Source organism: Jatropha curcas, chromosome 2, assembly GCF_041381405.1.
Source record: "Jatropha curcas cultivar XTBG-Jc1 chromosome 2, XTBG_Jcur_1.0, whole genome shotgun sequence".
In the NCBI taxonomy this organism is placed as follows: Eukaryota; Viridiplantae; Streptophyta; class Magnoliopsida; order Malpighiales; family Euphorbiaceae; genus Jatropha; species Jatropha curcas.
In genome coordinates, this window is record NC_143152.1 from 23,096,009 (window position 1) to 23,240,187 (window position 144,179).

At 34.7% G+C, this 144,179-nt stretch overlaps 2 protein-coding genes, 1 long non-coding RNA gene, 3 other non-coding genes and 2 pseudogenes across 9 annotated transcripts; 3 read left to right on the plus strand and 5 right to left on the minus strand.

Moving 5' to 3' along the window:
* The first annotated feature begins 5,624 nt into the window (after positions 1 to 5,624).
* Positions 5,625 to 24,247, plus strand: LOC105636193 (heat shock 70 kDa protein 17). 2 transcript variants are annotated; one of them, XM_089717691.1, is made up of 16 exons: positions 5,625 to 5,827; positions 6,060 to 6,191; positions 8,567 to 9,365; positions 10,054 to 10,286; positions 12,094 to 12,253; positions 13,496 to 13,741; positions 13,911 to 14,047; positions 14,175 to 14,514; positions 14,614 to 14,775; positions 15,092 to 15,166; positions 15,998 to 16,098; positions 16,598 to 16,667; positions 22,275 to 22,331; positions 22,443 to 22,504; positions 23,423 to 23,495; positions 23,721 to 24,247. In XM_089717691.1, exons 3-16 carry the CDS (start codon positions 8,604 to 8,606, stop codon positions 23,919 to 23,921), a joined length of 2,679 nt encoding a protein of 892 aa, XP_089573817.1. In that variant the 5' UTR covers positions 5,625 to 5,827; positions 6,060 to 6,191; positions 8,567 to 8,603; the 3' UTR covers positions 23,922 to 24,247. The 2 variants fall into 2 exon arrangements, with proteins under 2 accessions (XP_089573817.1, XP_089573818.1); XM_089717692.1 differs by having other exon boundaries at positions 6,060 to 6,186.
* A 1,561-nt stretch (positions 24,248 to 25,808) lies between these two features.
* LOC105636347 (phosphatidylinositol N-acetylglucosaminyltransferase subunit A-like) lies at positions 25,809 to 29,700 on the minus strand (annotated as a pseudogene). Its single transcript, XR_016319388.1, has 8 exons — positions 29,623 to 29,700; positions 29,171 to 29,276; positions 28,575 to 29,067; positions 27,971 to 28,080; positions 27,608 to 27,789; positions 26,287 to 26,365; positions 26,011 to 26,127; positions 25,809 to 25,916 (listed from the first exon to the last, which is right to left on the minus strand). The product of XR_016319388.1 is annotated as a phosphatidylinositol N-acetylglucosaminyltransferase subunit A-like (transcript).
* Positions 29,701 to 30,029: 329 nt separating this feature from the next.
* LOC149498423 (uncharacterized) lies at positions 30,030 to 33,693 on the minus strand (annotated as a pseudogene).
* Positions 33,694 to 45,471: 11,778 nt separating this feature from the next.
* On the minus strand, positions 45,472 to 53,411 carry LOC110009729 (hypothetical protein). Its single transcript, XR_016319457.1, has 4 exons — positions 53,172 to 53,411; positions 51,434 to 52,513; positions 49,645 to 49,648; positions 45,472 to 46,324 (listed from the first exon to the last, which is right to left on the minus strand). It is a non-coding gene; the product is annotated as a hypothetical protein (transcript).
* A 36,362-nt stretch (positions 53,412 to 89,773) lies between these two features.
* LOC119371567 (uncharacterized) lies at positions 89,774 to 92,284 on the plus strand. 2 transcript variants are annotated; one of them, XR_005179198.2, is made up of 3 exons: positions 89,792 to 90,114; positions 90,213 to 90,370; positions 91,871 to 92,284. It is a non-coding gene; the product is annotated as an uncharacterized LOC119371567 (long non-coding RNA). The 2 variants fall into 2 exon arrangements; XR_016319481.1 differs by lacking the exon at positions 90,213 to 90,370 and having other exon boundaries at positions 89,774 to 90,114.
* A 4,037-nt stretch (positions 92,285 to 96,321) lies between these two features.
* Positions 96,322 to 96,427, minus strand: LOC149498424 (small nucleolar RNA R71). Its single transcript, XR_016319844.1, has one exon. It is a non-coding gene; the product is annotated as a small nucleolar RNA R71 (small nucleolar RNA).
* An 18,155-nt stretch (positions 96,428 to 114,582) lies between these two features.
* On the plus strand, positions 114,583 to 118,879 carry LOC149498425 (heavy metal-associated isoprenylated plant protein 7-like). The gene is made up of 5 exons (XM_089718499.1): positions 114,583 to 114,725; positions 114,822 to 114,978; positions 115,330 to 115,529; positions 118,165 to 118,255; positions 118,351 to 118,879. The coding sequence occupies exons 1-5, from the start codon at positions 114,717 to 114,719 to the stop codon at positions 118,698 to 118,700; spliced, it is 807 nt and encodes a 268-aa protein (XP_089574625.1). The 5' UTR covers positions 114,583 to 114,716; the 3' UTR covers positions 118,701 to 118,879.
* A 5,510-nt stretch (positions 118,880 to 124,389) lies between these two features.
* Positions 124,390 to 124,496, minus strand: LOC149498426 (small nucleolar RNA R71). The gene has a single exon (XR_016319864.1). It is a non-coding gene; the product is annotated as a small nucleolar RNA R71 (small nucleolar RNA).
* Between the last annotated feature and the right edge of the window lie 19,683 nt (positions 124,497 to 144,179).

The window sequence follows — 144,179 nt, forward strand, 5'->3', positions numbered from 1 at the left end:
CTGTGTCTTGAGAAGCGTTGTTGTGTTATGATGATTATTTGGAGATGTTGGAAGTTTGGAGTTTAATTGGGAGTGTTTTATATTCATATGTTTCGCGAGCTCAGTTTTTAAAGGGAAATTCTTACAGTATTTCTGTAGGATTTTTCCCAATTTATTTTTTCAAAAAAAAAAACATATTACTCGCTAAACTTGTGAATACTCAATTACATTTAATTCATAATCTGATTTTATGATTTGTATGTTAAGTTAAGATGGTGTCTCCGGCACTGAATGTGGCATCCGTCGTCGGGTCTCACGGGACCGGGCGGCGGGTGTTACAATAGGAATGGAAAGAATAGAATAAAAAACACCAAAAATATCAAAATGCCTATAATTTTTATATTGTAATTTATTCAGCGAAAATAAATGAAAAAAAAATTTCTAATGACTTTAACTTTTATTTTGTTATATTATATTTTTTTCGGGTTACCTTCTTTTAATTTTTGGTTCAAATAAATTTATAAATTCAAATGGTCTTTAATAGCTTAATATAATGAATAGCTTTTGGTTCAAATATTTCTTTTATATTAATAATGATGTGGTGGTGATGAAGCCGTGTTTAAGGTGGTGGTGGTAGAGTGGCGGAAGTGGAGTGGCGGCGGCGGTAGTAGTGCTTATTACATTACATATTTTCAAACAAACATAAAAAATAAATGACGATTACATTCTATAAATTTTTTCAATTACATTACCAAACATAGTAATGGAATCTGTATTACATTAAATTCTATTACATTTTTCATTGCATTACATCTTTGATTACATTACATTGTATTGTATCAAACCAAACATAGCATAAAGGTATAAAAATGAATCTTTTGTATAATTTTAGTAATTTTTATAATAATAAATAAGGAAACAAAAAATTTATAAATATATAAAAATTTGAGTAAATAATAAATAGTAATTATATAAATAAAATTAATAATTATATCAATAAAATTAATTTTAATCCGCTTTTTGCAGCGGATAACTTTGCCTGTGTTCTTATAAATTCATTTGCTTAAATTCTCACTTATCATTTATAAATTTTTCTAATTTCCTTCACATATATATATTTTTATGCTTCAACACAAAAGGGATGTCAATTTCTAGTGATTTTTTCTCCTTGCATTTTTTACTGTATACAATGATATACTTGTCTTAATATATAAATTCAATCATATATTTTTCATGAAAAATGTTATGGCACTCTTAACTTTTACTTTGACCTATTGAAAACCTTAATTTGTAAAATTAAATCAATTAAACATTTATTAAATAGTTGAAAAAAACGTAAAAATTATTATTCTAAAGGTTTTATTAACCATGTACCAAATCAATATTTGACGTATAAAAGTCAAAAATTATAAAAATTCATTTTTTTAGTATCAAGAGGCTAAATCATTACAAATATCCTAAATTTTGCAGGTAGTTTTAATTGTACACCAAATCCAACTTTCTTCCCCTAATATCCTAAACTTCAATTTTAGTTACAATAACACCCTAATTTCAAATTGCATCCAATTTAATGATAAAATATTATTTTCGTTGGATCTATACTCTCTGTTATGGTCAGGTTAACTAAAAATTTATTATTTAACAACACCCTAACTAATATTGGTTATGAATTTAAATTCATAAAAAGCCAAGTAAAATAATAAATTTTAGTTAGTTATAAGCACATAAAATATTAGGTTAGGTTTTTATTTTGCCATTTTTTAAGCATGAAATTATTTATGCTTAGGTTAAATCTCTTATAAAAATGGGAATATTATATAAGTAAATAAAAGTATTTTATTTTTAAGATGAATATATTTTTTATTATAATATTATATAAATAAATAAATTATTTATTTATTTATAAGTAGTGGTAGTGGGAATGAGTCTAGTTTAGGAGACAAGGTTAAATTAAGTCCCATAAAGTAATATTTTATTCATTAAATTGGGTATAATATGAAATTAGGGTATTATTATAAGTAAAATTAAAATTTGAGGTACTAGGAGAAGAAAGTTAAATTTATAATACAATTACAATCACCCGCAAAGTTTGGGGTATTTTTAATAATTTAGTCGCATAAGCGTAGAATTATTACAAAAAGTAAAGAATAAGTTGCCGTACAATTTTTTTGTCAAAGTTCAAGGGTGAAATTATCTACTTTGGCTATATACTTTCACTATTTCAATAGCCACACATAAGAACTTGTAGTTTCTATTTGGGCCTAATGCATAAATTTAACCCTATGATTTTGACGATTATTCTTGTGACTCCTTGAATTTTACGGAGAATGTATCATAACATACACTTTCACATTTTAATAATAATTATGCTCTTTGCCAAAATAAAATACTAAAGTGTTGGGTCATAATTCACCCCCAAGAAAGATATTTCACTTTAGCAAGACACATAATTATTATTGAAATTTAAGAATATATGATTATTATTGAATTCTCATAAAGTTAGGAGCCACAAGGATAATTGACAAAGTTTAGGTCAAATTTATGCATTAGTCGTGATTTTTACTTTCAAATTTATTTCATAAATAATTCATTTATAAATAGAACACAAATATTTCAACTCGACATGATATAGCTAAATCATAAAATGCTTTGTATGTGCTTTAATTTTTTAGCAATTTAATTATATATATCTTACACCTTAGATAAAAAAAGTCAAAAACTAAACAATTGCGCAAGCATAAGGGATCACTTAGTTTATATATGTTATAGGTGTACATTATAGATATATATAGATATAAATGGATATATAAAAGTGCATAGAAAAGAATTTTAAGGTCGAGGGACTATAAATTTTTTAAACTAACGTTAGATAACTGGGAATTCAAACATGAATTTTAGCCAAGTTGGATGTGAAAATATTGCTTTAGTGCAGTTTAATTAGCAAAAGGCTTAATTATAAATTTAGTGTCTGAAGTTTCAAAAATTTTCTATTTCAATGTATCAACGGAAAACATTTGCAATCAAATGTCGGAATCGATAATTTTTTTTCAATCAGGTATCTTCGTCCTATGTGGCTTGCCGAAAATATCAATAGGACATGTAGGACCCACTAATTGTTAAAAATAAAGCTGAGTAGGACTCCAAATAGCTTGACACGTTGGATTTGACGTGTTAAGCAGTAAAGTGTAAATATCAAAGGACAAAATTACCCTTAACACTACTCAGAACCCAACTTTCAATTGATCACCTTAAAATCCATCACCACCACTGCCGCTACCACCGTCATTGCCACTTCCACTGCCATTGATGTCTTCATCTGCACATATGCATCAATTACTTATAAGCTGCGCTGAGCTTATTTCTCCGTTCGACTTCTTTGTCACTCACCGCCTTCTCCTAGTCTTATCCTTTGCCCCTTCACCCTATGATGATTCTAGAGAAAGATTGCTTCACCAGTTCGTTAGAGCCCTATCTTTCCGTCTCAGCCACCGCGGTGGAGGTGAAGTCAGAAGAAGTAGCAGTGGCAATACTGCCAGTAGAAAATCTAAAGAAGCTCTTCAATCTTATTATTTATCTTTAAACCAAATCCCTCCATTTATAAGATTTAGCCATAACAAACAAAAAAAATATCATATATGCTTCAACTAGGGGTGGCCACATTACGGTTTTTAGAACCGAAAATGCCGGTTTGGAACCGGTGGAAATTGGAACCGGAATCGTGAGGAACCGAAACTGGAGGTCTATTGTCTGGTTCTGGTTTTAACTTTTGTGGAACCGTGAATCGGCAGTTCTAAGAACCAGCGGTTTTTTCAACCAGTAGAGCCAGTGGTTCTACCGGGTTCCAACAACTTTTTTTTTTATTTTTTCAAATATTTTGTGAAATCTCCAAATTAACTCTCCTAACAACTATATATAAATGACTACTTTTAAGGGTATTTGTGCAAATTTGATTTTTTATATTTACTATAAATACCCCTTTTTCATTTGAAAAAAAAAAAAAATTTAAGTTCAAGCCTTTTTGTAAAAAAAAAAAAAGTTCTAGCCCCTTTTTTTTTTTTAAAAAATAAGTTCAATCCTTTTTAAAAACAAATAAATTAAATTCAAACCTTTTTATTTTTTCTTAAAGTTTTTTCCAAAAATTATTTCATAAATATTTAAATTTTAAGTTTTCAATAAAAAAATTTCCTAATTTTTTATTTTAGAATTATACTATTCTTCGGAAAACCAATCAGAAAATCAGCCGGAACCATCGGTTTTGGAATCATTGAGGAATCGAAATTAGAACCATAACTAGAACCGTCAATTTCGGGTTCGATTTCGATTTTAGATTTTTTGGAATTGGAATCGTCATTTTGGAACCGTGGCCACCCCTAGCTTCAACCCTCCCATTAAAAAGATTTCAAAATACTTTAGATATTTAGTTTTTCAATTTCATTACTCTTAAATAGATAGATTTAATACATTTACTAATTATTTTTCTGATAATATTATATAAATAAAATAATTACTTATCCATCATCACCATTAAAAGCTAATTATTTCAAAACTTAGTTTGAAAATATATTTATTAGAGAAGATACTATATTTATCTTTTCAATTAGAGAAGCGGGCATCAAACAAGATGGATAATATTACCATCTATATTTCAACTCTTCAAAATTCAAATTCACTGCTTCAAGTAAATTATTGATAGAAATGAAAAATCATTCGCCATTACTGTCCTGCTAAACGAAGCTCTAGTAGTAAATTGCGTCTTTTACCTTCACATGCTTCTAAAATAAGATTCAAGAAATCTTCGAATATTTTTGTACAAAATCAAAGCTTTAAACCCTAAAGCGATCACAGTAGTAGAAAGAGAAGCTAACCATAACTGTCCATTCTTCTTCCAGATATTTATAGAAGCTTTAGATCACTACACAACCATATTCGACTCTTTAGGAGCAATAGTAGCGCCAAATAGCGGAGAAAGATCGGCTGTAGAGCAAATATGATTCGTCCTTCTTCTCTACGAATTGTTTACTATAGTGCTTTGATTCTTTGAAGACAAGGCTTCGATTCGTTTGGTGTTAGAGTGCGACTGCGCTAGGGTTTGTTTCTTTCTATTTTGGGACAATATTGATTTTCCAATTGATTGATTGAAAGTTGGGTTCCGAGTAGGTTAAGGGCAATTTTTTCCTTTGATCTTTACCCTTTACTGCTTAGACATATCAAATTGAAGTGTTAAGCTATTTGATGTCCTATTCAAATTTTATTTTTAACAATTAATGAGTCTCTTGTGTCCTATTTATATTTTCAGTAAGTCACTTAGAATGGAGACACCTGAATGAAAAAAGTTAATCAATTTCGATATTTGCAATCAATTTCAATATTTCATTGTAAATATTTTCGGTTGAGATATTAAAATAAAAAATTTTAAAAAATTCAGACACTAAATTTACGAAATTTATAATTAAGCCTAAGCAAAACAAACTATTTAAACGCATTAAATTGATGATCCATAGAGCCCTGCCACGCGAATGCTACTCATGACAACGTAACCAGACGTCTCAGATCTCACCACGTGTACCTTTATCCATGTGGCATTATTTCATTGGCTATCTCAGGATCCCACGTAGCTTTAATTTTCTACGATATTCAGCAGACTTCTTCTAAACGTTCTCTTTACGTTCTCCGACTTCGCTCTTCACCTCCATCGCCAAAATCTTCTAGTATTTGATCATATGGTGGTTTTTGGCTGCGCATGAGCACAAATCTCGACCTCACTGGAACAGCACAGGCTTCTAATGGTCGCCGCTTAACTTAACATTCGCACGCGTCACTGACCTGCGCTACACCGGCGATTATATATGTATAATTCCAGCACCCTTTCCTCTTATTTATGATTTAAGATCCTGCTTCTCTGCATACATCTTTTTGATGTGGATTAGAGAAGTTAAGAGGTTGATTGATTTTTGTTTTTTTTTAAATCCTACTCCCTTGTCTAAGCTCTCCATTTCCAAATTTTCCATTATCCTCAAATTTTCGTTTTCATGGAAAACGCGGTGGCAAACTTGTATCTAAAATTTACATTTAATTTACAGTAAATTTTCGAAGCTGCTCGTAAGCCAGGCCCCTACCCCGCCTCCCACCATCGACGAAGCTCCACATTTGCCTCTGCTGTTCCTAGTTCCTGCCTGTGTTGCTTTCTTCACAATTGTTCATTGTCGAGTCAGGTTCCATTTTTTTCTTTCCGTTTATTTTTTACTTTATATATATATATATATATATATATATATATATATATATATATATTGCATTAGTTTGTTTAATTTTTTAAGGGTTTGGTTTCCACTGTAAATTAGTCGTTGCAGAATTAGATTTTTTTCTAGCTTATTGAAACGAAAGAAGCTCATACCTGCTAGATCCGTGTTCGTTCTCAATTTGGGTCCTTCTAATCCTCTTTTTGGTGTCTAATAGTAATAATATTAGTAATGGTTCTTTAATGAGTGTTCAATAGTGATGCTCTAATTGCTCATCGATCAAAGTGCTAGATAATTCGAACTGGGTTAAGCATTTTTATTGTAAATTTGTTTCTGCTTATTGTAATTGCTCATATAATTGAGTATTGAGTAAATTAGTCATTGCAGAATTAGATTTTTTCTAGCTTATTGAAACGAAAGAAGCTCATACCAGCTAGATCCGTGTTCGTTCTCAATTTGGGTCCTTTTAATCCTCTTTTTGGTGTCTAATAGTAATAACATTAGTAATGGTTCTTTAATGAGTGTTCAATAGTGATGCTCTAATTGCTCATTGATTAAAGTGGTAGATATTTCGAAAGGGGTTAAGCATTTTTATTGTTAATTTGTTTCTGCTTGTTGTAATTGCTCATATAATTGAGTATTGATTAACGTAATAAATGATGATTAAGGCTTATAACTGCTGTGATAATTGATTAGTTGAGATAAAACAATATTATAATTCAATAGAGCCAAGAAATGATATTCAATTGATGGTTTTTTTTTTTTTTTTTTTTTTTTTTACTTTAGATTTGTTCCCATTTGTAAGAATTAAACTTTTAGAGTATTTGAATACTTTGCTATTATATCCTGGTAAAGGTAACATATAGTATTGGGTTTAGAAATCTGCTTTTGAAGCTGAAGTGGATTCAGATATTTTTATCTGTGTAATTTACTTTTACAAGGTAATTTATCTTGTGGAGGTGCCGTTCATGCTTTTCTGAATAGCCAGCACTCAGGTTGGCTTGATGGAAATAGCTATTAACTTGTTATCAATCTGTTTTTGTTGGAGATTTAATTTTGACATTAATTTTGTAGTTTGATGGCGATTAGCAGTTTTGTAAGTGACAGTCTCGCCATTGGATGAAGTTATGTAGTTGTGTATTGTGTTTTTTATGTAGTTATCTTGCTAATCTTATTTAAGAAGTTATAGTGATAAGGTTGACAAATCTAATTTATTCTCTTTGATCACTTAAAACATGAGTTGAGTAATTTGCTGGCATCTAAACTAATTTGATTATTTTAATTGTAATTTGGGCTTCCCCATGATGATATTTATCATATGTAATAAACTTTTTAATTAGCTCTAATAGATTAGCAAAAGTAAGGTGATTATTTTTAAAATCTTAAGTGATTAACTGATTATATGAGCAAATTCTTGAAATTCTATATCATACTTGCTGGACTTAAATTTGATCATCAGATCAATTTGGAATTTGACTGACTGCTCTAATGATGTTTCACTTCACTAATTGTTATTATTCTCTCCTTCAATAATTGTTATTATTCTCTCCTTCAATAATTGGTTTTTAGCAATAGGATTTTTTCATATGTTTTTGTTGTAATTATTATTTATAGCTTAATAACTAGTTTTTTCTTTTAAGACATCAATTAAAATAAAAAAAATTTAAAAAATATGGGAAAAAATAATTTAAAAAATAAAAATAAAAATTTAAGATAAAAAATGAATAATTTAAAAAATATAAATAATAATTCATATAGGAAAACACAAAATAAAAATGTGGAAAAAAAATTGTAATTTGAAAACATTATCCATCTTCTAGAGATAGAAAATAGTTTTCAAATTATTATTACAAATGAATCTAGTTTCCTTTTTTTTTTTTTTTTTTTTTTTCTAAATCTTCCATCTCCATGGATAATGGAAAATGAAAAACAGAACAGGGTTTTCTACAAATCAACACCATCATAAAAGTTTTCCTTTTCTTCTTCACACGCGATCACCAAAGAAAATTTTAATCCAAATCTCTCTTCTACACCAACATTTTGAATGCTGGACAGGTAAACAAGTGCTTAATTGTTTATTCTTGTTGACTCTCCTGCCTGCTTTTGTATTGATGATGCCATAGCTTGCAGGATGAAAATCATTCTCCCATTTGCCTTTTCTGCATGAACTAAATGAGGCAACTTTAGCTGCTTCTGTATCTAATTTACCGTGCCACCTAGTTAATTTTGGGAACTTCATTGTTCATTTAAAGTTCATTTTAGCTGATTATGCTTGCAGTTTAAATGTATACTAGATGTAATTTCAGGCCTTTTTAACATAGTTTTTCTTTTCTTTGCTTGTCTTGCAGAGAAGGATTGTTTATTTATTAAAATACACTGATCAGGATGATGTCACTCCCATTCAGATTGGTTTTATTGCTGTCCTTGCTTTCTTTAAATTTAATCCCTTCACACTCAGCTGTAGTGAGCATAGATCTAGGCACAGAATGGATGAAAGTAGCTGTTGTGAACCTAAAACCGGGGCAGTCCCCAATTTCCATTGCAATCAATGAGATGTCAAAGAGGAAATCCCCAGGCTTAGTTGCATTCCATTCCGGTACCCGTCTTCTGGGTGAAGAAGCTGCTGGAATCACTGCTCGTTACCCTGGCAAAGTCTATTCCCAACTCCGTGACATGATTGGGAAACCTTACAAGCATGTCAAGGCCTATTTAGAGTCAATGTACTTGCCATTTGATATTGTGGAAGATTCTAGAGGCTCTGTGGGTGTGAAAATTGATGACGATGTCACAGTGTATTCAGTTGAGGAGTTGGTGGCCATGATTTTGAGTTATGCAATGCATCTGGCAGAGTTTCATTCGAAGGTGACAGTGAAGGATGCGGTCATCAGTGTGCCACCATATTTTGGGCAGGCAGAGAGGAGGGGGATGATTCAGGCTGCCCAGTTGGCTGGGATTAATGTGCTTTCCCTGATTAATGAGCATTCAGGTGCAGCTTTACAGTATGGGATTGATAAAGATTTTTCTAATGGGTCTAGGTATGTTGTATTCTATGACATGGGTGCAAGTAGCACTTATGCCGCACTTGTGTATTACTCGGCTTATAGTGGCAAGGAGTTTGGGAAGACTGTTTCCATTAACCAATTTCAGGTGCGCTTCCATTTAGCAATATCTATTGGCATTTGGTGTATTATCACAAGAATATACTTTCTGTAGTCCAGTAGTACACCTTTGTATATGTCATGTATCCTTTTATCTTTGGTTCCTATATAGAAACAGGATTATTGAATTTAGGATATTATAACACAACGGGAAGGGTGAGAAAATGGGAGAGAATGGAAGAAAATCTACTAACATAATATAGGGACAAAGTGGAAATTTAACCCTAGAATGTCTTTGCTTAAAAATTAGAAATATGGTTTATGAATGGCGAAAAAATTAAATTTTTTTTGCTGGTTGCAAATCTATGACATTAATCTTAATATTGAAAAAGCACCAGCGATCTTATTAGATTAAAATTATTCTTTCACATTCTAATATGATTTGCTCTTGTTAGATTTTGTGGCTACTTTCTTCCAACTTTATTTCAGTGTTATTTTCCCTAATTTTCTTTTAATATAGTTTTGGGGTCTATCCTTCTCTCTCTGTGTGTGTTTGTGTGTGTGTGTGTGTGTGTGTGTGTGTGTGTGTGTGTGTGTGTGTGTGGTAGACCTCTGCTATATCTAATTTAGGTTTTTAATTGAAACCTGAAATATCTTCTACATAGTTTCTTGTTCTCCTTGTTATTGGGTTTTTATTTCAGTCTGATAGGATTCTTGTTTGCTTAATTTATGTCCAGGTTAAGGATGTCAGATGGGACGCACAACTCGGAGGCCAAGATATGGAAGCACGGCTAGTAGAGTTTTTCGCAGATGAGTTTAATAAACAAGTTGGAAATGGGATTGATGTGAGAAACTCTCCTAAGGCAATGGCTAAATTGAAGAAACAGGTTAAACGCACTAAAGAAATCTTGAGTGCAAATACAGTCGCTCCAATATCAGTTGAATCTTTATATGATGATCGAGACTTCAGGTATGTTGAGTCTTAAGGATATGTACTTTACTATGTATGCCAGGCTTATTTATCAAGTTTATGCTTACTAAGTGTTGCGCCTTTATGGCCCTTGAGCCACTGCTGGGGTGCTTATTTGTAAGTTTGTCCCCTTTAGTATTGCTTCTGGCCTATAATTTGAATTTGTTTCTTTAAATTGGGATATAATTGTGCCTTACCACAACTATTTTAGGCATTCTGCATTGTGTTGTATAGTGAGAAGTTAATGGTTTTGGATAGAATTTCAAGTGTGGAAACCATTGCCCACACCAAGTTCATTTTGAAGAATTGGGTGCTTACCTGAAAAAGATAGTATAGTTTCAGTTGTAAGATATGAAATGTGATAAATGTGTGGCACTTCTGTATTTTCAGAACCATTATATTGGCTTTCATGTCCACAGTATAATTAGCATGCTGAGGATTCTCAACATCCATGGTAATGCCTTTTAATTTGCTCTTGGTGAGAAGAATTTCAAGCAGAAAAGAATCTTACTCTTATAACTCCTAAATCTTATATTTGAAACGGCTATTTCTGGTTAAGGAATTTCATGCTTCAGTGATTTCCTTGCTCAATAATTCAGTGTTAATATAAGAAACCTGACTTGTTTAACAAAAAGTTATAGTCATGAAGGAGCATCCTTGAGTCCAAGGGTATTAAGTTAAGCAGAACTAAAACTGCATTTCAATTTAGTAATGGAAGGCTTGATGGTATAGAGGTCCCACAATGCAGATGTTTTAGATACATTGGCTCTATTATATAAAGGGTAAAGGGTAAGAATGGATACTGGAAGTGAGGAGGATTTAACCGTAGGATTAAAGCAGGAGTTCTATAAGATCACAAAAGACCAGCCATTTTGAAGCTGAAGCTTCTATTGGATCATTATTTGGTCAGATAAACTGGTGGAAAAATAATCTGTATATAAGATTAGCATTAGAAAACAAATCGAGGTGCTAAGATGGATATGTGGAAATATGTGGATGGACCAGATAAAGAATGGACACATTTTATAAGCAGGTAGAAGTGGCACCCAATGAGGAAGGGAAATACATTGATATGACTTGGGCATGTGCATGTCAGACTAGCAAAAACACCAGAAGGAAAGCTTGAGGGCATTAAAGTTATTGCAGATAAGAAAAACAAGGGAAAGACTGGAGATGACACAGGGACTAATATGCATCAGATCTTTCTCAATATGTAATTTTGAATTCGATTGAATGGAGGAAAATGGAACTGTATAGCTGACCTCAACTAGCTTGGGTTTGGTTAAGTTGATTTCCCTATGCAAATTCATCTAAAGTTCTAAACCATAAAAATATAGCATTGTTTTTCATGCTGTCAAGAGGGTAGCATTAGGTGCATAACACTTGTGTTTTAGGTTTTCTGAAGTGTAGCCTGCATCCTGCAAGACAAGTAAAGTGTGAAGTGTTTTTTAATTTTGCATGTTTTCTTTTATCATAGATGTGGATAATGATAAGTTTCTTGGTTTTCTCCTATACAAACAAATGGAATTGGGAGTCACTTGCAATTTCCTCCTTGTGATCATTAAAAAGATATGGAATTCAACAAGCAACAAGGTCATTAGGATGCTTGGTACCTATGGTTATCAGTTATGCATTTAATTACTTCATGCTCCATAACTATATATATATATATATATATATATATTGGGTTGGATTGCATAATGAGATTTCAAATATCTGTTGTTGCCCAAGTAGCAGTTGCCCTAAGTAAATAAGTTCATGTGAATATAAATGTTAATCTTGATGTATTTATTTGTTTATTTACCAGGAGTACGATAACACGTGATAAATTTGAAGAGCTGTGTGAAGATTTATGGGATAGATCTCTTACACCTCTCAAAGAAGTGCTCAAACATACGGGGTTGAAGGTGGATGAAATATATGCAGTAGAGCTTATAGGTGGTGCTATCAGAGTGCCAAAGTTGCAGGTTGGTACTACTTTATCAGTTCTGACGTGTGCTAGAAAAAAAACTGATTAAACTTCACATCAACAGTTAGATCAAACTTTTATAATTAGAATTCAAGCAATGTCACAATATTGCACATTCATATTGTGTAGAAAACAGAATAACTGCCATCTATTTTGTCTTTTATGGGTCATATTGGTACATTTTGCTTTATGTAGATGAAATTTCAGCCAGTAACAAATCATATTTCTATCATTTAATCATTCTTGCCTTTGCTCTTGCTCTTTTGAATTTTTTTTGAGGGTCTTGGAGATTCAATTTGTTGAATTCAAAATTAATCTGTTGTTAAGTTTTTGAAAGGATCTCTAAAGGAAGAGACAGGTAAATAAATATAAAGCTTGGATGGCTGTAATCAAAACAATAGGAAGAGAATATATAAGGGTCATTTTTGCTCAAGGACATGATTTCATTGATTTTAAATAGCTTCCTTATTTGTTTCTGTTTTGCAGTTACTACCCATGTACACATTACATAAATTAACCAATAACCTTATGTGTTAGAATGTATTCCAGACATAAAACATATTGTTGTGAGTTATAGAATTGATTTTTCAAGTAACTTGAGATAAATTCTGCGAGTATCATTTATTTAGCATCAATAACATATGGTCTGAATAAATACAATACTACACCCTGGAATCCTCGAAATCAGTTTATATTCTGTTCAACATATCAAGAAAAGAGATTGTTGAAAATATTGTTACCAGCACCAACTTGTCTAATATAATATGGAAGACAATTTTTTCATGGATTTTTCTTGGAGTAATGTAGATAATGATCATGCAGTCGAACCCTGTCATTGTTTCCTAGAATAGGTTTCTAGAGCATGTTCACATTTGCAGTTCTTTTTTTATCTCTTCCCATTCTGCCTTTGTCTGATGAATATTTTGTAAAACTAGATCAAGAAGATTTAATATCATATATAAATTGCAGAAACATGCTCCTTTCAAATCAATATCATCTTAAATAATTGTGGGCATAACATTTATGCTTTGTAATTGTCGATATAAAGATGCATGGTAATATTTCATGCACTATCCATAATTGGAATGAATCCTGTTCAACTGCCTGATTTGGAGATAGCCTGGCATGCATGTTGTTTACCAATTCAAAACATGATCCTGCAAAAATTATATGAACTCTGTTAATGATTTTCATCAGTTCATGGAGGGAGCATATAACTTTCTGATTTTCCTAATGACAGGCTAAGCTCCAGGAATTTCTTGGAAAAAATGAACTGGACAAACATCTGGATGCTGATGAGGCTATAGTTCTAGGCTCTGCACTGCATGCTGCAAATCTAAGTGATGGGATCAAATTGAATCGTAAGCTAGGAATGGTTGATGGTTCTTCTTATGGATTTGTCGTTGAGTTAGATGGACCTAATCTTCTGAAAGACGAGAGCACTAGGCAGTTGCTTGTGCCAAGGATGAAAAAGCTTCCCAGTAAGGTAAATAGGATTGTTATATGTTTATTGTGTTTGAAGGAAATGATGTGAATATAATTCATGTGCTTGAGGTCAACATGTTCGTATGGGGAAAAAGGAAACCATTTAATATTTTCAACATTATCAACTTTGCTTTCTATATTTTCTGATCGCATGATTTTGATAATTGCAGATTTTCAGATCCATTATCCATGACAAAGATTTTGATGTTTTGCTTGCTTACGAGACTGAAGATCTTTTACCTCCTGGTACCGTCTCTGCCATATTTGCAAAGTATGCTGTTTCTGGTCTGACAGATGCAAGTGAGAAGTAAGGATAATGATCCTCTAAATGATGTACATGCTTACCATGCTTTTTTTTTAATCATTCCAAAATTTGTTTTCCATGCAAAAAATTGTGATGTAATTTTCTCATCTTTATTCCTTGTGCTGTCTAGATATTCATCTCGAAATCTGTCCTCTCCCATCAAGGCAAATCTGCACTTCTCTCTCAGTCGAAGTGGAATTCTTTCTCTGGATCGAGCAGATGCTGTTATTGAAATATCAGAATGGGTGGAAGTCCCTAAAAAGAATCTGACTGTAGATAATACAACTGCTACCTCTCCCAACATATCAGTTGAAACTGGGGCCAAAAATGTTTCAGAGGAAAGCGGTGAAAACTTGCAATCTAATGGTGGCATCAACAATGCAAGCAACTCTAATGTTGAAGAGCCAAGTGCCATTGAGCCGGATAGAGAAAAAAAGCTGAAAAAGAAGACATTCAGGGTTGCACTGAAGGTGCAAATATGCTAATGACCTCAAGACTTTATGTTCCGTACCTGGTAGAAACTTTCCTGACTGGTTTATCGCTTTCAATTTTTTTTTCCTATTTTGTAGGTTGTGGAGAAAACGTCGGGACCTGGAATGCCTCTTTCAGGAGAATCTTTTGCTGAGGCCATAACTAAATTAGAAATATTGGACAAAAAGGATGCTGAGCGAAGGAGGACTGCTGAATTGAAAAACAACTTGGAAGGATACATATATTCTACCAAAGAAAAGGTGTGAATACTTGAGTCAATGCCGCATCTCGACTATTAAAAAAATCAAAGTATTTATGCATCTGGTGTTAATATAGTTTTAAGTTTCTTGAATTTACTTGATGTATCTTCCATTGTTTGTCTATGAAGATTTACTCTCTATATTATACACTGCCAATCTTATGTGTGATGTACCTTAAAATAGGCTTTGTGTATTAATCTTGATATACTAAAACAAATTAAGTTTTTGTTTTACTTGATTTTTTTCAATATTGTTAACTAGCTTTATATTTCCTTTAGTTTTGTTTTTTGACTGATTTTTATTTTGGCTATTTCAGCTTGAAACATCTGAGGAGTTTGAGAAAATATGTTCTGATGAAGAACGCAAATCTTTCATTGAAAAGCTTGATGAGGTTAGCCTTTCCTTCCTTCTTCCTTCTCTCCTCTTTTCCTTATTCTAAACTTTTTTCTTACTTGTCATTTTTTCTAGTGGTTTCTGTATGTTATACATGATGGTTGTTAGTATGAAAAATATAATTTTTTAAATGATGTTAGACTCTAGTATCAGTAATCAGTAACAAAAATCAAAATGAGCAAACATGTAGTTACACAACATTGAGGACTAGGAATCCTCTTTTATAACACAGAAGACACTACAAAAATGAATATAAAACAATCTAACTGAGTAATGTACAATTATATTAGGAGTCCTCTTTTATAACTCAGAAGACACTACAAAAAAGAATATAAAACAAGCTAACTCAGTAATGTACGATTATATTATGTAAAATTTCAATCAGTGTACTAAACAAAAGTTCATTGGGTAAGATTCTAATTCTTAATTTTGTTGAATGGCTCTGGCAATTCTAGCTAAACACACTCCAACTTTTATCTTCTCCATATACTCCCATGAACATTAACATTGATGTTTTGTTAGTAATTATTTGTTGATATTTAATTTGGAACACAAAATCTAGTACAACAAGTTTTGGGTAATACTTGCTCTTCAATGCAAAGATTTTTAATCTAAAGATGGTTCTTGTTTGAGAGAGATGGAGAAAGAGAGAGAGAGGCAGATTTTATTTTACTTAAGTATTCCATATTAATTGGGTAAGTTATAGATTTGGTCACTGAAGTTTGACCCAGATTCTAATGAGGTACTGATGTTTAGTTTTTCTCACTTTAATGTCTGTGTTGCAGCCATTTGACTTGCATTTGCAAAATTAACATCTTGGATTTTTCAGGTACAAGAATGGTTATATACTGATGGTGAAGATGCTACTGCCACTGAGTTTCAGGATCGTCTAGATTCATTAAAAACTATTGGTGACCCTATATTTTTCAGGTATGAATTAATTTAAGTAAGGTCTAAACCTCCAGCGGATGAGCACGTCTTCTTTAGTAGGTGTATTATCACATTATTAGCTTGTGTACTTAAATTCAGTGTTCCAGCCATGGTCTTGAATATCGGCTTTTCTTTAGTGTATCCTGTATCATAATGGGATTTTAGCGCAGCATTGCATTATTTCTGTTTCTCTATGGATGATTGATCAATTACTCCAAAGCAGTTGACAAAACATAAAAATTGTCTGTTTATTTTATAAAATTTTAATTTATGTTATTGTTTACTTGATATCTTGTATTGTTTTATTAATTCTCTTTTCAAACTTTGAGTTCATTGTTGATTGGAGTGAATGGTCTTAAAATATTTCACAGCTGCAGTGGCCAATTCATGCTGATTCAGTTTGATTCTGGCCAATTTGATGACTCAATTTTTGTTCCGTTACTGTTTCGAGTTCTGTAATTTAAACCCCTGATCCCAGCTGACAGATATTCTGGTGCAGGTATAAAGAGCTTACTGCGAGGCCAGCAGCAGCTGAACTTGCTTTAAAGTACCTCGGAGAGCTGCAACAGGTGATGAAAGTTCAAATGATTTAATTCAAACAAATTACTAGGTGTTTAGGGGAAAACCACATGCTTACAACAGTTCAAGTAACATATTGATATTATGTTATTGCTGGATTGGTTTGACGAAAAATGTGAAATCAGGAATAAGCTATGACAAAATCAAACTACTGTTTTTGCACTAAATGGAACCAGTATATCATGAGCATTAAGATCAAAATTTAAATGAACAGCATGAAGTATATAACAAAGGTAGCATGTGCTTTTGATATGAAGCTTGAATTGTTTTTCCACTGGACCTTTGCATGTATCATGTGTTTTTGATATGATGCTTGAATTGTTTTTCCACTGGACCCTTGCATGTATCATGTGTTTGTTAAAGAATCTCTGTTTTTGATTGATATCATGTGTTTGCTGCTAGTGGTTCTTCCATTTGGCAACTTGTCTGCAATTTACTGCTGACTATTTGCAAATTGTCTTTGGTTATATACATGAGTTGTGTAATTCACTGTGGAAAAAATATTTTTTCATATATTTTCATCAATAGGGACACATGTTTATACATATACAAGATACTATAAACCAATTAGGAATCTAACTCCTAACAGAACTCTATTTACAACTAGTTCTTAACACTCCCCCTCAAGTTGGAGCATAGATGTTAATCATGTCTAACTTGTTACAAAGATAGTTAACCCGAGGTGCATTTAGAGCTTTTGTAAAGATATCTCTTAACTGTTCACTTGTTTTAATGTACCCTGTAGAGATAATACCCTGTTATATCTTTTCACGAATGAAATGACAATCAATCTCGATATGTTTTGTTCGTTCATGGAATACTGGATTTGATGCAATGTGAAGAGCAGCTTGATTATCACACCATAACTTTGCAGGCAAGGACGACTTGAAGCCAATTTCCTTTAACAACTGACGAATCCAAATTATTTCACAAGCAGATTGTGCCATAGCTCGATATTCTGATTCAGCACTCGATCGTGAGACTACATTTTGTTTCTCTCCTTCACGATATCAAGTTTCCACCCACAAAGACACAATATCCTGAAGTTGATCTTCTATAAACCTTCAAACCTGCCCAATCCGTATCTGAAAAACACTCAATGTCCAAATGCCCATGATTACTGTAGAGAAGGCCACGACCTGGGTTACCTTTCAAGTAGCACAAAATCTGTCCTAAAGCTTCCCAATGGATAACAGCAGGAGAAGATATAAATTGGCTTAAGACGCTCACAGAGTAAGCAATATCTGGACGTGTTACCGTAAGATAACGCAGTTTGCTCACCAATCTTCTATACATCTCAGGATCATCAAATAGCTCACCATCAATTGAAAGTTGCAAGTTAGGAGTCATTGGAGCACTGCATGGTTTGTCACCCAACTTTCCAGTTTCCTTTAGTAAGTCAAGGACATACTTCCTTTGAGATAAGAAGATGCCTCTCTTACACCTAGACACTTCAATACCCAAAAAAAATACTTCAACAATCCTAAGTCTTTTGTCTAGAACTGAGTCTGGAGGAATGACTTGAGTGATGTAATGCCTGCTGAATCACTCCCTATAATAACAATGTCATCAACATAAACCACAAGTAGAATCAAACCAGTCTTAGTACTTCTGAAAAATACAGAATGATCAGAAGTACTCTTCTGCATGCCAAATTGGTGTACCACATTGCAAAATCTAACAAACCAAGCTCGAGGACTCTGTTTTAGGCCATAAAGAGATTTTCGAAATTTACACACTTTACCCAACTCCCCCTGAGCAACAAAGTCTGGTGGTTGCTCTATGTAAACTTCCTCCTGAAGATCCCCATGAAGAAAGGCATTCTTAACATCCAGCTGATGTAAAGGCCAGTCATAAGTAGCTATTAAAGAAATAAACAAACGAACAGAAGACAATTTGGCTACAGGAGAAAAAGTATTAGAGTAATCAAGACCATAAATCTGAGAATAGCCCTTAGCAACTAATCGAGCCTTAAGACGGGCAACAGATCCATCAGGATTCATTTTAACTGTGAAAACCCATTTACAACCAATAGCTTTCTTACCTGCCGGGAGAGACACAAGATCCCAAGTACCATTAGTATCTAAGGCAGCCATCTCCTCTTTCATTGCTGCACACCAACCAGGATGAGACAAAGCTTGGACAATAATTTTAGGGTTGGAGACAGAGTCTAGGTTACTTACAAAATAACGAGATGAAGGAGAAAGATGATCATAACTAATAAAAGAAGAAATAGGATAGGTACACTTGCCTTTACCTTTTCGAAGAGCAATGGGTAGGTCAAGGTCTGACTGAGGAGTAGATGGCATAGGCTTAGGTTGAATGGAGGGAACCGGATCTTCTGTTGAAGGGGTAGGTGGGGGAAGTGAGTCAAGAGTTCCTGGTCTCCTGGAATAAACCTGTTCAAAATGAGGGCAGGCAGATGCTGGTGCAGGAGGGGGAATAGGAGGAGCAGACGCTGTAGCAGGAGTAGTGCAAGTTCAGGAATAGGAGCAGGAGAGCTAGGAAATTGCTGGATAGCGTAGACTAAAAGCTCATCATCCTCCCCCTCACTCTTATATATAGGAGAAGGAAAAAATGGAGTAGCCTCAAAAAATGTGACATCTACAGAAATAAGATAACGGTCAAGCTCAGGAGAGAAACAACGATACCCTTTTTTTGATGCCGAGAATACCTAAGGAAAACAAAACGAAGGGATTTTGGATCTAATTTGGAAACTTATGGACGAACATCACGAACAAAACAAGTACAATAAAAAATATGAGGTTCAATAGAAAATAGAAGTTTAGAAGGAAACAAGACAATATAAGGAATTGCACCATTAAGCACAGAAGAAGACATGCGATTAATCAAAAAACATGCAGTAGAGACAGCATCTGCCTAAAAATGTTTAGGAACCTTCATTTGAAATAGAAGTGCCTTAGCAACCTTAAGAAGATGTTGATTTTTTCTTTTTGTAACCCCATTTTGAGAAGGTGTATCAACACAAGATGTTTGACGAAGAATACCATTCTGTGACATATAAGATTGAAAGGAACTAGATAGATATTCTTTAGCATTATCACTTTGCAATATGCGAACAAAAGTATTAAATTGAGTTTTAATCTCAGCACAAAAGGAATAGAAAATAGAGAATATCTCAGAATGAGTTTTCATTAAAAATAACCAAGTAACACGAGAATAATCGTCCACAAAAGTTACGAAATACCGAAAGATAGTTTTAGAAATAACAAGACATGGACCCCAAACATCAGAATGAACTAATTCAAAAGGGGATGAAACCCGTTTATTGACTCGAGGAACTAAAGGTATTCGGTGATGTTTGGCAAATTGACAAGATTGACATTCTAAAATCGATAAATATTGAAATTGCGGACACAACTTCTTTAAAGTAGTCAACGAAGGATGACCCAAATGACAATGAACCTCAAGAGGAGAGAGAGCACCAACACAAGCCAGAGATGACGAAACTTGTTCATCCAGAAAATAAAGGCCAGCAGACTCACGTCCTCTACCAATAATTCGCTTCGTCAAAAGATCCTAAAACACACAATAGGTAAGATAAAATTTAACACAACAATTCAATAGATTAGTAATTTTACTAACAGATAATAGATTGAACGAAAAACGAGACAAACAAAAAACAGAAGACAACGAAAGAGATGGGATGGGATTGGCGGTGCCAATATACTTGACAGAAGATGTGGACCCATTAGCTAGAGTAACATGGCGATTAAATTGTTCAGGTTCTTTTACTGAGGATAAGAGACTAGGGTTACCTGTCATATGATCTGTGCAACCAGAATCAATGACCCACTCTGATGAGGTAGACATAAGATATGTAGTAGGAGTACCTGAATTGGCGGCAGTAGCAATTGAGGAATCAATATACTTAGAAGAACGGTATCTAGAGAACTCAGCATACTCCGCAGCAAAAATTGTTACAGTGTTCTCAGAAGAAGTAACTGCAGAATCTTGAGTGGCCATATTTGCCTTTGGCGGCTTATTTATCAGTTTCTTACAATACCGTTTAGTGTGATCAAGTTCATGGCAATAATGGCAGATAAGAATGCTCGTCTCCCGATTAATTGCTCCATTACTATGGTTATTTCCTCCTCTTCCTTTGTTTCCTGGCTGCCTAACAATCTGATTACGACTCACAAAGGCACTATTATCACAAGGGGAAGGGGTATGAGAACCTTCAGTACGTAGTAATCTAGTGAAAGTCTCCTGAAGAGAGGTAATGTCACTGCTTGAAAGAACCTGTGATTTGGCAGTTTTAAAAACTGGAGCAAGACCTGCAAGAAAACTCATTACAGCCATCTGTTCTCGTTGAGTCTGTTGAACCTTAACGTCGGGGCTAAAAGGCAATAAAATATTAAGTTCCTCGTAAATCTTCTTAAATTCCACGAAATAAGCTGTAAGGGGCTTATCTTGCTGATCAGCCCGATAAAATCATTTGCAGACCTCATACATACGAGACAGATAACTTTTTCCAAAATATAAAAATTCAAGATATTTCATTAATTTTTTAACAAACTCACAATGATTAATTAACCCAACTACTTCACTGTCAATAGAATTTTGAATAAGTAGAAATAACTTAGCATCTTCTCTTAGCCAACCTTGTCTAGTGTCACCGGTTGGTGGATCATCAATCAGATGATCATCTTTTTCAACACTCATCAAATAAATTCTAATTGTCTTACTCCAATCCAAATAATTAGATCCTTTCAGTTTATGTTTTGTGATTTTATTCATTGCTGGGATCAATTCAGTAATAGTAGCCTTAGAATCTGTAGGTTCAGTACCCATTAATAAAAACTAAACACCCCAACAGCAATCAAATAATAACACGAATCCAACCAAACAGTCGCAACACCAAAAGCAACCGAAAGCTGCAAAAAGCAGTAGCAAAAAAACAAAGATAGTGCCTACCAGATGTTGTCGGAGCCGAAAACTACTCTCTGGAAAAGAATCCTGACGTTGAGTCGATCCTGGAGGACGAAACTCGGTTGCCAGAAACTGTCAGACGTGCCCCCACTCACTGGAGCGTGAGACAACGTCAGATTCTTCTGACGGTGCGTGAGGCTCACTCGTCGGTCTTCAGGCCACCGGATTTGGTGGAGATGCCGATCGGAGGTCACTCTCCCTTCCTAGGGTGGCGGTGAGATAGACGCACAAGCCTAGGTGGGAGACCTAGACTGACAGTCGCAAAACAGTGATGTCTTGCCGGAAGCGTGGACGCAGAAGGGAAAAAAAAAAGCTAACGAGCCAAAGGCTTTGATACCATGTAATTTACTGTGGAAAAAATATTTTTTCATCTATTTTCATCAATAGGGACACACACACACATATAAATATATATATATATATATACTATAAAACTATTAGGAATTTAAACAGAACTCTATTTACAACTAGTCCTTAACAAGTTGCAGTAGCAGTTGCAGATGTCAATCAATTCACCTTTACTACCTATTCAGCCTTTTATAGAATAGAAGTTTGCTTCATTTTATTACGACTGTTGTCTTCTCTACATGGCAGTTGTTAGGTTTTAAAAGCATGATTGACCCTTTTTCTTTACGTCACTGCAGATTGTGCAGGGCTGGGAGAAAAACAAACCTTGGCTTCCAAAGGATAAAATAGATGAGGTGCTTTTCACATATTGACCAAGTCTGCCTCTTTATGATTGTCTTTGAACTGTGAATGATTGAATAATGTCATATGATTTACATTAAAATTTTTAATATTTGCTTTTGTAGGTTCTAAGTGATGCTGAGAAGCTAAAGAGTTGGCTGGATGAGAAGGAGGCTGAACAAAAGAAGTAAGATGTTTCCACTTCCCTTCAATTTTTGTTTTTGTTATTGGCTGTGGTTGCCACTCTGCTGCAAATATGGTTTATATTTTTTAGTATAATTTCCTAAGTTTCTTCAAGTATTTGGCCATTTATATTAACTTATCTATATAATCATAGATTGATATATGTATATACGTATTTACAAGTTATAGTTCAAGTGTTAGGAAGCACATTGTGTATGTGAAGTGTTTATTTGCATATTCAGCAAGTATAACCTAGTGCTTTGCATTGTAGACTACAGAAAGTTCAACATGACTTAATATAAAAGATCAAAGGCTCTTAGGCTGTCTAGATTATTTATTATCTAGCATATTGTAGTGCTTTTCAACTATAATTGTGATACCATAGTGATGTGCTAACAAACCCTAATCTTAATTTAGTTTGTAAGGAGACTACAAGTTATTGAAGGTAAATATGACTAAAGAAGTCCGTTTATTGACAAGAATACCTAGCCAAGTGGTTTGATTGAACGTATGAGGTCTGCTCTTATTCTGCTGTCATAATATCTGAAGATAAACCTAGTAAAATCAGATCCTAGCAGTTGAAATAGAGCATAAACTAATCGAATAACTGAATTTTGAAGCTGCATAGTTGCAGCATGAACAGCAACACGTTAAAAGTAAAAACATATACTGTTATTTTTAATGCTTGCGCCATCATTTTCTCTGGGGTAGAGAAAACTTGACTCTGGCAAGAAGACCTGAATATATTGGTTGTATGGTTGGATCAAAAGGACTTTCAAGGATTAGTTAAAAAGAAGTCTATCCATGATGAATTTTAAGACATGACTATAGAGAGCTTGTGCATATATAAATGGATTAGTTAAATCCAGGTGTTGATTGTTATTTAACGTTTTCTTTCTTCCCTACCTCTTCTTCTTAACAGGATTTCAGCATTCAGCAAACCAGCATTTACATCTGAAGAAGTATACGAAAAGTTATTTAATCTTCAAAATAAGGTATTAAATTACTTCTGCATTTCTTGAAAATAGGATTTTTCTGTTATGCTATGCTTGGAAAGCCGTAATGGAATGTAAAGTTATATTAATCAATTGCATTTTGTTTACACTAGAAACATATTTGATTATATTAATATTTACATTCTATTATGTCTTACCAAATATATCCTCAGTTTTTCATTGACAAGACAGTTTTGAATGTTTTTTGGTGTTTTAATTTTTAAGGTTGCTACTGCTAACAAAATTCCGAAGCCAAAACCTAAAGCTGAGAAGCATAAGAAAAATGAATCTGAGGAAAGCAGTGAGAAATCGAGCAGTTCTAATTCTACTTCTAAGAAGAATGCTGAAACTGAAAAATCAACAGTAGATTCAAGCAGCTCGGGCGAAGAATTCAAGGAAGAAAATGAGGTTCATGATGAGTTGTGATTATAAACGAATGGACATGCCAATAGGACCGGGGAGATGCAGTGCTGCAAAATTTTAACTGCAGAGAATGGCATATAGTGTTTTTTTTTTTTTTTTTTTTTTTTCCCTAAAAACAGCTTAATTTATTATCATTGAGATTGAAGGCTCTAGGGCAATTGTAGATTTTTCCCCCTTGATTAATTCTATTAAATATAGGATTATACCCATGAGACTAAGAGGTAATTAATGGCGTGCATGCCTGTTTCCCTCTTTGGGAGTTTTGATATTCTGTATTCCAAATATTATCCAATAGCTAATTTCATTTCAGTTAATATATCATTTATAAATATGGATTCTATTTATTTATTTTTCCTGGAGAATTGTCTTTGAACAATAGGTGTATATGCATGAAACCTTTAGCTATGTTTTTCCATATCTTTTTAAGCAGTTTTGGGACTTAAAATTCAACGTGCAGCAATGCTTATGAATATGTTTTTTCGTAGATATTCATAATGCTTAGATAAACATATTCATAATGTTTAGATAAACGTATATATTTTTTTCAAATATTGAAATGAGAATAGTTTTGCTTGATTATTTGTAATTTTTCAAATTTTCACTAATAAAAACTTTACCAAAACAAAAATTAAATTCTTCTACAAAAAATCAACCCATGTCAATGAAAACTTACGTATGATGTTCGGACCTATGCCTTGGATTGCTTGTTCGGACCTCTCGCTCTACCCCTCCTCAGATTTCGATTTTTCTAGTCACCTTCTTCTATTCGTTCTTACGCTAACAGCCTAGTCTAGTCTCCCTATTCTCGTTAACCAAGCCGAGCCGACAAGAGGTCCTTTCCTTTACCAGCTTTTGGAGAGTAACCTTCTTTATTCCTTCAATGAAGCTCTCAACTCATATTTACAATAAAGCTGAAGCTTCTGGTTTGTTGCAATTTCGTTGGTCACAGGCTCGACAAATCGCTAAACTAGGAATGGCTCTAGAAAGGGTGTCGTTCTGAATTCTCATAAGCAGACTCTTCTTAACTTCTCTGCTACTCTTGAGGCTGTTTCTAAGTAGATATTTGAAAATCACAAGTGATATTATCTGTCATTGTCATTATACATTATTATCGGAGATTACACTTTCACTTTCCTCAAAACACCACACCCAGAAACTCCCTGTCTTGCCCATGGCAAATGCAATTCTTTTTCATAATTTCTAGATTTGAGTGGAATTTTGAATTTGTTTTATTAATGGATGTGTTTCTGAGTTGAATTTAAAGAAGTTTTACTCTTTGATCTAAAGATTTGAGTTGAATTTGTTAATCCATATGTGTTTCTAGGTTTCAGGTTTAAGTTTATGGGATATGACATGATTTTTTTTTTCATTTTTATTTTATTTTTCAAATTCTTTACGGATAAAATTTGTGTCGTGGACACAGGTAAAAGCCCTAGTCTCCATAAGTGGGCGATTATCATTAAGATGGACCAGTCATTTCAATTGTTTATTTATTGTTCTTCTAAAAAATTATTTATTTATTCAGCTTCCACGTTATTTTGAGCCACATCAGTTATTTTTATCCAAATCAGCATATTTTACAATATGTCATAGACATCAGTCCGTCTATATAGACCAAAGACACTAATTTATATGATTTAGACAGTTAATTGTAAATATTTTTTATTCAGTTATTAAAATAAAAAAAAATTTTAAAAGTTTAGATACTAAATTTATAATTATCTCAAAAAGAAAAGAACTGTCTATTGTACAATAGTCATTTTCTATTAGTAAACGAATCAAAAGGAATGAAATAATCCATTCCATCCACATCCACAATTGCTCCTGAAGGTAATTAATGCGACAATTAGCCCTAAATTGTCTTTATAATCTTCTGTTAAAACATCAGTGTTACCATGAAAATCGTTCCAAAAAATTTTGATTGGGACATTTCAGAGCACGGTCATATACAATCTCTGTCCTTTTGGCAACGTCATGCCAATTGTAGAGTTTCTTCATCTAATGTGAACACTAAACAAATATTCGGCAATTGCACAAGTTGTAAAAAGATCAAAAGAAATAAAAGTAACCACAAATAATTCCATTCACCTACACGATCATGCATAACTTGTGGGTCAATTCTTGGAAGAATACAAATTGCTTTTCTGATTGCTTGTACCACATCACCAGGATCTGGTTCTGCAAGTACAATCATGTCATCTGGTAGAACCTACATGGAGAGAAAAGTTGATTGGCTACATTATTTAGAATTTCTAGAAATTCAATCACACCAGCATGCAACTAGCTAAACCTTTAAAACTATTGACTATCAATATTTATATTAATGAGATTGAAGAAAAAAGCCTCATGATACATGCTTCAGGGACACCTCTACTAGTGTACTGACTGCCAATAATCCACAACTAGTAGCCTCCAATATTGCTATGCAAAATGCTTCTGTTAAAGAACTGTCCATAGTGAAAAACATGAGACAGCAAAAAAGGACAAGACATAATTCAATGGATGACTAAAGGTGAATTCAAGAAATAGACCCTCTGTCCAGAAAATTTCCCATGCATTATACTTTTTTTGAAAAAACTTAAAAAGGCTCAATTGAAACCAAGCATAAAGAAAAGAATCCATATAGATAAACCAAATTAGATTTGGAGTATGGCTTAGTTGAGTAAGTTGATCCTGGTTTTGAAAGGGAGGTCCTTCTCATGATAAAATATAGTCATGCTAAGTCTAATTTGGCGTGTTTGTCCGATGGGTGTCCAGGAACTTAGGTTGTCAGTTAATGCTAAGTCCACCCCAAAGCTTTACTAGAGTTAGTAGATGCTTTATACTTGATCTTAGTCACATCATTCTTTTGTAAGTTCTAGTTGCATTTCTAGCTTGCAACCAAAAAGTATTTAAAATGGGATCCACACAAAAACAAAGAACTGCTTATAGTATAAGTATCAAAGGGCTCAATATACCATATCTGAAAATGACAAACACTTCCAGATGGCAATTGCCAAAATCTCCGTAAAATGTTGAAGTCCAGTTATTGATTATAAACATTTATTTAAAGGACAAAGGTAAATTTCTATCAAAGGAAAGAGATACATAGAAAGAAACAAGAAACAAACTCGATAATCATGCAGTATAGAAGCTGAGGGCCAGAGAATTGAAGTCTTTCACCTTTCTTTAAGAAGAACTACCATATGCCTACTTACTTGACCTGTTTATTTGCGACAATACCCCTACCAGCTATGACCAATTCCAGTTGTTGCTATACCATTTATATTTGCATAAAAGACCTAAATGTCCATGAAAAAGAAAGATTAAGCCTATAACAACCCCAGCAAGTTCTTATGACCATCAGTTAAATCTATCAGCGCATTCTGGAATTTAATTTAATTTTCATGTTGAAGAACTCTGATTTCAATATTATCAAACTACCAAATCAAATATTCCTTCCGTCCCATATATATAGGCTTATTTTCTTTTTTCGTTTTTCTCAAAATATAGTCTTATTTCACTTTTAAAAAGATCATTTATTATTCAATTTCTTAATATACCCTTATATAATATACATCCATAATCCAATTGTATATACATCAATATTTAATATTATAAAGGAATATTTTTGAAAAAAACTAAAAAAAAATATATAATTTAACTATACTAATTAGTTTTTTTTAATCTATGTGAAAGTCAAACTAGACCTATATATACATATATTGTACCGAGAAAGTAGTATAAAATATATTCAAATTTGAGAATCTTTCCGAACACGAGCATGTGGCACAGCACCCAGCATTTCAACTTGATCTTGAAGAGAATGCTTCTCCCTCATCTCTTCGAACCGCACGCGTTTAGGTCCATCTCCACCAACAACAAAATGAACCTTAACACATGTTTCTCAATGAGATGATGAGAGCACAATAAATAGAAAGATAATGAAATTCACTGCTGAAAACTGTATTCCCACATGAAGATAGCTTATAAATATTTTTTAAGTAAGAAGAAAAAGTATCTTTAGACTGAAATCAACAAGCAGGGACTAAGCCTAGTTACAGACCCAAGACCATATCTAGTTCATATAGAGAAAATCCATTCGCATTATCAAGAGGTACTTGGTCACATTCCCTACTTGTTCCACAAGCGGAAATGGGATTCAGATCCATGACAAAGCAACCTTACCATTATACCAAGATTAAAAAATAAGTATTGCACATGGAAAATAAGTTCTCAAATCTCCATGACAAAAGAAAAAGATGTGAAAATTTTAGTTCTCCCAATATAAGACCTTATTTTTTACAAATTGTCCATGAAAGAGTTGTGCATTTTCTTTAGCCGATTCACAAAGCTTAGGGCTGAGCATAAGTCGGAGATGACCGGAAGACCGACCTGACTGACCAGTCCTGTTCGGTTTTGATTTGGTTTTCAACAGAAGTAACTGAATGGTTTTCACTTTCATTCAGTGGCTAACTATTTTGTTTCTAACCAAAATAGTTAAAAAAACTCCCCAAACTAACTGAACCAAACCAGACCAAACCAGTTCGGTTTGGAGTCAGTTTCAGTTATTCTGCTGACAGGTTCGATTTCAGCCGCCAGTTTTCTCCTCATAACAGTTTCTGTTTGATTTGGTTCAGAAACCGAACCAACTGTTGCACGACCCCAATCAAGCTCATGTCCTAAAGCAGTGATGGACAATTTCAATACCACCAAGTCGCTCTAGGGAAGGCTTGAACATTGCAGTGTCAACAGCATCTGGTATCACAAAGACCTTTCCTGGAGGAAGACCTGATCGTAGCACCGCATTTTCCTTCCTTGTGTGAGAAACACACATGGCCTGAGTTACATCCGCTAAAGTAAACTGCAATACCTTGTTCATGTGGATGCTTCCAACATCAGCAAAACCGTAAAGTGAATGGTCAGCGAAAACGACTTGTAACCCATAGTACGTGCATGCATCAAAGCTTGATGACATAGAGTTGAGAACGCTTGATGACCATGCACCATTGATATTTTTTCTCGTCCTTATAATTGGAAGTGTCCAATAAAAAGTTGGTAAAGTGTTCTGCATAAGAAATAGTCTCCATGGTACATAGTAAACTTTCAGCCCACCAGTCATGTATCTGACCACAGCGCGATTACCACAAGCATGCGTCATAACCACCACCTGAAAATTTATGTGTTTAATAGTTTACGCAATCAACAATCTCTAAAATGAAAGAAATCAATTTGATGCTGCTCTCTGGCAGACAGAAGGCTGAACCTCTGACCTTGTGACCAAGCTTTAACAGGAACTGAGAAAGGTAATAAATGCGGTTTTCCACACCACCAAAGTTGGAGTAGAAAAAGTCTGAAACCATCAAGTCAATCACTACCCTGCAGCAAAAATAATCTTCTATTAATGACAAAATCAGCAATTATCCATGAGGCAAGAGTACGAAAGACGTGGATATAATCGAGTATTTTACAAATGAAAGGAAACACTAATAATTAATAAGTCATACACAGATAATAACAATAATAGTACTCTAAAATTGTCACAGTTTTTGTCACACAATACTTGGAACTTTTTACTTGATTATCAGAAAGAGAGTTTCAGAAGCGGTGGAAACCGGCTATCAGCACAAATCTAGAATCTTAACTTGTGCAGAGTTAGCCCAACAGGAGTAAAAATAGCTGCAGAATATATTATTAAAACAGAGAAATTCTTGGATACACTCACTACATGTCCATCCTCTCTGTAGTAAAAGAACTGATATGAAGCTATATGAAAAATGATTGAGAAACTGGAATATATTGGACTTGGAAGCACACAACTTCTTATTTACTGCTGAATATTTATAGAAGAAAAGAAACATCACTACTTAACAACTACCGCAAATAATCTGAAAAAAATTTGAACTATTCTCCTATAATTAAGCAACAAGTAAATCATGCTTAAAGACTTATTCCAAAAAAAAAAAAAAAAAACTGTAAAGACTTAGTCAAATACTCAAGGCAAATTACTAACAATCTCCTCCTTGCCTTAGTATTTGCATACACCTAACTTGTTCCTTAACTCTTCGAATCTTGCTTTAGGAAGACCTTTGGTTAAAATATCTGCAGACTGTTCCTCTGTTCTGCAAAACACTAGCTTGATTTCTTCTGCTTTTCCCTCAAGTGATAGAGCCTGATGTCAAAGTGCTTAGTTTTTCCATGAAAAACAGGGTTTTTTGAGATTGCAATAGCAGCTTGGTTGTCAACAAAAATCTCTGTTGGATCATTTTGCTTTATCTGCAAGTCTTCAAGTATTTTTCGGATCCAAATTGCTTGATTCATTGTAGCATTTGCTGCAATAAACTCTGCTTCTGCTGTGCTTTGAGCAACAACCTCTTGCTTTTTTGAACTCCATGCGAAAACACCTGAGCCAAAGCTGAAACAAAAACCAGTTGTACTTCTCATATCATCAGTAGAACCTGCCCAATCACTATCAGAAAAACCTTGGAGCTGAAAATTTTTAAGGCTATAATATTTGATGCCATAATCGGTTGTGCCCTTCAAATATCTTAAAATACGCTTAGCAGCTACAAAATGAACTTTACTAGCACAATTCATAAACCTTTATAGCAAACTTACGGCAAAAGTTATGTCTGGTCTTGTGGCTATGAGATACATCAAGCCATTGATCAACCTGTTGTACAACACTTCATCTACCTTTTCAGCTCCATCTTCTTTACTGAACTTCTCCTTCAGATTCATTGGTGTGCTAATTTCTTTGCAATCTTCCATGTGAAACTTCTTAAGAATTTCCTTTGCAAACTTCTGCTGGTATATGAAGACTTCATGAGGACTTTGTTTCACCTCTAGGCCCAAAAAATAAGACAACAAACCAAGATCTGTCATCTCAAAAACTTTGAACATATCAGCTTCAAATTCATTCACCATTTTTTCATTGCTTCCTATAACAAGCAAATTGTCAACATAAACAGACACTACAATTATGTTAGCATCTGATTTCTTCACATGTAAAGTGGCTTCACTTGGACTTTTCACAAATCCAAGACTTTGAAGATAATCATCAACTCTACTGTACCAGGCCCTAGGAGCCTGTTTAAGGCCAGAAAAAGCCTTCTTCAGTTTGTAAACTTTCTCCTCCTTACCCTTGACTAGAAATCCCTCAGGCTATTCAACATAGATTTCTTCTTGAAGGAAAACATTTAAAAAAGCTGGCTTAACATCCAGCTGATAAAGTTTTCAATCTTTTTGCATAGACAAGGCCAGCAACATCCTTATAGTATCCAAACGTGCAACAGGAGCAAAAGTTTCTGAAAAATCTACCCCGAAGACTTGATTGTACCCTTTCACAACTAATCTGGCTTTATGTTTGTTTAGAGAACCATCAGCATTGAGTTTGGTCCTATAAGCCCATTTCACTCCAATGATCTTTCTATTTTGAGGTCTGTCCACCAATTACCAAGTGTCCTTCTTCTCAATCATTTTTAGCTCATCTTTCATGGAATCTATCTATTTGTCATCCTTCATTACTTCATTGAATTCTGCAGGCTTAAAAACAGCAACATTACTTCTTGCAAAGACATCAGACAATGATCATGTGCCACGAACTGGAACCTCATCTATATTGTCATCAAGTTCTTGAGAGAATTCTGGAAATTCTCTTTCTATTGGCTCCTCCCAAATCCATTGCTTGTCCTCCATAAATTTTACATCTCGACTTACAATAATTTTCCCATTTTGAGGTTGGAAAATTCTGTAAGCTTTAGAGGTGCTACTATATCCAACAAATACACCAGGTTCTGCCTTCTTATCAAGTTTATCTCTCTTCACCTGTGGCACATAAGAAAAACATAGGCAACCAAAAATTTTGAGATTTTGTAAATCTGGCTTATAACCAAACCAGGCCTCAAATGGTGTTTTGCCTTCAATAGATCTAGTCGGGAGCCTATTCAATAAGAAGACTGCAGTACTTGATGCTTCTGCCCAAAGATTTTTTAGCAACTCCTTTTCATAAAGCATACACCTTGCCATCTCCATGATGCTTCGATTCTTTCTCTCACTTACGTCGTTCTACTGGGGAGTGTAAGGAGTTGTGAGTTGGTACTCAATACCTACTTCTTCACAAAATTTGTCAAAAGATGCATTTTTGTACTCTATTCCATTGTCAGATCTTATTGTATGTATCCTGCAATCACTTTGATTCTCCACCCAACTTTTAAATTTCCAAAATATACTAGCAACCTCAGCTTTGGATTTGAATAAGTAAATCCAACAAAATCTAGTGTAATCATCAATAAATCTAATATAGTACTGATTACCATTTAAAGATGATGTTTTCTGAGGTCCTCTGACATCTGAATGCACTAGCTGCAGCTTGTGTGAGGCTCTTCATGCTGTTCGAGGAAATGGTTTCCTGACTTGCTTTCCATATTAACAAGCTACACAATCAGCTAGCTCTTCTTTGAGTGGTGGGACCCCTTTCACAAAGTCATCTTTCTGCATATACAGTAATCCAGCATGATGAAAGTGTCCCAACCTTTTGTGCCATAGCTCTGCATTGCTGAAGTGACATGCAAGTGCTGCTTGGCCATTCTCCAACAAATTCAGAGCAAAACTCTTAAACTTCATCATCACCTTAAAAACATTTCTGCCCATTGCATCCTTAATAAAGCGCCACTTATCCTCAAAAAAGACTTTGTAGCCTTTTTTAAGAAGTTGCCCAACACTCAACAAATTTCAATCAATATCAGGCACATACAAAACATCAGAGATATGTTTCAAACTTGTCAAGCTCTCAATTTCCACTGTGCCTTTTCCTTTGACTAGAATAAGCTGGCCATTTCCAATCCTTACTTTAGAGATAAAAGTCTTATTTATCTCTATGAAGAGAGTTTGATCATTGGTCATGTGATTAGTGCAGCCACTGTCTATCAACCAAGAATCACCTGAGTTGTTCTTAGCTGCAAAACATGTCGCCACAAAGAGTTGTTCTTCACCATTTTCTTCTATATGTGCTTTTGCTACTTCGGACTGTTGGGATTTGCACACTCTCTCCATGTGTCCCATGATGCCACACTTTTTGCACTTAATGTCAGGCCTCCACCAACACTTCTTAGACTGATTGTTCGACTTTTTGCAGTGTGTACAAGGTGATCCAACACCTTTGTTGACATTGCTGGACTTGCTGCTTTTATATTTCTCCATGAATTTCTTGTCTTTGCCTCATGAACTTTCAGACTTGGGCTTCAAAGCATCCTCCACAGTTCCTTCTTTTCTCATTATTCTTCTTTGCTCCTGAGCTTGCAAAGTATTAACCAACTCTGCCAAGGATATGCTTAACAGATCCTTAGACTCCTCTAGTGAAAAGATTTTTGACTCATATTTCTCAGGAAGAGTGACAAGAATTTTTTGGATAATTTTGTCATCAGAAAAATCCTTACCTAGCAGCCTTACTTTGTTGACAATGCCCAGTAACTTGTCCGAATAATCCTTAATTGTTTCCAACTCCTTCATCTTTACCATCTCAAATTCTCTAATCAAGTTGAGAATTTGCATGCTCTTGGTTCTTTCATTGCCCTGGTACTCCTATTTGAGATAATCCCATATGGCTTTGGCTGAATTCAGGTTCATGATCCTAGTAAAAATGGTGCTTGAAACAGCAGAGTAAAGACAAGATATGGCTTTTGACTTCCTTATGATTTTTTATCTATGCCATCGTTGGATTTTCAGGCAACGGTTGAACGACGTAATCTTCTCCTACAGCCTCCCAAAGATCCATAGCATCAAGGTAGACCGTCATTCTAACAGCCCATGCTTGATAATTTTAGCCATTAAAAACGGGTGGAGCAGCATGATGGTTGAAAGCTGATTGTGTATCACTCTCCATTTTCACAGGTCCCTCAAGATAATAGCTCTTGATACCAATTTGTAGTAAAAAAACTGATATGAAGCTATATGAAAAATGATTTAGAAACTGGAATATATTGGACTTAGAAGCACACAACTTCTTATTTACTGTTGAATATTTATAGAAAAAAAGAAACATCACTACTTAACAATTACTGCAAATAATCTAAAAAAATATGAACTATTCTCCTATAATTAAGCAACAGGTAAATCATGCTTAAAGACTTATTCAAAAAAAAAAAAAAAAAAGCCTGTAAAGACTTAGTCAAATACTAAAGGCAAATTACTAACACTCTCTTACATTTACGTGGGATCCGCTCCCATAATTTCAGTGAGAAACCCGCATCAATGTCAGAACAAGGTGCAATATTTACATATGCACTGTGTGTAAATAATTCCTCATTCAGACAGGGGAAAGCTCAATAAATTACAACGCAAATGAGTTTAAATAGCATATACCGAGAAAACTTATGATCAATCATTATTAGCAAATGTAAACATTTCTTAGAGGGAAAGAAGGAGAATGGGAAAGGGAGAGAAGGAAGAAGATTTTGTATGTGAAAGTAAACAAAACCTTATGTCAAAAACAAAATATCGCATTTCATTGGCTTCCTATTGTGAACCCCTATCCCAAATGTCATAGACATGTGAATGCATATGATTAAGGACAGAAATACACGTGAGTGTGTGAGTCGCCACCTTGTTTAATTATTTTAGGGTAAACTAGGAAAAAACCCTGAGTGACTCCAATTTTAATTAACCTAGTTACTAGATTAATTATCCCAATGTTTAAGGCACAATCTACGAACCCGAGGTGGATCCCGAGACTATGTCATGCTGATTAACTAACCAAAAAGAGTGAATGCTTTGCAAGGTGAATGATGTAATTGGACCAAATGAAATGTTTAAGTGATTTCGACTTGCCGCTCGGGGTTAAATCCCTAATGTGCCTACGTACTTCCGTTTGAATGGAAGATCAAAGTCAACGTAGTTCGATATGCCTTCTTTGAAGGGCTTTGAAGGTGTATGCTTAATGCATGAGTGTGTGTATGCTTCGTGCATGTTTGTTTATGCTTTGTGCATGAGTATGTATGCTTTGTGCATGAGTGTGTATGCTTCGTGCATGTTTGTTTATGCTTTGTGCATGAGTATGTATGCTTTGTGCATGAGTGTGTATGCTTTGTGCATTTTGTTTAGGCATTTTGCCAAAGATTGATTGATTTTTAGGCATGTTGCCAAAAATGTTGATTTTAATGGCTTTTAGCCAAAATGATTTTGATTTAGGCAATTGTTGCCAAAAATGTTGATTTTAGGCGATTTTCGCCAAAATGGTTGATTTTAAGGCCTTTGGCCAAAATGTGTTGTTTTAGGCAATTAGTTTGCCAAAATGTGCGATTTAGGCTTTAATGCCACGATTATTAATTAATCGGGCGTTCGAGCTTAATCATAATTTATTGTCGAAACGTGATTGATTAAGGCTTTTAGCCACAATTATTGATTAATTGGACTTAAGCCGGATTTGTTGAAAATAAGGCAGTTGAACCGTAGTTATTAATTAACTAGGCTCTTTAGCCAAAATTGTCGGATTTAAGCTTATTACCACGATTATTAATTAACCGGGCATTTAGCTTAAATTCATTTACTTGAGGCAATTTGTTTGCCTAATGATGACATGGATGCATTTATGCAGTTGTAAAATTATTAGGAGTAGAAGAGAAGCATGCATGAAGTGCTAAAATTAAATAGGCAGAGTTTCGTTTACGTACCTGATTTAATCAGAAACCGCTTCTTAACTCCAGATTAAGCTCCTTGTTTGGGAATTAATTAATTTTAATTTGTTTAATTTTAGTGTCCAAATATCACAACAAAAATGCAATAAAAATTAAATTAAATGCAAAAAGCGGTAAAGAAATCGCAAGGAGCGTGGGAGGGAGAAAGATCGTACTGTAGCAGGCGTGCTTTCCTCCATTTAAAGAGTTTCACATACCATGTTATTCCCCTGAGCCTCAAAATTTGAGTATTCACAGTTGCCCCCCACTGGCTATCATAAAAATGATTTATGAGAGCTAGTGGCTGTCTGAAGGAGCAAATTTTGAGGATGGGCAGAGGAGGAAACCTCGCCGCTGTTTTTTTTTTTTTTTTTTTTTTTTTTTTTGAGGACTTAAAAAGAAGTTTTGCCTCTTAGAGGACTTGAAAAGAGAGTTTGCCTCTTAATGAGGGCTTTAAAAGAGATTTTGCCTCTTAATGAGGGCTTGAAAAGAGATTTGTTTTATTTATTTATTTATTTATTTATTTTTGAGAACCAAGGGTCCACCTAAAGTCGAAATGATCAAATGGTCAAATGGCTTGGTTTTGGATGACAAATGGTTGGTTCTTGGTTAGGGTTTCACCCTGGGTTGTGTATGTGTTTTTTTTTTTTTTTATTTATTATAATACTTGCCCCTGAATCCGACTCGGAGGATTTTGCCCCCTGCTTGAGAGAATTGATGCCCTTATTAGCTGAAATAGAATTTCTTCTTAATGAAAGACTAAAAATTCTATGATTACTTCTGTGATGGGAGAATGGTGAAGGTTCTTATCACTTCTTGCCCCCAGAATGGTGCTGACCATGGAATACCTCAAAACCTTGGTGTTGTACTTGTCCAATCGATTGAGGAATCAAAGAGAACAAAGCCACTTATATGACTCGAGAAAATGGACAATGTGGATGACATCGCTCGCCTGAAAGGATCGAAGAAACGATGGCCCGAGTGGAGACGAGGTATTAAAGAATTACCTCTCAACGATTATGTTTGACATTTTTTAGGGTCTTTTTGGAAACCCCGGGGATTGAATTGACATTTTCCTCTCTCTCTTTTTTTTCGAGGAATGACTCAAAGAGTAATGCTTTCAAAATGAACTTTTGAGAATGACTCGATTTTTGTGACTCGTAGTGGAATGACCACTGGTGATGGAGACTCGATTTAGAGACTCGATTTAGACTCAAATTTTTCTTGTAGTGAATTTTGACTCGAAGGGATTCAGTGGTTCCTGGAAAAAATGATTTATATACTCCTGAGAAGACCTTTGAAAGCACTTTTTTTTTTTCTTTTTGCCTTAACTTTTGCCTAGTAGCCGCCCTTTCGGGTCTTCGACTCTAGCAGGCTCTTTGCCCTAACTTTTGCCTAGACCGCCCTTTCGGGTTTTCAGCCTAGCGGGCTCAATTCTTGCCTGAAGCCGCCCTTTCGGGTTTTCGACTCCAGCTTTTATTTTTCTTTTCTTCTCTTTTCTTTATTATTTTTATTATTATATTTTTTTTTATTGGCAAAGAGAAAATGCTTTTTATGATGCAGACTTATGTTTGTGACCGCGCCTTTGTGGCTGCCTACGTATCTCCAAGAACTCTTCGGGGGATGGGGAGAATCAGGTCTTTCATAGTTCCTTCTGGGATGCGAACTTCATGCTCGGCTGGTGCGGAATTCATCTCCAACTTGATGTTAGTGCGAAATTCCTTTCCGTCTTGGTGCGGAATTTATTTCCGACTTGGTGCGGAATGACTTGCTGTTGGGGCAAAATTCAATTCCGACTTAATGCTGATTGTGGAATTCATTTCCGATTTGATTTCTTCGGGATTCCTTCCCAGCTTGATGTCTTTGCGGGAGTCCTTCCCGGCTGGATGTTGATGCAGAATTCATTTCTGTTTTGATTTCTTCGCAGGATTCCTTCCCGGCTTGATGTCTTCGCGGGATTCCTTCCCGGCTTGATGTCTTTGCAGGATTCCCTTCCCGACTTGATGTTGATGCAGAGTTCATTTCTGACTTGATTTCTTCACGGGATTCCTTCCCGGCTTGATGTCTTTGCAGGATTCCTTCCCGACTGGATGTCTTTGCGGGATTCCTTCCCGACTTGATGTTGATGCAGAGTTCATTTCTGACTTGATTTCTTCACGGGATTCCTTCCCGGCTTGATGTCTTTACGGGATTCCTTCACGACTGGATGTCTTTGCGGGATTCTTTCCCGACTTGATGTTGATGCAGAATTCATTTCTGACTTGATTTCTTCGCGGGACTTCTCCCCGGCTTGATGTCTTTGCAGGATTCCTTCCCGGCTTGATGTCTTTGCGGGATTCTTTCCCGACTTGATGTCTTTGCGGGATTCTTTCCCGACTTGATGATGTTGAATCAACTTATTGACTCGAGCTCGTATGATAGTGATGACCCTAGGCGAATCTGATTTTGTTGTCGTAGTGGTTTTACCACGGGTTGACTGAAATATGACTTGTATTCATCACAAAGAGTTTTGAATACCCACATTGTGGTGGTAACTTGAGTGGCTTGAGTGTTGAAGAAGCTTTTATGCTTTGAGTTTATGGCTTCGCCATGTTTGAATTCTTGAGGTTGATTTGGTTCCTTTTCTTGAACTTTATCTTCCTCTGAACTTGAAACTTATTTTCTCAATGGTTCTCCTCTCCATAAGGAATTTTGAGGAGACTCTTCCTTTTCCTTGTTTTGAGAAATGATCCTTGTTTATAAGGACACTTGTACTTGTGCCATGCTTGGCGCTTGATTTTCAAGGTGTTTGTTGTCTTCCAATTTGTGGAAATGACTGCTCCTTTTATGCTGCTTTTTCAAAATGTGAGCAGCCGCTTGATCTTTGTCCTTATGGCTGAAATGATTAGTCATCTACCCTTGATGGGCTTGAATTTAACGGAGAGCTTGCAGTTGACCCATTTTTTGACAACTTGATTTCCTGTAGCTTTGTCCTTGATTTCTTTCTTTTGTGCAGAAGTTCCTTTTGACCCGTTTTTTTCTTTTGCTTGCTTAGAAGCAGCCTTTCCATAAAGAATTTCGAGGCAACTTGATTCTGAGATGATTTGAGTAGTGTATGGATAGCATTACGACTTCGTGCAGACCCAACCCAATTCCAAGCATAACTTCTTTATTCTGTTGCTTCAAAATTCAGACACCTCGCTATCGGAGCATCTTCCATTCTGGGGTTTTCGGAGAAACCATTCTGGCCCTAACCCCTTCAATCGGCTTTGCCTCGGTACTGTTTGAAGTCTTGCGTACCCTTTGCTGGATCCTTTCCATGATTACCCTTCAAAACTCCCCCTTTGATGGTGCTTCTTAGGATGCCCCCAGCTTTGATTGATGCAGAGCAAATGAATGCATTTTTCTTTGCCAATTTTTATTATCTTTTTTTTTTTTTTTTATCATCATTCTTTTTTTTTTAATTTTTTTAATTTTTTAGTATTTTTTATTATTATTTTTTTTTTCATTTTTTTTTTGTGCTTTCACAAGAAAGGATAGAGAAAGAGTATAAGCATGATTGGAATATAAACTGATCCCTTTTTATTGATAAGACAAAATTTGTGTACAAAAGACACTTAGATTTACAAATGAAAATTTGAATAGAAATGAAAATGAAAAGAAAAAAAAAAAAAAAACTAGACCCTAAAAGATAGACTCTAGGTGGACTGTGATGGACTAGGATTGGGTTGACTGTAGTGACTTTTTTTCTTCTCGATGCTTAAATCGATCAGACAGGTTGTTGTTGGTCTTGAACAATTCTTTTGTTCTTTTGGAGGTTTGATCTCGACCTTCTCAGACACAAACTTCATTCATTTCTAAGCAAAGTTCGAAAAGATCGAACGATTCTTGTTCAGCAATTTGTTTTTTTTTTTTTTTTTTTTTTTTTTTTTTGCATTAATCCCATGGTTAGGCAAGGGATTGGTTGATGTTCAGCTTGCTCTTGGGGATGATGGACCCATTGTCAACCAGGTCTTGTAGACGATTTTTCAAAGTCCAGCATGATTCGGTCTTATGCCCATGTCCTTGATGGTACTCACAGTATTCATTGGCTTTGAAATTCCGGGGCAGGGGGTTTGGTAATGGCCTTGCTTCTAAGGGCTTCAGTAAATTTGCTTTCATTGCTTCTCGGAATACCAAAAGGATTGGCATGCCAAGATCAGTATATTGCCTCCTTGGCTGATTGTTCCCCAAATTCCCAACACATAAAGGATTTGTGGGGATTATACTGGCTATTTCATTTGTCTCACTGGACCCAGCATGATTCTGCTTCTTGTATGAGTCTTCTTTGAGCTGACCCAACTGGATTAAGTCTTCCACCTTAGTTGCAGTCGCAATGAGCGATTGGAACGTAGGCAAGTACTGTGTTTGAAGCTGTGACTGGTAGACAGGCAGTAAATTCTTGATTATTATGTCAACTTGTTCCTGTTCAGAGGGTCGGTTGATCATTTGAGCAGCTTTGGCTCTCCACCTCGAAAGGAATGAGGAGAAGGGCTCATTGTTCTTTTGTTTAGTGGTTTTTAGCTCCCTCCGGGTAATATCCACTTCGATATTATAATGGTATTGCGTGTTGAAAGCATTGCATATGTCCTCCCAATTCTTCATTTTGGAACGATCTAAGCTTACAAACCATCTTAATGCAGCACTAGTCAAAGATTGCTGAAACAACTGAGCAAGGAGCTCGCTGTTCAGGCCAAACAGGTTGAGGGCACCCACATACATTTTCAGGTGCATTTTGGGACAAGTGGTTCCGTCAAACTTATCCATGTTGGGCATCTTGAATTTTGTAGGTAATCTTGCTTCGGGGAACAAGGACAAGGAGTCCATGTCCACCACTTCCTTGTGTGTCTTAAGGGCAGTGATTGACCTTTCCAACAATTCCAGTTTTTCTTTCATTTTCTGAGCTTCCAGCTCAGAAGCAGTTCTGGAGGGCATGTCATCCAGGTTAAGGGTAGGGTTTGTCGGTTCAGTACCAGGTCCTTGATTGGAGGTAGCAGGTCCACTTTCCCCAGCGGAAGCCCCATTTCCATTATCCATACCTAGTTCAGCTATTAGTGCACTCCTCTGGGCAGCCAATGCTTCATTCATTCTAGCCTCCATTCTGGCTTCCATTTGTTCCATGAGGTTTTGGATGTCAGACAGTGATGCCATTGGTGCAGTTGGGGTTGTTGGACTTATGGGTGAGAGCTCAGTTGGTGTTTCGGGTACGGGTGGTCTTTAGAGGGGTACCTGTGAAAGGACATAGTCAAAATGATTAGACTATCCTATATAAGGTGTTTTCATAGGGTATGTGAGACAGTGTGAGGTAGAGTAATGTTGGTATGCTAGGACACCTAGGATAGGACCCAATGGGATGTGATATGTAAGGTAGAGTGCTTAGGGCTGGACACCTCGACTTTTCGAAAGGCCCTAAATTCTCAAAGAATTTTTTTTTTGGGCCTTAGGGGCCAAAATGTGAACTTTTGGGCCTTTGTGGCCAAATTGGGAATTTTTGGGCCTTTGGGGCCAACATGTGAGTTTTTAGGCCTTTGAGGCCAACATGTGAGAATTTTTGGGCCTTTAGGGCCAAATTGAGAATTTTTGGGCCTTTGGGGCCAAATTGAGAATTTTTGGGCCTTTGTGGCCAACATGTGAGTTTTTGGGCCTCTGTGGCCAAAATGTGAACTTTTGGGCCTTTGAGGCCAAGATGTGAACTTTTGGGCCTTAAGGGCCAATATGTGAATTTTAGGGCCTTAAGGGCCAAGATGTGAATTTTAGGGCCTTAGGGGCCAAGATGTGAATTTTCGGGGCCTTTGGGGCCAAATTGGGAATTCTTGGGCCTTTGTGGCCAAAATGTGAATTTTTGGGCCTTATAGGCCAAAATTGGAATTTTTGGGCCTTTGTGGCCAAAATGGGAATTTTAGGACCAAAATGTGATTTTCCAGGACTTAGGGACCAAAATGTATGTTTTCAGGTCTTAGGGACCAAAATGTGAATTTTCAGCTTTGAAATGAAATGTTTTTTTTTTTTTGTAAGAGTCTTTTTTTTTTTTTTAATCATTTTCCAGACCCTCTTTTTTTTTGTGAAGTATGGGATGAATGCGTGAATGCGCACAATATCAAAACATAATTCATTTTAATGGAATGATTCAGCATCATTGGGTGCATATAGCCTTAAAGGATAGGTTTTATAGGCTATGACACAAATAGAGAATTGGCTTATTAAAGGACCCTTGAACCTTGAGTAAGGATATACCTAACCACATGTGAAACAAAGAGTTTCGCGTGGGTCCAACGGTACGCATACTCATGGGCCACCCCCAAAAGGATTAGGGACGGTTTGCGGTAACAGGGAGGACGCTTTGGCTGTCCGTCGACATAATCAAAGAGACCTGCCGATCAGCGCTACTTGCTATCCAGACTCAGAAGTTTGAACAGAGAGAGAAGAAATTCATTTGAAATTCATTTTTTATGCAATGGAGAAAAAGATTCTCAATCGTGCAAATAAATCAACAAGTTTTAATGTATTAATCACACTTTACGATTAAGTCAAAATTTCCTGATCAAGTATTCTTAAAGAAAGAACACTCGATTCGTGCTATGATATCCTGCAAAACAAGGCACAACAAAATAATACCCTAAAGAAGGGCAGGTTAGTTTACACAGCAATTGTAGTCCACTTTTATGCAAAAAGATTACATAATTAATCATCCCCAGTGAAGTCGCCAAACTGTGAACCCCTACCCCAAATGTCATAGGCATGTGAATGCATATGATTAAGGACAGAAATACACGTGAGTGTGTGAGTCGCCACCTTGTTTAATTATTTTAGGGTAAACTAGGAAAAAACCCTGAGTGACTCCAATTTTAATTAACCTAGTTACTAGATTAATTATCCCAATGTTTAAGGCACAATCTACGAACCCGAGGTGGATCCCGAGACTATGTCATGCTGATTAACTAACCAAAAAGAGTGAATGCTTTGCAAGGTGAATGATGTAATTGGACCAAATGAAATGTTTAAGTGATTTCGACTTGCCGCTCGGGGTTAAATCCCTAACGTGCCTACGTACTTCCGTTTGAATGGAAGATCAAAGTCAACGTAGTTCGATATGCCTTCTTTGAAGGGCTTTGAAGGTGTATGCTTAATGCATGAGTGTGTGTATGCTTCGTGCATGTTTGTTTATGCTTTGTGCATGAGTATGTATGCTTTGTGCATGAGTGTGTATGCTTCGTGCATGTTTGTTTATGCTTTGTGCATGAGTATGTATGCTTTGTGCATGAGTGTGTATGCTTTGTGCATTTTGTTTAGGCATTTTGCCAAAGATTGATTGATTTTTAGGCATGTTGCCAAAAATGTTGATTTTAATGGCTTTTAGCCAAAATGATTTTGATTTAGGCAATTGTTGCCAAAAATGTTGATTTTAGGCGATTTTCGCCAAAATGGTTGATTTTAAGGCCTTTGGCCAAAATGTGTTGTTTTAGGCAATTAGTTTGCCAAAATGTGCGATTTAGGCTTTAATGCCACGATTATTAATTAATCGGGCGTTCGAGCTTAATCACAATTTATTGTCGAAACGTGATTGATTAAGGCTTTTAGCCACAATTATTGATTAATTGGACTTAAGCCGGATTTGTTGAAAATAAGGCAGTTGAACCGTAGTTATTAATTAACTAGGCTCTTTAGCCAAAATTGTCGGATTTAAGCTTATTACCACGATTATTAATTAACCGGGCATTTAGCTTAAATTCATTTACTTGAGGCAATTTGTTTGCCTAATGATGACATGGATGCATTTATGCAGTTGTAGAATTATTAGGAGTAGAAGAGAAGCATGCATGAAGTGCTAAAATTAAATAGGCAGAGCTTCGTTTACGTACCTGATTTAATCGGAAACCGCTTCTTAACTCCAGATTAAGCTCCTTGTTTGGGAATTAATTAATTTTAATTTGTTTAATTTTAGTGTCCAAATATCACAACAAAAATGCAATAAAAATTAAATTAAATGCAAAAAGTGGTAAAGAAATCGCAAGGAGCGTGGGAGGGAGAAAGATCGTCCGTCAACACAGACAGGGGTGTCAAAAATGAAGGGGGAGAGGCCATTTTATAGGCCAAAACGGGTCGGCCGCCGGCGGTCCGGCGGCAGGTGCCGCGGTGCCGGCGGTAGGTGCCGCCGGATGTCCGGCGGCAGGTGCCGCCGGCGATCTGGCGGCATGTGCCGCCGTTGCCGGCGGCAGGTGCCGCCGGTGCCGGTGGCAAGTGCCACGGTGGCCGGAGCCACCGTGCTCGGCCGCGGTTACTTGGGCTTTTTCACTCCGGAGGAGTTTTCGGGAGTTTCGGGTCTCCGAAAAATATTTCGGGACCTGTTCCGTGATCGTTGCGACATTCCGGACGTTTTAAGTACCATATTGGCATACTTCGAGTAAATGTCCAAAATGGCCTTCGGTCCGGTCGAACAGTTTGCACAGTTGCTGTAGCAAAGTCAAATTTACTGTAGCAAAGTCAAAACAAATTGCATGGTACTGTAGCAGGCGTGCTTTCCTCCATTTAAAGAGTTTCACATACTATGTTATTCCCCTGAGCCTCAAAATTTGAGTATTCACACCTATACAGTTAGAAAATTTTAGACAATGGATTTAATATCAGTCATCCCATTCGCGTCCTCTACAGTCAGATAATTCTTAGATAATGATTTTGAACAACAGTCATCGTGCTGCTGTAATGGAGTATCAGGTGTCAATGCTGTCAAACCTGGCGTATAATAAGCATGTTTTTCATGATATTGCTTGTTATTTGCCTAGTACAAGTAACACAAGGGCCACAACAGCTGTTGCCACTATTGAGGCTCAAAAGAAATCAGCCAGCTCCATCCCCTGCATCCCCCTGCATTTGCAGTCTGGTCGAACCTCGAACTAAGACTCTCAGTTTTTATTCAAATCACATCCTTCAAAAATCTAATTGCAGAAAATTGAGGCTAGATTTCACTTAACTTCACTTAGTGAATAAGCAAAAATCAAACAGGAGCCTTTTAACATTTTCCTCAAGTTAATTTGGACTTTCGTGTTTTTTACTTGTTTTTTGGTAATTTGTTGATCAAACTTCAAGCGTTTGATTTATGCCAATATATACGGTGGATCCACTAATACCATCCATTACTTGGCTCAAACATTCCATAATATTAATGAATTCTTTCAATATATTTTTCAATTTTTTTACCAAAAAAACACAACATAAAGACAAGCCACAACCAAGAGCTGTAAAAACCTTGTTCCCATCACACAGGATTGCAATTGAAATCCATATTTTAGACCCTAACACAATGGACATTCTTTTTCGATATGGAGAAATATAAAACAGAAAAAGAAAAAGGATATTCTTGTCACAGTTCTTTCAAAACTGGTCTGATGGTATTTAGAAAATATTTGGAGATTTATTTTCAGAATCACAACGCTAGTACCATGTCAAGAAAACCCAAGTATTTTGTCAATCAGAATAGGATTCACCTATCAGCCAACAGAAAATTACTGTCCAAGATCTTTTTCGAGTTCCAAGATCCAGCATTGGAGAGGCAACAATAATATTAACAAAAACCAGGGCCACCAACATTTAATAAATCAAATAAACTGAGAGAAACAATGACTATACAATTATATAAAAATTTTCTCCCAATAATCTAGTATGGATGCCTCTCAAACCATATTCATATTGGACTCGAATAAAAAAGCAAAATGGGTATGGAGATTTCAAGAGAAGTTGAAAACGTCTAATGCAATAAAATTTCACTTTTTAACTACACAAAATTCTTAACATCAGCCTACAATCAATCTCAAAACAAACCTAAACCAAGCCACAAAATAACTATATGGCTTTATAACAACCTCTTGTTCCTAATTTCATTTAGAACCTCAATTAACTGTAGGTTTGTTGTTATAAGCTTCTCTTGCTTCAAGAATATCTAGACCGTATCGCTTCATAAGTACTTCAACCTGGTCAGTAAATGACTCATTCCCATATTCACCAATGTGCTTGACCATTTGGTTCCATCTTTTCCAGCATACATCACCAGTCCTATGTTCCAGAAGACTATCCCAGTCCACTTCTTCCATGCAACATGCATCCAAATCATAAAGCGCAATCACAAGGTTATAGTCATCCACGTCAAGCCACTCACCTTGAGCTACCATAGACGATGTTAATTTGTTGTACCATTTAAGACAGCATGAAGGATTAGTTCTAGTACCTAACTGGTCACTAATTGCTGTCCAACATATATTATCCCGCAACATCCCATGTTTGGTTTCTCTTACTTCCTCAAGAGATTTCAAACACATATTCTTATTCACTAAATCAAATAAATTTTGGTACTCCTCTTCAGACTATTTCCTTCTTTCTTATTTTTAAGTTTTATTCTACGCCATGTATCTTTCACATGAAACCTATGTTTGCCAAGTATCTCAGCCAAAGTTTTCCAATCAGAACCATATTTCTCATGGAATATCTGCACAAATTCAACCTCTTCTGGGTCCATTTACGTTTATTACCCCTTTGAAACAAGATATGGGCTCGATAATAGACACTTAACTGAGGTCTCCAAGGTATGGCAGCTCCTGTTTCCTTCCAACAGTTTTTATCTTCAGGATACATTTTACATTGCAAAACCATTTTTAGGCCTTCTTCACGTAGTTCATGAGAATCAATATAGTTCAAAACAGATGCTTTAACAATCTAATCTTCCTCAGGTGAGAATCGCTTTCCTCGCTAATGAGACCCTAGCTTAAACAAGTACTCTTGCAATCAACAAGGAGAATCCAGCGTAGAACATACAATCATGGAAGTACCCGTCAAACCCTAAATCCCCAATTACTCTTGAAGAGACAAAGAAATGAATTTAAAACAAGAAAACAGAAACTTACCTTCAAGTACTCTTGAAAACAAATCTGAAATTCTTGGCGCAATTAGTCTTGTAGAACTCACAATCTTAATTACTAAGGAAATTTGGTTTGCATTCATTCAATGCAGAACACTGTTTTCTTTGAAAGAAAGAACAAGATCACGTCTTTTTTTTTTTTTTTTAATAATAATTGGCTGCTGTCAAATTAAGCAACATCAAGTATTAATAATCGTAAAAACTAAATCTAATTAGCCACTAAATACTAGTCTAGGCCTAACCCACTATGGTCCATATGGGCTTAATTAAATACAAAGTCTAAGTTAACTAATTAAAACAAGCCTCACTTAAATATTAATTAATCTAGGGCCGGCCCAACTTTAGGATATAAGTTCAACCAGCCTTATATTAAATAACTAAGCTCACTATAAAACAAACTAAACAAAATAGGATAGATGGGTCCAGAGGCCTTACACGCCCCATACTTAAGCTTACAATGAAAGAACATTCTTCTAAATTTACCTAAGTATAAAACATGTACAATGCATCAATGGGTAGTCTCTTTACACACCTCAAGCACCACAATAAACTTAGGTGCTTCTTCAAGTTCAATCCCAAACCTTGCATAGTTATGATCTTGAAGCTCCAATATGACTTGTTCTTGAACAAATGCATTTGAGGCTACTTGTAGCTTAGTTGCACAAGCTCTTCTGATTGGCCTGACGAGTAGAGCTAAAGGGTCCTTCACCTTGCTCCCTCGATTCATATCATTCCCTCCCTCCTCAAAAAGATTTGTCCTCAAACCTGAATCATAATCAAATGGAGAAAGGTCAGAAACATTAAAGGTAGCAGACACGTCATACTCCCCTTGTAGATCAATTTTATAGGCATTGTCATTGATCCTTTCCAATACTTAAAAAGATACATCACCTTCGGCAGTAAGCTTTCCCTTCCTTTAGTTTGGGAATCTCTCCTTCCTCATGTTTACCCAAACCTAATCTCTAGGTTTATATACCACATCAGAAAACTCCTGTAACAAAGAAACACAACTAGAAGGCAGAGAAGAAGTGTCAATGTTAGTCAAATTAAGCAAAATTTCCTTAAATCAAATCATCAAGACCGGCCTACCCCTTATTAACACAACGTCGGATCTCTATCTCTCACACATACATGCTTTGTTTCTTTCTTCCCTCTCTTGGTTTTTCACTCACCAATGGGCCATTTAATTGTTTCTTTTCACTCTTGGCCTCTTTTTCCCTATTTCTTCACCTTTCTTTTCTCCCTCCCCACAAATACAATTCTACCCCTCTTTCTAATATCTTCTTTTAGTCCAAATAGACCTCTTATGGTGTTAAAGGAGCAAGAACCACATGCTTACCCAAATAGGCAAAGGAGAACCGGTTGGTGTACCCATCATGCTGGACTCGCCTGTCAAATTGTCATGGGCAGCCTAGAAGAATATGCCCAGCTAGCATAGGCAATACGTCACAGGTGACCTCATCCTTGTACCACCCAATAGAGAATGGCACCTTCACTTGCTTGTTCACTCTCACAGAACCCGTATCATTTAGCCATTGAAGTTTATATGGCCTTGGGTGCTTGTCACATATCAAACCCAATTTCTGCACCATGCTCAAACTAGCTACGTTAGTGCAACTTCCACTATCAATAATCAAAATGCATACCTTGCTAAGTACCAAGCATCTTGTATGAAAGATGTTTTCTCACTATTCTAGGCTCTCCTTTTGAACTTGCATGTTGAGAACTCAACTGGTAACTAGTAACTATCCCATCTCAGGTTGTAAAACATCCTCATCAGCCTCATCATCATCATTGCAGTCCTCAAGTGGCGGCATTGGGTTTTCTTCATCCTCAGATTCAGAATATGTGTATCCATCCCGAATCACTATTACTCTCTTGTTAGGACATTGAGAAGCTATATAACCCTTCCCAAGACACTTGAAACACTTGATGTCTCTACTAGGAGTATTGGAGATTGATCCCCTCTGATAAGTTGGAGCATTAGGCGTGAAAGCCTTAGACACCGAATCTGCCCCCTTTTGTGCAGAGCTTTGAAACTCCTTATTCTCCTCACTTTTAGGCCATCTAGCACTCCAAGAGTTGCTGTTGTTGTTGGCAGACCTATTTTGTGGTAGTGCTCTTCCCTTTTCTCATCTTCTCAATCTTCACAGCCATATTCAGCATCTCCTCCATAGAATCATACTTGTATAGCTCTATTGCATCAGCTATTTCCTTATTAAGACCCCCTAAGAACCAAGCCATAGTCATCTCCTCATCCACCTGGACCACTTCTATATGTGCTCTAGCCATGCACATCTCCATGTCCTTAGGTAGTCTTCCACTGATTTGGCTCCTTGGGTAAGCCTATGGAGCTTCTGTTGCAACTCCCTGAAATAATAAGCAGGCAGAAAACATTTCCTCATGACCTCCTTCATGTCCTCCAGTTGTTGATAGGTCGCCTACCCATTTTTCTTCTACTCTGATTAAGTTGATCCCACCAAAATAGAGCATAGTCTTGGAACTCTAAGGCTGTTATTTTTACCTTTTTCTCCTCAGTGTATATGTTGGTCAAATATCATCTCAACCTTTCTCTCCCATTCCAAGTATTCATCTGCATTATTTCAGCATTTGAAAGGTGGTACCTTGAGTTTGATGTTACCCAACTTACCATCTAATGATGTTTCGGCCTCTCATTCATCCTCCTCATAGAAGGCATCATTTCTATAGAGACGGCTCTACCAATCCCTCTCCCTCTGCCTCTATTGTTTCGGCCACCTCTTGTCCACAAGGGCTCTCTATGCCAATCATCATCTTCATCAGATTCCTCATGACAAGGTTACTTAGAGTGCTCTTTGGAAGTGGTTGCACCCCTTTTTGTGGTATTAGACTCATGTTTCTCTATCTTTTTCTCTTGCTGCTCTAATCTGTCATTAAAGCTCTCTATAAGCCTAGTAATTTGACCTATCTCTCCAGAGAAAGCTTCTAAAATGGCTTGTAGTTTCATGTCTTCAACTTTAAGAGGGTTGTCATTCTTGTCTATAGATGAATCTGACATCCTGAAATAAGACAACAAACACAAACTAAAGAAAATGGTCAATGTATCACTCCCTCACGCATTTCTCTCTTAATTTGGCTTTTCTCAACTGTGGGTTTCACTCTAACCTTTTACCACTCTTTCCATTTGAATAATTGCACTTCAGAATCCCAAAGTTGCTATAAAAGTCAAGAAGAGGTTAGGAAAGCAAAGAATATAACCAAATAATGCGCAAAGCTCTAGCAAGAAGACACAATGTTTTGAATGGCAATACAAGAACATGAAAGGTGTATTGTTTGAAATTAATAAACAACAGTGTAGGAACAAGCAAAAAACACTTTAAAAATGTCAAGAGGCAAAGCACTGGCATACTGGAGCGGCACGAGCAAGTTTGGACTTCCAGAGGCTAGCACGGGCGTGCTTCTTCTTAGTTTGCAAAATCGCCTGGACTTTCAGAGGCTAGCATAGGCGTCCTAGGAGGTGGCATGGGCATGCTTCTTTTTAGTTTGCAGAATTGCCTGGATTTGCAAAGGCTAGCACGGGCATGCTAGGAGGTGGCACAAGCGTGCTTCTTCTTAATTTTGCAGGTTCCAAAATTACTATATACTAAAGTTCTAATTGCTCCATATCCAACAAATAACAGAACACTAGAATTAATAAAATAGACAATTTTGGACAAGATGAAAGAAGTTAATTCACTACAAAGCAAAGTTAACTATGGACCTAATTAATCTAATTGTCAAAGCAAGTATTCAAGGAAAGAAAAATACCCCAAGAACAGAATTTTAATCACAGTATTTCTAGGGTGGCTGAATCACTTCAATGCTCAAATATAGTTGACAAAATTCAACTCTCAAGTGCTTGCATATGCTAGTATAAATATGGGTTAACTTTGTTTTTTTTTTTATTCACTTCCAATTTGTGTTGTCACTAACCCATGGTAGGAAAAAAATTTTTTTTTTTTTACTAAATTCTAATCCAAAGATTGATTGAAATGAACAACCAGAATGCTCTGATACCAGGTAATGAGACCCTAGCTAATTAAACAAGTACTCTTACAATCAACAAGGAGAATCCAGCGGAGAACATATAATCATGGAAGTATACGTCAAACCCTAAACCACCAAGTACTCTTGAAGGGAGAAAGAAAGGAATTTAAAACAAGAAAACAGAAATTTACCTTCAAGTACTCTTGAAAACAAATATAAAATTCTTGGCGCAATTATTCTTGTAGAACTCACAATCTTAATTACTAAGAAAATTTGGTTTGCGTTCATTCAATGCGGAACACGATTTTCTTTGAAAGAAAGAATAAGATCACGACTTTTTTTTTATAATAATTGGCTGCTGTCAAATTAAGCAACATCAAGTATTAATACTCCTAAAAACTAAACCTAATTAGCCTCTAAATACTAGTCTAGGCCTAACCCACTATGGTCCATGTGGGCTTAATTAAATACAAAGCCTAAGCTAACTAACTAAAATAGGCCTAACTTAAATATTAACTAATCTAGGGCTGGCCCAACTTTGGGATATAAGTTCAACCAGCCTTACATTAAATAACTAAGCCCACTATAAAACAAACTAAACAAAATATGATAGATGGGCCCACAGGCCTTACACACCCCATACTTAAGCTTACAATGAAAGAACATTCTTCTAAATTTGCCTAAGTATAAAACATGTACAATGCATCAATGGGTAGCCTCTTTACACGCCTCAAGCACCACAATAAACTTAGATGCTTCTTCAAGTTCAATCCCACATCTTGCATAGTTATGATCTTGAAGCTCCAATATGACTTTTTCTTGAACAAATGCATTCAAGGCTGCTTGTAGCTTAGTTGCACGAGCTCTTGTGATTGGCCCGATAGGTAGAGCTAAAGGGTCCTTCACCTTACTCCCTCAATCCGTATCACTCGCACCATTTGTCTTTTCGAGTCCCGTCATTACTAGGACCTTCAGAAAAAGAGAAAACCTCCGCATTTTCAAAAAAAACTTACTCTCTTAACTTTATTTGGTGTAGACTGTTCTGATGAATCAGTAACCTCAAAGCCTCCACCCAATCCCTGTTCTCTTTCACCAATTTTTCCTTCCAATCCATCATGTTTTTTCTTTTTCTTCCTATCCTTCACTGAATGATCAACCTTTTTCATGATATTTCCAACCAAGCATTCCCTTTCATTTCCAACATCTTCTCCATCAATTACACCATCATTTATTAGACCAACACCACCAATGTCCTCGTTTCTTTTCCGCTTCTTCTTATCTTTTCCATCTGCTGCATAACAAGTATGAGCTCGTAACTTTCCATTTCCAACCTGATTTTCAGCTAAATCTGTGGTACCCACATCTTCTATTCTGTTACTTTCATTATTGAGTGTCTCAGCCATGATTTTTGTTGATCTACTCTCCAAATTCACATTATGCTGCACCTTCTTTTTCTTCCTCTCCTTCTTTGGATTCTGGACATAGACATGATAACTTCCATTTTCAACCTCTTCTCTATTTGTTTCACTTTTTATTACATGATCATGAACTGCATCTTTGTGCGGTTTATGTTTCTTACTTTTTTTCTTTCTTTGATCTACTTCTTTGTCATTAATCATCTCAGAGATATCTTCCCTATTAGAGATTCTATGCCCATCATCCGCATTTTTCATTACCTGAGATTCTACATTGGCACTACCTCACTCGGAGTTTCCATTCTCATGCTTTTTCTTCTTCTTCTTCTTCTTCTTCTTCTTCTTCTTTTCATTTTCTATCTCTTGATTATTTAGGCCATCCTCAATTTTAACAGCCTCCATTTCAGTATGACTTAGTTCAACATCATTGCCATTAACACCATACTCCTTTATTTTTTTCATCTTCATTGCAAAAGAATTCCTCTGCATTGTGCATTTTCTCTTTCTCATGCCCTTTCTTCTTAAGACTCTTTGTACCCATATAGGCAAAGGATTTCCCTCTAACCTTCTGGCCGGTTACTGCCAATCCCTGGAGAAAATCTGAAAACAACACAGATACACAGAGAGAAGTCAGATAACCAGTCAGTCCTATACTAATCTAATCCCTTTTGCATAAACTTTAAACTTTGCAGCCCTCTTCGCTTAAAGCGCCAATTCAATAACATAAAAGCATCCATCGTTCAGACCATTTGCAGAAACCAGCAAATGCAGCATCATAATAAACATTCTAATACCTAGAAAGCCATAATCAAAATCCCGTTCCTAATATTTCCATATCTCCACACAATTCACGCTAGAAAATTTCAAAGTCTCTAATTTAACACTAAATCCTGAAATCCCCAAACAACAGAAACCTAAAACCCTAAGAAACTACCTTCAAACTTAAATCCACGACAAATCCAGAACCTCTGGCCTCTACTACGAGAAAGACAAGAAAAAAAGTATGCACTAAACAATGTTCCAAATACACTTCTAAAAATGCTAAAATACAAAGGTCAAGAGACACCCACTTAGGTAAGAATGGAATAAGACATGCATTACTTTTAGCTGAATCAGAAAACAAATCCATATAAACACAACAAAAACCAAAGTAATAATATTAAAATTTTATGTTTAAATTCATATGATTGAAGGTGAAATCAATTCCATCGTAGAAACACAATAATAAACAAAAAGGATAATTCTATTTTAGTTTTACCTTATCAAGAAAACAGCCTCCAAAATAGCAACCTGACAATGAACCAATGCACAAAGTGGATTTTGCTAGAAAACCTTTTCATGCAGAAACGCACTGAAAATTAATTTTTTTTTCAATTATGGTAAAATTGTTGGTCTTGCACGGAGACAGACTGCGAAAGATAGGAAAAGACGGAAGAGATGGTGTGAAGAGGGAGCATTGAGAGATGGAATCTGAAGGGGCAGACAGGGGGAATATAAAGGCGGCGTCAATGTCGTTTGGTTTATTTTCTTTTAACTCACTTCCACTCTGTTCTTGTCGTCGTTCAATAGCTAAAGACTAGAGACTACTCGTTTAGATTTTTCTTTTTTTTTCTTTTTTTTTTTTTGTTACTCTATACATTAGAATATAAATCAATTTTATAGAATTTATTTATATTTATAGAGTATATAAATAATTTCTCAATGCTATACATATCCAATTTTATGAGGCCTAATTTATTACTTTACTTTAACTTTACATATATAAGCAATTTGGCTTAAAATTTATATTGACCCAATTTTTAGAATAAAACATCAATTTATATGATCTACTGTCAGAACTTGACTAGTTTAACCCAAACTAAAAACTCGCCGTTTCTTCACATAAACAAAAATTCAATATGAAATCTCAACAACAAATTCATGTTAAGAGACAATGAGTTTATGTCTATTAAGTTAACGTAGGGGTTTGACAATGAATCTCATATATATTGATGTTTTATTATAAAAATTAAGCCAATTTAAATTTTAGATGAGATTATTATAAAAAAACCATAATTTAATTAAAATTGTTTATGATGTGGTGAAATTAAACCAACCTGCAAAATTCAAGATAAAATGATAATTAGACTATTTTATAATGCAATTTTGAAAAGTAACTTTGCAACAAAAATTTATTTTTGAATAATTTGTTGCTTGCTCTTTTTTATTGATCCTTTAATTTGTTACTCTTTTTAAGAAGAGATTTGAGACAGCTTGTTATGTCTTCAATATTACTCCCTCGGCTCCGTTAAATTTGATAGCTTTTATCTTTAACGAAATGAATGGAGGAAGTACTAGCTAATGTAAAATGTGGCTTTTTCATTCCAAACAAATTTAATTCAGTGGCTTTTATATAATATGAGAAAAAATTTATACACTCCCTCCATCCTAAAAAAGTAGTCTCATTTTTGTTCACACAGATTAAAAATAGATAGTTAAATTAGTTCAACCATAAGATTGTTTCTTTTTTTTTTTCATATATACCCCTTTATTAATAGTTTTTTGATTAAATGTTGAAATTGTTTATAGAGTTTTGCAATAAAACATTAATATCTTGTCACATATTACAATTACTTTATATCTATTTAACTAAATATTTAGTAATTCTATGCATATAATTATTGTCACAAATTATATTATGAGGGTATTATAGAAAAATTAACAAAAAGACTATTTTCAAAAAATAAAAATGAGACTATTATTTTGGAACACCCATTATGTAAAATGAGACTTTTTTTTGGGACAGAGGGATTAATTTTTTTTTTTTTAGCTTTGCTACTTTATATTGTGTAAAAAAATTTATAAAAGAAATTAACTTAATTAAATTATCAATTGTGTCAAATTGATCGAAAAAGGAAAAAAACAATTTGCACCTACAATATAAACAAATCCTTTTTGTTTCCCAAGTTGGCAACGGTTCAACTCACCGGCTAACCAACAAAATCCAAACAAAACTCGACGCTTCTACAAAGTCGAAAGAATCTTCTGGAACTTCATTTCTCATAATAAAAAGAAATCCTAATACCCTCTCTCTCTGTGGCTTGCCTCCTTTCTTATCCATGATGCTCAAATAAACGACGTTTCTTAATAGTTTTTATTAGAATTTTGAATAGGTCAAATACAATTTTGACAAAAAATGTTAATAAAGAAAAATAATGAGAATTTAATAAATCAACAAATTTTGTTCAAATATTAAACGCATGGACGTGCATTATGTCCAATACCATTTCTCACAAATACTAAAAATCCAATACCATTTAAAAAATATAGAATGTCCCAACCGGTTTTCGTATGCTTTGTTAGCATGTAGTTCTCTCTCTCTTACAAACCCAAACCCTATCTTTTTTGTCACGACCTCCATACTTATTGTCGTTACCACTTTCCACCTTCTCACCTCTCATAGAAATCATTGTTTATCCAGCTATTTCATGATATAACTTTTTTCCAAGAGCTTATTTGACATTCAACAAACACCTAAACCCTAAACCTTGCTTTTGAAAGTTACGTTCACTGTGCTACGTTCCCTAAAATTCTTCTCATTCTTCTGTCCTTATCAGTTTCCTCGTTAACCATAGACTAATAAATGGAGGCTGTTTCTCTTTTAGAGGAAGAAGATGATGGTTTCCGAATGGATCAAGGGGTTCCAAGTGAGCTGGAAAACTTACGCCTTCTGCCTCGTAGGATTGTTTCACACTCTGAATTCTATAAATTTTCCTGTCATGCGTAACCTTTTTGCAGAACTATGGCATTCTCTTGGGGGGGTTGGAATCACAGAATTGGGTGCAAAAAGGTATCTTTTTCGTTTTTGAATTATGTGGACGTGGAAAGAGTTTTGGATGGGTCTCTTTGGCATTTGAATAAGCGCCTTTTGATTCTCCATAAATTGGTGGATGGTGAAGAACCGCTGACAGTTCCCCTTTACTTTGTTGACTTCTGGGTTTAGGTTCATGACCTGCCAACGAGAGGGATGACGAAGAATGTGGCCAAAATGCTTAGTATTTTTATGGGGATTTTCAAGGAGTATGATACGAAACTATAACATTTGTTCAGAAGAGTTTTATGCGTATTAGAGTTACGCTTGATGTTAGACAACCATTGCATAGGAAGAAAAAATAATCTTGGCGGATGGGGAGGCTCATTTTGTTCTACTTCGTTATAAGATAATCTCTGTGTTTTATTATCTCTGTTGTAGGCTTGGACTTGCTGACAGTTTTTGTGAATAGAGCTTACACCAGAAAAAGGAAGACATTCGTTTACTCTGGGATGACAAAAATCGAGTTCCGGTAAGGAGAGGGGGTCCAGAAAGTTAGCGGTTGGTTGAGAGATGATTATGGTAACTCCTTGATTTTTGGAGATATGGAACAAAGGAAATATATGGGGTACCATAATATGATGCAAGGTACTATAACAAGAATCGATTTCCCTCAAACTACTAAGAGGATAATACAAGACCCACCGACCCAGGAGCATACCCAGTCGATGGAAATTTAAAAATAGCTTGGGTCCTACAGCTGAAAAAATGAGTTAAATAAAGGAGGAAGGCCTATCTAAATCGGAGGACCACAAAAAGAGGAAGCAAAGTATTACCACCCCAAAAGTTTCTGCACAAAAGGATTCTAATGGAGTTCCCCAATTGTTATATCGACTAGTCCTGGCAGACAGGACAGTCGGCCCAATGAAAATCATAAGCTGGAATTGCGGCATCTCAGCAATCCCCGCGCATTTAGAGCTCTCAAGGAGATGTCCTTGAACTACAAGCCGGACATTATCTTCCTTTCTGAAACCTTGGTTCATGAAAATAGAGTTAAAGAAATAGCAAGATCTATTAGTTTTAAATTTTGTTTTTTAGTTGATTTTCAAGGCAGGAGCGATGGTTTAGCAATGTTTTGGTCCAATAACCTGTTGTTACAAATAAAAGGCTTTGCAATGAACTTTATTGATTCCCATCTCCAATGGCATGATTCTATAATTCACATTATTGGTTTTTATGGTCTCCCTGAAACAAATAGAATGAGAGTGTCTTAGAATTCGCTTCGGGCTTTGGCTTTGCGTGATAATCATCTGTGGCTATGTTTAGGTGATTTCAATTATCTCTTGAGGCAAGAAGAAAAAGAAGGGGGCCTCACACAACCACGTTATCTTCTTCAGTGTTTTCGTAAATTTGTTGAAGACTATAATTTATTTGAGATTCCGATGGTTGGTTCCACTTTCACATGGTAGAAGCGGAGAAATAATAAGGTGACGATAAAGGAGAAATTGGATCGATTTTTTGGGAACGAAGGTTGGCAATCCCTTTTTGATAATTGCTTTTTCAAAACTATTATTACTCTCGTGTCAAACCATAAGCCGATTTTATTCCATAATAATCATCACATGGCCATACATGGGAGATGCTTAAGCTAGCCTTTTTCTAGAAGTTCTGGCATATTATTGGCAAGGACGTGGTGGCAGGATATAGAGAATGGCTTCGAAGAGGTATTTTTGCTACTACTCTAAATGACACATTTATTGTTCTAATTTCAAAGAATAATAATCCTTAGTCCATTATGGAATTTAGACCTATAGCCCTGTGTAATGTGTTATACAAAATTCTCTCTAAAGTCCTGGCCAATAGATTAAAATTAGTTGTCCCTTATATTATTTCCACGAATCAATCTCCTTTTGTCGCTAATAGGATGATTCAAGATTATGTTTTTCTTGATTTTGAGGTTTTGCATAATATGAAATGAGAAATCCAAAGGGGGAATGGTGTAACTGCGCTTAAGATATATATTACCAAAGCATATGATAGGGTTAATTGGGATTTTCTTTGTCATATGATCCTAAGTATGGGCTTTAATAATGTTTGGGTTAACTGGATGATGTTGTGTATTTCGTCTGTGAGTTACTCTGTGGTATGTAATGGTGAGTTAATGGGTCTTATTGTTCCTCATAAAGGCCTAAGGCAAGGTGATCCACTTTCTCCTTACTTATTTATTCTTTGTTCAGAAGGTCTGTCTCTCCTCTTTGAAGAGGCAAAATATAGAGGATGGATTCATAGTATTCAGCCTAGGGTTTGGTGCCCTAGAATTTCCCATTTGCTTTTTACTGATGACTCATTTTTCTTTTTTAAGGCCAATGGAAGGGAAGGAAATCGTATTGAAAATATTTTGAGATAATATGAATTTGCCTCTGGTCAGGCTATAAATTTGCAAAAATCAGGCATCATGTTTAGTCCCAATGTGAGTACAGGTTTTAGGAATTAAATTTTGATCTTTTGGGTATGCACAACCCCTTGGGTAATTGCAAGTACTTAGGGCTTCCTTCTCTCATTGGAAAGGATAAGAAAGGGGTATTCAATTTTTTTGAAGGATAGGTTATGGACAAAGATTAATAATTGGAATGATAAACTATTATCTAGAGCTGGTAAGGAAATTCTTTTTAAAGCTGTGGGTCAAGACCGTCCTTCATATCGTATGAGTGTGTCATGTTGCCTCTATCTTTATGTGATGATTTTCAAAAAATTACGAATGCTTTTTTGTGGGAACCTAAGAATGGCGGTAGGAAAAGTGTTTACTGATTGTCATGGAACCGTATGTGTCAAAGTAAGAAAGATGGAGGTATGGGGTTTAGAGATTTACATGCTTTTTTAATGTTGCTATGCTTGGGAAAATGGGGTAGAGATTAGTGTCAGACACTTATTCTCTTCTATACAAAGTTCTCAAAGCCAAATATTTTCCTCAAGGGAATTTTTTATTGGCTTCTTCTGGGAGCGATCCGAGTTTCACGTGGAGTATTACTTAAGCAAAGGATATTTTAAAGCAAGGGTATAGGTGGTTTGTGGGCAATGGGGAAAAGATAAAGGTGAGAGATGATCCCTGGATTCCAAATAATGATTCTTTTAGAGTGAGTGAGAGTATGGGTTTTATTGGTCCATCGTTAAGGGTTTGTGACTTGATGAAAAATGAAAGGAGGGAATGGGATGTTTCAAAGGTTATTGATAGAGTGAGGGATGTTCGTGCTATTTTAAATATTCCTTTACGGATGGGAGGTAGGGAGGATCGAATGATTTGGCACCTAGATAAGAAAGGCAAATATACATTAAAAACAAGGTACTATTTATGTTTGCGAGTGCTTGAAAGGGGGATGAGAGGTTAGAGGGGAATATTTGGAGTAAAGTTTGGAGCTTAGATATTCCCCAAAGTATAAAGAATTTCTTTGGAGGGTTGTTAGGGGGGTTCTTCCTACTAGAGTGAGGTTTTTTGAAAGGGGTGTACGAATTAATAAAACTTGCATTTTTTTAGAGGAGAGTTGGCATTTTACTCCTTGTTGGGACATTTTCGTTTAACGATTTTATTTTGTAGGTCATAAGTTTTTCGAACCCAACCCATGTTCTCAAGGTGTTCGCAATAATTTGGAAGGTTTGGGACGGAAGAAATAAGGCTATCTAGCAAAATATTCAATTCCCACTGTCCTCTATTCTTCAAGTTGTATCTGTGTTAATGCAGGATTGGCAACAACTCAAGCTTACATCAAATTTGTTTACCGGTGGCATGGCTCATGAAAGTGGGAATCAGCAAAGCCACATACTAGCAGTAGGTCCAGTTCACCTGTCAAGCTGGCAACTGTTTTGTGATGGAGCTATATTTACAGATACTTATATGGGTGGTTTTGGAGCGGTATTGGAAGACGCATAAGGCATTTTTATGGTTGCAATTTTAGGTTTAGTGGACACATATCAAGACCCTCTGATTGTGGAAGCATTAGTCTTGAGAGCAAGCCTCTACTGGGTGCAAGACAAGTTCCCGACCCTAGGCTGCATTTTTACTGATTCGCATATTCTAGTTTTAAACTCAGTTCATCAAGATCTTTTAGAGTTAGGGACTATCACTCAGGATTGCAAGTATTTTTTGAATGTTAGATCTAACATTGCTGTTAGATGGATAGGAAGACATGCAAATTTAGGGGCTCATTCTCTAGCTAGGACCTCCTATCTCTATGCCCGTTTTCAAGAGTGGTATACCATTTCACAACAATTGTTAGGCTTTTATCTCTCAAGTTAATGAATTCTCAGGGTTTTTCTTTAAAAAAAAATATAGAATTTTCCAATACTATTTAGTTAAACCTCATCAATTCTTTCTTTTTTTTTAATTAAATTAATCATAAAAAAATCATTGTTCAAAGTTAAAAGAACTACCATTGTTCAATGCAAGTTTTAACATATATTAAAAAAAAAAAAGAAAAAAAAACTAAACAAATACTCCTTCAGTTATTTATATAGAAAAGTTTAAATTTCTCTAGGATTAAGGAGGTTACCCCCCAGAAAAGATATCAACGCTTTGTTTGGATGAAGCTATAGTAAATGTCTTTTTTATATTTGTGGGAAGCTATGGTAAATGAAAGTTTAATAATATTTTTTTATTTGGTTTGATGGTAGATGAAGGTAGTGTTAAATATAAATATCATGAAAATGTCCTTGTCATGAAATATTTATAAATATAATTATGGATAATTTTGAAAATTAGATTTTTTAATTATGCTTACACTCCAATTTGGGGTGTTTAGATAGATTTTCAATCCCTCAAATAATTTTCAAAAATCATACTCTCTCTCAAACTCTCTTCCTAAAGGACTAAATCAGGATCCCCAACCTATCAAATGACCTTTATCTAAACAATCTGTAAAGTGATCCCCAAATTTTGAAAAAAGATGCTAATGATGACAGAGATGATGTGTGTTACTTAAACAAGGGGTTTTAGATTTCAATAACAAAAAAACATACGCTATCTTATTGCAAATGCCCCACAAAATTTCAATCTCAAATTTGGATAAAAAAATTAGCATTAAATTTGAAAGAAACTTTGAAATCCAAATTTTCAACCTCAAATTCTTTATTTTGCTTGTCCGAATTTACGCGTAGAAAATGAAGTTTGGAGCCAAAGTTTTCAAAGCTAAATTCATTTAAATAGGGATGAGTTCACGACTCTAAAATCTAATCTACAAACGCCATGTTCACAATCTTTCCTTTTGATTTCAATACAGTCTCTCGAGACTTGCCTGCAACTTCAAAAGATGTGGCTATACTTAACAATCAGACCTTAGACTTGATCTCCTTGTCATCTAATGAACATTGTCTTTTGTATAATTTGAAACGACACCAAACATTCCAGAAGAGACTCGAAAAGGCAACAAAAGGAAAAATATCATTGAAGATGTGAAAAATACATAATGTATGTTTCGTTTTGAAACTGAGAAGGGTGAGTCAAATGCTCATAATATTCATAAACTTGTAGACAATTTATCTATTCACTAAGACAGCTTATAAAATTTGGTATAATGTAAAAAATGGCAATGGAGCTGAAACTAGAATGAAAGGTTTATCAAACAGTGGTAGGAAACGAGTAGAGATATATCCAGAAAGGATAAAGTCAATTCCTCTTAGGAGAGGAACAACAATTCGATCGTTGTCACATGGACTTGGGCATTCTTTATATTGCGTGAACAGATTGATTAGAGTTGCGAGTAAATCTCACTATATGTGCACACTTAAATATTATAAGCACAAGCTTCTTGGTAAAATTTAATTTGTGCACATAATGTGCTTGAAGTTCACATTTTCTTAATCCAAGATTCAGCCAGTTTTGGAACGTTAAACGTTTAACCTCAATAATGTCTGCCACTTTCTTGAAATACACCCAAAGTCAATGTTTAATATATAAACTAAGACCAGTGCATATTAGACTTTTTAGTTTAGAATTAGTCCCAAAATTACCATTTTAGGAAAATTTCTCTATATAAAAGAACGTCAAAAGAGGAAATTTTCTCTGTATAAATAGAAATAGAACGGGGGAGTATATATTTTAAATGTATATGTTTATATTCCCAATATGCCAATTATAATATTGTCCATTAATTGAAAACATTCAATCACCCATAAGTCTTTTTACAGGAACCAAAAAATAAGGCCTTGAATATGCTAATTAATTAATTATACCTTTATTTGTTTCTCCTTGAATACTCCCTCCCTTTTTTTTATTTAGAGAAAATTTTCTTTTTAGGTATATTTTTTATATAGAGAAAATTACTCTAAGTAATAACTTTGGGATGCAAGCCAAGTTAAAAAGACTAGAAATCCCTTGGAGTATATGTGTTTTTTTAGGATTGAAGCTTTACAATCAAGAAAAGTGGCAGAAACAAATATTCTTAGCATTTAATGCACACGTGTTTCAAGGGACAAGTTATCAACTTACTTTTTCATTTTATTTTATAGTAACAGTGGTCATTTTTATAAATTTGGCCATATACATACAGAGTTAGCCCTTATTTGTATGTCTTGGAATGGGATCCAAAGATGAAAATCGTACACTAAAAGAGCCAGCTACTCTTCCAAGAAGGTTTGGAACAGTGCCTTTAGTTGCAAACAATAATGTTGAGATTCTGAAAAAAATTGGATGCAATTACTACTCTTTTGGCCATATTGGTGGAAAAGATAGATAAAAGTATTGAGCAAACACAGAAAAATAGTGCACAAATTGAAGAGCTATAGTCTTTTGTTCTTGATTTGAGGCAATTTCACCAAAGGAACTATGGGTCCCGTAAATCAATTGCACAACCCAAGAAAGGGGGTGAAATAGGTTTTCTAAAAATAAAAATTTAACTTATAAAACAAAACTCAGAATTCTATTTGCAGCGGAAAATTAACGAACCTGTGAAAATAAGTCATTGATTAGAACTACCTCACAATGTTCTATTTAGAGAAAATAGAAAGACTTTACGAAGTGTAGCTATCAATTAGAACTGCTTCACAATGTCTTATTTTAATATTAAAACTGCTTTATGATAGAAAGCAATAGTGATTAGAACTTCCTCATAAAGTTTAGAAAATCATAAAAGACAGTGTGAGAGACAGTTATCGAAATCTGAACTGCTTCACAAAGTTTTGATGAAGTTTAGAAAACTGATTAGAAACCTAAACAGTGAAATATACTGAAAATAGAAGAACCGTTTAGAACTTAGTATATTCACTGAGCAGAAGTCCAGAGTTCCAATGTTCAGAAAAGATAAAACTTATTTCAAATTAGAACATCAAGACATTAACAACTTTAGCATTTCTAAGATATAAACAGAAATGTGAGTAAAATATTATCATTCAGAACTTCCGAAAATAAAAAGATCAACACAGTGATTTATAGTGGTTCGGCACTAACTCGCCTACATCCACTCATCTTGAGATCCTCAATTATGTTATCTCTTTTCAAGGGTAAGAGACAAACCAACAGTACAAGGCAATTTATCAACACCTAGATCTACCCTTTGTCCCACTAAATTTTCCAAAGGTTCTAGTTAACCTTAACCCTTTCTGTTTTTGGCAGAGTACAAAAACTCAGTTCAAGACATTAGAATCTCTTTCACGGAGAAGGTCGCTTGATAACCTATTTCACAATAGCTTCTCATCTAAGCTATTACACAAATGTTTATCAAATAAAAACCTATCTACTAAAGATTATAGAAGCTAAATAGACAGATAGAAACGCAAAATAAGCACAGGAAAATAGTTTTTAAGATTATAAAAATGTTTTAGAAATCAAAACTGTTTTTCAAAAGAAGTTGTTATAAAATTTCTTTTCTCTTTTAAAGATAAAACAAAGCGTATCAAGATGAAAAGAAATAAGGGGGTAGAGAGTAAGTTTTGAGAGATTGATCAATGGACGAATACTCTTAAAACGAAAAATCATTTCTCCACGTCTTTCAAAAACAAAACGCCTTTTTATAGAGAGGGCTGTGACTCTCGTTTTTAGAAAGTGAATATCTCTTTTTCAAATCAGAATATTGTCTTTTCTTATTTAGAAGATATGGAAATCTTTGTTACCAAAAATTTTAAGTCAGCATTCTATGTCACGCCCCAACTCTAATCACCAGAGCAATTGTCCACTTTGGTGTAGTCCACGGACGCCCTACACCGCAGTGTAGTCCCCGAACGCCCTACACCTCATGGTTTTGTCCCGTGAGTGAAATGGAAAAAAAGAAAGAATACTTAATCTTTGTTGGGGTACCTGCAAAACAAAGCAAGTAAAACAATACCCTAAAGAAGGGCAGGTTAGTTTACACAACAATTGTAGTCCACTTTATGTAAAACGATTACATAAGTAGTCCCCAGCGGAGTCGCCAAACTGTGAACCCCTCCCTCGAAAATAGGCATAAAAATGCATATGACTAAGGGCAGAAATGCACGTGAATGTGTGAGTCGCCACCTTGTTTAATTATTTTAGGGTAAACTAGGAAAAAACCCTAAATTGACTCCAATTTTAATTAACCTAGTTACTAGATTAATTATCCCAATGTTTAAGGCACAATCTACGAACCCGAGGTGGATCCCGAGACCATGTCATGTTGATGAACTAACCAATGAATGAATGCTTTGCAGGGTAAATGATGTAATTGGACCAATGAAATGTTTAAGTGATTTCGACTTGTTGCTCGGGGTTAAATCCCAAACGTGCCTACGTACTTCCGTTTGAATAAAAGATCAAAGTCGACGTAGTTCGATATGACCTTTTTAAAAAGGCTTTGAATGGGTATGCTTAATGCATGAGTGTGTGTATGCTTTGTGCATTTTGTTCAGGCATTTTGCCAAAGAATTGATTGATTTGATGTTTTAGGCATTTGTTGCCAAAAGTGTTGATTTAAGGCTTTTAGCCAAAAAGATTGATTTAGGCAATTTGTTGCCAAAAAATGATGTGATTTAGGCGATTGTCGCCAAAATTGATTATTTGAAGGCTCTTAGCCAAAATGAGTTGATTTAGGCAGTTTGTTTGCCAAAAGGTGTTGATTGGGCGATTGTCGCCAAAATGAGTGATTTAAGGCTTTTAGCCAAAAGATTGATTAATTCAAGGCATTTTGCCAAAGCTTCGATTTAAGCGATTTGTCGCTAAAAATGGCTAATCTTATTTATAGGCAATTTGTTTGCCAAAAGTGATCAATTGAATTGCAATATAGGCAATTTATTGCCAAAAAACGTGTTTAATTAAGGCTATTTAGCCACAATTATTGATTAATTGGACCTAAGCCGAACTTGTTCGAAATAAACGCGATTATACCATAGTCATTAATTGACTAGATACTTTAGCCAATATTGTCGGATTTAGGCTTAACACCACGATTATTAATTAACCAGGCATTTAAGCTTAATCATACTTAATTAAGGCAGTTTATTAGCCAAATTGATGACGTGAATGCATTTATGCAACAGTTTAATTCAGAATTGGAGTAGAAGAAGAATATGCATGTGTGCTGAAATTAAATGGGCAGAGTTTCGTTATTACCTGAGTTAATCGGCGGCCGCTTCTTAGCTTCAGCTTGAAAATTCCAGATTAAGCTCCTCGTTCGGGGGATATTAATTAGAATTAATTTAATTTAAGTGGCCAAATATCACAACAGCAGAGTAATAAAAGCCTACACTAAATGCAGAAAAGCAGTAAAAGAACCGCAAGGAGCGTAGGGGAGAAGAGAGCGTCCGTCAACACAGACTGAGTGGGTAAAAAAAGTCGCACCGGGGATGTATTTATAGGGAAAAACGGGCTGGAGGGCGGTGGCTGCCGCCGTGGAGGGCTGTCTCCGCCGCCGTAGCCGGCGGTTGCTGACGCCGTTGGCGGCGGGCTTGCTAGCTTTCGTTCCAAAAGCTTTTTCGGGAGTTCTGTACCTCCAAAAAATATTTCGGGATCAGTTCTGCGATCCTCGTAATTTTCTGGACGTTTCAAGTACCATATTGGCATACTTTCGGTGAACTTTTTCGAATGGCCTCCGGTCCGGCCGGACTGTTTGCAGTCCGGAAAAACAGGCTTTTTGAGCCTCAAAATTTGAGTATTCACAGTTGCCCCCCACCGGCAACCATAAAAATGATTTATGGGCGTCAGTGGTTGTCTGAAAAACAAATTTTGAAGGCGAAAAATTGGACATGTTTAGACGACCCGCCTTTTGGCTATTTTCCTTGATTTTTTTCATTTTCTTCGATTTTTTTTTTGGGCCTTAGGGCCAAAATGTGAACTTTTGGGCCTATGTGGCCAAACTGGGAATTTTTGAGCCTTAGGGGCCAAAATGTGAATTTTTGGGCCTTAGGGGCCAAAATGTGAACTTTTGGGCCTTTGTGGCGAAGTTGGGCATTTTTGGGCCTTTGGGGCCAAGATGTGAACTTTTGGGCCTTAGGGGCCAAAATGTGAACTTTTGGGCCTTTGGAGTCAAATTGAGAATTTTTGGGCCTTTGTGGCCGAATTGGGCATTTTTGGGCCTTTGGGGCCAAATTGAGAATTTTTTGGGCCTCAGGGGCCAAAATGTGAACTTCTGGGCCTTTGGGGCCAAATTGAGAATTTTTTGGGCCTTAGGGGCCAAAAATGTGAAAATTTTTTGGGCCTTTGATGATCAAAGGAGGAGGAGACCCCGTCGCTGATGCTGTTGTTGCTAGATTTTTCTGTTGTTGTCTGTACCTTTCTTTGCCTGTATTTTCTGTACTGTACTTTGTACCTGCATTTGGTTAGTACTGAAAATTTTATATTTATGCATGATTATCCACTTTGACTTGTAAAAAACGGGATTTTCTTTCAATTTTCGATTTTCAATTTTTTTTTAAAAATGAATCCCTTTTATAATCACAGCATGTAGGCATGGCCGGTTCAATGAACCGCCGGTTTCGGTTCATTGAACCGCCGGTTCGAGATGTTTAAAATTTTGAACCGGAACCGACCCTTGAACCTCCGGTTCCGGTCCGGTTCCGGTTCCGGCACGGTTCAGCACGGTTCCGGCGAACCGACGGTTCAAATTACGGTTCCGATTCGGTTCCGACATTACGCAAATTTAAAAAAAATAATAAAATTTTGATTTCGAATTCATGAATAAATAATAGTTTTAAAATGTTTAAATTTTATTAACTAAATAAATTATTATAAAATTTTAAAACAAAAACTTCTATAATATTATTACATTAAATTTACAAATTTTGCTAACTCAATAATATAGAAAATTATAATTTTTTTTTATTTTGGGCTTGAATTAAATTAAAATTGAAAAATTTTAATTTAATTACCTACGTATCCTCTTGAAAATTATAGAAAATCAAAGTTCACGTAGTTCTTTTTTTTTTATTTCATTGGAAAATAACCTCCCAATTATTACAATTAATTTTAGTCATCGGCGCCACTAGTCCCCGTTAATGAGTCGGAATCATCATCATCGCTTGAATTTTGCTGGTCTTGAGTTCTCAACGCCGTTCTAGTCCAATCGTTAACACACTCTTACATTTCCACATTATTGAGAGTCGGAATCATCATCATCGCATATTCTTTTTTACAATAATTACATCGAACCGCATTGATTTCTCTATTATCTTGAACAATTTTTGCAAAATGCTTCTTAAACATATCTGATTTTGGTGGTTTACCGTTTACCTATTGAAATATTAGGAAACATTGCTTCTTGTGGTGAAAAATCAATCAATGGATCGTTTGAATCAATTTATTCTACGCTTTGAGCAACTCGCTTTCCCTTGGAGCTTTGTGAATTGTGTGCCATAATTTTAAATGGAATTATGGAAAAAAATGAATAAATGGAATATGAAATTAATGGAATTTAGAATTGGATTTATGAAAATAAAACAATATTAAGAAGAGGAGAGATAGGATATAATTGGTTGTGAAAAAAAATAATCAACTCATCATATTTATACATATTTTTCATTTATGTAGTTTTCCAAATTGTCCCTTATAACAGAAAAAAAACAATTATATTTTTGAATAATTTAGTAAATTATAATAAATGAATAAAATTTATTTACCAAAACTAAAAAAATTAAATGTTATTGACAATGACACCTGCTAGCCGTTTGAACCTTGAAAAAAATTGTGTAAAACAAAAGGTTCAACGGCTAGTGAAGATATTTTTTCATAAATGATAATATTTTATAAAAGGTTCAATGACGATGTTTTTTTATAAATGATGATGTTTTATAAAAGGTTTAATGATGATGTTTTTTTCACTACTTTTTATAAATTAAGTATTATTACATCAAATAATTTTGTTTGTGAATCCGGTTCGAACCGGACCGAAACCGCCGGTTCCGGGCCGGTTCAGGTTCATTTTTTAACATTCACATGAACCTTAACCGGCCCTTGAACCGCCGGTTTCGGTTCAAAATTTTAAACCGCCGGTTTCGGTCCGGTTTCGGTCCGTCTACAGTACGGTTCGGTTCCGGTTAGAACCGAACCGGTGGCCATGCCTAACAGCATGCACAATTAGACTAAAAGTCTCTCTAAGGTAGAAAAGATCAATTTGGGGAGGTACGGTCTATTTCCTGGTATGACATCACCTGCTTTATCCAGGTTACCTTCCGCCATACCCGAGTTTACCTGCTAGGCCTTACACACTGTACTTGGTACTGCGCTTCACGCGTTTTGAGGTAGATGGGAATAGACCAGACTGTCCCAATTGTAGATGGCACTTCAGCTGATTCAGCCATCACTCCGGGTGTTACCCGAGCCGTCCTTAGGGCTTGGGTTAGAGACCATCACATGGTTAGGCCTTTACCTAATCCTGCCGGAGTTCAGACTTCTCCTGAGTATCGGACCTGGTTCATTGCCGTTGTTTGGCCGATTGAGAGGCCAAGGAGGACCGCACTGCTGAGTGCACTTGAGGGTTGGGCTCAGGTTGACGCTGATAATGAGGTTGGGACTGATGAGGAGATTGTGTTGGCTCCTCGGACAGGCGAGGTTGGAGAGAGTTCAGCGTCTAGGGATGACTCGGAGGATGTTGCCCCACGGAGGTGACGGGACACCTAGACTCTTATAGGCTTTTGGACTTCTGTTGTTTTTACCTTATTTTGACTTTTTATTCGGGACTTTGACTTTGGATTTTGGATGTATGTTTTGTTTTTTTGGACTTGGACTTAGACTTCATTATTTACTTATTTTTCTTGGATTCTTTTGCTTTCTGCTTGACTTCGGATTGTTTGACTTTATTGCTTTAATTGGGAATGTCATTTGACTTTTAAGCTTTCCAAGCATTTTCCAACTTTATTTATTCAAGCTCTAATTTTTGCCTAAGCCGCCCTTTCGGGTTTTCAACTTAGCGAGCTACCCATTTTTGCCTAAGCCGCCCTTTTCGGGTTTTCAACTTAGCAGGCCCCGACTTTTGCCTAAGCCGCCCTTTCGGGTTTTCGACTTAGCGGGTTTTTCTCTTTTTTTTTTTTTTTTACTTCTTTTTTTCACTTTTTTCTTCTTTCCTCTTTTTCTTTTCTTTTTTTTTTTTGGCAAAGAAGAATGAAATATGAAATGATTTTTTTTATTAATGCTTAGACCGCGCCCAAAGAGGGCTGCCTACATATCCGGGATACATAATTTCTTTTTTCCGAGGAGAATCAGGTCTAATGTAGCTCTTTTTACATTATGCAATGCTTATTATACAAAATATCTTTTTAACTGATCTAAATTACATGGATTCGTGAATTCCAAACAATCCAAATCAGTCAAAATAACGGCTCCGCCAGACAATATTTTCTTCAACACATAGGATCCAGCCCAATGAGGACGAAACTTCCCACGTGGGTCTACGGTTGGCTGGCTAATTTCCTTCAGGACCAAACAACCTTCTTCTAGTTTTCGATCTTTGACCTTCTTATTAAAATGCCGTGCCATTCTTCTCTGGTAAACTTGAGTTTGATGGATTGCTTACAATCGTTTTTCGTCCATACCCAAGAGTTGCAAATGATAATTCTTAGCCCAATCTGCTTCGCTGATCTGGCTTTCCCGGATAATCCTCTCGGACTGAACTTCCAGCTCAATAGGCAACACTGCTTCCATACCATACACTAAGGAATACGGGGTTGCCCCAGTAGGCGTTCTGATTAAAGTCCTGTATCCCCATAAGGCATTTGGTAATTGTTCGTGCCAAGCTTTATGCTTTTGAACTGTCTTTTGTAAAATGACTTTTATAGCCTTATTTGCGGCCTCTACAGCCCCATTTGTTTGTGGCCGATAGGGTGAAGACTTGTGATGCTGAATCTTCTTTTGCTTCAGCAGGTCAAAAAATTCACTTTGAAAGTGGGACCCGTTATCAGTAATAATCTCGAATGGCATTCCGTACCAACAAAGGATGTTCGTACGAACGAACTATGCTGCCTTCTTGGCATTCAAGACCAAATAGGAGGCTACCTCAATCCACTTAGTGAAATAATCAACAGCGACCAGGATAAATTGATGACCATTGGAAGCCTTTGGATGGATTTTTCCGATTATGTCTATGCCCCAAGTTGCGAAAGGCCATGGTGAAGCAATAGGATTCAAATTGACCGGAGGCTGTCTTTGCATCTTAGCAAAAATTTGACACTCATGGCACTTCTGCGCGTGCCTCACGCAGTCTGCATTCATAGTTGACCAGTAATAACCCAGGTTCATAATTTTTCGAGCCAGAGCTATCCCGTGCATGTGTGGACCAGACTCCTCATTATGTAAGGAATCCATAATGGTTTGAGCTTCCCCTTCATCTATGCATCTTAGGTGCAGGCCATTCCAACTTCTTTTATACAAAACTCCCCCAGTAAGGAAATATCCGGATTCTAACTGTCTCAATGTCCGTTGATCAGTCTTAGTGGATCCCTCCGGGTAGGCTTCATTCTGAAGATAATTCTATATATCCCAATACCAGGGCTTGTCATCCACCAAATTCATGATATGTGCTGGCTGTTTCTGTAGCCGAACTGTCAGAGGTCGAATGACTTCGTCTCCCCCTACATTAACCATGGAGGCCAAAGTAGCCAGAGCATCAGCAAACTGACTTTTGGCTCGCGGCAAGTAGTGGAATGATAAATCCTCAAATTGCTAAGCCAATTCGTCCAAGCGTTGTAGGTAAGGAACCAAACGCTCTTCCTTAATTTTCCAATTTCTCAAAGCTTGGGAGACTATTAAATTGGAATCCCCGAAAACCTTGAGGACCTTTATTTCCTTTTCCAGGGCTGCTTCTAACCCCTTTATGCAAGCTTCATACTCAACTTCATTGTTGGTGCAGTCGAAATCTAACTTGACTGCGATTGGGACGTATTCTCCACAAGGAGTTTTGAATACGACTTCAACCCCATTTCCATGGTAGTTTGAAGCTCCATCGAAGTACATTTCCCAGACTTCACTTTCCAAACTCCAACCCCTTCTTTAGCCAATATTGTCGGATTTAGGCTTTAACACCATGATTATTAATTAACCGGGCATTTAAGCTTAATCATATTTAATTAAGGCAGTTTATTTGCCCAATTGATGACGTGAATGCATTTATGCAACAGTTTAATTCAGAATTGGAGTAGAAGAAGAATATGCATGTGTGCTGAAATTAAATGGACAGAGTTTCGTTATTACCTGAGTTAATCGGCGGCCGCTTCTTAGCTTCAGCTTGAAAATTCCAGATTAAGCTCCTCGTTCGGGGGATATTAATTAGAATTAATTTAATTTAAGTGGCCAAATATAACAACTGCAGAGTAATAAAAGCCTACACTAAATGCAGAAAAGCAGTAAAAGAACCGCAAGGAGCGTCCGGGAGAAGAGAGCGTCCGTCAACACAGACTGAGTAGGTAAAAAAAGTCGCACCAGGGCTGTATTTATAGGGAAAAACGGGATGGAGGGCGGTGGCTGCCGCCTTGGAGGGCGGTCTCCGCCGCCGTAGCCGGCGGTTGCTGCCGCCGTCGTGGCCGGCGGGCTTGCTAGCTTTCGTTCCAAAAGCTTTTTCGGGAGTTCCGTACCTCCAAAAAATATTCCAGGACCAGTTCTGCGATCCTCGTAATTTTTCGGACGTTTCAAGTACCATATTGGTATACTTTCAGTGAACTTTTTCGAATGGCCTCCGGTCCGGCCGGACTGTTTGCAGTCCGGGAAAACAGGCTTTTTGAGCCTCAAAATTTGAGTATTCACAGTGCAGTGATAGTATTTATGAAATTTAGAACAAGGAAAAATTCTTAGAAACTGATATTAGAACTAGCAAAATATACAAGACATTCTAAGTTCTAATAATCAGAGCATATGGTCAGAGCATAAAAATAGAATAAAAATTGATATTAGAAATAGAACAAAAATCCTAAATCTAACCTGTAGAGCATACGTTAGAACAAGAATCTAAGTTCCAAAGCCTAAACAATCAGTTCATCATGTAAAATATATAGCTCACAAAATAGAACAGAAATAACACAGATTAGAAAATAATAAGCAATACAGATATAATAAGCAATATAAGCAATGAGATGTAACTACTAAGGTTACCACACATTAGCAGCAATACAGATATAATAAGCAATATAAGCAATGAGATGTAAGTACTAAGGTTACCACACATTAGCAAAGTACGTACTTAACCATCAAAATATCCTGTGTTCTCCCCCTTTTTGTCATCATACAAAAGGGATAGTAAAGATCAGAGCAAAAAAAATAAATAAATAAACAGAATTCAGACGATATAACCTACAAAGACACAACAAAGCAAAATATATTGTTCATAAAAACATAGACAAAATTAAGAAATCAAGAGGGGTTTGGAGTCAGCTCTAAGTCTCTTAGAACTTTTGAGATTCTGAGCATGAGTGGTTTCAGTAGAGCTTTCTGGTCATTTAGAAGAAGGGTGCAGTGGACGCTTTCTTCCATGAACTTTGTGTTTGCCCGCAGTGTGCTTTACTATCTTTGGCTTTTCTGAGGCAGGAGTGTAGGGTGTTCCCTTAACTTTCAGAGTGGCTAGCTTCCTCTCATTGACATCCTTCATTCTTTCCAAGGATTCGATGAGAGACTGATTATGCTCAATCATAGCCTTACATTATTTTATTGCCTCATCGCGCTCCTCATTATGTTCCTCTATAAGTTCTTTTTCCATTTTGCCTAGCATAGCTTCTCTACTCCTTTGAGCTCATAAAAACTCAGATTCTTTTTCAGTCTTGACCTCAGTTGACTTGTCTTCTTCACTCAATTCTAGTTTCTCTGTTTCTGCATCACTAGCTTCTTCTCCTTTCTTTTCTTTTTCTACCTTTTCAGAATCCTTTTTCTCTTCAGTTTCCTTTTCTTTTTCTTTTTCTGATTCTGCTTCATCCTCAGCTACTGTCTCCTTCTCCTTTTCTATCTCTTCCTTTTCTTCTTCTAATTTCTTTTTGTCACGACCCGACTCAGTGGGCCGGACCGGCACTAGGGCCCAGGTAAGCTTAAGGCCCCCGAGGCCCGTAGTAAGCCTAAACTACTCTACTTAAACATGCCACACCATGCTGAAATTTAAAGTATAAAACAAAATTTATCAGAACATAACAAGACCAATTCTATTAACACCAATTATATTTATCAGCCTAGCTTAAAATATGACTCTAACGGTAATCACGCTGAAATGTAAGAGGCAATTGGTACTATATCAATTAATGTTAACTATTATTTCATATCTAAATAACATTAACATTAACACAATTAATGTTAATTAATTAACTACTAACAACATTAACTAACACCAATAACTAAATCAACTAAAATTAACTAATATATTAACTAATACTAGGTAATGAAATCAATTTTATTATTTGTAATTAATTAATCTAGCTAAGCTAATGGTAATAATGTTAGTTAACTAAATTAACCCTATTATTTGTGGTTAATTAATGTAGTTAATTTAATTTGGTAGATGTGAGTAGTTAATAGCTTTATAATTTTATTGTTAATTTAATTAAGATATAATGTTATTGTAATGTATAAATCGGATTGTGTGGTGAATACTAGGAGAAGAGCATCCGAAAATGCGGAGCGAGAAGCTCCCGATGAGGCCTCTTCCAGACGTTTTGTTCCTGCTAGACGAAGAAGGGGTAGACCTGCAAGACACGAAGTCAATCAAGATGAAGAGGAGCAAGGGAATCTAAATGAGGAATTTGTAGCTGAAAATCCCCCTGAAGTAAATGCATTATTGACCGGACTTCAGCAAGCTATAACGGCTATGAATAATATGTTGATACAACAACAGCAGTTATTTCAGACTCAGCAGCAACAGCAACAGATGCATCCACCTATGCCCGATCCAGCAACGCAACCATTTCAGCCGGCTCCACCTCCTACTGTTCCGAGGGCTGCTAATGATAACCTTTATGACAGGTTCATTCGTTACAAACCACCTAAGTTTACAGGCACTGAAGATGCTTATTCCTTTGTGGCCAGAATCAGAGAATTCTGCATTGAGCTGGGTTGCGATGAAGAGAGATCCATCGTATTTGCGGGTCGCAGGATGGAGGGTGTGGCTGAAAGGTGGTATCAGAGCCTAGTTTAGAAGTCTAGAGATAACTGCGGAGTTATTTCTGTCACGTCTTGATATAGTACCAATTGCCTCTTACATTTCAGCGTGATTACCGTTAGAGTCATATTTTAAGCTAGGCTGATAAATATAATTGGTGTTAATAGAATTGGTCTTGTTATGTTCTGATAAATTTTGTTTTATACTTTAAATTTCAGCATGGTGTGGCATGTTTAAGTAGAGTAGTTTAGGCTTACTACGGGCCTCGGGGGCCTTAAGCTTACCTGGGCCCTAGTGCCGGTCCGGCCCACTGAGTCGGGTCGTGACACTTTTCTTTCTCTTCTTCTTTTAATTTCTCTTTCTTTTCTTCCTTTTCTACTTCTTCCAACTCAGCTTTTCCTTTCTCTTCTCTTTTCTTCTTTTTCTCAGCTTCTTCTCCTTTTTTTTTCTTCTCTTTCTCTTCTTTTTCATTTTCTTCATCTCCTTCTTCATCATTCATTTTCAAAGACCCACTGTCTAGCTTTGAAACATTGCAACCATCACTTTCTTTCAAATTAACTTTTAGGAATTCAAACACAGGTGTAAGCACCATGCCATAAGGTAGTTTCTTAGGGTTATTCTGCATTTTGTCAAAGATAGTGTGACAACGGTTAAAGGGTTTCTTCTCAACTATGTGCCACATAATGCACATCTCAACCTGATTCACATATGTAAGTGAAGCACTCTTGGGATAAATATAATGCACAATTAGTTTGTACAGCCACTTCATACTATCTGTCAAATTTGAGCATTCAATAACACCCTGTTTTTCTGCAGAACCTTTCTTAACAATTTTCTTAATAATTTCCTCCTTTTTGTATCCGCTAACCCTAGAAATATCTTTGATTTTCATTACCCTAGACCCATTGTTTGGCAAATTAAAAATTTTGCTCAAGTCAGCATAAGAGAACGCTTTGATTTCTCCCTCAAGTTTTGCAGAAATCGATTCTGGCCCACTAACCTTAAGAGAACCATAGAATTCTTTAATCAAATTCTCATAACATGGTCTGTTTAGAGACAGAAAATCCATCCATCCTTGGAACTCAAAGAGTTCCCTGAAGTTGAACTCATCATTCCCAAAAAATTTCCAGTCTATAACATAAGAACGCATGAAAGGATATGGGGACAGAACAGATTTACCTTTGTCACAAGACCCAGCGACTTGTTTCTTTGAAGTTGCAGTCTCTGCTTTTTCTTCTTTCGATTCCTCAACAGACTGTTTTTGTTTCGACTCCTTCTGTTCATATTTCTTTGATAGCCTTTTGAGGAGTTGAAGTTCTTGTTCAGTTAGGGAGTTAGATGAAGAGGTGAAGCTTGATTCAACCATTGTTGGGGTTTTGACGCAAGGAGCAATTTAGGGTTTCGTTGCAAGAGAGGAGATAAAGCAGTTAATAGAGAGACAGAAATGATTAAGTTAAAATATAGGTTTTAGGAAAGAAAAATAAAATGAAAATAAAGGACAATTTTAGGGAAAATTCAAATCGACACAAAAAAAAAAATAAAATCGCCAAAACTTAAATAAAATAAACACACAAAACATAGTAAAATAAACACACAAAAGAAAACAATTTGATTGTTTTTGATTTTGTCTAAAGCTAGACTCTGATAATGACATTAGAAAGTCATATCAGAGCAATATGCATTTCTTTTTAGACAAAAACGTTTTTCACAGACACAGAATAAAATATTAGAACATTGCAAGTCTTTCACTTTCAAATATAGAAAGCAGTTTAGAACATACTTACAGAGTTCTAAAGTTAAGAGTTTAGAACTAACATACTGAGTTCTATTCTAATGAAGCAGAACTGACTTTCATTGAAAGGTTTAGTAAAGATATCTGCTAATTACTTTTCTGTAGGAATGAACTCAATAACTATTTCACCTTTTTGTACATGATCACGTACGAAGTGATGCCTGAGTTTTATGTGCTTGGTTCTAGAATGCTGGACTGGGTTTTTAGATTAATTGATAGCATTTATGTTGTCACACTTTATTGAAACTGTTTCTAATTTTAGACCATAGTCTGCCAATTGTTGCTTGATCCATAGAACTTGTGCAACACAGCTTCCAGCAGCAACATATTCTGCTTCTGCAATAGAAAGAGCAACAGATGTTTGTTTCTTGCTAAACCATGATACCAGAGCGTTACCTAGAAACTGGCAAGTTCCAGACGTGCTTTTTCTATCTATTCTAATTCCTGCAAAATCAGAATCACTATACCCAACAAGATCAAATGTATCGCCTTTAGAATACCACAGACCCAGATTAGAAGTTCCACAAAGATATCTTAGAATTCTATTTACAGCAATTAAATAAGATTCTTTGGGACACGATTGAAATCTAGCGCATAGACAGACACTAAAGTGTATGTCTGGTCTGCTTGCCATTAGATATAGTAAAGAACCAATCATACTTCTGAACAATTTGATACCCACATCCTTACCTTTTTCATCTTTTTCTAATTTTGAGGATGGACTCATTGGTGTACTACATACCTTAGCATTTTCCATTTTGAACCTTTACAACAATTCTCTAGTATATTTTTCTTGATTTATGAAAATTCCATTTTCACATTGTTTGATTTGAAGTCCAAGGAAGAAGTTTAATTCTCCCATCATACTCATTTCGAACTCACCCTGCATAATCCTAGAAAATTCCTTATAAAGAAGATTATTAGTAGAGCCAAAGATTATGTCATCAACATAAATTTGTACAACTAGAATGTTATGTGCTTTATTTTTGATAAATAATGTTGTATCAACCTTCCCTCTTGAAAAACCATTTTCTAATAAAAACTTACTTAATCTTTCATACCAAACTCTAGGAGCTTGCTTCAGACTATAAAGAGCTTTAGTAACTTTGTAAACATGATTAGGTTTATCAAAAATTTCAAAACCAGGAGGTTGTTCTACATACACTTCTTCATTTAGAAACCCATTTAGAAAAAACATTTTTTACATCCATTTCATACAGCATGAAGTTTTTAAAGCACGCAAATGCACAAAGCATTCTAATGGCCTCAAGTCTAGCAACCGGGGCAAAGGTCTCATCAAAATCGATGCCTTCCTCTTGGTTGTACCCTTAAGCCACTAATCTTGCTTTATTTCTCACAACATTACCTTATTCATCAAGCTTATTTCTAAACACCCATTTTGCTCCAATAACAGAATGGTTTTTAGGTCTAAAAACAAGTTTCCAAACTTGGTTTATCTCAAATTGATTTAGCTCTTCTTACATAGCAAGGATCCAACTTTCATCATTTTGAGCATCTTCTAAATTTTTAGGTTCTAATTGAGAAACGAAAGCAACATTACCAAAATATCTCTTATATTGAGCTCTAGTCATCATCCTGTTTGAAGGATTATCCATAATGTTTTCTTGGGGATGATACTTATGGAATCGCCATTCTTTTGGTAATTAAGAATCTTCATTTTCAATTTCTGGCATTTGACTTTCAGCTGTGTTCTGATCTTCATTTTCAACTTCTGGTTCGGCCTGATTATCAATATTCTGCTCACTTTCTGGCTGTTCTAGTTGTTCTAATTTTTCATTATGCTTTTCTTGATTAGAATCTACAACATCATCATTTTTTAAAATTCTAGAGGTAGAGTCAGATTCATCAAACACAACATGAATATATTCTTCTACAACTAGAGTCATTTTATCAAACACCGTATATGCTTTACTATTACTAGAATATCCCAGAAAAATTGCTTTATAAGATTTAGCATCAAATTTAGCAAGATGATTTTTCTTGTTATCTAGAATAAAGCATTTACACCCAAAAATATGAAAATAACCAATATTTGGTTTTCTACCTTTGTATAACTCATATGGAGTCCTTTTAAGTTTAGATCTTACCAAAGCCCTATTTATAACAGGCAGTACTTACGGCTTCTGCCCAGAAATATTTTGGTAGTTTCGAATCACTCAGCATGGTTCTGGCCATTTCTTGAAGTGTTCTATTCTTGCGCTCCACAACTCCATTTTGTTGAGGTGTTCTAGGCGCTGAGAAGTTATGGAAGATTCCTAACTCTTTGCAAAAAGCATCGAATTTCTGATTTTCAAATTCTCCTCCATGATCATTTCTAATTGCAGAGATGTTGCATCCTTTCTCATTTTGTATTCTCTTGCAAAGATGAACAAACATGTCATATGACTCATCCTTATTTCTAGCAAGAGTGTCCAGGTGAATCTAGAGTAATCATCTACAATAACAAATGCATAGAATTTTCCTCCAAGACTAGAAGGAGTAATAGATCCGAATAAATCAAGGTGTAGCAATTCTAAAGGTCTAGAAGTAGAAACCATGCCCTTGGATTTGAAAGATGTTCAGGTTTGTTTGCCCATTTAACAAGCATCACAAATGTGATCTTTTTCAAATTTCAATTTTGGCAATCCTCGAACCAGATCTTTCTTAGACAGTTTAGAAATAAGGTGCATGCTTGCATGTCCAAGTCTTCTATGCCATAACCAACTAGAATTATCAATAGAAACTAAACATATATCCTGGTTATGCATATCAGAGAGATCTACAAGGTATATATTCCAAAACCTTTTCCAATAAATAAAGTTTAATTATCATGCATGTTCTGAACTTCATAATGAGAAGGTTCAAAGATCACTCTTCTATTTTTATCACAGATCTGACTAACACTTAACAAGTTATAATGCAATCCTTCTACTAAGCATACATCTTCTATTGAAGGATTAGAATCTACCACACCAATACCAATGATTTTACCTTTTGCTTTGTCTCCAAAGCTTACTGTACCTCCCTTTTTCTTTTCTAATCTGGTGAACTTCTTTCTATCACCAGTCATATGCCTAGAGCAAGCGCTGTCCATGTACCACATTTCTGTTTTTAGCTCACCCCTTAGGCACACCTGAAAAGATCAAGCAGATTTTGGTACCCAACTCATATTGGGTCTTGGAGGGTTAGTGGTAATAGGTGCATTTAGCTTACTATGATTTTTCTTTCTGTTGAGACTATGATATTCTAAAGTCACAACATTAGAAACATCATTTTTCTTATTAGAAACATGATTCAGTTTAGAAATGCCATTATAGCTAAAACTTGTCTTTTCTTTAGAAAACGATTCTGAAATTGATTTTAGAATTCTAATCTCAATTTTTAAAGATTCATTTTCAGAATTCAGATTTTTACATTTTTCTTCGAGATATTTTAGATTTTCAGAAAATTTATTATAACAATCTTTAAGATCTTTGATTTCTATAATAAGATCTTTGCATGAAACTTCTTGATAAAAAGCATCTTTCAAATGATTACATTCAGTTTTTAATTTTCTGAAATCCTTCTTTAGAATCTTATGCTTTCTAACAAGCTTTTCGAATTCATTGCAAAGATTATTATAAGTATCTAGAAGATCATTTTCTAATTCAGGTTCAGAAATACTTACAGTGCTTTCTTCATGCTTCTGGACCGTTGCATCTGTTTCATCGATTTCAACTTTCTGTGTTGAAGTTAGAGTGCTGATTTCTTTGGAGTCAGAATCAATAGTAGCCATTAGACAAATATTAGCTATTTCTTCTTGGTCACTTTGGCTTTTAGAATTAGAATCATCTGAATCACTCCAAGCAACTACGAATGCCTGCTTCAGCTTCACTTTCTTTGACTTCTTTTTCAATTTAGGACAATTGGGTTTGATATGTCCGAGCTTGTTGCATTCATAACAAATCACTTCAGAAGGTTCTTTCTTAGGTAAGTTTCTATTTTTAGGTGGAACATTCTTTTTGATAAACTTTTTCTGTGACCTTCCACTCTTTCTATAGAACTTTTTAAATCTTTTAGCAACAAGTGCTAAATCATCACTATCAAGATTGGAAGAACTTTCTTCATTAGAAACTGCTTTCAAAGCCAGTCCTTTCTTTTTCTTATCTTCTAAAGTCAGAGAAGATTTCATTTCTTCTGAAACAAGAGCTCCTATAAGGTAATCATAAGTAACGGGAGTCTCTTTGTAATTCATAACAGTTCCTATAGAATCCCATTTTTTAGGTAGAATTCTAGAATTTAACTCTGTAACAGTTTCTCCTTCCCTCATACTAAACATTTCATATTCTCTCCAAAGGATATTTATTCTGGATTCTTTCACTCTATCTGTACCCTCATAGGTAACTCTAAGTTTTTCCCAAACTTCTGTTGCAGATTTACATCCAGACACTTTGTTATATTCTGTTGCATCTAAAGCACAATGAAGAATATTAATAGCTTTTGCATTTATAGAAATATCATTCCAATCAGCATCTGTATATTCTTCTTCTAATTTTCTAATTCTCTCATTTTCTTCAATTTTCATAGGAATATGAGGATCAGTAATGACATTCCTCCAGTAGTTTATATCAACTAATTTTATGAAATTTTCCATTCTGGTTTTCCAATAAGAGCAATTAGAACCATTGAACAAAGGAGGGCTAGAAACAGATTGTCCTTCTAAAGAAGTAAGAGGAAGTGGGGTTGCCATGGGAACTTATCTCTTAAGCTGTTAAGCTTCAGTAAGTCAAGAGCCAAAGCTCTGATACTAGATTATGGGTCCTGTAAATCAGTGGCACAACCCAAGAGGGGGGTGAATTGGATTTTCTACAAATAAAAATTTAACTTATAAAACAAAACTCAGAATTTTATTTGCAGCGGAAAATTAACGAACCTGTGAAAATAAGTCATTGATTAGAACTACCTCACAATGTTCTATTCAGAGAAAATAGAAAGACTTTGCGAAGTGCAGCTATCAATTAGAACTGCTTCACAATTTCTTATTTTAATATTAAAACTGCTTTATGACGGAAAGCAATTGTGATTAGAACTACCTCATAAAGTTTAGAAAATCATAAAAAATTGTGTGAGAGACAGTTATCGAAATCTGAACTGCTTCACAAAGTTTTGATCAAGTTTAGAAAACTGATTAGAAACCCAAACAGTGAAATATACTGAAAATAGAAGAACCGTTTAGAACTTGGTATATTCACTGAGCAGAAGTCCAGAGTTCTAAGGTTCAGAAAAGATAAAACTTATTTTAGATTAGAACATCAAAACATTAACAACTTTAGCATTTCTAAAATATAAACAGAAATGTGAGTAAAATATTATCAAGTAGAACTTCCGAAAATAAAAAGATTAACACAGTGATTTATAGTGGTTCGGCACTAACTCGCCTACATCCACTCCCCAAGACTCATCTTGAGATCCTCAACTATGTTATCTCTTATCAAGGGTAAGAGACAAACCAACAGTACAAGGCAATAGATCAACACCTAGATCTACCCTTTGTCCCACTAGATTTTCCAAAGGTTCTAGTTAACCTCAACCCTTTCTGTTTTTGGCAGAGTACAGAAACTTAGTTCAAGACATTAGAATCTCTCTCACGGAGAAGGTCGCTTGATAACCTACTTCACAATAGCTTCTCATCTAAGCTATTACACAAATGTTTATCAAATAAAAACCTATCTACTAAAGATTACAGAATCTAAATAGACAGACAGAAATGCAAATATAAGTACAGGAAAAATAGTTTTTAAGATTAGAAAAAAGTTTTAAAAATCAGAATTGTTTTTCAAAAGAAATTATTATAAAATTTCTTTTCTCTTTGAAGATAAAACAAAACGTATCAAGATGAAAAGAAATAAGGGGGGTAGAGAGAAAGTTTTGAGAGATAAAATATTTGATCAATGGACGAATACTCTTAAAACGAAAACTCTTTTCTCCACGTCTTTCAAAAACAAAATGCCTTTTTATAGAGAGGGCTGTGACTCTCGTTTTTAGAAAGTGAATATTTCTTTTTCAAATCAGAATATTGTCTTTCCTTATTTAGAATACATGGAAATCTTTGTTACCAAAAATTTTAAGTCAGCATTTTATCTTTTTGGTAAGCAAATAAGAGACAATCTTTTCTTCCTTTAAAACAAAGATTTTTGAAAGTAAATATTTGAAAAAATCTTTTTCGAAAGATTTATTTACCAAAACGAATTAAAATACAATCTTTCTTCGTTTAAGTAAGAAAATAAATCAAGATTTTTGGATCTTAAAAAAAATTGTTTCCGAAAATAAAGTACATAAGATCTTTATTTGATTTATTCTTATTACCAAAATTGCTATAGATAAAGTCTCTTCGATTTAGGTAATTTGAATATTTCAAATCTTAAGAGAATTCGAAAAACAATTTAAAGTAAATTTAAGGAACGAAAAGATTTATTTTTAAAGAGATATTTTCGAAAAATAATTTTGATGAGAGAAAATTGATTTTTGTGCTTATAATTAGATGTTCTCTCTATCCTACAATGAATCCTAAAAGTCTAACCACTAGGATCTTCAAATGTCTTCAAAATCCTTGAATTTGTAGGATTTGCCTTGTTCATTTATTACTTTTCATATGAAATCTGCATAGAATATTATTAGCACAAACAATATAATTTAAATTTATTTGTTTTGTTTTAATCATCAAAATCTCGAGATTATTATTTGACCCTTGAGCCAACAGAAACAAGTCAGTATTTTGAGATTCCTAAAACACCTATTAGAGAAAAAAAGTGGCCAAAAAAATAAAGATGCGCTCGAAAGTAGTGATCATCAAGCACTCATAGACTCAAATGAGATCCAACCTACTGCACAAGAACCATAAACAAGAGAGAAGATTATTGACTCTCAAAATCCTTTTGCAAGTGATGAGATAGATGACCCAGAAGGAGAAATTGTGGAGGACACACTTGTTGCTATTAACGCTGATCTAGGTAAGAATGGTAACAATAAATAGGTTAATATAAACTTTTATTGGTAGTAATTGTGCACTTTTTGATTATCTTTTGCTTTTTGTATGCCACTTAGTGGCCTTTTGTTTTTAGTGCTTGTGCATTTTTTTTCAATAGTTTATTGTCTCTCTACGTTAGTTAACGGTTGTGAACTTCTGTAAGCCACTTTGTGGCCTTTTAATTATTAGTTGTGCACTTCTGTAAGTCATTTTATGGCCATATTTTTAGTACTTGTGCACTTTTTCAATAGTTTTTTCTCTATGTTAGTTAACGATTCTGAACTTCTATAAGCCACTTTGTGGCTTTTTAATTATTAGCTGTGCACTTCTATAAGCCATTTTGTGGCCATATTTTTAGTATTGTGCACTTTTTTAATGATTTTTTTTTCTGTGTTAGTTAACGGTTCTGAACTTCTATAAGCTACTTTGTGGCCTTTTAATTATTAGTTGTGTACTTCTGTAAGGCATTTTGTGGCCTTGTTATTCTTAGTTGTGCACTTTTTCGAATCCTTATAATGGCTGTACTCTTTTGTAAGCAACGTTGTGGCCTTATTATTATTAATTGTGCACGTTTTATAATATAAAGTTGTCATACATTTTGCTAGAATGTGCACTTGTTTAAAAAATTGTGCCTTCAAACTCACACTAAAACTCGAATTTTAGGGGTCACCCATATTATAGACAATCATAGTCATTTCTGCTTCATTATGTATAGGACTCAAGTCTGGAGGATGTAAAGTAGTAGCCATTTCTGGATAAGGTGTGACCTATTTAGATGTTATGGAGAAGTGAATAGATTTTCCTTGAATCAGATCATTAACTGTGATTCCATTCATATGTGGCCAATGTTTAGAAGTCGAAGAGTCTGATTGTAAACTCAAAAAATTCGGCTCTAAATTCTATTTCACTTTGGTCGCAATGTATTGCATTTGAGCACTTTTTGAATTTTATTTAAATTTGGAGAAACCAAATTTTGCTTTTAATTTTGAATTTGAATTGAAAAATTATTCAAGTTTAAACAAGTTAGAGACAAAATTTAAGTTTTTCCTCCTTCATTTTCGTTGAAAATTTTGAAAATTTGTGGCCTTCAATAAATAAGTTCAAAAATTTAGCCTTTAATTTTGCTCCAAAATATTTTTTGTTTTTGTGCATATATTATGTAAATCGTCTCCATTCTAATAAAGTCAGAAGAGTTAATAAAGAAGGTTGGAAGTGACGCCCAAATTATGCAAGTAGGCAATTAATGCACTTATTGGGAGTGCCATTTGTGTCAGCTATTGTTCCCATAATTAATGATGAAATGAAGGGCATTTTAGTGAGAAAATTTAATTTGACTAACTTTCTTAATCCAAGAGTTTTTTCTATTTTCTCTAAATAAAAAACACGGAGTACCAAATTAACTTCCTTCATTATATCTGAAATAATTTATGAGTTACACTATTATTGCTCCAAAATCTTTTGTCTGCCATACGATTTCAATGCAAATTTTTTTTGTTTTTTTATTTTTTCAAATTATTTCTGAAATCTCATTTCATGAATCATTTTTATGTAAAATTTGTACTTAAACAGAAAATATTTGTGGCGTCTTCTTTAAATTATGTATGAACTCAAACTTCAATATGGCCAAATGTTTGTGTTAACACAAAGCCAATCCTTATCATGTACATAGCATTAGTTTAGGGATGTCTTCCAAAATAGTTTAGATCACTTGTATATAAACTTTTATCTGTCTTTGATGAATTCATATAGAAACTAGAGAATCTCTTCACAAAATTACATGGTATTAGAGCCTTGTAAACTCTAGTAAGCCTTAAAAATATTTGTTTTCTCTGTTGAAGCTTCTCTAGCAAGAAGCTACTACCACTCTTGGGTATCAATCAAGGGTGGTTTATTTGTCTCACCGCCCACCCTAGAATGACTATTATTTCGCCGATCAGCCTTTTCGAGCAAGTACGTTTTGATTTATTATTCTATTATAGCACCACGTGTCAGGGCGTGAGACACTTTTCGATGTCCCAATTTGAGTTTCTAAAATCGACTTGAGGTGTTTAGAGCAACCCTGTGAGTTGTTTTATGTTTCGTTGGAGTTTGGCAGGTGATTTCCTTCATCTTCTACCATGTGGCTATTCTGATTTTCTGCAGGTCTGAGCTTCTATAGTTGTCAATTTCCAATAATTCTGAATGTTTTGATTCCTTGTTTATAATTTCTATACTGCCAATTTCAGGTACAAGCCTCCTTCTCTTATTATTTTGTACATACGCTCTATTACAGCCCTGTGAACACTGTTTGAAGTTTTAATTAAAGTGTAAAAACTAAAAAGTTGAGTACTTTTTATTATGTAATATTAATTATTTAAAAATTGTATTGCATAGGGTGGGATAGGCATGGCCACCAGTTCATTTTGTATCGAAACTGAACTGAAATCGAACAATACTGTAGATGAACCAGAATCGGACTGAACCGTCAGTTTAAAATTTTGAACCTGAACCGGCGGTTCAAGAGCCGGTTAAGATTCATGTGAATGTTAAAATCTGAACCTGAACTGGTGGTTAACCGATGATTCCGATCAAGTTTGAACATGAAATTTTCTATTTTTATTTTCAAAATGATAATCACCTAACTTATTTTTTTTATACATCTCTAAAATTCTCAATAATATTTTATTACATGATATACTTTACTTAAGATTTTTTTTTTTAAATACTCTTTACTTTAAAAGTTAAAAATCTAAAAAATAAAATGGTAAAAAAAAAGAGAGAAATATTTAGTCTAAAATTATATTGTTTTTAATTTCTTTTTTTTACCCTTTTAAATTGTTTACTAAGTTTAAAATTACATTCTTTTGAAGCATTTTTCAAAATTTTCTTATAATTTATTTAATTAATAACATTTAAACAAAATAAAGTGATAATTTCTTTGATTAATTTGTAAAATTAATTAATTTTATTCTTATATGAGTATGAGCATTTTAAAATTTATTTAAAATAAAATTTACCAATATATATTTTAAACTCATATTAATATTTTCGAAAGAAAGATGTAACATTAGAACCGATTGTTTTTAAAAAAAAAAACATATACCGCTGAAAATCGTGATTGAAACCGTCGATTCATCGAAACCGACGGTTCGAAGGTCAGTTTAAGTTTAACAATTTTAAAATTTTAAATCGTCGATTCTGTGAGTCGGAACCGACAATTTAATGAACTGGCCATACGTAGCGTGGGAGAATTTTTGTTTGCTTTATAAGATGGAAGGCAAAAGCCCAAAGAACCGGAAAAAAACTTAACGAGCAGCAGTGACCACACGCAACCACACCACGTGCTTTTATCCCACATTAGCACTTCATACAAGCCAGCAGGAGGGGAGTGGAGAACATGACACCTCTGTCACCAGCTACAGCCAAATTAGCCATGCTGTCAGCAGCTCAGTTCGCCTCCCGATGACAATGGCAAAGCCTGACCCACCAATCCTTCGCTAACAAGCCACGAATAGAAAGCTGCAAATTACGAAACTTAGTGGTAACCTGTGCAATCAGCATTACCATTTGTAAGACCATCAGAGAGTCTAACTCAACCACAGGGGCCCTAAAACCAAGAGACCAGGCCGTTTCTAACCCATGAAAGAGTGCGCGAAGTTCTACTTCCATGGAAGTGCACTAAGGAAGCCGGACTATAAACCCCCTAGACCAGTTACCAAGATGATCCCGAAAAAGGCCAGCACACCCACCATAACCCGGATAGGGTGGGAGAAGTTTTGAATTCCTTTTAAAAATTATGAAAAATGATTTATTGCTAGTTATTTACGTTCAACAAAAGAGTAGGATAAAAGTGGATACTTATTTTCCTTTCATACAAATAGTCAAATAGATTGTATGCAAAAAAGAGAATCTTAATAATAGAAATGAACATATGTCCAATTTAATATATACAAAAAGCAAAATAATTGCACATAACGAATTAAAATTCAGGAAAAATATAATATGACAAATTTTTTTAACTATTTATGTATATGTTTTTGTATATTGTGGGTTAAAATAACTTTTATTATCTACTCAACTTTAATATTTAATTTTTAAAAATAATTTTATATTTTATAATAAATATTATTCCAAAAATAAAAATATTTTTCTAAAAAAAGAATTAGAAAAATTAATTTATTAATTTAATTATAGTTTATAAATATTTTTTAAATATACAAATATTCACCTGCAGCATCGCGCGGATAAAATTACTTAGTACTCAACTATTTCAAATGACTAATTATTTAAACAAGGATAAATGAAATTTGATCAAAACAAATAATCAAATTTAATAAGGATCTATTTTATTATCTGAACAATATACTTTTTGTTGTTTAGCTTATAAGATTATAACAAGTTTTTTAATAACTAAGCAACAAATAAACCCTAGCCATTTTTCTCTTTTTTGTGTTCTTTTAGATTTTGTTTCTAAACACCAACTGTCTTCTTTGTTCGGCGATGGTTTCTTTTTATTCCTCTTTATTGTTTGTGTTTATTTCATTTTGTTCTTTTTTAAATAATTTTCAAACTTATGATCGTTCGAAATAAAATTTGGATTTAGTCTCTCAGATCTGTAATAGTTCATAGATCTTGAGTATTTTTGATATCTCCTAGCGAGATTATTAATTTCTCTTCCTTTACGGGGTTGTTCCTCATTATTAAAGATTTTTATGTGGATCTTTTATTTCTTTAGCATTTCGAAGTATAAGATAAATTGTTGGTTAATTGTAGCTAGAGACTTCAAATCTTTAAATTCAGGTAAGTTTTTTTTACCAATGAAGTATGATAGTGCAATCTTTTCTTCCATTAAAGTTTGGTATATTAAATTCTTTTGCGGGTGTCAGTTGTAATAAGTTTTAAAACAAACAATGGTCGAGACAATATTGTGGAAGGTTTCTTTTGTCGTCCTATTCGAAAATGGACCAGTTTTTATCCGGAAGATTAACATCTTTTGCAAGATCATGAACATCTCCAAACAAAAGATTTCAATATTTTATATTTGTATTTTTTATTCCCATATGAATATTATGATGTACGCAACTTATATTCATTATTCATGCATCGTTAAGTTATAAAAAATAAAAATAACAAGTTGAGAAAACCAAAAAATTTAATTTCATAGATTTTCCATTTAAAAATTTAATTTTTTAATTCCAACCAATGAGATTACATAACAAAATTCTTTATTATTGCTAAACCGCCCAGTAAACCAATTTGAATTTATAAAAACCAAGCGAAAATCGAACAAAATCATTGATTTGTATCAAACTGGTTTGAAACGAACCGGATCAGTCTGGAGAAACCTATAAATATATTTTTCCTCTTTTTCTTTTCATTCTCTTCTTCTTCTTGGTTCCAGCCCTACTCAACCTCTCTCTCTCTCTCTCTCTCTCTCTCTCTCTCTCTCTCTCTCTGGGTTTTCGATCTCCACAGCCAGCCGTCGCGCCACCACTCCTCGACGTTGCACCACCGCTCTCCCTCCCTGTCTCTGTTTCCAGTAAACGCAGCAAGCAGCAACTTTCGATCCCTGTTCCTTGCGATCTCAACCACCGACCGCCACCCAAGTCGCGGCCTCTGCATCCTCGCGCTCTCTTCAGCCGACCTCAAGCCCTTGCTCGCCAGCGACTTGGCCTCGATCCTCCTCTTGCCTTGTTTCAGTCTCGTTTAGCGCAACGAAGGAAACAGTTTGGTTGTGTGAGTTGCGATCGTGACAACTTCGTCTCGGTCCTCTCGTCGGTGCTCTCTTCGATTTTCCAGTGACTTTGGCGTGGTCAGGCGACTCCAGCGACTCTGAGCCTTCTCTCTCTTCGTTCCTGCGAACACAGCCGCCACTCTAGTCGGATCCGGCCAAGCCACCCTGACAGTACTATATTTTGGGTATTTTTCTAATATAGTTTAAAAATATTAATTATAATTAAAGAGTTTTAATAAATTTGAATAAATTATTTGTGAGTATTAATTTGATTAGAAAGCTTTAATAAATTAAGGTAAATTTTAATTACTGTTAAATAAATTTAATTGAAGAACTTTGATAATAATATTGATGGGAATTATAGCATAGTTTTATGGTAGGTTGGACTAGATAAATATATTGTACATTAAACTATAAAAGAAGAATTTGAGTTCATAATTTAGTTTGGATTGACGGTTAAGGACGGACCATAAATTAAGTGAAGTCTTAGAACGAATTCCTTGAGATATAGTACAAAAATATGAATAGAGTAAGACCTATTATTTTAATAGGCATCACTTATTGTAGAGCTAAAGTTATTTTAACGAATATATGTAAATATTGCCAATATTATAGTATGTAATTGTCTTTAAATAAATCCGAATTAATAATCATATGTCAAAATGAAGAAATAGTTTATGAAGTCTTGAATTGGTATACATTTGAGCAATGAATTGAAAGAGGAAATAAATTAAATACTTAACAAGTTATTTTGGAGACTAGAAAATAATCTAAGGAAAAAGAGAAATTTATTAATGGAAAGGTAGCAATTATTTCGAGCACTACAAAAAAATCGCCGATCTGCGACCGATTTTTGCGACAGCCTAAAATCAGTCGCAATTTTGCGACCGAATTGCGACCTATAGACAAAAAGTCACTAATTATAACGCCAAAAATTTCCGCGAGTTTGTTTTTCAGTTTGTGACTAGTGTACTATGGATTTGCGACCGATTTTGCCACCGATTTGCGACAACGTTTTTTCCGTCGCAAAATTGCGCACTTCAAAATTAGGAATAAGTTCTGAGATCAATTTGCGACTGATTTGCGACCGATTTTTTGCGACCGACAGGTTTAGTCGCAAATCGGTCGCAATTTTATTGCGAAGTAAAACGACGTTGCCGAGTTAAAAAATTGCGACCGATATTAAGGACATTTGCGACCGACCAGTCGGTCACAAATTTTAGGGCTTTAAATGCTAGACGCCTCCTTCTTCTTTCTTCTTCTTTCTTTCTTCTCCTCCTCCTCTCCTCTCCTCCATTCGCAGCGCCACTCCAGTCCATGCTGACGCCGCTCCAGCCCGCCTGTCGCCGCCATCTCTGCTCCATTGCAACTCCGGTCACTCCATTGCTATTTGGACACAAGTTGAGGTAAGTCTTGCAATTTTTTTTTTTTTTTTGATTTTTTTTAGGGCACTAAATTAGGGGCGAATTGTTAAATATCTACCACTACCTATATAATTTTTTAGGGCAAAATATTAGAGCGCTCAAACGCACACCATGTTTTAGAGATGCCCAGCTGAATTGAACAAAAATACCTCAACAAAACCCTTTCATCTCTTCTCTTCGTTGTATTATCCTATCCTCTTCTCAGATTCAGCTGCATTCATCGGGTGAAGATTCACAAGTAATTACAATTTGATTTAATTTTTTCATTATTAAAAGTTGATTGACATCTCCTTGTTAATCATTCTGTAATTGTTATTTTTTATCTTTGTTTTTTTTATTATTTTTAATTATCATGCCTTATTTGATCGAGACACTCTTATTCATCTTTCTCTTTACACGTTAAGGAGACCATAAATGGTAGCAAACTGTTTGTTGTGATTTTTTTTATTTGGAAAATCTGGTTTGGAAAATGGTAACTTATTTTCGTTAAATGATTATGAAGTTTTAACCAAATAGTAGTCTGTTTTCGTTAAATCAAAGTGTGTTTTAATGTTTTTAAATTCATTAATATAGAAGAGGACAATTGGAATGGAGCAACCACCTGTTGTGCATCCTAGTGCGATCTCCATGTCCTATTATTTGTGAATATTGTTTTTCAAATTTTGTAGTATCATATATTGACCAATGAGAGTGGATATAAGTGAATATTAAAGTAGTTTTTTTAGGCTAAGTGCTATATTCTGGTCATACATTCAAAGACCATATCAATTATATTAGATGATTCAAAAAGCTTATTATGTATGATACATGTTTGAAGTAATAGTTTAGGACTTGAAAGATTTAGCTACAAGTGAAATTGCATGCAATTAGCACAAGAAATATGAATAAACTAAATAATTATTAGGGTCTAATTAGGGGCTAATTATACTCGGTACTGAAGAATTCTTCTATCCCCTATTTCTACCCTTTGATAAATACAAACAAAAGGATTAATTTTTATATGCAGATATTGGATCACAAATAAATCAAGTGAGAAAAATAAGACGTTAAATAATAAGAATAACATTGAATAGTAATGACATGATATAATCAACATGCAGTTTAGAATAGGAAAATATGTTATATTCAAATTAAAATTATTTGTAATTTACCAATGGCAGCAGATAAGGAGTTACAAAATAGAAAAAGATTTGATGGACAAATTTAAAGTCAGTTTGAATAATGTGTCAATTTGCTTATACTTTGAAGTTAAAGTTGTAACTCTTTCCAATTAAAGTTGAACTATTTCCTAATCAATGGACCATTTATTCAAGTTTGTAGTTACTATTTTAGGATACAAAGATTAAAATTATGTTTACCATTAAATATGTAGCTCCAAGGTTGAAGTACTTTTCATTTTATTGTTATCTTCCCAATATGAGGTCTACTTATTGCTTTTTAGTTTCAAGCATTTGATATTTTACACTTGTTACAAGAGCTAATAATAAATCATACCTTTTACACTTGTTACATTTTGTATATATTGGGTTGTCTCTCTTGCTAATTATATGTTGGCAAAGGTAATGTGTACCGTGCTATCATCCGAGTATTTGTCAGAGTCATGAATAAGGTAATGCAACCTAAACTCATTGTAACGAAGGGATGAATCACAGTAGTATATTTATCATATGTTAATGATAAATTTCTGTTACCCAAAATTATGACCGTTTAATGTCGCAATATAATTGTTGTTTGACAGTATGTGGAGCAGTTGTGGAAATTATTTTCGAGAAAAAATGATATTGCAATTGGGAACGTTGCGGAACTAGTGAATCCCTTCAGATACCAAGTTCTGCAGTACCCAGCAATAATGAGCGGTGCAGTGAGCCATAGATGATTGATATGTTGAAGAGCCAGGTAAAGGATGTTGTCCACAAAAAAAAAAAAAAAGCAAATTGAAAGAGAAGATGAAAGTAACATCGGGTGACAATTTTTTTAAAAGAGGGGCCATGTCACCCTAATTTATAGGCTACAACATAAGGAGTTGGAATATGGTGCTGCAAAGCACTGTATTTGCAACTGTCATTAATGTAGAAGTGGAACATATTTTTCTGGGTGGCTATAATATATGTTGAATAAGTTCACTGATTTTAGTTCTTTTTTTTTTTTTTTTTATGGAGTTGAGTTGGTTTTGATATTAGTGTTCTTTTTAGTTAGTCATTTGTTTTGTGACATTTTGTTACATTTTTATATTGTTTTTGAATTGCGTTTGTGATATATATATATATATATATATATATATATATATATATATATATATATATATATATATATATATATATGTGTGTGTGTGTGTGTGTGTGTGTGTGTCAATTTTCACAGGTGCGAAAAAATTATGGTTTTATAATAATATTTATTTTTTTTAATTTTTTCAATTTTGCGACCGATTAGCGACCACAAATAAAAATTTTAAATTTACGATTTGCGACCGACTTGCGACAGAATTTTCTGCGATCATTTTGCGACCGATTTATCGGTCGCTAATTTGCGACTGACGAAAAAATCGGTCGCAAAATATTTTGCGACGAGCATATTTGCGACCAACAAATATCGGTCGCTAATTGAATTTAGCGACCGATTTTTTGGCATTTTGCGACCGATTGGTCGGTCGCAAAATGCCATTTTTTTTGTAGTGGAGATTAAGGTTATATTATATGAATTAAGGTGATGGTAAAATAGGTTATTAAAATGATACATGAGGATGTACCGAGATCAAATTGAAGGTCTATTATTAATTAACGAGCTAAGAGTTGAATATAAATTGCTATTTATAGCAGTTGGATACTTGAATTGATTAATTGCTAGATGGATGGGCTTTGTGAGCAATAATCAATAATTATATTAAATGGTTAATACTTGAATAGGTGAAAAATTCTATTTTAGGGGAAACGTCATAAAAAATATTGATAAAATTTAGATTAATTCTTTAATTTCTTATTCAAGAAAAGTCATTTGTTTAATGTAGTCATTTCCTTTATATTTATGTTTTATCTAAATCGTCCGAGTTCGTCTACCTCTCCTGCTAATCAAAATTCAAGCTAAAGTTTGCTCTATCTGTTATCACTATAAGTAATAATAAATAATGCACACCATCATTTGCATATATGCATAGATCATTTCACATCTTATAAATATATATATACAGATGATACTCACTTTCACTCTTTAAATACTATATTATAAAAACACAATTACTTATGTTATGATCCACCATATATATTATAATATGATAAGCATATGAGAATTATATATAATAATATACATTCCATAATTACATTCATATGTGCTTATTAATCTTCTATGCGATTTAATATATTATGTAAATTGATTGGATTACTTGTGATGTGGCTATATTGTGTCTTGCTTGCTGATGGAATTGGGATGAAGTGGGTCACCATAGGATGTGAAGACGGTCCGGGACCGTTGGCCATGTGTGGGAGATCTGCACCCTGTGTGCACCTGATGAATTATGATATGAATGACATGGTAAACCTACAGGGTGGCCTCCTATTGGTAGTGGAAAAAAAGAGAGAATGGAAAAATAATATGAAGACTGGTCAAGTAAGGAATAGATCAGTTGGCCATGTATGCGAGATCGGTTTCCTGGTGCATACGTATGAGAGGACAAACCATGTGAGGATGACTTATCGAGGGTTTTGTGAGGCCATTGACCAATATCCATTTTATGTGATTACTTGAAGGTGATATTATTTATGGATGTTGATGTTGTGACATGTGCTTGATTGGATGAGTGTTCATCATAATAAATGTGAAAAGCATCTTGATAGGTGTTAATTTCATAGTGTTTTTAATATAGTTTTTATTAAAATTTCAGTAAGTTTTTATTACTTTAATTTAATTTTAATTCACTTCTAGTATAATTGTGTTCAAAGCTCCCTTGATTCTTAACCTGCTTGATCTAAGAGAAAATTGTAGGAAATTGGCGCAGAAAAGAGCTTTACAATGCAAGACACTTAGCTTCTAGCACGCCCAGGCCGTGCTAGAAGGCACAACCGTGCTAGAAGGTAAGGAAACGAAAGGAGAGACAGAAGAGAGCACGGCTAGGGAGGTGTCAAAAGGCACGGTCGTGCTACAAAGGGACCAGGGCGTGTCAAGCCTAGCACGCCCATGGCAATCCTAAGCAGACTTCCAGAAGACAGCACGCCTTGCCTGTGCTTGGTAGCACACCTGTGCTTTATTGAATAATTAGCCCGTGCTGCCTAGCACACCCCGTGCTTCACTAGCCAGACTTCCAGATTAAAGCACACCCAGCCCGTGCCATGAAGCACGCCCGTGCTGTGCAGGCGGAACCAGCGTGAACTAGATACGCAAATCAAGCTTTTTCTCACATGGGCCGACCTCGGGGAGTTTCCTAAACACACTAAACAAGACCTAGACCTATTTTGGGAGAAAAAGGAGTCCTAATCAAGAGGAAATCAAAAGCCTAAACAGTCATGATCTCCTATAAAGGATTTTGCACTAAATAAGGATTCTATTTTCCTAAAAGGAATCAGACTCACCTCCAGGAGCTCTATATAAAGAGGGAAACTTCTCATTGCTGGGGATCTGGTTTTTGTGCAATCCTTTACATAATTCTCTCTCTCTAAAAGATTTCAAGCATCAAATAATTGTGCCAAGAATCAAGGAAGCCATCCACATAGTTGTGATACAATTTTTATTCTAAACTCTTCATCTTGTTCTTTCTTTTATTATTGTCTTTAAATATGATGAATGATTCAAGTATGATTGAGTTTAATTTAATTACTATGTCCAGCTAAATTCTTATACTAGGGATTTGATATAATTTAATTCGATTCCAGTTTATAATATTAGATTTGTTTTTCTTTGTTCTCGTTATAAATTATTATTGTACTTAATGCTTCCAGGCAGAAAATTTCCCCTGGATTGAGTTATTTCAATAATCACATTCGGGAGAAGGGTTATTGATATGAAAAAGATAATAATTTACTTGAGAATAATAACTTGATGCGGAAGCTATATGGTTTGACTCAAGGGGGGTTTTCGTAAGTTAATAAGGTATTAAGTTGTGAACTCACAAAACAACCATAAAACCTAATGATCTGATTTATGTTTAATTTTACTATTAAAAGATAGGTAATTAAACTGGATTAGAATAGCTAACAATAAATCGGGAGAGCTTGTTAGTAACTTTAGGGTTGTTTCTCCTAATTGAACAATTAAAGTTGATTGATGAACTAATAGAATAAGCTGGATAGAATTAAGTGAAATCAATTTCCCTAGTAGCTTAGTTCTCTGATTTCTTTTCACCTGAATTTTGTGTTGATCTCTTCTGTTTTTACTTTAAAGTTATTTACCTTATAGCAATTTTCTCTTACCATCGTCTAAATAATAATAGGTTAACATAATTTTGGTAATTGATAAACAATCCATGTGGATACGATACTCTCTTACTCTATATTACTTGTTGCGATTTCGTACACTTGTGAAAAACGCTGTCAAGTTTTTGGCGCCGTTGCCGGGGATTGGCGTATCAATATCAATACGAATTACCCTGTTATTAATTTAGACACTCTTTTATTTTTATTTAATTTTCTTTTAAGGACTATTCCAGGTCTTTTATGCAAAGAAGATCAAGGAAGACTGAACCTCTAATCTTTGATCCGGAAATTGAAAGAACCTGTCGTAGGCACAACGCTGCAAGAAAAGCACGAGAAATAAAACTCGAACAACAAGCAGACATGGCCAACGAAAACGAAAACGAGAATGAAAACATAGTCGGGCCACCACTTCAACATCCTGTCCGTACCTTAAGGGATTATACAACACCTAATCTGAATGGGACAACCTCAAGTATTACTAGACCTAGGGTAGAAGCTAATAACTTTGAGATTAAACCCGCAATTATCCAAATGCTCTCTACCTCGATCCAATATGGGGGTTTTGCCTAGTGAAGATCCTAATGCTCACATCACCAATTTTCTGGAAATTTGTGACACTTTCAAACAAAATGGTGTTTCGGAAGATGCAATCAAATTAAGACTTTTCCCATTCACTCTTAGGGATAAAGCTAGATCATGGTTACAATCGTGTCCCGCTGGAAGTTTTACAACATGGGATGAATTAGCTCAAAAATTTCTAGCTAAATTCTTTCCATCCTCAAAAACCACCAAGTTGCGCAATGAGATAATAACATTTGCTCATCATGATCAAGAGAGCCTGTATGAAGCTTAGGAAAGATTCAAGGACTTGTTAAGAAAGTGCTCACATCACAGTTTGCCCAAGTGGTTACAGGTACAAACTTTCTATAATGCATTATCTCCTAACATCAAAATTACTTTAGATGCAGCTGCAGGTGGATCCTTTGAAAAGAAAGGAATTGATGAAGCGTATGAGTTGATAAAGGAAATGGCAAGCAACAGCCACTACCAAAACAATACCGAAAGAAGAAGAACTGCAGGAGTCTATGAAATAGACGCCATTACAGCACTTAATGCCAAAGTAGATAACATGGTAAGGAAATTGGACATGTTAACTACTAATCCTGTAAATTCTGTTATGCAAGTTTGTGATAGGTGCAATGGACAACATGGAATTGGAGAATGCATCATGGACTCTTTAAATCCACAAACTTTGGAGCAAGTGAACTATGTGATGAATCAAGGAAGAAAGAATTACCCTTATTCAAATTCATATGATAACAGGTTAAGGAATCATCCTAATCTATGCTATGGTAATCCTAACAATGCCTTGAATACACCACCAGGGTTCCATCCTCCGGAAAAGAAATCTCATGATGATCTCCTCACTGCTCTTTCCAAATCACACATGGAGTTCATGAATGAAACTAGAGAGAACCATAAAATCCAGCAGGTTGTAATAAGAAATTTGGAAATTCAGCTAGGGCAGTTTGCAAACATGATGGCATCTCGACCTCAAGGTACATTACCTAGCAATACTGAAAAGAATCCAAAAGAACAAGTGCAGGCTATCACCTTGAGAAGTGGCAAACAATTAGATGAACCACCAAGGAAAGAGAAGGAAGAAAAAGAACAACCAAAGGTGCCTACCATTGACTTAGAAGAACAGGAAAAGGTAAAACCCTATGTTCCCCCTGTTCCCTTTCCACAAAGATTAAAGAAAGCACAAGATGACAAGAGCTTCCTCAAGTTTCTGGATGTGTTTAAGAAGCTTCAAATCAATATTCCTTTTGCTGAAGCTCTTGCTCAAATGCCTAGCTATGCTAAATTCCTAAAAGATATCTTGAGCAAGAAACGAAAAATTGATGATCAAGGAACGGTAATGTTAACGGAGGAGTGCAGTGCAATTATCCAAAACAAATTGCCTCCAAAGTTAAAAGATCCAGGAAGTTTTTCTATCCCTTGTAACATTGGTAATCTTGACTTTGAAAAAGCTTTGGCGGATTTAGGTGCTAGCATTAATCTTATGTCCTATGAAGTTTTTAAGATGCTAGGTATGGGATAGCTCAAACCAACAAGGATGTCTTTGCAACTAGCAGATCGTTCGATTAAATATCCTAGAGGAATTGTAGAAGACGTACTTGTAAAGGTAGGTACATTCATCTTTCCTGTTGATTTTGTTATTCTTGACATTAATGAAGACAGGGAAGGATCTCTAATCCTTGGAAGGCCTTTTCTTGCAACTGCAAGAGCATTGATCGATGTTTGTGAGGGTAAGTTGACTTTAAGAGTTGGACAGGAGGAGATTGTATTTGATGTACTTAAATCTTGTAAACTTCCTATGGACTATGGAGACTGTTTTCGAATTGATGTTGTTGATGAATGTGTGGAAAGCACTTTGCATGTCGAAAATAACATGAATGAACCAAGCATCCTGAATGAAAAAGAAAAGGAACCACCTAAGCATGAACTAAAACAACTTCCATCTCATTTAAAACATGCATTCTTAGGAGAGAACCATTCTTTTCCTGTTATTATTTCTTCTCACCTAATGCTTGATCAAGAGGAAAGGTTGTTGCAGGTTCTACGTAGGCACAAGAAAGCATTAGGGTGGTCTATCTCAGATCTACAAGGAAGAAGACTACAAACCTTCAATCGAGCACCAAAGGCGATTGAACCCGAACATGAAGGAGGTAGTCAAGGCTGAAATCATCAAACTTCTGGATGCCGGTATCATTTATCCAATTTCAGACAGTAATTGGGTAAGTCCTGTCCAAGTTGTTCCAAAGAAGGGAGGTATGACTGTTGTATCTAATGAAAACAATGAATTAATCGAGACAAGAACAGTTACAGGTTGGCGTGTGTGCATAGATTACAGAAAACTAAATAAAGCAACACGCAAGGACCATTTTCCCCTTCCCTTTATTGATCAAATGCTTGAAAGACTTGCAGGTTATCCTTTTTATTGTTTCTTAGATGGCTATTCAGGGTACTTTCAAATACCTATAGCTCCTGAGGACCAAGAGAAAACTACATTCACTTGTCCTTATGGCACTTTTGCCTATTGGAGAATGCCTTTTGGGCTATGCAACGCCCCTGCAACCTTTCAAAGGTGCATGATGTCCATCTTTTCTGATATGGTGGAAAAATTTATTGAAATATTCATGGATGACTTTTCTGTGTTTGGTTCTTCCTTCGATGCATGCCTGCATAATTTATCTTTAGTAATGCAACGATGTGAAGACACTAACCTTGTGTTAAATTGGGAAAAATGTCACTTTATGGTTAGTGAAGGTATTGTCTTAGGGCATAAAATCTCTCAAAAAGGGATTGAAGTAGACAAGGCAAAAATTGAGGTAATTGAAAAACTACCTCCTCCTAACTCAGTGAAAGGTATAAGAAGTTTTCTTGGGCATGCAGGGTTTTACAGGAGATTCATAAAGGACTTCTCAAAAATCACTAAACCTCTTTGCAATCTATTAGTTAAAGATGTTCCTTTTGATTTTGACAGAGTGTTTAGATGCTTTTAACAGGTTGAAGAAGGAGTTAATCTCAGCCCCGATCATCACTACACCAGATTGGACTTTACCCATTGAACTAATGTGTGATGCTAGTGATCATGCTGTAGGAGCTGTTCTTGGACAAAGAAAAGACAAGAAATTGCATGTTATTTATTATGCAAGTCGCACATTAAATGATGCGCAACTAAATTATGCAACTACGAAAAAAGAATTGCTAGCTATTGTTTTTGCTTTTGACAAATTTAGGGCATATCTAATTGGAGCTAAAACAATAGTATACACAGATCACTCAGCCATCAAATACTTGCTGGAAAAGAAAGATGCAAAACCGAGACTCATTCGTTGGGTACTTTTATTGCAAGAATTTGACCTAGAAATTCGCGACAAAAAGAGGACCGAGAACCTCGTTGCTGACCATCTTTCCAGGCTTGAATTGGGGGAAGAAGATACAAGCAAGTTACAAATCAATGAAAGCTTTCCCCATGAGCAACTTCTTCTAGTAGCAAATGCTCAAACCCCCTGGTACGCTGACATAGTTAATTATCTTGTTTGCAAAATTCCTCCTCCCAATTTTTCTTACCAACAAAGAAAAAAAAATTTTCATGATATCAAATTCTACTATTGGGAGGAGCCATTTTTGTTCAAGTATTGCAGTGATCAACTATTCAGGAGATGTGTACCGGAAACTGAAATAGAAAGTGTCCTTAAATTCTGCCATTCAATGGAATGTGGAGGTCACTTTGGAGCAAGAAAACAGCTGCGCGTATACTAGAAAGTGGTTTGTATTGGCCTAATCTCTTTAAAGATGCTTATAACTATGTTCGTCTTTGTGATCGTTGTCAAAGGTTAGGTAACATTTCGAAGAGACATGAGATGCCCTTAAATCGCATCCTTGAAGTTGAAATCTTCGACGTATGGGGTCTAGACTTTATGGGACCTTTTCCACCATCATATTCAAATCAATACATTCTAGTGGCGGTGGATTATGTGTCAAAGTGGGCAGAGGCTGTTGCTCTTCCAAATAACGATGCCAAAAGTGTGATGAGCTTCATCAAGAAAAACATTTTTACAAGGCATGGCACTCCTAGAGCAATAATCACTGACGGAGGTAAGCATTTTTGCAATAGATATTTAGATTCCCTTCTTGCAAAATATGGTGTCACTCATCGTGTAGGTACTCCTTGTCATCCTCAAACAAGTGAACAAGTAGAGGTCACTGACAGAGAAATCAAAAAGATCCTCGAAACCACTGTTGGACAATCAAGAAAGGATTGGTCCAAAAAGCTAGACGATGCTCTATGGGCCTACAGAACGGCATTCAAAACGCCTATAGGTATGTCTCCATATCGCATGGTGTATGGTAAGGCTTGTCATCTCCCTCTAGAGTTAGAACATAAGGCGTTTTGGGCCATTCAATTTCTTAACTTTAATGCCAAAGAAGTGAGACAAAAGCGTTTGTTACAGCTAAACATGATGGATGAATTGCGCCTCCATGCTTATGAAAATGCTAAAATATACAAAGATCGCACTAAACAATGGCACGATAAGCGCATTATCATGAGGGATCTAAAGGTAGACCAGCAGGTGTTGCTCTATAACTCTAGGCTCCGGTTATTCCCTGGTAAGTTGCACTCTAGATGGTCTGGACCATTTACAATCAAGGAAATCTTTCCTCATGGCGCAATTGAAATAGTGGATGGGAAGTCAAATCGAAGTTTCAAGGTAAATGCTCAACGTCTGAGAAGCTATCATAATGACAACTTTGAACCCATCAAGAATACAATCGGTCTTGCTTAGCCTAAACTAGGCTAAGTGCGTCGAACTTAACGACGTTAAACAAAAGTGCTTGTGGGAGACAACCCATCTGATTTTCTTGCTAAATTTTCGTTCCATTTATTTGATTTTATTTTCTGTTTTAATTGTCAAATTCCCAAATTTTCTCCATAAGTGTTCTTTTGTTTTAGTTAGAGTTTTTTTGTAGGAAAAAGTGAAAATCCAGAGCAGAGCACACCCTGGCCATGCTAGGTGGCACGCCCGTGCCATAGGGTGAGGAGACAGCACGCCCGTGCATTTTTCAAAGGTGCTGACACTTGAGAGGTCGGGGAGAAGCACGCCCCAGGCGTGCCAGATAGCACGCCCGTGCTATCTGCAGGCAATTTTTCAACTTGAGGGTCAGAGAAGAGCACGCTCCAGCCGTGCCCATCAACACGCCCGTGCCATAGAGAAGGAAAAAATTCACTTGAAAGGTCAGGGACAAGCACGCCCGTGCTATCCGCAGGCGATTTTTAACAAGGGAGAGGCAGAGAAGAGCACGCCCAAGCCGTGCTCAGTCGCACGCCCGTGCTACTTGCGCGACAATTATCAGGCGCAAGGGTCAGAGAGAAGCACGCCCTAGGCATGCTCAGCAGCACGCCCGTGCCAGGTACGCTTCTTCTTTTAATTTGCAGGTTAGAGGAAAGCACGCCCAGGCCGTGCTTATCAGCACAGCCGTGCCACGATCAGACCTACTCATTAATTGGCGCCCCTATTTAAAGAGCACGCCTTCAACTCCTCTCTTTTCCATCTCGCACGCCCTAGCCGTCATCCTTTTCTCTCAAATTTTCTCTTTTCTTCTCCCTTTCCTCTCAAATCAAACACTCTCCACCCAAAATTTTCACATAATCACCTCCAACAATGCCTCCTAGATACAAACGCAGCAGACCCGCTTCCTCCGTTGCTGCTCGAAAGCGTTCAACCACGCGATCCTCCACGGCTCCTCAACCTCCTTCACCTCCTGCACTTCCATTCGAGTTCGCCTCATCCGATCAACAAGAAAGGTATACAAAATTATCTCTTCCACCTATTTTACCGAATAGATTTATTGATGAGGCTGCTTTAGCACAAGTGGGTCTTAGAGATATTGTGTTAGAACCACTTAAGAGAATAGGATGGGGGCAATTTCTTGACATGAAGGACTTAGTATATGCACCATTAACTCTAGAATTTCTAAGTTCTTATTCCTCTTTTATCCCGCTTTTGCCTACATCTCCCCCGAGCAAGATTCGATTTAGGCTTCTTAGCCAAGATTTTGAACTGTCTGTGAATGAGATTAGCCAAATTTTCGGATTTCCCACAGAGAATAGTCAAATACAAGTACCTAGTGATTTTAATGCACGTAATGCTTGGAACCATTTTACTGAGGAAGTAAATTATAATCCTAGGTATTCAAAAGCCTCTAAATTGAAAAATCCTGGCCTTAGATACGTGCATAAATTCTTATCTAATACTATCTTTGGAAGGAGCGAAAGTGATGGGGTTCTGAGTTTAAATGAGTTATACTTCTTGTGGGCCATTGAAAAAGGAATTCTACTCAATGTTGGGTATTGGTTGTGCCAAAGATTTGCAAGAGTGGCTAGAGCCGACAAAGGGGCTATAATGATGGGGTGTTTTGTAACCCGCATTGCTAGATATTTACAGGTTTGGCAACCACCTAGATCAGTACATGAGAGTGTTGGAGGGGGACGGGGTACCCGACTGGATTTAGATGTTATGATCCACATGAAATTAATCGAAAAGGTCGGGGATGCGTATCGAATAGTGGGTGCTCCAGAGGTCAATCCTGATGATGCAGGAGCAGAGGCAGCAGGTGGTGCTAACATGGAGGAGGACAATCCTCCTCCTTTTCCCTCTTCTTTTGGTGCAGGTACATCCTGCGCTGGTCCATCGTTCCAAGGCACATCCAACATGTCAAATGATGAAGTCCTTGCAAGGATGATGTCTCGAATGGACCTTTTTGACACGCGCCTTAACGGGATGGAAACGATGATCGCAGACAGTTTCCAGTCCATCGAAATCATGAATGGCAGTCTTGATTCTAGGATGGATACCATGCAAGGCCAACTCCAGACCATTCTCCAGCTTCTGCAGCCACCCCCACCACCGAAGCAATGATGGATTTCTCACTTATCTTTTGTTTTGTTTATGTTTATTTTTGTTCTAATACATTGTCTTGGTTGCTTTCATTTTAGTTTGTTTGTTATTTGAATTTTTATAACTTTTCAGTAGTTTTTGTTCTTAATGTTTAGTTGCTCTTTTAGTTAAGACTCATTCCACACCCGTTCTATTGTATTGTTCAATATAATGTTGGTAAGGTTTCTTCTTCTCTCTTACTGCTTTCCTTCTAAGTAATGCAATAAGTTTGGGGAATTTATACACATTGGGGAAAATGTGATTGATTGAATTGGGGGAAGGGAATTTTAAGCTAAAAATTTTTTTTGTTTTTGCTTAACATGTTTGGAATGATTACAAGTAAGCTTGAAGGTTCTCATGTCTAGCAACAAGTGTTAAATATAGTTGATTCTCAATTCTAGCATATTTAAGCTCTGAATTTGAAATTTTGACTTAAACATGTTCATTGATCTAAACTATTTGTTTCTAGATTTTTAAACACTAATTTTTATGAAAGTTATGATGTATAGGTGTGTTTTACTCTAAAGTTATTTAAACCTTGGCATTCCTAGAACAAAAATTAGAACTTCATTCGAGGCGAAAAATTTAAATGTTTACATTTTGAAAGAGATGATTTAGGCAATTTTTGTTGAAACCTATATTTAGCCTAGACCACCTAAGTTAAAAATATGACCCTTGAAACCAACTTTGAAGCCTTAAACCGTAAAATTTTCTTCTTCACCCTAAATAAACCGAGCCCTCAAAGCCAAAATTCAAATTTCCTACCCTAAGTACAAAGGATTGTATGATTGAAAGATTCGACTTTTAATTAGAATATAGCAACAAAAGAGGGAGAATTTATCAATTAATACTAGCAAATGAAGAAAAGAAGAAAGAATCAAGAAAGAGGCACATGAAAAGTAATCAAAAGAATTTAAGGAGAACGAAAAAAAAAAAAAAAAAAAGCAAGGAAGAAAAGTGCCAAAATATTAAGAAAATACATTGCCCAAGATGCCTCTAGCTAGTAAGAAAATTTCAAAACAGACACTCCCTAGAACTAGTAAAAGTTTAATTAAATCTTGAATATTATACATTCTTTTGTACTCTTTGACTACCTTTTATCCCTTTCTTTGATTAAGCAAAATTTGCACCAAGAAAGCCCCATTACAACCCAAATAAAGACCTTTTGATCTTTTAATCGTATGCATTTAAATTGTGGAGAAAGGATGACTAGTTTTGCATATGGGAATGCCACTGTTGCACTATCAATTGTCTTAATTTTAAAAGGGTAAAAATGCTTTAGATGATTCATGTCCTATTTATCATAAATTGAATAAGTATTAGTGTTGACAACCTCTTTAAACTTATATTTTACTCAATGAATGTGTTTTATTCAAGAATAAAAGTCAAGCTTAAGTATGAATAGCATGGAGAACGATTGGGTTTATTCACTTGTTTACTAATCATGATATCTTGAAAGTTTATTGAGATCATCTCCAACCATGGTAAGCTAGTGTCGTCAAATTATTTTTCTTTTAGTTTGTTGCTTGAGGACAAGCAATGGTTTAAGTTTGGGGAAATTTGATAGGTGTTAATTTCATAGTGTTTTTAATATAGTTTTTATTAGAATTTCAGTAAGTTTTTATTACTTTAATTTAATTTTAATTCACTTCTAGTATAATTGTGTTCAAAGCTCCCTTGATTCTTAACCCGCTTGATCTAAGAGAAAATTGTAGGAAATTGGCGCAGAAAAGAGCTTTACAATGCAAGACACTTAGCTTCTAGCACGCTCAGGCCATGCTAGAAGGCACAACCATGCTAGAAGCTAAGGAAACCAAAGGAGAGACAGAAGAGAGCACGGCCAGGGAGGTGTCAAAAGGCACGGCCGTGCTACAAAGGGACCAGGGCGTGTCAAGCCTAGCACGCCCATGGCAATCCTAGGCAGACTTCCAGAAGACAGCACGCCCTGCCTGTGCTTGGTAGCACGCCCGTGCTTTATTGAATCAATAGCTCGTGCTGCCTAGCACACCCCGTGCTTCACTAGCCAGACTTCCAGATTAAAGCACACCCAGCTCGTGCCATGAAGCACGCCCGTGCTGTGCAGGCGAAACCAGCGTGAACTAGATACGCAAATCAAGCTTTTTCTCACATGGGCCGACCTCGGGGAGTTTCCTAAACACACTAAACAAGACCTAGACCTATTTTGGGAGAAAAAGGAGTCCTAATCAAGAGGAAATCAAAAGCCTAAACAGTCATGATCTCCTATAAAGGATTTTGCACTAAATAAGGATTCTATTTTCCTAAAAGGAATCAGACTCACCTCCAGGAGCTCTATATAAAGAGCTTTACAATGCAAGACACTTAGCTTCTAGCACGCTCAGGCCATGCTAGAAGGCATAACCATGCTAGAAGCTAAGGAAACCAAAGGAGAGACAGAAGAGAGCACGGCCAGGGAGGTGTCAAAAGGCACGGCCGTGCTACAAAGGGACCAGGGCGTGTCAAGCCTAGCACGCCCATGGCAATCCTAGGCAGACTTCCAGAAGGCAGCACGCCCTGCCTGTGCTTGGTAGCACGCCCGTGCTTTATTGAATCAATAGCCCGTGCTGCCTAGCACACCCCGTGCTTCACTAGCCAGACTTCCAGATTAAAGCACACCCAGCCCGTGCAATGAAGCACGCCCGTGCTGTGCAGGCGGAACCAGCGTGAACTAGATACGCAAATCAAGCTTTTTCTCACATGGGCCGACCTCGGGGAGTTTCCTAAACACACTAAACAAGACCTAGACCTATTTTGGGAGAAAAAGGAGTCCTAATCAAGAGGAAATCAAAAGCCTAAACAGTCATGATCTCCTATAAAGGATTTTGCACTAAATAAGGATTCTATTTTCCTAAAAGGAATCAGACTCACCTCCAGGAGCTCTATATAAAGAGGGAAACTTCTCATTGCTGGGGATCTGGTTTTTGTGCAATCCTTTACATAATTCTCTCTCTCTAAAAGATTTCAAGCATCAAATAATTGTGCCAAGAATCAAGGAAGCCATCCACATAGTTGTGATACAATTTTTATTCTAAACTCTTCATCTTGTTCTTTCTTTTATTATTGTCTTTAAATATGATGAATGATTCAAGTATGATTGAGTTTAATTTAATTACTATGTCCAGCTAAATTCTTATACTAGGGATTTGATGTAATTTAATTCGATTCCAGTTTATAATATTAGATTTGTTTTTCTTTGTTCTCGTTATAAATTATTATTGTGCTTAATGCTTCCAGGCAGAAAATTTCCCCTGGATTGAGTTATTTCAATAATCACATTCGGGAGAAGGGTTATTGATATGAAAAAAATAATAATTTACTTGAGAATAATAACTTGATGCGGAAGCTATATGGTTTGACTCAAGGGGGGTTTTCGTAAGTTAATAAGGTATTAAGTTGTGAACTCACAAAACAACCATAAAACCTAATGATCTGATTTATGTTTAATTTTACTATTAAAAGATAGGTAATTAAACTGGATTAGAATAGCTAACAATAAATCGGGAGAGCTTGTTAGTAACTTTAGGGTTGTTTCTCCTAATTGAACAATTAAAGTTGATTAATGAACTAATAGAATAAGCTGGATAGAATTAAGTGAAATCAATTTCCCTGGTAGCTTAGTTCTCTAATTTCTTTTCACCTGAATTTTGTGTTGATCTCTTCTGTTTTTACTTTAAAGTTATTTACCTTATAGCAATTTTCTCTTACCATCGTCTAAATAATAATAGGTTAACATAATTTTGGTAATTGATAAACAATCCCTGTGGATACGATACTCTCTTACTCTATATTACTTGTTGCGATTTCATACACTTGCGAAAAACGCTGTCACATCTTGTGTGATTATTTGGGCTACACATTATTATTATTATTATTCATTGAGTTGGTGAAACTCACCCCTTAAAGTTTTTTTCCAAGAGGTAGACAATCCGCTGGTTCAGATAAGCTCTGCTTCCTTCTCTCTAGAGTTATAGTAGTAATTACCAGTTTTTGATAATATTTGAATATGCTGTATTATGTATAAAAATGTATCCACATCTACTTACTGAGCTCCATAGTTAGGGAGTAATGTATTACAATTTCTCATGTAAAAGTTATTAGTATGTTGTCCAATAAACTTGTGGTTTTCTAATTAACTCTCTAAAAGTACGAATGGACATGTTTGCCCATATTATAGATGACGTTAATGGTATAAAAGAAAAGTTATAGGCCCGAGTTGTGAATTATTTGATTGTGGAAGCTGTGCTAGAGATACAGATTGATAGTATGACTTAATGACGTCATATTATAGGTTTATTGTTCCTAAAAATTGATTCAAATGACTGAATTCATGGGAGTGAGGCTTATTATAGGTCTCATGGGCTTTAAACTTATCTAGACCTTAGTACTGGTCCGATTCACGATTTTGGATCGTGACAAAAGTTTGTTAATTTTTTTAAAAATATCAATATATATTTATTTAAAAATAGAAATTATTTTCTTTTACATTGATTTATTTTTTACCTTTTTCATCACCAATATATTCCTTTAGATGATTCGCTTAAGCACCATAAAAAGTTCAAGAAATATTATTCATATAAGGCTTCGTTTGTTTCCGAAAAATAATTGCTGGAAAATAACTTGAAAGAAAATATTTTTCTTGGAAAATATTTTATAAGAAAACACATTATTTTTCGACGTTTGACTTTACATAAAACATACTTGAAAAATATTTTTCAACATTTGATATCACCTTAAAATTTTTAATTTTCCATCATATAAATAATGTATTTATACCTATTATATTATTCATAAGCAATCTATTTTAAAGATAAGTTTAATAATTAGAGTTTCTATTTAAAATGTATTCTCATAGTATAAATACTATAATGATGACTAATTTAGTCTAGTAATGTGATTTAATTTTTTAAATTAAATTATTTAATACTTCAGTGTATATCATGTTAAGACAATTTAACAATATCTAAGTACTATAATTACGTTAAAACATATTACTAAAATATATATATTTTTTAAATGGTATGAGCTTTAACATATTTTTAAAATAATAATGTTAAAATAATTTAATGATTATTTTAAAATAATCATGTTCCAAAAATTATCACGTAAAATATATTTTAAATGGTATGGCCCCATTAATAAATTATTTTAAATATTTCATCCAAAAAAAAGCACTTAGCACATTTTTTACACTTTCAAAGAGACTGAGGGCCTACAATTGCACCTTTTCAACAGGTAGTGTAACGTCTCATTTTTCTATTGAATCGAGTCGTTGCTTAGAGTCGAGTCGGGCTGATCCAAAACCCGGTTTGATCCATTAGAGTCTAGAGTGGGATAGAATGGGATGTAATTGCAATAAGGAAAAGAAGTGGACTTACTTAAAGGAAACAAAAAGATCAAAGTATAAGGATTAGGACTTGCTTGCACTAAAGTAGAAAGTTGAGGTATTGAGTTGTACCATTTTGACACTTGAGGTACCATTTGGTAATTTTCACATAAAAATCAATGATATTCTAGAGACTACCCGTGAATTCCATTTCATTTTCATTTCTTCATCCTTATCTTCATCTTCTTCCTCTACTTTCCTCTTCCACTTTCCTTTCTCCATCACTTTTAATGGTAGTGAAGATTTTAATGGGATTCAAGCATTAATTCAACTTCTATTCTATCCAAGTAAGTAAACCTTCTTGAATTTCATACTTGAATCATTTGGTGATATTGTAGAGTATTCATAAGAATTCTCATGTATAGGAGAGGTGAGCTCAAAGGTAGAAGAAAAAGGAAGCTAAAAAGAAGAGCTTAAGCTTTTTGGAGTGAAGGTGTGCTATCTCTTTTAGTTTAATTCATTTCCTTACATGATAAATTGTGTGGTGTGTTGATAATGAGAAGATATATTGCTTAATATTGAGTAAGATGACTGAAAATGGTGAAAAAGCATGAGATGAAATGAATAAATGAAGTAGAGATTGAGTTCATGCTGAAACAAGTTCTGCTGGAAAAGTTACCAGTAACTTCACCTTGATTTTTACCCCATTTAATGATGGAATTAGGAAGTGTCATAGAAGAATTATTTGTTCCTCTATGTGTTAGCTTTACATGGGCTTTTGAATCACCCAAATCGGAGTTGTAAATTGAGAGATATGACCAAAATAGTACAGACTGCGCAGGCTGAAAAACACGTCGCGCGCTCGCGAATTTCATTTGCGCGCTCGCGAATTGTGCCTGGAAACTCACTGACTCTCATGTGTGCTTTGTGCGCTCGCGACTTTCATTTGCGCGCTCGCGACTTGTGTTTTTATGCTCTTTTGGACTTCATTTTCAATGCAATTGTATTCCTTTGCTCACCTTGTATGCCTCCAATCATTTTAAAACAAAAAGACAACATTAGAATATGCATCAAAACAACATGCAAGCATGCAAATGATGTGAAATGAGGTAAACACAACTTGTAATTGTATTCTATGCAATTGTGAAATGATGTGAAATGGTGTATGAAGTTATGAATTCTATGCAATTGTATTCCTTTTCTCAACTTGTATGTCTTCAACCATTTTAAAGCAAAAAGACAACATGAACACATGTATAAACACAAAATGCAAGCATGCAAATGGTGTGAAACTAACATGACACAAGTTGCCTGCTTGGTGAGGCTATCAGCATACAGGTAAGCAGTAAATTTTATGAAATGATGAAGCAGTTAATTTTATGACACAAGCATGTGAAAATAACATGACACAAGCATGCAAATTATGACACAATTACTATGCTTTTGTTTTATCTATTGTCATTCCATTAATATGCTCCATTGAGGTTAGGTAGAAACCACGTAGATAAGGCTATGTCGCGACATAGAATAGCATATCTGCTCCCCATACAGTTTGGTACTCCGGCTACAGGCCGTTGAGTGGATATGATTATATAGGCCATAGCAGCCAAGCATACAGTTTCATCCAGTTTCATACAGTTTTTCTTATCACTTCGGTTTCACTATAACCTTATGGAACCATACAGATATCTTGACATAACATTGCATGAATCATACAGTATACTAAACAGCAAGAAAGATCATCAAGGTAAAATGAAAGTATCATGATATGTGTGCTTACATTCCATATGTGAGTACATGTTTATTTCTACATATGTATGTGCTTATATGTTTCTTTATTCATTGTGATATTCACTGAGTTTTAATCAAAGTTGCAGAATTCATACAGCATAAAGAACATCACGTAAGATCATAAAAGTATAATGCTATATATGCTTACAAGTTTATTTATTGAATCTTTAAGGAGCCATACAGTCATGAGATGTTATTAATCATAACTTATATGAAGTGACTAAAGTGCATAAGTCATACAGCATAATGAATAGCAAGTAAGACAATGAACATATATTGTTATGTATTCTTACATGTTTATTGATTTCATTCATACAACACAATGAACAGCAGGTAAGATCATGATAGTATCATAATGTGTGATTAAAGGTTCATGTAAAGGAGTTATGAGATAATTAGAACTAAATTATTTATGGTATAAATTAGAAGTTTATTCTTTGCTATAAAGATGCATTGATGTTGAAATTTACTGAGTCTATGATTATCAATGCTTTTATGAACTTTGTATTTTAAGTAAGTTGCCATCACGCTTTGTTAAGTATGTGAATTATGAGCACCACTGAGTTTTATACTCAGCGCGTCGATTTTTATCACGCGTAGGTTGATGATTGTGGTTGTTACATGAAGACTTGAAGAGTACTATCAAAACAGAAGTGACGAATTTGGGAGTAGTAGATCGAGAGTAATATCATTAAGAATTATGGCATGTATTAAGATTTATGGCATGTATAATTATTACATTTGATAGAGCTTATGTGATTGGAAATATAATTGAAGCATGTAATTATTGTGGTGTAAGTATTTGGAGGAAATGCTTGACATATTTTACTATAGTTGGTATGATTAGGTCATGAAGACTTGATATAGATCATGAATGTAATTAATTGCTGGATATTAAATGCTATTGAGGATTTATATAGTTATGACTATATATATAAAGTGTTGTTGTGTTATGATGATTAGTTGGAGATATTGAAAGTTTGAAGTTTAATTGGGAGTGTTTTATATTCATATTTAGCATATAGGATGATATCAGCATGACAGGATATAAGTTCAACCAGATTGTAGCGTCTCGGCTCGGTTCATTCGGGTTAACGAGTGGACCGGGAAGGGATGTTACAGGTAGAGTGTTCCTTGATGGACCAAAAAGACTAGTTTTGAATTATAAAATAAATTAGAAAAATATTTTTCCCTGTAAACAAGGGTAAGTCATTTTCCTTAATTGCTAACTTATTTTCCATTGACCAACAACTTATTTTTCTTGACTTATTTTCTTTTTAACGTTCTAAACAATAAAAAATTATGAAAAATATTTTTCTGCAAGTTATTTTATAGAAACAAACAGGGATTAAGTTACTTTTGCAAAAATAACTAGAAAAAGAAAAAAAAAAAGACTCTTGGAAGTTAAATTAACCTAAATGATTTTTAGTTTAAAAAAATGATTCAGTTTACCCTTTGAACTCGGGTGCGATATGTAATTTCTCGAAAAACGAACTTTTTATATAATTATCACTTTAATTTTACACCAAATGTCCAAAAAGGCTCAATTTCTGAAAATAATAATAATAATTTACATTAGGATAAGATGTTAATTTCAATTTCCCCAATATAAAACCTATCCCCCACCTTACCATAAATCAAAATATATGGCTTGTTATTTTGTAAGGATATTGTAATAAATGTCTTGAAATTTTATTTTAAAATATATAGTTTGACCTTAAATATTAAAATAATATGATTTTCATTATTCGTTTATTATTTTACCATTTTATTATCGTTGTTGTTATCCTTGCTGTCATTGTTGCCGCCAATGGTCGTTGTTGTTGTTATCATCGTTGTTGTCACCGAAGCTATCGCTAATCGTCATTACCGATTTCATCGTCGTTGTTGTCATCGCTGTTGTTATGGTCATTGCCGGAGATCGAACATCGGTCTCTGGTCACTTGTTGTGATTGAATCACAGAAAATGTATAATGATAGATTATTGATTTATTTTTTACCAATATCGACATTCTCTTAATTTATATATTTTTTTAATATTTTATTAATATAGAAACCTAATTTCTGACATTTTTTAAGTTGGCCTTATTTTATAAATATTTTGAATTTGTGTTAGTGGAGTCCTGTGTTGATAAACTTTGCATTTATATTCTCCATGTATAAAGAAGAAATATTTAGAATTTTATGGTTATATCGATTATCAATAAATCTTGATTTAACAGTATTAAAATTATCAAGATTGTATAAAGATACAATTATAAAGCTAAATTCTATTGAGCTTTAAAGCTCGACTCATTAAAAATATATTCACATAATTTATAGTTGAAAAACATTATAACTCGTTTATAGGATTTATTATTAAACCAATTCATTAACCTTAACCAACAATTTTTTTTTTTTTTTATCGAATCTCAAATCGTGTTTAGATGATTTCACTTATTTATATTTATAATAAATTAAAGAATCACTCTATCAACAAGATATTAATTGAGGCAATAAGCGACTTTAATCTTCATAATATAAATTCGAATTTTACAAAGCGTATTTTGTTGACAGGTTAAAAAACTTTAAAAAAAAGAAAAAATTAAAGAATCCCCCCTCCCCCCAATGAATGATGACACAGGGAGGGATCTCAATTTCGAATATGCAGAGGTCCATTGCTTGTTGGCTCGTTTATAGCTATTGGAGAAGTAGTCCCCACTTTTGACAGGTTTGGAATTAACTAGTAATACTCGGAGAGATTCTATAGGTTGTATACGTGACTACAGGAAATTCATGCACTCCTCTTTTCATTGTCCATCTTTTTCCTAACGCCATTTTCATTCCTTTTTGTAGATTACCAGACGATAATGCTTATCAGTATCAATACCCACTTGTCGTTCATCCAATTGGTCCATTATTTCCTGATTGGGTCCCACGTTTCTGCTTTCCTAGATACTAATAGCCTTTCCATCGGGCCGACCACCCATTGGGTTTTCTTCTTGTATATTCACGCCCACTTGTGGCTTCGAATCCAAATTTGTGGGCTCCATCTCTCTTGCAATATATACACTTATTGTTCGGTCTCATAATTTTTGTTCTTTTTTTTTTTTTTTTTTCCGTATTCGTTTATAGAAATTAATGTTGTATTTCCTTGTCAAGAAGTAAATAATATTGTGAGAGAACAATGTAAGGAAAGAAAGAGAAGAAAGTTTGTGGTCCGTTGAGATTAAGACATGAAAAAACCCTTTTGGATGTTAATGATGATAGAGTAGGAAATTAATCATGAAATCAAATCAAACCACTATAATGTTGTCTTTAGTCTTTTATAATGAAAGGAGAAGGTTTTGTTGGAGAAACAAAAAGAAATGATTTTTGATATCTTCTTTTGGACTTTTATCAGTATAGGATAGAATGCTTTTTAATTCTTTTACCCTAAAGGTTGGCCTTCTTGAAATGTAATTATTATCAACATTTGTGTTTGAGCATTTTTATTTTAATTTAAAAATTGGAGGTATTTTCTTTTATTTGCTGCATCTTTCGTTATCATATAAAATCAACAAATTTAAAAAATTCAAATCAAACTTAATTAAAGCTCTGTTCAACAAAATTAGGTATTTTCTTTTATTTGCTGCATCTTTCATTATTATATAAAATCAACAAATTTCAAAAATTCAAATCAAACTTAATTAAAGGTCTGTTCAACAAAATTAGATATTTTAGTAGCGTTTAGCTATTAGCTCTCTGAATAATTTTTAATAAAATGTTAAAAGCTAAACGTTACATATGGTTAACTTTTTATAAAATGTTATCTTAACCTTTAAAATCTAATTCAAATGTTATCTTGAGCAAGAGAGAGTGAGCTGCTCAAATTGTTTTGGATAAATTAAATAGCAACAATTATATCTAATTCTTTTTTTTTTTTTTTAAAGATATTAGTGTAATTATTTTTTTTTTAATTTTTGTCATTCAATATTATATACAATGATTATTGTAAACTCTGCACTGACAGCAGTTACAACAATTTCAAATCCATCAAAGGTAATATAACCCATTATCAAGCCTGTTAAAAGGCATTAGTGTAACCATATCCTTACATAAGTTTTTTAGAATTGAAACGTCTGAGAGCCTTGCCTTGTTTATTAGGCCAAGGATTCAATAGGAATCATAATCAATTTATTAGAATGTAATTCTCAAACTTAAAACAAAATAAAAATTCAATTCTTAAACTACTAACTCAAGGAAAATTTATTTCAATTTTTTTTTAAAATTTTAAATTTTCTTTAATATGCAGTAATAAACGAGAATAATGGATGGCAAATTATGAAGCTGAGTCAGCTAAAGGACATAATGTCCACGACATAACATACAGTATCCACATCAGCAATTTTCAGAATCCCCCACCATAAATAAATGTTCTTCACCATACCCACACAAAAAGAGAGAGAAAGCTGGAGAGACAGCAAGTACAAGACATTAGCTTATAGCAACTCAACTCAACTCATTTTAACTAACTTCATTTGCATATTCAACTTTTCAAGTCGGACCTAAATCTCATCACAAAGAATGGGTGAAGTAAGCAAAGTATTACTTTATTTTTGTTTGAGATTTTTTTTACAGATCTGATTTTCTGTTTGCTTTGTTTTTTATAACTATATGTAATTACTAAAGGAGAAGAAAGAAGAAGAAAAGAAAGAAGAAGTGAAGGAAGAAGAGAAGAAGGAAGAAGAGAAGAAAGAAGAAGAGCCTCCAGAAATTGTACTTAAAGTTGATATGCATTGTGAAGCTTGTGCTAGAAAAGTTGCCAGAGCTTTGAAAGGATTTGAAGGTTCATTTTTCTTTTTTTCTTTTAAATATATAAAATTCTAAAAAAAAATTCAAATAATTTGGTTTTGAACTTCCACACTATAAGACAAACATTGTAATAATTTATTCGTAATTTTTTTATTAGTTAAACAGGAAATATAAAATACTTTAAACACAGATAAGTAACAAGACTCACTGTTTAATTATCATGTTAATTTGTCCAAAATTCACTTCTTTTTCGTATATTTATAATTATGAAACTATTTTAAATTCTTATTTTATTTTTAATTATAACTAAAAAATGTATTTAAAAATAAAACGTATATTTTAATTATATGGAAATAAAGAAAAATAAATAAATGGGTTGATGCAGGAGTGGAGGAAGTAACTGCAGATAGCAAAGCCAGTAAGGTGGTGGTGAAAGGCAAAGCAGCAGACCCCCAAAAGGTATGTGAGAGGCTGCAAAAGAAAAGCGGCAGAAAAGTGGAATTAATCTCTCCGTTGCCAAAACCACCCGAAGAGAAAAAAGAGGAAGAAAAGAAAGAAGAACCTAAGGAAGAGAAAAAGGATGAGGTAATTTCCTTCCTCTTTTGTTTTTTTAAATTAATACATTTGTTCACATGCAATCATTATTATCCCATATAATAATTGCTCTACACAAATATATTAAATAAATTAAAATAATATTCTGAATCAGCTTTTATATATTCCTTTTTTCTATGTATAGACTGACTATATCTAAAATATGCAAAATAAAGTTAATTTTTGTACTAATTAAATAGATAAACGCGTAAATTCACCTTTATATTTTATATAAAAAATTTATTTATTGAATATTTTAATTGATAAATTTTATTTATATAAAATTAGATCGATTAAATATTTATTAAATAATTAAAAATATATAAAACTATTATTAAAAATCATAATAATCGATGCTTTATATATAAAAGCTAAAAACACTAAAAGTCTATTATTATTAGTGTGGAAAAATATACAATGTTATTAAATTTACAACTTTAGAAATATAATAAGTCTTCGGTAAAATTTTTGAGGTGTCGTAATATTTTTCCGCATAAAATAGAATGTTTAATTTATGGATTTTATTACTAATTAAATTAAATATTTATTTTATGAGAAAATAAAAAATTAAGAGTAATTATATAGCAGTTACCCTACACCTAATTTTGCATACAATACAGTAAAATAATAGGCCACTGTTTGGTCCCTGACATGAAAGTAACGGAACAGCTCAGAAAATATAATGGGCACGGTTTACGAGTAGATGTTCGGGCGTTACTGTTGACCACAGCTTGATTTTTTTTTTTTTTTTTTTTTTTTTTTTTTTTTTTTTGTGTCACGGGTGGTAGTAAATTTTTGCACAAAATAACCAAATATGTCTTTTCAATTTAATTGCTTATTCCCCTTAATTTAGTTAATCATAGATTTGTTCCTTTAACTATAATATTTATTAGTATAATGTATTATACGAATCAAAAACACTTATTAAACTTTTAAAAATAATATTTAATAAAAGTTATCATTTTAAATAATTATAAATAATAATATTATAAAAATATTAATTTTATTAAAAATTATTTTTATAAGATTAATAAAGTCTGAATATAATATAAATGCAAAACAGTTCCTAGCTTATATGAAAAATTTCGAAAAGTAACTAATAAAATTGGTCGTTGATTAAAAGCTTATTAAATATCTACAACTAACTTAATTAGCTGAATCAAACGCCTTTTAAAATTTAAATTTATAAATAAATTCAAATTCGAGCAATTTAAAATTTACATATATGTTACTTGTATAAAGGTGACTTTAAATGGATTTAGCATAGTGTATATATAATAAATTATTAATGGATTTTAGTACAATAATTAAACGGGTGTCTAAATGATCTTGGATTAATATAGGTAGTAAAATTTTATTTGTGCCTTACCATGCTACTCTATATTAGAATTTAATCTGTCCAATGCATACATTTAGTCATATATTTTATATAAAAATTTTTATGACATCTTAAACTTTTACTTGACCTACTGAACATTTCAATTAATAAAATTGTACTTCAATTTGAAAAATTATGCTATTAAACACTTAGAACTTACAAAATTAGATAAATTGAATATTTATTATTAGATAGTTGAAAAATATGAACATTATTATTTTAAAGATTATACTAATTACACATCAAATGAATATTTTGCACATAAAAGTAAAAACACTTAAAAGAAAATGTCATTACTAGTATAAAAATGGTACAATATTATCAAAATTTGTAATTTCAGAGATATATATATATATATATATATATATAACAAAATTTAAGATTGCATAAAATTTTTCTATAATGTATAAAGGTAAATTTATGCATATGACCAATTTAAATTATGCCTTGCTAGATTTGAAAATGTTGGCATGACACGATTTTTGGTGCATAAATTTGACCGCGTGGTTTTAGCGATTATCCTTATGACCCCTAAATTTTACGGGAGACCCATCATGACCCCTTTCACATTTCAATAATAATTATACTTCTCGTCAAAATAAAATATGAAAGTATAGGGTTGTTATTGAACACCCGAAAAATTATTTCATTTTGGCAAGCGGTATAATTATTATTAAAATGTGAAAGTGTAAAGTAATTATTAAAGTACAAGGTAATGATTGAATTTCCAAAATATTGAAAAGATTATAGAGGAGAATCAGCTAAAATTTAGAGTCAAATTTATGTATTTAGCTCAGGAATTTTAGGTTTAAATTTTATCATCTAACATCATGTCACGTCTAGGCACTCCGTTAAATTATACAATGAGGATTAAGAAAATAAATACACAAGTAAAAAGAAAAGTAAATTAAAAGGGAGTGAGTTGAGAAAAAAAAAATGAGAGCGAAAGAGTAATGATGTTGTTGGAAAGAATATTAGACAATAATATTAATTATTAGTGAAAAAAGAAAAAGAAAAAAAAATTAATTAGGAAAGCGAAAATAATTACTAAAATAAATTGTAAGGAAAATGAGCTGTATTTTTGTTAATGAGACAAACAATGAAATGCTAATCACATCACTCCTATTACAAAAGGTTGTCTTGCTCGCACTGCAAAAAGTAAGAAAGGAGAGGGGTTGTAGATTTATTTTATAGTATACATATAGTATGTATGTATATTATCTAACTGTCAATGCAATAACGTGGCAGCCTCCTCCTGTCATAACGGTTGTATTGAACGTTCGAATGCACTGCGAAGCATGTGCTCAAGTTTTACAAAGACGAGTTCGAAAATTCCAAGGTAATTTTTTACCCTAACATATAGTTTGATTACAAATGATTTAAAAGATTAAATTTGATGAACCGTAATAGAATGCATTATACTATATAATATAGGAGTTGAATCGGTCGAAACAGACTTAGCTAATAGTCAAGTAATAGTAAAGGGCATAGTCGATCCAGCAAAGCTAGTCGATGATGTATACAAGAAGACGAGAAAGCAGGCATCAATAGTAAAAGAAGAAGAGAAGAAGGAAGAAGAGAAGAAGGAAGAGGAGAAGAAAGAAGAGGAGAAAAAGGAAGAAGAAAAGAAAGAAGGTGGTGAAGAGGTAAAAGAAGAGGAAGAGAAGAAAAGTGAAATCGAAATCAAAAGAAGCGAATATTGGCCGACAAAGTACTTGGAGTATTATGCATATGATCCTGAAATGTTTAGCGATGAGAATCCTAATGCTTGCTCAGTTATGTGATTGTGGGGAGTAATTAGTATTGCACTTTCGAGTTTCGTTGAACTTTAATTAATTAAATAGCTAGTTAGATATCTAGCTTTGCAATTTTCTGTGTACTTGTAATATATATAACATATGCTAATAATGCATTGTCATGACACTAACAGTTCTATCATATACTTAAGTCATCTTTTGCTTTCTCCCTTCCTCAAGAATGCTTTATCTTCTTGACAAGAAGCTACTGGGTGTGCCCAGCCACTTATATGCTTCTTCTTAAATGTTCACATGAGATACATTTTCTGTGGTATATATGTCTCTTTTTTTATGTATATTTATTAAAAAATAATATAAAAATTTATAAATCCATGGTGAGCTTTTCACCTGGTATAAGTCAATTGATTTTATATTAGATTCGTATTCCTTCTTGTTCATATGAGATTAGAGTTTTTGCTCTAATAGGCTAGATGTTAATTAATATCTTCTAATTCACATTTTATCCTATAGATGGAATCAATCGCCCTGCCCATTCAATGATTAGTTCAGATCTTGAGCTTGATTGTAAAAGGTGTTTGGCACTTCAGCCCCCCAGATTATTATAGTGTATCTCCAATAACTTCATTTTTAATTTTACACTAATCACCGATTTGATTCATCAATGATAGTTAGTGGCTAATAACATTTAACTGATTACTGTTCATGTTTAATAAAATTTTGACAACGGTCATTGTTAAAATATAAAATGATCATTAATGACATTAATTATATATATATATAATTTAAGGTGAATATATTATTTTTTATTTTAATGTATTTTATAAATAAAAATATTAAAACAAAATATTTAAGAAAAAAAATTATTTTTAAATAAATAAGTGTCACGACCCGTTTTCATAGGCCGGACCAATACTAGGGCCCAAGTAAGCATAAGGCCTCCGAGGCCCGTAGTAAGCCTAAACAAAATTTCAATTATATCAATATAAATTCTAAGTATTAAGCCTATATTGCCATGCGAAAATAAACCTCATATTCATATTATAACTCAACCCCAAATTATAACATCTTAAATATTTACAAATTAGTCCAGCTTACAATATACCATATTTATAATATGGGCTCACATAATTATTTCATCTATATTAATACATGACTAAAGGTATACAAATCCTACAACTGCGGAGTTCACTAATAGATATATACAGAAAAGTTTTCGTACATTTATCTATTTAATGAATTAATACTAAAATTAGAGAATTCTTTTTTAATAGTGAAAGAATTCGAGCTTTATCTGAGATTTAGGAAAAGCTACTTCCTGAAAGATTAAACAAAAGAGATGTGAGTTTATTAGTGAATAATAATTATTGCACAACACATGCATTCACACGAATGTGTAGATAATTAAATCTAGTCATCCAACTAGTTATATGATCATATGGGCAGTCACACAAATGGCACAACAACAGCACTCGCAATTATTAACATCTTCACATAATCACATCACGTGGAAATTAGTCAGTGACGTTACCGAAACCCACAATGAGCCATCCTCACACATGGCCCACCCTCTTATAACGTGTGCACCAGGGAGTCAATCCCCCATACATGATCGACTGGTCTAATCCTCACATGACCGACTGGTCTAATCCTCACTTGACCAGCTCTCTCATTGTTTTTCTATTCTCTCTTTTCTTTTTCATACCAACAGGAGGCCACCCTGTGGTTTATCTATATTATCCATCTCATATCATCAGGTGCACACGGGGGCGCCGATCTCCTATACGTCCAACGGTCTCGTAGACCGCCCTCATAAACCCATAGTGACTCACTTCATACCAACTCCACACATACAAGGCGTAGCATTATCACAACATAATTAATCAAGTATTGCAATTAAATGCAAGCATAGCAAACGATTAATTAACATGATGCAAATACACAAGTAGACATTCATAGATAATTATAATTAAATAGAGAATCATCAACAACATATTATTATAATAATTGATCCATCGAAAATAAATAAATAATTGAATAACTAAATAATAATAATAATAATAAAATAATTAGAAAATTTTATTTATTATTTATTAAGTTAAAGAATTAACCTAATAAACCAATTAATTTAATTATTGATTAAGACTAACCTAGGTTCTATTGAAATTTCGGCAGAATCTCCCCTAGAATTTGATCAAACCATAATTCAATAACAAAATTTCAAAGCCCATCCATCCTACAATTTACATCGACTCATCCCATTCACCATAACCATAATCATTCATTTGATCTCTTACTCAATTCACACAGTCCATTCATCGGGCAGTCAATCCAAATAACCCATCCTCTTTAGGCTACATACGTCATCCATCACGCACACATGCATATTCAATTAATAGCTCGAAACCAACTAATCAATAAGTTATTTTAGCCTTCGAGCATATTTCAATGATATTATTAAGTGTTATATATCTAGTTACCAAAGAACTAAACATTTTATAATAAAACTTGATTCGTCAAGTTAAATACATGTACTCCCATTTGATAGTTTCTATATTATACTTACTCGTCTAAGCCTTAGATTTTAATTTCCCCCTAACAATATTTTAATAAAATTCCTAAGTTAACCAACATAAACATTAGCTAAGAATTTTCATTTCAATATCAATCTTCTAATTATAACTAATATTCATGAAATGTATTTAACATTATTCAAAATTAATTGCTTCTAACAATATGCCCCTAACTAATTCTTAACAAGAATTATATCTAACTAATTATTTGTTAGAATTCAATTTATTCAACTATAAATTTTAGATTATGAATTTATACTGAAAATGAGAGAATAGGTCTTAAGACATACCGGTTGAGAATCAGACTACAATTCCACGATCCACACGAAGAGGAGATGGTTCTGCCTCTTGGGACCCGCCGGAGTGTCGCCCCCGCCGGAGTGTCGCTGGACCGCCGTCGCCGCCGCCATGCACGATGTCCAGAAAGTCGTGGATGCCCAGAATTGAACCACGATCATACCATCCGACTCGAAATTCACTAAAGAGTCCATTTCCGGTGTTAGTTTAGTACGACTAGTCCTATAGTTGGCCGAAACGAGCTCGACAGCCGCCCCTCACCGCCGTTCATGGTGGTTTCAACATTCGAGCTTTGTTGTCAGATTTGACAGAGAGAAAATGGACCTACAGGTGAGAGGAGTCTATCGGTTCTCACCCATCGGGTCGAAGCTATTGGATACGACGAGTGATGGTGTTAATTTTTATAATGTTTTTATTGTAATTTTTACTAAGATTTCTAGCAAATTTTATTTATCTAAATTAGTTTCTATATAATATTTTTATGTTTTTATTTAAAAGCTTCCTTGAAACACAACTCACTTGATTTTTGAGGAAAAGTGTAGGATTTTGCAAGAAAAGGACAAAAATAAGGCAAAACATGATTAGCACGCCCCAGCCCGTGCTACGGCGCACGGCCGTGCCAAACACATGGCAAATCAAAGCAAAGAGCCAGAAGGCACACGCCTCAGCCCATGCTAAGGCGCACGCCCGTGCCTCAAATGCCTCGGACTTCCAGAGAGATGCACGCCCCAAACCGTGCCAAAGAACACGCCCGTGCGCCCACTGGAGACAGAAGCTTGGCCCGTACAGCTGAAGCACGCCCGTGCTACACAACTTCCAGACTTCCAGAAGAGTGCACGCCCGCAGCCGTGCCAATACGCACGCCCGTGCCCTGGAATGCCCCCAGACCATGCGGAACCGGACGGCCCGTGCTGAGAGCCCCAGACCTCCAGAGCCTGGCACGCCCCAGACCGTGCCAGGCAGCACGCCCGTGCCAATCAAGAAAACTAAAATTTAGTCAAAAGTTGCCAACCAACTTCCACCAAATTATGAAGCATATCTTGGACAACTTTCCTCACATGCAAACCAAGATCAACTCTATGCACATGGGTGAGTCATGATTAAAGAAAATGGAGACCTAAAGAGAGCTTTACAACCTAACAAAAGAAGACTTTGATCATTAAACCATATGGAATCCTATACCAAAGAAGTCTATATAAAGAAGAAGAGAGTTCATCTCAAATCATCCATCCCACACATTACATTCCACTCTACATCTATTCTCCCTCTCATAGCTTGTATATAGTTTCTCTTTTAGAAGTTAGGCATTCAAGAGTTGTTAAGTGTTTCAAGGAAGCCATCCAAGCAACCTATCACTAGTTCTTAATTCTAAACTCTTACTCTTGTTTATTTCTTTCATTATCTTTATTGATTATGGAATATTTATCAAGTATTGTTGAGTTTTATTTAAGTACTATGTGTAACTAAATTCTCATACTAGGGGGTTTGATGTAGCTTAATTTCTTTTCCAATTTATGCAATTAGATTTATTTTTCCTTATTCAAGTTATGATTTATTAATGAACTTAATGCTTCTAGGCAGAATTTTCCCCTAGATTGAATTATTTCAATTATCACTATCGGAAGAAGGATCTTTGATATGAAAAGAGTTAATAAAACACATGAGAATAATAACTTGATGCGGAAGCTATATGGTTTGACTCATGGGGGGTTTTTACAATTTATCAAACTTAAATTGTAAATTCTTAAACAACCACATAGCTTAATGATTTAATTCATATTTGATTTCGCTATTGGAAGATAGGTAATTAAATGGGATTAAAATAGCTAGCAATACATCGGAAGAGCTTGTCAATGAATTTAGAGTTGTTTTCCCTACTTGAATAATTAAATTGATTAATGAAATAATGAAATAAATTGGAAAGAATTAAGTGAAATCAAAACCCCTAGTAGTTTCAACCCCTTGATTCCTTTTAATCAACTTTTGTTTACTTGATTTTTTTTTTTTTTTGTTCATTCTACTTTTATACAACAATTCTCTTAATTATCGTTTAAATAATAACAAGATAACACAATTTTGGTACTTGGATTACAATCCTCGTGGGAACGATATCATACTCATTCATATATTACTTGTAGCGATTCGTACACTTGCGAAATAAGCTATCAAGTTTTTGGCGCCGTTGCCGAGGATTGGCAATACCAATATCAATACGTATTATCTTGTTATTAATTTAGACATCTATTTATTCATTTGTTTTTAATTTTTTCTAGAACATCTCAGGTTTTATGCAAAGACGATCAGGAAGAACAGAACCTCTAATCTTTGATCCAGAAATTGAGAAAGCTTGTAGAAGAAATAACGCAGCAAGGAGAGCGCAAGAAAATAGATCCGAGCAACAATCAAACATGGACGGCATTAATCCTCAACTTCCGAACATACCTCTTGCTGCAAATCCTCAGATCGGACAACAACAAAATGTTCGCACCTTGCGAGACTACACCACGCCCTCTCTTAATGGAGCTACCTCCAGCATCACTAGACCAAGAGTGGAAGCTAATAACTTTGAAATCAAACCAGCAATTATTCAGTTGCTTTCCACTTCTATTCAATATGGGGGACTCCCTAGTGAAGATCCCAATGCTCACATCACTAATTTCCTAGAAATATGTGATAGTTTTAAACAAAATGGTGTTTCTGACGATGCCATTAGATTAAGACTCTTTCCTTTTACTCTAAGGGATAAAGCACGATCATGGTTACAATCTTGCCCAGTTGGAAGTTTTACAACTTGGGAAGAATTAGCCCAGAAATTTTTGGCTAAATTCTTTCCCTCTTCTAAAACAACCAAATTGAGAAATGAGATCATGCCTTTCGTTCACCATGATCGAGAAAGCTTGTATGAAGCTTGGGAAAGATTTAAAGATTTGCTAAGAAAATGTCCTCACCATAGTTTGCCCAAATGGTTGCAAGTCCAAACTTTTTATAATTCATTGTCACCTAATATTAAGATTACACTTGATGCAGCTGCAGGAGGATCTTTTGAAAGAAAAGAGATCGATGAAGCATACGATTTAATAGAAGAAATGGCAAGCAATAGCCACTATCAAAGCAATTCTGAAAGAAGAAAACTGCTGGGATCTATGAAATTGATGCCATCACTACACTAAATGCAAAGGTTGACAACATGGTAAGAAAGTTAGACTTACTAACCACTAAATCTGTGAACTCCATCATGCAAACCTGTGACAGATGCAACGAACCACATGGAGTTGGAGAATGCATATTAGATTCTGCAAATCCACAAACTTTGGAGCAAGTGAACTACGTGATGAACCAACAGAGGAGGAATTATCCATATTCGAATTATTACGATAACAGGTTGAGAAATCATCCGAATCTTTCATATGGTAATTCTAACAACACTTTAAATGCACCACCAGGTTTCTTGCCTCCTGAGAAAAAGTCTCATGATGATCTCCTTACTGCCCTTTCAAAATTGCACATGGATTTCATGAATGAAACAAGGGAACACAACAAAATCCAACAAGCTGTGATAAGAAATCTGGAGATTCAAATGGGACAGTTTGTAAACATGATGGCAGCTAGACCTCAAGGTACGCTACCTAGTAACACTGAGAAAAATCCTAAAGAACAGGTATAAGCCATAACCTTGAGGAGTGGTAAAGAATTGGAGGACAAGCCCAGAAAGGAGAAAGAGAAAGAAGAAGAGAGAAAGGCACCTATCATTGATCTGGTGGAGAAGGAAGAAGTAAAACCTTATGTTCCACCCGTTCCATTTCCACAAAGGTTGAAAAAGACGCAGGATGACCAAAGCTTCATGAAATTTCTGGACGTCTTCAAAAAGCTTCAAATAAACATCCCTTTTGCTGAAGCTCTTGCTCAAATGCCCAGCTATGCAAAGTTCTTAAAAGAAATCTTGAGCAAGAAAAAAAAAAGATTGATGACCAAGGAATGGTGAAACTGACTGAAGAATGCAGTGCAATCATTCAAAATAAATTGCCACCCAAGCTTAAAGATCCAGGGAGTTTTTATATTCCTTGTAATATTGGCAAATTAAATTTCGAAAAGGCTTTAGCTGACCTAGGAGCTAGCATAAATCTAATGTCTTATGAAGTCTTTAAAATGCTAGGTATGGGAGAGCTCAAGCCAACGAGGATGTCTCTACAATTAGCCGACCGATCAATCAAATACCCCAAGGGAATTGTAGAGGACGTACTAGTCAAGGTAGGAAAATTCATTTTTCCAGTTGATTTTGTCATCCTTGACATTAATGAAGGCAGAGAAGGATCATTGATCCTTGGAAGACCTTTTCTTGCAACTGCAAGAGCTCTAATTGATGTACATGATGGGAAACTAACATTGAGAGTAGGTCAAGAAGAAGTTGTTTTTGATGTGTTAAAATCTTGCAAACTTCCTATGGACTACGATGATTGCTTTAGAATAGATGTAATTGATAAATGTGTAGAGAACACTTTACATAGCGTAGATAATAATGAAAATAAAACAGAAGAAAAAGAAAAAGAAAGTACACCACCCAAACAAGAACTGAAGTAGCTTCCTCCTCATTTGAAGCATGCATTTCTAGGTGAGAACAACTCTTTTCCTGTTATTATTTCCTCTCACTTAACGCTTGATCAAGAGGAAGGGTTGTTGCAGGTTCTTCGAAAGCACAAGAAAGCAATAGGTTGGTCAATTTCTGATTTACAAGGAACAAGCCCAAGTGTATGCATGCACAAAATCCTGATGGAAGAAGACTACAAGCCTTCAATCAAGCATCAAAGACAACTGAATCCAAACATGAAGGAGGTAGTGAAGGCTGAAATCATAAAACTTCGGGATGCTGGCATTATCTATCCAATCTCCGATAGTAGTTGGGTAAGTCCTGTTCAAGTTGTACCAAAAAAGGGAGGTATGACTGTTATCTCAAATGAAAACAATGAATTAATTCCCACTAGAATAGTCACAGGTTGGCGTGTGTGTATAGATTACAGAAAATTGAACAAAGCAACACGCAAAGACCACTTTCCCCTACCCTTTATTGATCAAATGCTTGAAAGACTTGCAGGTTATCCTTTCTATTGTTTCTTAGATGGATATTCAGGATACTTTCAAATACCTATTGCTCCTGAAGATCAAGAAAAAACTACTTTCACTTGCCCTTATGGCACTTTTGCCTATAGGAGAATGCCTTTTGAACTATGTAATGCTCCTGCAACCTTCCAAAGATGCATGATGTCCATATTTTCTGATATGGTTGAGAAATCTATTGAGATATTTATGGATGATTTTTCTATTTTTGGCTCTTCTTTCGATGCATGTCTTCATAATTTATCTTTAGTAATGCAACGATGTGAAGACACTAACCTTGTTTTAAATCGGGAAAAATGTCACTTTATGGTTAGTGAAGGTATTGTCTTAGGGCATAAGATCTCCCAAGCAGGAATTGAAGTAGACAAAGCCAAAATCGAGGTAATTGAAAAACTTCCTCCTCCTAACTCAGTGAAAGGAATAAGGAGTTTTCTAGGTCATGCAGGTTTCTATAGAAGGTTTATCAAGGACTTCTCGAAAATCACAAAACCTCTTTGTAATTTATTAGTTAAAGATGTTCCTTTTAATTTTGACAAAGAGTGTTTAGATGCTTTTAATAGGTTAAAGAGGGAGTTGATCTCAGCACCTATCATCACTACACCAGATTGGACTCTTCCGTTTGAACTAATGTGTGATGCTAGTGATCATGCTGTTGGAGCCGTTCTTGGGCAAAGAAAGGAAAAGAAGTTGCATGTTATCTATTATGCTAGTCGCACATTGAATGACGCGCAATTGAATTATGCAACTACTGAAAAAGAATTGTTAGCTATTGTTTTTGCTTTTGACAAATTCAGAGCCTACTTAATTGGAGCCAAAACAATAGTTTACACAGATCACTCAGCTATCAAATATTTGCTAGAAAAGAAGGATGCTAAACCAAGACTAATTCGTTGGGTTCTCTTATTGCAGGAATTTGATCTGGAAATTCGTGACAAAAAGGGAACAGAGAATCTAGTAGCTGACCACCTTTCCAGGTTAGAATTAGGGGAAGAGGATACAACCAAGCTATAAATCAATGAAAGCTTTCCCCATGAGCAACTTTTGCTAATAGCACATACTCAAGCCCCCTGGTATGCTGATATAGTTAACTATCTTGTTTGCAAAATCACTCCTCCCAATTTTTCTTATCAACAAAAGAAAAAATTCTTCCATGATATCAAATACTACTACTGGGAGGAGCCCTTTTTGTTCAAATATTGTAGTGATCAGCTATTCCGGCGGTGTATACCGGAAAGTGAAATGGAAAGTGTCCTTAAATTCTGTCATTCAATGGAATGTGGAGGGCATTTTGGAGCCAACAAGACAGCAGCGCGCGTGTTGGAAAGCGGTTTATATTGGCCTAATCTATTTAAAGACACTTTTAACTATGTTCGTCTTTGTGATCGTTGTCAGAGGTTAGGTAACATTTCGAAGAGACATGAGATGCCCTTGAATAGTACTTGAAGTTGAAATCTTCGATGTTTAGGGTCTGGACTTCATAGGACCTTTTCCATCATCATACTCAAACCAATACATCCTAGTAGCAGTCGATTACGTATCAAAATGGGCAGAAGCTCTTGCCCTACCCAATAACGATGCCAAAAGTGTGATGAGCTTCATCAAGAAATATATCTTCACACGACATGGTACTCCGAGAGTAATAATCACAAACGAAGGTAAGTGCTTCTGTAACAAGTACCTTGAATCCCTACTTTCCAGATATGGTTCAGATCTTGAGCTTGATTGTAAAAGGTGTTTGGCACTTCAGCCCCTTAGATTATTATAGTGTATCTCCAATAACTTCATTTTTAATTTTACGCTAATCACCGATTTGATTCATCAATGATAGTTGGTGGCTAATAACATTTAACTGATTACTGTTCATGTTTAATAAAATTTTGACAACGGTCATTGTTAAAATATAAAATGATCATTAATGACATTAATTTTATATATATATATATATATATATAATTTAAGGTGAATATATTATTTTTTATTTTAATGTATTTTATAAATAAAAATATTAATTAAATTTTAAAACAAAATATTTAAGAAAAAAAATTATTTTTTAAATAAGTAAGTGTCACGACCCGTTTCCATAGGCCGGACCAATACTAGGGCCCAAGTAAGCATAAGGCCTCCGAGGCCCGTAGTAAGCCTAAAAAAAATTTCAATTATATCAATATAAATTCTAAGTATTAAGCCTATATTGCCATGCGAAAATAAACCTCATATTCATATTATAACTCAGCCCCAAATTATAACATCTTAAACATTTACAAATTAGTCCAGCTTACAATATACCATATTTATAATATGGGCTCACATAATTATTTCATCTATATTAATACATGACTAAAGGTATACAAATCCTACAACTGCGGAGTTCACTAATAGATATATACACATACAAGGAATAGCATTATCACAACACAATTAATCAAGTATTGCAATTAAATGCAAGCATAGCAAACGATTAATTAACATGATGCAAATACACAAGTAGTGTAACGTCCCATTTTTCTATTGAATCGAGTCGTTGCTTAGAGTCGAGTCGGGCTGATCCAAAACTCGGTTCGAGCCATTGGAGTCTAGAGTGGGCTAGAATGGGATGTAACTGAAATAAAGAAAAGAAGTGGACTTACTTGAAGGAAACAAAAAGATCAAAGTATAAGGATTAGGACTTGCTGGCACTAAATTATAAAGTTGAGGTCTTGAGTTGTACCATTTTGACACTTGAGGTATCATTTGGTAATTTTCACATAAAAATCATGATATTTTGGAGATGTACCCGTGAGTTCCATTTCATTTTCATTTCTTCATCCTTATCTTCATCTTCTTCCTCTATTTTCCTCTTCCACCTTCCTTTCTCCATAACTTTTAATGGTAGTGAAGATTTTAATGGGAGTTAAGCATTAATTCAACTTCTATTTTATCCAAGTAAGTAAACCTTCTTGAATTTCGTAATTGAATCATTTGGTGATATTTTTAGAGTATTCATAAGAATTCTCATGTATAGGAGAGGTGAGCTCAAAGGTAGAAGAAAAAGGAAGCTAAGAAGAAGAAGATTCCAAGCTTGTTAAGTGAAGGTGTGCTATCTCTTTTAGTTTAATTAATTTCCTTGCATGAGAATTTGTGTGGTGTGTTGATAATGAGAAAATATGTTGTTTCATGTTGAGTAAGATGACTGAAAATGGTGAAAATGCATGAGATGAAACGAATAAATGAAGTAGATATTGAGTTCATGCTGAAACAAGTTTTGCTGGAAAAGTTACCAGTAAATTCACCTTGGTTTTTACCCCATTTAATGATGGAATTAGGAAGTGTCATAGAAGAGTTATTTATTCCTCTATGTGTTAGCTTTACATGGGTTTTTGAATCACCCAAATCGGAGTTGTAAATTGAGAGATATGACCAAAATAGTACAGACTGCGCAGGCTGGAAAACACGACGCGCGCTCGCGAATTGTGCCTGGAAACTCTCTGACTCTCATTTTGCACCTCTCGCGCTCGCGACTTTGCATGGCGCTCGCGAATTGTGTTCTGATGCTCTTTTGGACTTCATTTTCAATGCAATTGTATTCCTTTGCTCAACTTGTATGCCTCCAATCATTTTAAAACAAAAAGACCACATGAGAACATGTATCAAAACAAAATGCAAGCATGCAAATGATGTGAAATGAGGTAAACACAACTTGTAATTGTATTCTATGCAATTGTGAAATGATGTGAAATGGTGTATGAAGTTATGAATTCTATGCAATTGTATTCCTTTTCTCAACTTGTATGTCTTCAACCATTTTAAAGCAAAAAGACAACATGAACACATGTATAAACACAAAATGCAAGCATGCAAATGATGTGAAACTAACATGACACAAGTTGCCCGCTTGGCAAGGCTATCAGCATACAGGTAAGCAGTAAGGTTTATGAAATTCTGAAGCAGTTAATGTCATGTCACAAGCATGCAAATGATGACATAAGCATGTGAAAATAACATGACACAAGCATGCAAATTATGACACAGTTACTATGCATTTGTTTTATCTATTGACATACCATTAATATGCTCCATTGAGGTTAGGTAGAAACCATGTAGATAAGGCTATGTCGCGACATAGGATAGCAGATCTGCGCCCCATACAGTTTGGTACTCCGGCTACAGGCCGTTGAGTGGATATGATTATATATCGGCCATAGCAGCCAAGCATACAGTTTCATCCAGTTTCATACAGTTTTTCTTATCACTTCGGTTTCACTATAACCTTATGGAGCTATACAGTTATATTGACTACAAATTGCATAATCATACAGTATACTAAACAGCAAGAAAGATCATCAAGGTAAAATGAAAGTATCATGATATGTGTGCTTACATTCCATATGTGAGTACATGTTTATTTCTACATATGTATGTGCTTATATGTTTCTTTATTCGTTGCGATATTCACTGAGTTTTAATCAAAGTTGCAGAATTCGTACAGCATAAAGAACATCAGGTAAGATCATGAAAGTATAATGTTATATATGCTTACAAGTTTATTTATTTAATTCTTAAGGAGCCATACAATTATGAGATGTTATTAATCATAACTTATATGATGTGACTAAAAGTGCATAAGTCATACAGCATAATGAATAGCAAGTAAGACAATGAAAATATACTGTTATGTATTCTTACATGTTTATTGATTTCAGTCATACAACATAATGAACAGCAGGTAAGATCATGATAGTATCATGATAGGTGTGATTAAAAGTTCATGTAAAGGAGTTATGAGATAATTTGAACTAAATTATTTATGTTGTGCATTAGAAGTTTATTCTTCACTATAAAGATACATTTATGTTGAAATTTAATGATTCTAAGATTATCAATGATTTTATGAAATGTGTAGTTTAAGTTAGTTGTCATCACATTTTGTTAAGTATGTGAATTATGAGCACCACTGAGTTTTATACTCAGCGCGTCGATTTTTATCACGCGTAGGTTGAAGATCGTGATTGCTACTTGAAGACTTGAAGAGTACTATCAAAGCAGAAGTGATTAATTTGGTCCTAGTAGATTGAGAGTTGTATAATTAAGAATTATGGCATGTATTAAGATTTATGGCATGTATAATTATTACATTTGTTAGAGCTTATGTGAGTGGAAATATAATTGAAGCATGTAATTATTGTGGTGTAAGTATTTGGAGGAAATGATTGAATATGAAATATTTTACTATAGTTGGTATGATTAGATCATGAAAACTTGATATAGATCATGAATGCAATTAATTGCTGGATATTAAATGCTATTGAGGATTTATACAATTATGAAAAGATATATAAAGTGTTATTGTGTTATGATGATTGTTTAGAGATGTTGGAAGTTTAGAGTTTAATTGGGAGTGTTTTTGTATTCATATTTAGCATACAGAATGATATCCACATGACAGGACATAGGTTCAACCAGATTGTAGCGTCTCGGCTCGGTTCATTCGGGTTAACGGGTGGACCGGGAAGGGATGTTACAATTTTTGGTATCAGAGCCTAGGTTTAGGCGATTCTCGGACTATATGTGTATCTATGTAGGAAGTTATCTGTTTTGTAGTGAGAGTATGAATAATTTAAGTTAAAGACATGCCATTTTGGTTTGATTGGAAACAACCAGCCATTGGAGAATGATGTCGTGGTAAGCGAAGTATATATTGAGGATCCTATTGATGATTACAGGTCATATCTTTTTAGATCATTATTCATGGAGGATATGCTTAGAGAATAATGGATAGGGAATTCGATGTAATGGTTATTGGAGATGAAATATTATTGAGGTATTAAGGATTTGTGTACTTTCGTGAGTTGATATGAGTTCTCAATGTTATAAGTATTATGAGATGTATTTTGAAACTGATTTTTATCCATGATTGTGATAGCATGAATGACTTGTAAAAATGTTTGTTTATGAGCTATGAAGTATTTTGGTTTATGACTTAAACATGAAAAGAACATATATGTATATACTTAAGTATGTCAGATGAAGTGTACACTTGTATGGTTGTGTAAGCACAAAGCTATATTAAGTTATGCATGATTAAGAGTATAAAGGTGAAATGATGTGAATGTGAAATGCATGCATAAAATGCATGAACGTGTGTACATGTGCCTATGGAAGGAGTATGTTGAGGATGAGTTGTTAGTATTATCTAATAAGAAAACAAACTGATTCGGATTTAAGGACATTAGAATCTATTTACGAAGAGTATTGATGCTTACATAATTGTGGTTAATGGAATCTATTATGACTATTGAGATAAGCATTTTGCTGGATAGAATACACATATACATATATTCATTGGTGTAGTTACATAAATGATCTTAATGATGAATGATTTGATGTGATGAGTATTTTCATAAGAACTACTGTCATTATTTCAAGTCATTTATGAGAAGTGATTTATATTTATGAGAACTACTTACTATTTGGTGGAGTCAAGTATATTGTGCTGTTCATCAGCTATTTTTCAAATGTATGACTATCAGGAATAATATAAAGTACTATGGTTATAAGAAAAGTATGGTGATTCTTAGGACGAAGTCAATTATTTAACTCTTGATGAGCCAAGTTGTGAAGCTGTATGAATTGTGGCACCTTGTGGGTCAATATGGTATAAGTATGAATTATATTCAACAAGATTTAGTTTTTGAGGTTTAAAGTATTTGGTGAATTCTAGATGTTATGTAAGGTTAATGAGAGATTCTATGATTCAAAGAACAAAAAAAAAAATGAAGATAATTATGTTATATAAATATTGGACCATGATGATTAAGTGAAATGATGAATGACATTGGACATGGAGAGATAGTTGTCCAACTATTGAATTGATGTTATACCAAGAAATTAGGTAAGTCAGAATGGATCTAGTCATGTCATTGAAGTAAGATTAAGAAAAGCATCAATTACAGAGGTGAAGAAGTATGAATTAGGATGATTTCAATGAGATGATAGTCATTCAGAGTTTTGTGACAAATTAGGAATCATGGTTATTAAGATTCTATGGACATAAAGTAATGATGCATCAGAGTATATACAAGATCAGACGTACTATACTTTGAGAGTTCATGAATATGTACAAATTGTGGTTCGTGTTGATCTCACTATGTTTATATGAGAATAAATTCTAAGCCAAAATGATCAAGATTTTATAAGTGATCATTCTTCAGACAGAAAAGATTGGTTAAACGCTAATAGAAGTATTTATAAGTCATGGATGATTTATGGATTTATGTGAGCTATCTATACTTACTTGGATAGAATAGAAGTTGAATTAATGCTTAACTCCCATTAAAATCTTCACTACCATTAAAAGTTATGGAGAAAGGAAGGTGGAAGAGGAAAGTAGAGGAAGAAGATGAAGATAAGGATGAAGAAATGAAAATGAAATGGAACTCACGGGTACATCTCCAAAATATCATGATTTTTATGTGAAAATTACCAAATGATACCTCAAGTGTCAAAATGGTACAACTCAAGACCTCAACTTTATAATTTAGTGCCAGCAAGTCCTAATCCTTATACTTTGATCTTTTTGTTTCCTTCAAGTAAGTCCACTTCTTTTCTTTATTTCAGTTACATCCCATTCTAGCCCACTCTAGACTCCAATGGCTCGAACCGAGTTTTGGATCAGCCCGACTCGACTCTAAGCAACGACTCGATTCAATAGAAAAATGGGACGTTACAGTTCTACCCCCCTTAAAGAATTTCGTCCTCGAAATTCACTTACATTAAACACTTACAACTCTCATAATAGTTTCCAACTCAGATTCTTCGTTAATCGGCTAGCACTTACTAGCTTTATGTTCTCCACGTGATTCTCCCAAATGAACATCCATACTAGCTAATATATCCAATCCATATCAGCACTCAATCCAAAGACCTATATACCGCCCATACCAAACATATCAGCATATCATAGACATCTCATATCATATACATATCATATCATCATCTCATATACATATCAATGCATTTCATTGCCATAGCCTATTCAAAGATTTGCATGAAGTACATTCTCATAAAGCATGATGAGATTATAGAAACATATCCTGAGATCATATAATTTATGTTCATAACTGTATGAATAACTTTATGTTGTCATGGTACTTAATTTCGTCATGGTACTTCTTCTCATCCACTGTCATGCATATATACATATAGTCATACATGCATACTTGCAAGTTCCACTCAAGAAGAAAACAAAATGAAACCAAAGTTCCAAATGTCAATACATGAAAGTAATTGTACACAATCACAAAATTATGCAAATCATGCAATGTGCCATATAGATTATCTCAACTTGACCATTTATCCTTAATGATTTGGTAGTGCCATCCAAATAGAATTCACTAAGTAATAGCAATTCCACCTTTCTCTCTTTTTTTTTTTTTTTTTTGTTTTGAAATCATAGATAGCTCACATAAGTGGACTTATAAGTGGACTTACTTGAATGAGAGAAAAAGATCAAAGTATAAGGGTTAGGATTTACTTGCACTAAAAGATCAAGCTTGGGTATTAAGTTGTAACCTGTTGACAATTGAGGTACCATTTAGGAAGTTTCACATAAAATCCCTTCATATTTTGATGGCCTACCCGTGATAATCATTTCACTTTCCCATTTTCATCTTTATCTTCATCTTCTTCATCTCCTTCCTTTCCCTTTCTTTCTCCATCCATTTTCATGGTAGTTAAGCATTAAGGCAACCTCTATTTTCTCCAAGTAAGTAGAATTTCTTGAAGCTTTATGTTATTCAACCTCTAATTGAGTTATATTGTAGATAAGTTATAAGAATTTTGATGTGTATAGGAGAAGTGAGTTCAACGATTGTAGAAAAGGGAAGCTAAAGAAGAGCTCAAGCTTTGTGGAGTGAAGGTTTGATATCTCTTGTCATTTACCATTTTCTTTGCATGAGAACTTGTGTGGTGTGTTGATAATGAGACAATATATTGCTTAATGTTGAGTGAGAGGACTGGAAATGGTGAGAAAACATGGGATGAACTGAACAAATGAAGTAGATATTGAGTTATGTTGAAACAGGTTTTGCTGGAAAAAGAACCAGTGACTTCACCTTGATTTTGACCCTATTTAATGACGGACTTAGGAAGTGTCATAGAAGAGTTATTTGTTTCTTTATGTGTTAGCTTTACATGGGTTTTTGAATCACCCAAATCGGAGTTATATATTGAGAGATATGACCAAAAGAGTACAGACTGCGCAGGCTGGAAAACACGTCGCGCGCTCGAGAATTTCATCTGCGCGCTCGCGAATTGTGCCTGTAAACTCACTGACTCTCATGTGTGCTTTGCGCGCTCGCGACTTGTGTTTTTATGCTCTTTTGGACTTCATTTTCTATGCAATTGTATTCCTTTGCTCAACTTGTATGCCTCCAATCATTTTAAAACAAAAAGACAACATTAGAACATGTATCAAAACAACATGCAAGCATGCAAATGATGTGAAACCAAGTAAACATTATGATTTATGAAGTTATGAAACCATTAATATGCTGTTGTGTTATACTATTAACATACCAACATTATGCTCCATTAAGGTTAGGTAGAAACCATGTAGATAAGGCTATGTCGCGACATAGGATAGCAGATCTGCACCCCATACAGTTTGGTACTCCGGCTAAAGGCCGTTGAGTGGATATGATTATATATGGGCCATAGCAGCCAAGCATACAGTTTCATCCAGTTTCATACAGTTTTTCTTATCACTTCAGTTTCACTATAACCTTATGGAGCCATACAGATATCTTTGACATAACATTGCATGAATCATACAGTATTATAAACAGTAAGAAAGATAATCAAGGTATAATGAAAGTATTATGATATGTGTGCTTATATGTGCCATATGTGTTCACATGGTTCTTTCTACACATGTATGTGCTTAATTGTTTCTTTCTATGTTGAGATATCCACTGAGCTTTATTTGCTCAGCGAGTTACCTATTTAACTCGTAGGTTTTGAGACTGGACCGTAGAGAGTCGGCTTACAACTGCTGCAGTTCATCTGTAGAAGACTCAGTCTTCAGGGTAGCTACTCATTTGGATGTGTATCTTTTGTCTACCCTTTTTATGGCATGTACAGGGCACACAGTTGGGCCCATTTCATTTTGACACTAGTATCATGTCTTGTAAATATTAAGTACATTATTAATGTAAACAACATCAGCATGATATTATATTCAATATACTTTATGATAGCAGCATGACAGGACATAAAGTCAACCAGTTTGTAGCGTCTCGGTTCGGTTCATTCGGGTTAACGGGTGGACCGGGAAGGGATGTTACAAATTTTGGTGATATTTTTAGATGATTCATAAGAATTCTTATGTATAGGAGAAGTGAGCTCAAAGGTAGAAGAAAAAGGAAGCTAAAGAGAAGAGCTTAAGCTTTTTGGAGTGAAGGTGTGCTATCTCTTTTAGTTTAATTAATTTCCTTGCATGAGAATTTGTGTGGTGTGTTGATAATGAGAAAATATGTTGTTTCATGTTGAGTAAGATGACTGAAAATGGTGAAAAAGCATGAGATGAAACGAATAAATGAAGTAGATATTGAGTTCATGCTGAAACAAGTTTTGCTGGAAAAGTTACCAGTAACTTCACCTTGATTTTTACCCCATTTAATGATGGAATTAGGAAGTGTCATAGAAGAGTTATTTGTTCCTCTATGTGTTAGCTTTACATGGGTTTTTGAATCACCCAAATCGGAGTTGTAAATTGAGAGATATGACCAAAATAGTACAGACTGCGCAGGCTGGAAAACACGACGCGCGCTCGCGAATTTCATTTGCGCGCTCGCGAATTGTGCCTGGAAACTCTCTGACTCTCATTTTGCACTTCTCGCGCTCGCGACTTTGCATGGCGCGCTCGCGAATTGTGTTCTGATGCTCTTTTGGACTTCATTTTCAATGCAATTGTATTCCTTTGCTCAACTTGTATGCCTCCAATCATTTTAAAACAAAAAGACCACATGAGAACATGTATCAAAACAAAATGCAAGCATGCAAATGATGTGAAATGAGGTAAACACAACTTGTAATTGTATTCTATGCAATTGTGAAATGATGTGAAATGGTGTATGAAGTTATGAATTCGATGCAATTGTATTCCTTTTCTCAACTTGTATGTCTTCAACCATTTTAAAGCAAAAAGACAACATGAACACATGTATAAACACAAAATGCAAGCATGCAAATGATGTGAAACTAACATGACACAAGTTGCCCGCTTGGCAAGGCTATCAGCATACAGGTAAGCAGTAAGGTTTATGAAATTCTGAAGCAGTTAATGTCATGTCACAAGCATGCAAATGATGACATAAGCATGTGAAAATAACATGACACAAGCATGCAAATTATGACACAGTTACTATGCATTTGTTTTATCTATTGACATACCATTAATATGCTCCATTGAGGTTAGGTAGAAACCATGTAGATAAGGCTATGTCGCGACATATGATAGCAGATCTGCGCCCCATACAGTTTGGTACTCCGGCTACAGGCCGTTGAGTGGATATGATTATATATCGACCATAGCAGCCAAGCATACAGTTTCATCCAGTTTCATACAGTTTTTCTTATCACTTCGGTTTCACTATAACCTTATGGAGCTATACAGTTATATTGACTACAAATTGCATAATCATACAGTATACTAAACAGCAAGAAAGATCATCAAGGTAAAATGAAAGTATCATGATATGTGTGCTTACATTCCATATGTGAGTACATGTTTATTTCTACATAAGTATGTGCTTATATGTTTCTTTATTCGTTGCGATATTCACTGAGTTTTAATCAAAGTTGCAGAATTCGTACAGCATAAAGAACATCAGGTAAGATCATGAAAGTATAATGTTATATATGCTTACAAGTTTATTTATTTAATTCTTAAGGAGCCATACAATTATGAGATGTTATTAATCATAACTTATATGATGTGACTAAAAGTGCATAAGTCATACAGCATAATGAATAGCAAGTAAGACAATGAAAATATACTGTTATGTATTCTTACATGTTTATTGATTTCAGTCATACAACATAATGAACAGCAGGTAAGATCATGATAGTATCATGATAGGTGTGATTAAAAGTTCATGTAAAGGAGTTATGAGATAATTTGAACTAAATTATTTATGTTGTGCATTAGAAGTTTATTCTTCACTATAAAGATACATTTATGTTGAAATTTAATGATTCTAAGATTATCAATGATTTTATGAAATGTGTAGTTTAAGTTAGTTGTCATCACATTTTGTTAAGTATGTGAATTATGAGCACCACTGAGTTTTATACTCAGCGCGTCGATTTTTATCACGCGTAGGTTGAAGATCGTGATTGCTACTTGAAGACTTGAAGAGTACTATCAAAGCAGAAGTGATTAATTTGGTCATAGTAGATTGAGAGTTGTATAATTAAGAATTATGGCATGTATTAAGATTTATGGCATGTATAATTATTACATTTGTTAGAGCTTATGTGAGTGGAAATATAATTGAAGCATGTAATTATTGTGGTGTAAGTATTTGGAGGAAATGATTGAATATGAAATATTTTACTATAGTTGGTATGATTAGGTCATGAAAACTTGATATAGATCATGAATGCAATTAATTGCTGGATATTAAATGCTATTGAGGATTTATACAATTATGAAAAGATATATAAAGTGTTATTGTGTTATGATGATTGTTTGGAGATGTTGGAAGTTTAGAGTTTAATTGGGAGTGTTTTTGTATTCATATTTAGTATACAGAATGATATCCACATGACAGGACATAGGTTCAACCAGATTGTAGCGTCTCGGCTCGGTTCATTCGAGTTAACGGGTGGACCGGGAAGGGATGTTACAAGTAGACATTCATAGATAATTATTATTAAATAGAGAATCATCAACAACATATTATTATAATAATTGATCCATCGAAAATAAATAAATAATTGAATAACTAAGAATTAACCTAATAAACCAATTAATTTAATTATTGGTTAAGACTAACCTAGGTTCTATTGAAATTTCGGCAGAATCTCCCCTAGAATTTGATCAAACCATAATTCAATAACAAAATTTCAAAGCCCATCCATCCGGTAATTTACATCGACTCATCCCATTCACCATAACCATAATCATTCATTTGATCTCTTACTCAATTCACACAGCCCATTCATCGGGCAGTCAATCCAAATAACTCATCCTCTTTAGGCTACATACGTCATCCATCACACACACATGCATATTCAATTAATAGCTCGAAACCAACTAATCAATAAGTTATTTTAGCCTTCGAGCATATTTCAATGATATTATTAAGTGTTATATATCTAGTTACCAAAGAACTAAACATTTTATAATAAAACTTGATTCGTCAAGTTAAATACATGTACTCCCATTTGATAGTTTCTATATTATACTTACTCGTCTAAGCCTTAGATTTTAATTTCCCCCTAACAATATTTTAATAAAATTCCTAAGTTAACCAACATAAACATTAGCTAAGAATTTTCATTTCAATATCAATCTTCTAATTATAACTAATATTCATGAAATGTATTTAACATTATTCAAAATTAATTGCTTCTAACAATATGCCCCTAACTAATTCTTAACAAGAATTATATCTAACTAATTATTTGTTAGAATTCAATTTATTCAACTATAAATTTTAGATTTGGAATTTATACTGAAAATGAGAGAATAGCCCTTAAGACATACCGGTTGAGAATCAGACTACAATTCCACGATCCACACGAAGAGGAGATGGTTCTGCCTCTTGGGACCCGCCGGAGTGTCGCCCCCGCCGGAGTGTCGCTGGACCGCTGTCGTCGCCGCCATGCACGATGTCCAGAAAGTCGTGGATGCCCAAAATTGAACCACGATCATACCATCCGACTCGAAATTCACTAAAGAGTCCATTTCCGGTGTTAGTTTAGTACGACTAGTCCTATAGTTTGCTGAAACGAGCTCGACAGCCGCCCCTCACCGCCGTTCATGGTGGTTTCAACATTCGAGCTTTGTTGTCGGATTTGACAGAGAGAAAATGGACCTACAGGTGAGAGGAGTCGATCGGTTCTCACCCCTCGGGTCAAAGCTATCGGAAACGATGAGAAATCGCCGGATATTGAAGAGAAGGGGCTGTCAATGAAAATGAGTTTGATTGTGACATCCTACCGAGTCGAGTCTTAGCATAGAGTCGAGTTGAGTCGAGTTGAACCAAACCCGGTTGGGGTAGAATGGGATTATAAGTGGACTTACTTGAGTGAGAGAAAAAGATCAAGGTATAAAGAGTAGGACTTATTTGCAAAAAAAAAATAATAAAGTTGAGGTATTAAAATGTAACATGTAGAAACTGTAGGTCTTATTTGGTAGTTGTACCATACAATTAAAGAGACAGTTGGGAAGTATACGAGACTTCCATTTCAATTTGCTTTCTTCATTTTCTTCATCTTCATCTTCAACGTCTTCTTTATCTTCATCTTCTTCATCTCCTTCGTTTCCCTTCCTTTCTCCATCCATTTTCCTGGTAGTTAAGCATTAAGGCAACCTCTATTTTCTCCAAGTAAGTAGAATTCTTGAAGCTTTATGTTATTCAACCTCTAATTGAGTTATATTGTAGATAAGTTATAAGAATTCTGATGTGTATAGGAGAAGGGAGTTCAAAGATTGTAGAAAAAAGAAGCTAAAGAAGAACTCAAGCTTTTTGGAGTACAGGTTTGATATCTCTTATCATTTTCCATTTTCTTTGCATGAGAATTTGTGTGGTGTGTTGCTGGTGAGACAATATATTGCTTCATGTTGAGTGGGAGGACTGGTAATGGTGAGAAAACAGGGGAGGAAGTGAATAAATGAAGTAAATATTGAGTTTATGTTGAAACAGGGCTTGCTGGAAATTTTACCAGTAACTTCATCTTGATTTTGACCCCTTTTAATGATGGAATTAGGAAGTGTCATAGAAGAGTTATTTGTTCCTCTATGTGTTAGCTTTACATGGGTTTTTGAATCATCCAAATCGGAGTTGTATATTGAGAGATATGATCAAAAGAGTACAGACTGTGCAGGCTGGAAAACGCGGCGCGCGCGCGCGACTTGCATGATGAGTTCGCGTTGCACACCTCGCGCTCGCGAATTTGAACTACGCGCTCGCGACTTGTGCTTTCATGCACTTTTGGACTTCATTTTCAATGCAATTGTATTCCTTTGCTTCACTTATATGCCTCCAATCATTTTAACACCAAAATACAACATGAGAACATGTATCAAAACAACATTCAAGCATGCAAATGATGTGAAATCAAATAAACATTATGATTTATGAAGTTATGAGTTATTATTATGATGTTGTGTTATATTATTGACATACCAAAATTATGCTCCATTGAGGTTAGGTAGAAACCATGTAGATAAGGCTATGTCGCGACATAGGATAGCAGATCTGCACCCCATACAGTTTGATACTCCGGCTACAGGCCGTTGAGTGGATATGATTATATATGGGCCATAGCAGCCAAGCATACAGTATTCATCCAGTTTCATACAGTTTTTCTTATCACTTCGGTTTCACTATAACCTTATGGAGCCATTCAGATATCTTGACATAACATTTCATGAATCATACAGTATTATAAACAGTACGAAAGATAATCAAGGTATAATGAAAGGATCATGCTATATGTGCTTATATGTTTAATTATTCATATGCAGTTACATGCTTATTTCTATCTATGTATGTGCTTAATTGTTTCTTTATAAGTTGAGATATCCACTGAGCTTTATTTGCTCAGCGAGTTACCTGTTTAACTCGCAGGTTTTGAGACTGGTCCGTAGAGAGTCAGTTTACAACTGCTGAAATTCATCTGTAGAAGACTCGGTCTTCAGGGTAGCTACTCATTTTAATGTGTACCTTTTGTCTCTCCTTTTTATGGCATGTACAGGGCACACAGATGGGCCCATTTCATTTTGTAAACTAGTACCATGTTTTGTAATATAAATTACATTATTTTTGTAAATATACATTATGATTTCAGCATGTCAGGCCATACAGTCAACCAGTTTGTAGCGTCTCGGTTCGGTTCATTCGGGTTTACGGGTGGACCGGGAAGGGGTGTTACATTGATACTCGTCAAAGAAGACAACTTTCGCGTGATTAGAGGTCGAAAACATGACCAGCCGCTCCAGACAAGTCGACCGCCACCTTGTTCTCGCCGAGGAGTGGCCGGAAACGGGAAGGGAAGGGAGGAACGCGCTGGCGCTGCCGCAAGGAAGGAGAAGAAGAAAAAGGAAAGGGAAGTGGGTTCTAGAGCCTTCTGGGCCATTCTGGTTCGATTCAAATCAATTTGGTCCAATTTAATTATTTGGCTCGATTTGCTTGGTTTTTGAGTTTTTCACTTGGTTTTAAGAAAATTCAAGCTGGTTTATGGGTCCGATTTAGTAATAATAAAAATATTTTCCGTTGATTTCATTGGTTAGATTTTATGATTATATTTTTAAATGAAAAATTTTTGAAAAAGATTTTCTGAATAGTTTCAGTAAGATGATCATAAAAAATATTAAATTGAAAAAGATAATTGTATTAGCAATTATTTTTATGAGGTTAATAAAGTCCAAAATAATATAAATACAAATTAGCTAGCAACTGATACGAACAAACTTCAAAAGATAGCTGATGGAATCAGCAACTAATTGAGACTTCTTTCATTTATTAACTCCTTATTCAAAAGATTATCAAACGCCTATGATGTAATTGTTAGTTATAGAACATCTATCAGTTGCATGCAGGGACGGATTTGCAATGGGAGCACTTCCCCCACTGTTTTTTCTATTTAATTTATAATTTTTTATATTTTAATATCTATAATTATATTATTTTAGATTTATTCCACTGAATTCTTACGTTATGCTCTCATTGAATTATTACTTTTATACATTGCCTCCACTAATTTAATTTTCTAGATCTGCCCCTGGCTGCATGAAACAGCTATCAGATGACCAAAAGTCCTCTAAATCATTTTTTTTTTTTTAGAAATGTTTTTCAATTGTTTTAATTTCACTTTAAAATAACCTTTGTTCATTGAGTATTCCAAATTGCATATTTTATTTTAATTTTAATCTACTTTCAAAATTATGGTTAACTGAAAAAAAAAAAAAAAAGAGAAAAAAGTGAGACCCATATCTGGGTATTTAACACAATATATATTATTTACAATGTCAAGATTTACCGTTTTGCATGTTGCCCTATATCTTTAACCCCTTTGATTTTGACACAAATTTTCTTTTTGCCTCCAGTATTGACCCTTGGCTGTGCTAGTGCTCCTACTAATTTTTCAATCTATTTTCTTGCCAACCAAACAATATATCGCAATATGTATACAGTCCTCAGCTTGACCCATTGTAAATTGAAATTTAAATAATTCAAAAGCCAAAAAGAATTTCAACAATGTATAAAATTTCAAACACGAAAATAAAAACAACGAAATAGTTCATAAATCTAGGGGCTGT

Excerpts from the sequence above, each read along its gene's own strand:
- LOC149498425 (XM_089718499.1), top strand. Across the intron at positions 115,530-118,164 it reads AGGAAGAGAAAAAGGATGAG|CCTCCTCCTGTCATAACGGT; the intron begins GTAATTTCCTTC and ends ATAACGTGGCAG. Across the intron at positions 118,256-118,350 it reads ACGAGTTCGAAAATTCCAAG|GAGTTGAATCGGTCGAAACA; the intron begins GTAATTTTTTAC and ends TATATAATATAG.
- LOC105636193 (XM_089717691.1), top strand. The coding sequence starts at position 8,604 with ATGATGTCACTCCCATTCAGATTGGTTTTATTGCTGTCCTTGCTTTCT. Across the intron at positions 12,254-13,495 it reads TCAGAGTGCCAAAGTTGCAG|GCTAAGCTCCAGGAATTTCT; the intron begins GTTGGTACTACT and ends TCCTAATGACAG. Across the intron at positions 14,048-14,174 it reads CTGACAGATGCAAGTGAGAA|ATATTCATCTCGAAATCTGT; the intron begins GTAAGGATAATG and ends TGTGCTGTCTAG.